The following is a 144,179-nucleotide window of genomic DNA, read 5'->3' as shown; positions in this document are numbered from 1 at the left end:
TCCCTAATGGGGATCTATTGCACTAAATGATGCAAGATATCTGTTGTGTTGTTGGGGTGCAGGGGAGGAGGGACAAGGAGAGTGTGAGGAAGGAACCAACAAACAGAGATTGTAAAGAGACAGGATGGGACAGGACAGGACAGGTTATATAATCTGCCTGTGACCCAAGGACGACTGTGGGGTGTGACAAGGTGTGAGCACATGCCATATCATTCCAAATTTGATTTTGTAATTTATTATCTTTAAAATGGAGAGCAAATAGAAGATGTGCATTCAGGACCAAAGTTCCCTCTGAGCTGATTTTGGTGACCTACGTCTAATAATTTTTCACACTGACCAAATAATGATATCTGGTCAGTCATCAGTCATTGCTCCACTTCGTCCCCAGAAGTTCAGTCGATAGTGGATTTGGAAGTGTTAGTGGAAAATGACATTAGATGCAGGGACTTTGTCATAGCTTAAGGCTTAGTGAATTGGCAGCCCTCTTATAATAGTAAAGTGTGTTCATTATAAATTGGATAGCTGAAGTTTTGTTCTGTGTTCAGTTCTGAATGCCTGAGTCATGTCAAAGCAGTTGTAAAATAGCCAATAAACACAAAGCCGTGATTGCATAACAGTTAATTTAAATATTAATGCGGCAACCTAAAATCACCACTCATACTGCAACTTAAGTGTTTCTTAGCAGCCACATTGTTTAGCTACTGCTCAAAAACTGTATTACTAGGCGGAAAAATAACAAATTGAATTAATCTTGATTAAAAGAAGATTTCTTGAACACCTGTATTCGTTTTCTATTACAATAGTGTGTTACTGTTGCAAATGTGATACAGCCTGGCGCTGGCTCATCACCCTGGCAGGCGTAATGCGTTGTGTCAGATGTAGCCAGGGTTGGATTCCCTTGCGTGAGTCTCCCACCACCGCTCTCCCTGATCGATGGTCCCCGTATAGATCCCACTGTGTTCGGATCAGGGAGGAAGGATGAAAGAGGGAAGCGGCGAGGGAGGAGAGATGCTGTTCCTCCTGGTGATTGACAGATGAGAGAGGGAGATGTAAGAGGGAGTGAGAGTGGAAGGAGCAAAGGAGGTAAAGGCAAAGGGATGAGGAGGTGTGGGGGTCGAGCACTTCAGCGTTTCGCAGGTCATCCATCAAGCGTCAATCACCTGCACACTGGACCTGCTGCAGCACTGTGTCTGCATAGGAGATGTGGTCTCTTGCATTACCAGCAAGACTGACCGACTTGAAAATTATCAGCTGCGTTTTTGATACTGCTGCCGAGCAATTCAGGGCCAGATATAAAACGCATCACATCCTGTGCGCCAGAGGATTTTACTCCTACCAGACACCGGGTGTTTAGAAAAGCAAATGTAAAAGCTTTCATGAACTGGATATAGGTTGAATCACTATTGTGTTATATCAAATATCAATTGGTGACAGAGAGTAGCAAAATGGATTCTATTTCTATATCTATTTCTATCTATATCTATTTCTATGAAAATGATGTAGATTATCACTTTAATTTTTTTGAATGTTTTAGAAATATTGACATACATTTTTGTTGCATTTTGGAATTAAATTCCTCAAAAAATTACACATGGATTCAAATAGATGAAATTATATACTTTCAATGCTTTCATACAGACTGTCAAATATTGTGTATTGCTATCTCTGCATTGGCATCGGTGTTATTAAGATGCTTTGGTTAGGAAAGGGTGAGATTTCATCTAAAACATGTCAAGAATACATGCAGCCATAAAGGAATATGTCATATCCCATCATTCATGATAGATTGCACTATTCATAAAAACAATCCCACCCGTCCCAGAATAGCATATTGGTTATATAACTCATCTTTCAGCAGCGTATATTATTAGATGCATTAGAATATTAGATGCATTTCACTGCTTTGTCCTGATGTGACAATGGGCCAAGAGGGAGACAAAGCATTGCAATGGTGTTTGAGTGAAAGTGAGTAATACTAGATATATTATTCATTTGATAGGAGGTTAATATTTCATGCCCTGCGAGTAGAAACTGCCCCAAGATTATTTCAGAGTCTGGGTCAAAACTCGGTGGAAATCAGTCGAGTCTCAAACGCAGGCTTCAGCAAATCATGTCTTGTCTGGTGTGTTCTGTGCTTTAAATCCTATCCGGACAATAGTCTTGGGGAATGGCAGCACGCTCAACTCTCAACTCGGCAACAGAAAAGAAGTTCCTCCCCCAGAGATTTGTTAGATTCACAGTGCTGGTGAATAAAATATACTGCGAGTCGGCGATTTATGATGTTGTTTTTTTATTCTGTTGTTGTAGCATCCGTATCCCTTCAATTCTGTCTTTCACTTGGGTCCTGACAATAAACGCTGTACCTCAACGCGCTGCCTCAGTACTACAAGCGCCGCCACAGAAAGATGCAATGCACCAGTTTGTTGTACTCACTTTAACAGCATAATTCATGATCTGTGTTCGCCCACTCACTGGGTCAGTCCTATGGAACAGGGTGTACTGCTTTTAAAGGGCACAAGAATGCTGTCTTGAGAATATTTTTTTTCTTTCAGAACAAATGGCAAGGCAGCTGAAGCTACATACTGCTGTTCCTTATTTGTTCCCATTTCAGTTTTACATTCTGTTGAATATTCTTGGCGTTTCACATTGAAATGAAACGGTAATGAAAGATTTCTATCTTCTATGGCTATTGACATCGCTGATGACCTTCGCGATAAGCACTTAGCGATTCGGCAAAGGCTGGAATGAGGAGTCCAAAGTGAAAATGTTCAATTTAGCAGTAAGTGCGGTAGCTGCAGATGCCGGTGCAGCCGTGAGTCAAAATAATGTGATAGGATTGGAGGTGATGAAATATTTATTTACTTCTCAAGGCCTGAGCTCTCTCTCTCTCTGTCTCTCTCTCCCCAGGTTAAAGTGAAGAATTCACTGCCTGAAAGCCTGTCTGAAAAGTAGGACTGCGATACAGTACACTATCGAAGCATCCATTGACATCAACCTAATGCAATTACGCTAAATACAACTCGGTATGCTGTACCTGCAGCTTTTGTATTTACATTAGCCATGTCTCTCTCTCTCCATCTATCCCGGCTTCCATGGCAACGATGCTGGGTCTGGTGTAGGGGAAGTTAATGAACGTTACGCAGGGCAGGGGAGGGCAAGAAGCGACACAAATCGCAACCTTCTGTTTCCTGGTGAAGGGGAAGTAGGTCACGGCTTCGCAGGGAGAGCTGGATGAGGTGCGGAGGGTCGGGTGGAAAAGAAAAGACAAAAGGGAGGGAGGAAACGGGGAAGGGGAGCAGAGAATGACACCTTACGACAAAACCCAGGATAATACATGGATTTTTGGAAATAGAAACAAAGGAAAATAGAAAAAGCATATTGCACAATCCTTTGCATGCTGCCCCCTTTTACTCTGAAGCCACAGCGCCTTGTGTTTTATAACAGGAGATACATTTCAGAATCACCAATGTGATTTATATCAAAAAGTTGGCTGGGCAAGAAGGGAAATGCGTTGCGTTTTATTTATCTAGCAGGCACTTCTCTACTTGCTTTCAAATCCATTACTTGTGGTAGCAGATCACAGAATTGGTCAATTTTAAATACATATAAATTCTGAACTTGGCAAGGCCGGTTTCTGGTACTCAGCGCCTTATGAATCAGACAGACTGGAAAGCACTGTGAAATTAGAATTTCTCATCCCCTCCAATTATTTTAAAACGACAATATCTCACAATTTTTATGATGACGATTGCTTCTCATATGTTCCTCTGGCTGACTGTTTGCTGCAACGTGCCTGTATTGTATTGTGTATTTTCGTAATTTTTTTGTCCTTCATAACAAAGAGATCTCAATCTGAAGGGGATGACCGGATAAAATAATGGCAAAAATGAAAGAGAAATAAAAGAAAGGAGGGGGGGGGGGGGAGGAGGGAGAGAAGATGGGAAGAGGTCGAGGAGAAAGAAGAGTAGTGACTCAGTCTGTCTCCTCACGTCAGCTGGGCTTCAGTGTGTCTGTCTGATTGGTTTTGGTTGAACAGAGGCCTGACTGGTACGCTCGCGTTTGACGGACAGGCCGTTGGTGCTATCGGCTGATGGCATTCAGCGGCCACGCTGCTCTGGGCAGGGCGGGTCTTATCTCAACAATGGGAAAGCAGAATGCAGTCGATGGCAGTTACAGGAATCGCCTTCCCTTCTCTCTGACTCACGTCCAGATCTACGTCAGACTCACTGTGTGTGGTTTGGGTGGGTGTGTGTGTGCGTGTGATGGGTGTTTACTGACTTGTAAATGAGCATTGATTCGCTAAACTATCTGTCTGCCCCAACAATCAGTTACCTGCTCCCACAATAACAAGAGGACTGTCAAAAAGATAGAGAGACAGAGAGAGAGGACTGAGGCTCCAAATTAAAGTCTCCCCCTTCGCTTTATTTCCTTGCACCTTATCTGTGATTGAGCATCTAAGAGTGTTTGTGTGTGTGTGTGTGTGCGTGTGCGTGTGTGTGTGTGTGTGTGTATGTGTGTTTTATAAAGCACAAAATTACTCACCACCAAAGTAAAATGGAGCGGACATAAACCAGTGCAGGGCGCGCATATATCTACTGGGAGTTGTTGCTGTAAAAGCTCTGTCATTAATTCTGCATATGACTGTCTACAAGGTTGGGGAAGGGTGAATTACATAATGAGATTACAGTATTCTGAGTGCAAAAAATGGGTTACTGTGAGCCATTACATGAGAAAACGAAGCCATCTGATTACAGGTACTTTTGAATGAAGAGGTAGTTAGGTATTGGTTCAGCTCGCTTATGTTTGAGGGGTGAAAAAGTATTTTTGATTGTGAGATGACATACAACTTGAAATACTGGTTAAAGTCGCACTAGGCAGCTTCGCACTTTGGTGGCTCCAAGTGGCAGCAGGGTCTAAGTGTTTGAATTTTTTGAAAGTTTGAAGGACTTCATTACCCAGAAATCATGTAATGTCAGCAAACCGCAAAACCGTGCACAGCAGTCCTTGGACATAAATGTCTTCTTCTTACTGGCTGGTGGCTTTCACTCTAAAGTTTTGATTTGTCCCCTCCTGTGTGAGGAGAAGATTTCGAGAATTTGAGAAGAATTTGATTTGTTCAAATGCTACACGTCTATGGCGTCTCAGTAAGGGACGATGCAACGCTCTTTTCTATTACAGCTCTAATTTGTGAATTACAGTATATGCTGATAATGCAGGTGTATTTTTACATAAAAATCTTGCCTAGTACAGCTTTAATCATGACTGCATGATGGTAATAATGCTACTAGAAGTTGGAATAAATCCTCAGTTCATATTCAGTAGATTTTGGAGCTAAAGTATAACAAAAGTAGCTACATTCAAGAGTATGAGGCTCCATTGCTGAGTTGGAGAAATTTGATGGCTCACATTGCTGATTCCAATCATGTCATGTCATAACAGATGAAATTTCAGTCCAGTGAGGTTTTTAGCAATGAATATAATTTGTTCTGAGGCTTGGACATCGCCCTCTGCCCCCCCACCCCCATCCCTATTATTTGGGAAACCTCCATCACTGTGGGGGTGTATGAACATTACACAGCATGAGAGGAACTCTCCTCTCATCTCTGCCCACAATCTCCCCACGCAGCGCGCACCATATGCCACGCGCGCACACACACACACACACACACACACACACACACACACACACACACACACACACACACACACACACACACACACATATGCACACACATGCACAGGCTGCATCCTGGGGCTCGGTGCTTAGGTGCAATTTTCTCAGCATCAAGATAAGCTTCTGTCTTGCCGTTGCCATGACGACCCAACATGGTGGCCGGGCAGCAGGGGGAAGAGTAATGAGGTGTCATGGTATCGCCGTGGGTTACCGGTGACCCCTGACCCCCGGGGCCAGCGAGAACACTGGGACTAAGAAAAACAAGGGCAACGAGCCGCCGTCCCTCTGAACCCAATCTCACGCCTGGCTGTTTAAACGCCTCTAACTGTATTTGGGAGCGACGCAGCACCCGGCAGCGTGGACAGACAGGCCACAAGCAAGAAGTGGATGGAGGAAGGGGGCTTGACAGGGAAAAGGTCATCCCTCGCCTCTGCGTTTTGTCACCTCTCGCTGTTCGGAGAAATGGATTCTCCAATGGGCCCGTAGTGCTGACAACTGCAAGCAGGGAGAAGTAGTGAATATTTTCCCTTCTATTCTTCCCCCGCTGCTGAAATCGGCATGTCCTCCGGCAAGAAAAAAGTCCCTACCAGTCGGGGTCTTATTATAGCATCCAGGCAGGTTTGGTATCAAAAGGTGCTTAGGCATGCATTCAGTCTGAGGTGGGAAAAATGAACCGCCGACAATTCGGTTGTTAACCAGTGCCTTCAATAAGCCGGGACAAGTGTTGACGCATCCAGTGATGAAATGAATTTCAGACAGCCTTATTATGTACATAACCCAGAGTGATATTTGTTCCTTTTGTGTGGATGCAGGCTCCCCCACCCCCCACCCCTCTCTCCTTTAGCTACTGTAACTGGGTCAGGGTGATAGACAGACAGAGGAGGAGCGGGGCGAGTCACAAGTGAATTTGGTGTTTGAATGCAGTGTGTGTGCTGTGCGTGTGTGTGTGTCAGTGGCAAGTGTCCTCTGTCGGTCTGAATGTGTCCTGGCTGGTCAGAGCTCAGTGCTCTTGTGACACACTTGTTGTAAAAAAAACAAAAAAGTGCTTTTCTTGGTTCTTGTCATCTCCGGGTCTGTGGCATGTCTGCTGAAAACCAAGTGGATTTCAGATGCAAACTGTGTGTGTGTGTGTGTGTGTGTGTGTGTGTGTGTGTGTGTGTTTGTGTGTGTAGAGGCATGACTTATTTGGCTGAACCCTTTGGCTCCTTGATGAACAGAAATTGTTAGCCAGGATACTTCATTGGGCTTGATGTTGGTTGATTTGCTCCACGTTGTGTTGGCAAGCATCCTCCTCTCTGATTTTGTGTACGTTTCTGCAATTAGTGTAGTTTCTGTCATTTCTCTAAATGATCTACGAAACAGGTGATTGATTCACTTGGCGTTACCAGATGCCTGTTGGCCAGCGTATTTCCTGGTGTATCCTGATGTGTGAGTCCTCCATTAAGGACTTATCCTTCAGCTACCCTCCATCGGCACCACAGCAGCTGTTGTGTCTATCCCAGCAAACATTTTCACATTGAGTAGATGTTGATACGTCGTCGTCCGTATCTGCTACCTGCATCACTTTGTGAAATTGGGACCTAAGTATCTGTCTATCAGTCCAAACAGTTTCCAAAACCGTTTTCATGTAAATTTTTTACCGTGCCATAACTTCATATTGTGAAAATTTTGTGCTCATTTGGGTTGACATTGAACTTGGCTGCCTCATGCACGTCGCCATCTGTCAAATGCTTGCTGGGATTCTTTCTCAAATGCTTTAAAGTAACAGTATATCAACGTTTTGTGTCTCAAAACTTGTCTCTCAGTTATCTGGTTGGCAGGTCATTGTGTGCCTTGTGCCTTCTATAATCTAAATGTTTTGCTAAATGCAAGTTTGAATCTGGGCAATGATGGAAGTAATAATTATTATTACTCTCATTACTGTAAATGTTAATTACTGTTTTCGTGTAATTGTAGTTTTTTCTGAGTATTTTACTCAAAGTATTGTACTTTGTTAAATTACACAAAGTTTTGTAGGTTCTCCATAAGCATCAGAAACTGGCCAGTCGAAAACTGAAGTGTTTCTTTTTCCAATTAAGAGTTGTAGTTTGAACTCTGTCCCCTCGGCCTTTTAGAGTTGCATGGAAAAGATCACATCTAACAAGGCTCATATTTGTAAAAAGTAACTCAATAGCTTTTACATTTTGCGAGCCATGAGCTACTTTTTACTGTTACTTGAGTAGATTTTTACACCAGTAAATTTTAAGTTTTAAATTTAAGTAAAGCTTCAGCAAAGTAACACTACTTCTACTTGAGTAGGATATATTCATACTTTTCCACCCCTGCTCTTGAGGACGGAGCAATATTCTGGTAATAATTCAGGGTTGCATGCAACGCCTGCTGTAAAAAAAAGTGGGACTCTTACTATGTCTAAATTTTATGTCCCCATCTGTCAACATGAATTGTGTGTGTGTGTGTGTGTGTGCCTGTGTTCCTCAGGTTAAAAAGATTACTGAGAAACGAGGTTCTAGGAAGAGTGAATATTTACCATTTAGCCGAATGTGGGTCAGCGGAGAGTGTAGAGTTCACACAATGATAATAGAGTCATTAATATTCAGCCACTGAAGTGGACTAATTGAATTCACATTATGCTGACGCTATCTTTCCCTCTTTTCTCATTTTTTTTCGTGTGGGATCACTGAAACACACTTTCTGTCACGTTAGTTTCCCTCCTTTCTCTCCTCTCCACCCTCCATCCCCTTGTCTGTTGTCCTTGTGAGTCATCTTTTAAATCAGAGTTGATTCTCTCTCTCTCTCTCTCTCTCGTTCCTTTTGCATTATTGATCAAAGCAATCTAAGCAGACTGACTCAACCTCCTCCTCCTCCACTGACGGTAGCACATGGACTGGTTTGAATCATTGCTTCTCCTGCCGCCCCCCCCCCCCCCCCCCCCCCCAGCCTCTCCTCATCTTGATTTCTGTTAGGTAAGACCATTAACCGAGCCAAGACAGGGAAAATTGTAAAGGGTTCTCCCTTTACAAAACCCGTTGTTTTGTGTGTGTGTGTGCAGTGTGTTTGCGTGCGTAGGCGTGTGTGTGCTTGTGAGAGTTGTGTGTCGCCTTTAGTGAAAACTACACCTGGCTGATGTCTATAATTCAACACTAGATTATGGCCGCGCCGGCTTTGAACATTTTCTGGAGGGGAGAAAATCAATTTCATTGTCCTCGGCTGCAATGAAATGGCGAGGTGTTTTTCCTTTTCAGGGAAAAAGAGAGCATTAATTCACTGTGACACAGTTTGGTTATGTACTATATCGCCGGTTTAGGTTGTTATGTACCATGCATTTACTTCTTTAACTCGGTTTTCATTGTATGTGTGTGTGTGTCTTTGTATGACTCTGTATGTATGCGCCCAGCACTGCTGAGTAAGATTGCGGCTACCGGCCCCTGTGCCTCTGAGGAAGCTAACGGCTCTAACCCCACATTCACACTGTCAGCAGCACGATCAACACCATCACCAAGTCCATTCATTTCCTCTAGCGCTGAGTGTGCTGTTGCCAACTTGGTCACTTTGTCACTAGATTTAGCGACTAAGACCCCCCAGGCGACTTTATTTCTCAGAAGCTACTAGCAACAAAGCTACCATTTCAGACCATGAGGAACAATGTTAATGTGTTGACTCCCTAAGTATTTGCATTTGCATTGATTTTGAAAGTATCAAAACGCACGGTCGCCAACTAAATCCACACAATCCATATTAGAAAAGCGAGCCTCTAAACGAGCCGTTTGGACTTCCGTAACTTTGTGGCGTCACAAAGGTTCGCTCATTATCATTTTTGTAAGAAATAATTTTCAAATTTTCAAATAAATTTCAAAATTTTTCAAAGCAGTTGAGCGGTTGCCATTGTTTATTTACCGGAGAGTTTTCCCTACCTGTAGCTGCCGGGCTGTGGTGTCAATCAGAACAGAGGGGTCATTAATATTAATGAGCCTTAAAGACACAGCGACGGAAACAGCCTGTTCTTGGTAAGGCTCAGAGAGATGCTGGAAAATAAACATGTAAAAATGGATTGAGAGTGTTTTTGGTACATGACACCACACACACAGCTTTGAATGGACCTCAAGACAGAAAATAAAACACTGGAAAGTGGAGAATATGGGAGCTTTAATGCTACCTAATTAGAGCTTGTTAGCTAGCGATGTTAACGTATCACAACCATGTAACGTTATGAAGGGCAATACCATTTGCCTGGTCAGATCTTTGTAGCTACAGACCGCTATATAGATGCAATCGGAGCCTCTGGCCCCGCCCACAATCTGTCACAATATAACGACACATCGACCAAGTCGCTCGCAGTGTGAATGCGCAGTAACTGTGAGTGCTGTGTGTGTGTGTGTGTTTCTAATTGCCGTGCTGCTGCCTCATTACAAGGAACAGTGGAAGGACTCCTGCCAGTGTGGTAGGAGGTGGTTGGCTTCAGGCACAATATAATCACAGATGCTTAGCTGTTGCTTTGCTAGTTAATCATTACCAATCAAAAATACATTAGTCACACATACAGGCTCATGTGATCGTACAAACGTTAGCAGACACACACACACACACACATCGCGGTCATGGCTGCACATATTACAAGGCATCGTAATCAGATTTACATTTTACTGGAACGCGCTTTCGATGAAACGCTTTATGTTCCGATCAGCTCTGTTTTACGCAAATCGCTGTGTCAGATTGGCTCGGGTGTGACGCACCGCCAAAGATCCCAGAATCCTCATCAAGGCTAAAATTAGGGTTGTAATCAGGGGAAAGAAGGCTGTAAGGTTATGAAGACATCAAAGACAATAACAGGGCCTATAGATAATTCATCTCAGAGTCAACATTGACATACAGACAATAAAACAAACACCATGGGATGTGGATGGAGGGTCAGAGCAGCAGGAAAAAGAGAAATGACATTTGGCCACAAAGGCTATCTGGACCTAAAGGGTGTGTGATATCAGCAAGGTCATTGTCTCTCGATGGCTTTTTTAGGTCAGACACAGATGCAAGAGGGTGTATTTATGTGTGTGTGTGTGTGTGTGTGTGTGTGTGTGTACAGCGATGTGGTAACTAAAAAAATGGATAAACTATGACCTCTAGTTGGTGATCATATAAGGCAAACCAATATACCACCAATATAAACCTATATTTTCAGGAAACTTACACACTAATTTACATTTTTCTCCCCTTAAAAGACCCTATCCTCATATATTCTCCATCTACTACATAATATGATGTATACTATGTATAATTTATGTCATACATGATTTACATCAGGCCTAAAAAGGTGGATAAACTGAGTTTGGGTCGGTGTACGCATGCACTACATCCCTGTGTGAGTGTGTGTGTGTGTGTGTGTGTGTGTGTGTGTGTGCCCCTGAGCGAAAATGACGCCTTGCTGATGTCTATATTCATAATTCAACGCTGAATTTTTCAGCGGCGATGCTCTAACTGAGACAAAAGCAGAGATGAGTATAAAAGAGAGGGAGAGTCCTCTTTTGAGGCTTTCTCTATAACTACCCCCCCATCCACCAATCCACACAATTACCCCTCCTCCTCCACCCCACCCATACTTACACCACCTCCCCTCCCCCCCTTTCTCCTCCACTCCCTTTTCTCCCACTGTAGACCCTGTTCCTCTTTCATCTTTCTTTCATCTCTCTTCTTCTTTCTCTTAGTCTCCCCCTACCTTATTTCTGTTGTCCTCGCTTTCTTTTCATCCCTCCGCCCCCTTCGTCGCCGCCCCCCCTTTTTCTTTCCCACACCTCCGTCATCCTCCTCTATCTTTCTCCCATCATGCACTTCTCTCCTCCTCTCTAGGTGTGTCTCTGTACTGTAGCAGAAGACTAAACAGCCCCTCACCCGCCATTACTTCTGCCTCTCTCTCTCTTTCTCTATAGGGGGCTGAGGGCTGCCAGTCTGTCATGATACTGAACACACACACACACACACACACACACACACGCACACACACACACGCCTCCCTGGGGGGCGCTGGGCATCAGTCTGTCCCGCTGCGGTACCGATCTGCTCACCAAGGTGAGGGGGCGTCCGTCCACATCTCATCACTCTGCCCACTCAGCTGAGAGGGTGAAGTTCTGGTTATCTGGCAACCCAGGGCTGAACCCTGGCTTGGCGCTAGGTTGCCAGTTTGGGTGCGGTCATCATCTCTTCATCATCGGTCATCGATCTTAGTGGTATAGGGGTGATTTAGTTGATTTTTTTTTATTTTTTATTCTAAACTGCAAAAATGGCCATTCTTATCAAGACATTTGGTTTCATATTCAGTGTTAAAAACTTGGTTTTCATAGAATTCTACTGGCAGGGTGAGAAGATTTTACTCGTTTTCAAGGAGGAAGGGATTTTCTATAAACAATTGACAATATCTGTAAATAAAAAACCTAAAATATGGCAGACCACTCCACTAGTATCAAGAAAATGACACTTGATTCAAGAAAATTGAGGAATCAAGTTGATTTGTACTGGAAATAAGTGAAATCATCTCACCCTAGTGGCTGATTTTTTCCATTTTTTCCCCCAAATTTATTAAAATGGGATTTTTTCAATGTCATATTTATCCTCAAGACTGTAGTCCACTCTAAAAAAAAAACTATCCTAAAGCCACAAGACTGCATTCATTTAACATAAGTGTGTATCTCTCTATTATCTTTTTATGTCCTCCTCACACCACGCGAGATGCAGCCAGCCACCTCCCATCTAATTGAAAGGCGTGAACATGGCTGTGAACGTCGCAGTGTAGTGCGGAGTGCGTCAGTCTTATTACTGACACGTTTTCATCCGCACAATAGTCAGCATCCAGTAAAAGCTTCACACAAAGCAAAACCGGCTCTCTAGAAATCACTCCGGCGAGTGAATAGACAGTTAAGCCTTGGCAAAAGTGCCTTTGCCTTTATTCGCTAAAGCGGTGCCAATCAGAGCCTCATTAGCGACAATTGATTGCTTTTTTATTTATTGTGTTCAGGATAATAACTCTCTAATTATCAAGGACCCTAAATTGCACCTAAATTCAATACTCAATTTATCCCATCTTTCACGCCGAACCGTACAAAGTCATCTGCGGCTTTCTGTTTTTTTCCCCCGTATTCCCTGTCAACAGTGTTTTTCCAGCCTTTATTTTCATTATTATCTTTTCGTTCAGGCACCACTCAGGACGCCGCTCGCTGATTATGGCCTCTCAGTTTCCATAGTGACGCTGAAATAAATGATGGTCATAAATGGGAGAGGCAGAGCCGTTTCTAGCTTGTTGGGGGCCCTATGCAAAATCTTGTTTGCCCCCCCCCCCCCCCCCCCCCCCCCGCTATTTCAAGCACTCATGAATACACATCAAATCTGCATCGACACAAATTCCATATGCACATAAATCAGACCGAATGCTGCATTTTTCACATAAAAAACTTATTTTAATTTCAGGAACTTAGTTGCATTGTTAAGGCATCAAAATCAAAAAAAAATTGTAAATACTGAACAAATATTTTTTTTTTTCAAAAACAGAAGGCTTTGAATAAATTACAAACTTACTTACTATAAAATGACACTAGCATCAGGATAAAAGTGCAAATGACAAATAACAATCCAATAATATATATTTTATCATAATTATTACTCATATTGTAATACCGTTGAAATCCAAAACCTATTTGTTGGTAAAATTACATTAGTGACTAATAACTGGAAGAATAGTGACTAGTCATTAGAAAATAAGCACTAGTGCCTAATTTTAGTGACTAGTGCATTTTAAGGATTAAATGTTAAAACGGCCTGCCATAGTTACTGTAGTTTAAAAATTTCCCCTTAAGTGCTTTAAAAATACCTTTTCCATACTGTAGGACAATGTTATACAGGCCTACATATTCTGTATTTGCTCGTTCCAACGCATCATTGAAGTGAGTGAAATATTCAAACCCAAAACACCATTTTTTTATGGCTGCGCCATTACATCAAATGGAAAGCTCCAGATGTCTTGTGCATCATTTTATACATATTTCCCTGTGATCCAGCATGACATATTTGGTATAATTGGAAACCTTGGGATGTTGAGTAGGCTGTGAAACGTGTGTTTGTAATGATAATCCCGCATGAGGGTCCTTAATCCCCCCTCCCGTTAACAACCACCGCCATAACTAAATTGTCAACCTGTAGGAAACACTTATTAAATGCGAGCTGTTTGGATGATTATATACATGCCGAATTTACCAGAACACCCTATCAGTTAATAACAAAGTCTCATGTCATATTTTCATATGCGTTTTTTGCCGATAAGTAATTCAGAAACAAATTGCCAGATGTTTGAACGGACCTTCGCCGACCATTCTCCCCTCACGGTGCGCAGAGACGGTAGCCGTGCCGATAATTCTGACCATAAAGCGAGTATGCACATGTGGTCAGATGCGGTTCAATAATACCATGATACCATAGATCACGTTAGCTAGCCTCGCCAGCTCTGAAAACAAAATGCGTGTTACTAGGGTTAGCTAACATTAGCTATCCAGTGGTTCAGGTAACTTTATACCGATCGCTGACTGGTAAAATACATTGCCCATAAAAACAGGTTATACGTTTAATTAATGTCTTACCTCTGCTCTGCAAGCGTTTTTCCTCTGCTTTCTTCCGTTTTCTTTTTTCATTTCCCGAAGGATACGTCCTGTTGGACGCCATAGTATCGGTGAGATACTGTGGAATAGTAATCTGTCCGAAGGCCATCAACAACGTAGTACGTCAATACGTGAGAATCTGATGCTGACTTTGAAATTGGTTTGCTTATAAGGCAAAGGGCTCTGGAAAGAATAGCTGCTTTTTTATCTATCTAGCATACAATAAATGCATTTTATTTTCGGCATTATGTGCTTATAATGTATGTGTTTTTGAACAACACATGAGGACGCTTGGTTACCAAAAGTGGCCATTTATATTCGAGGAGGACAAAAATACGGTGGTGCAGCGGGGCCCCCTAGCGCTCGCGGGGGCCCTACGCAGCTGCGTAGTCCGCGTATAGCAAGAAACGGCTCTGGGTAGAGGAGAGGAAACGGTAAGTACGGTACTCCAGGCCGACTCTGCCCTCTCCCTCTAAACGCTCACTTCAGCCCCATCAGCGCAGCACTACACCACCCCACTCCACTGAATTAGCCCGCTCGACCTTTTCCAGAGCGCTGCAGCAGCCGGCGGCTTCAAGGAGAATCTAATTCCGCTTTATAATAATTAAAGGTAGAAGTAACCAATTGCAATTACTCTCGTGGCTGTTGAGTGTTTTTTTTTTATATAGTTTTGCCGTTTCGTTTCAAGTGTGTTTTCGCTTATGTGTTATTCTTCGCTGCATTTTGAATCACATCCGTTATGGAGCACAACTTTTGTAGTCTCTCCATAAGTATTGCACCAGAAACTGCTCAGTTTATGAGTGATGAATGAAGCAAACAAGGTCAGTGAATGTCATCAGATCCAAACCCATGGCCTTGACTTGGTTGGATTTACAGCTCTGAAAACACAGTTTGAGTGTGTTGATGGACGGTCGGTGCAGAAACCACCATTTACAAGACCCTACATTGTTGTGTTGATTTGTGTTGACTTTGTTTATGCCCTTTATTTTGTAGTTTCTTTTTTTTAAATCAAAAGAACCAAGTTTGAACTGTCCTCTTGTTCTTTCTGCATTACATGGTAAAGACCATAGTAGTAACATTCTGGTCAGTAACTCTGCTCTGTGCACTGTAAAAAATGAAATATAACCTATCAGTTATTCACATATTTTAGTCAAAATAGTGACTAATAATTTAGTCATCTCACTTTTATTCCTCATAATGCAATTTGTTGCAACGTGTTTGCTTGAAACAAGGGAAACTGTCCTTAAAAGGAGTTCCTTGTTTGAAGATGTCATTTCTGGTTTTGTGATTATTTCTTGAAAGATATGTCATATTGACATGAATCAAGTACAATTTATTCAAACGAACAAAACAATCTTCCAGTGCAGTAATGCAGCAAGATCATTTGACTAAAAATATCCTTAAGTAATGTTAATAAGTCTGGTAAAATTACTTGCCAAGCTCGTTTCATTTCCAAGGGTCAATAAGTATGAAAATGAACCATTATGTCTGTTGATCAGTACCAAGGGCTCAATGATTATGAGTGAGTGAGTGACATCACAAAGCATCACAAGACATTTCAGCTACGAAGGCTAAAACAAAGCCAAAAACACAAATGACAAAGTATTATTATTACAGTATTTTGTATTCTAAGATATTACCTCCTCACTAGACGTTTCTGTTGGATCTCTGCCGGCTTACTCATCTCTTATTGTTGGTGCCAATTACCGGCCACCAGAGCTTAAGGTGGGGAGACTAATAATATTGTTCGAAGTCTTACTGGTAGCTAGTAGAGGTCATAGTTTCCCCTTTAAAAGATCTGACCAAATCTGAGCAAAGTAAGCGCGCTAATACTCCAGTGGGACATTTTGCTCTTTCCGCCCCTGGTAATAATGACAAAAGGCTGAGTGTACAGGCGGTTGAATCATAGGTCGGTTCCTGTTTTGGGTGTCGGTGTCGCAGACGGCGGGCCGCTCCAGTTACTTACGCACACAGTAGTCACACTGCGGCGCGGTGTCGGGTTGCACGGAGGTGATGTCACCGTATTAGTGACCGGCAACGCTTTTTATGAGGTTGAGGTGGGCGAGGGCGGGCCTGGTTTAGAAGGGGGTGGGGAGGGGGGTGCCAGGGTGAGGGGTGGGGTGGGGTGAATGTTGGGTGGGGGGAGGGGGGAGGGTGACATATGGTGGTGGGGCGACTTCCTCCGCTGGACATATTTGACCATCGGCTCTCCCGCTGAGAGAGAAGACAGAGTGTGTATCTGTGTGTGTGTGTTTTGTTTCTGTGTTCATTCACTGTGGAGAAACGGCCCCATCTGCAATCCACACCTCCATCATAGGGGCAAATAAAGGTCATATCGGCACTGTTGTCTGTGTGTGTGTGTGTGTGTGTGTGTGTCCCATTGTCCCCCACTTTGACAGAGCAGGTAGCGGGACTGAAGCGCACACTTGCTCATCGTTACAGCCGCTGTGGAAACACCTCACATGGCGAGACCTTCGGCAGCAGTCCGTAAAAGCTGAACGATGAAAACACAGAGCGATCCTGAAGTCTATTCCTTTCTATTTCCCAGCACAGCGGAGCGAGAGAGAGACAGAGAGAGAGAGAGAGGCCGGGAAGTTGTGAAAACGTCTGTTTTTGTCTGCTTTCAGCATGGCCGACGCACCTGAGAGCCAGGAAACAAGAGAAGTCAGCACTAACGAAATGATAGAACAAGGACAGAGAAAACGCACTTGAGGGGAAAAAATGGGGAGAAATGAGAGCGCATTTTTACACCTGCTGTGGGACGAGCTGAGAGAGAGAGAGAGGGAGAGAGAGAGAGAAAGAGAGAGAGTAAAAATGTGTTTGGACTAAGTGAGAAGATTGGTCACGGATTTTCATGCCAGATCTGCTCTCTCACCTTGATCTCCTCTCTCCCTTTGCCTTCTCCTTTACCTCTCCTATTGTTTTTTCTCTCTGTCCATCCATCCCTCTCTCCATGTTCATATCATCATGACACAGAAAAGTCTGATGTCTTTGTCCAGATGGACAGACACAGCTCACATCTTGTGTGTGTGCGTCCACGTCTGTTTTCGCATGTGTGGGTGGAAGAGTATGTATGCTCTTTCATATGTATATGTGCAAGTGCGTATGTGTGAGCATGGATGTGTGTGTATGTGTGTGTGTGTGTGTATGTGTCACAGTTAATGTGTTGAATGCATTTTTCTCTGAGTTCATCATTCATTTCAAATGAAAGGATCCAGTACCGCTCATTGTATTGCAGATGTGTTATTTTGCCATGAAGGTGTAGCATGCGTTATTATATTTATGTGTTGATAATGCATGCATAAACCGAAATGAACATTGCTTTTGCTGCCTCTCTGGGACGTTTTTGTGAAGCAGACTACTCTCAAAGTAATAATTTGTGACATTCTTATATAAATAAATATAATTTGCTGTAGTGATGACTCAATCGCATCAATCGTTAAATGGAACGATTCTTTAAAGTGAATGAGTCGAATCGTTTTGCCAGCAGAACTGAATCGAACCTTCAAATGGGTTGATTGTCTGTGGTTGGACTGCGCTCCATGCAGTTCTCAGTGAGCCGACATGCTTGTAAACACAAGGCGAACATTCAAGACAAAGACACTTATTATTTGCCTACCTTGGCAGTGCCTTCAATGTTGGCTGGCTACTCTCCAAAATGGGCTTAATCAAGCACAATCGCAACAAACTCACAAATTCTCAAACTCCCTTGTTCATTCATTCATTGTCGTCATTACGTGAAACCCAAACACCGCACTGCTTCATGGTGAAAGAGTTCAGCTGCTCAATCAACACCTTTCCTTCTGACTGCACGAACCCTTCAGCCGCACAGGCAGCGCCACCTTTGGTCAAAAGACACAAATGTGAATGATTAGTTCGTCCAGTGGGTTAACGGTTCACTTCATGAGCCAATTCTGGATGTCGGTCAGTGAGCGTTTAACTCAATTGAATGGGACACAATAGCAAGTTAGCAATGGTTCTGAATTGAACAGACCAATGCCCAGACACTGCATTTTGGGTTGGCCCATGTGTTGAGTTCTTACAGCCGTAGACCAAATTCATGGTGGAATACATAGTTTGCCAAATACATCATTATTTCAGACTGGACTTGATCAAGCCTAACGTTATTTGGAGCAGCAAGAAAGGTAAGTCTCGGTTCAGTTAATTTCTGTAATTACACTATCAGCTATTTGGCTTGTGCTTATAAGGTTGTGTTCTGTTCAGCTGAATTGTTTTAGACTGTAGGCTATTTGTCTTGTTTTGTGATGGTGTTGCTCTTCGTCATCTTGCCTAGTGCAGCTTGACACTATGCAGCTGGAATAGTGGAACTGGAATAAAGGTGTGTATGACTTGCAAAGTAAAAGACGGTTTCTGTTTTGTGCCATAAAGCAATCCAGCAGATTTCCCGCCAAATCTGACCCGGTGTCAAACAATGCAAAATACAGTTTTTGAGGCTTCGAATCATACATATTTAATAACCGCGATCGCAAAATCGCAAATTCCTGCCGGCGCCGTATGAGTGTGAATAATAATAATATCTTCGTCCTGATGTGGAGGACTTCACAGATCAACGGTGAGCGAGTGAAGAGAAAGATCAGAGGGTGAGAAAATGAAACGAGGAAAGTGACTATTACTCAAGGGTGATGGAAGCAGGAAGGCCGTGTCTTTTGATTCATCTCTCTCTCTCTCTCTCTCTCTCCCCTATTCTCCTCTTCCTCCCTTTCCCTTCACTTCAGCCAGTTCAAAGCAGGCCCTGAGAACCCTGCTTCACCCGTGTCTGTCTGGGTTTGTTTGATCTCTGTTACACAGACACACACACGCACACACACTTAAACACACATGCACAAACATCCCTCCACTCGGAAGCACACCACACACAGACACACACACACACACACACACATATACATACACACACTAAAACGTACAAAGGCACACAGACAGTGCATTATTCATAGAACACAGTAAACACAGAAATTGCATTATTCATAGATTGATGTGTAGTTATGTAAGTCTCTCTCTCTCTCTCTCTCTCTCTCTTTCTGTGCATATGTCTACTTTCTTGCGTTCGCCTGGTTTTATGCGTCTCCATGTGTTTTCCCATGTGTCCGGACAAGCTGTCCATCTCATCCCATGCCTCCCTGTTCTTATATGGATGGCGCAGAGTTCATCGCGGTGATGAAATTGCAATATGTTTTGAATCTGTGAACCGTGCATTAACGCGCCGGGCACGTGGACGCAAGTCATGATTTTGTCCCTTCCTCCGTTAGATGCGTCTGCGGATTCACTAAACAGGAAGTCGGCTTCATAATTAATTTCCTGTGTTAATGTCAGCAAGATGGATGAGGACTATTATGTGTAGCAGAGACAAATGAAACAAAGCAGATAACGGGGGTGGGGGGGGGTGGGTTGGCTTTCTATTTCCAAATTACCTTCAGTAGATGGATCACTGTGGGGATTTTGAACTTCTTTTTTTTAACTGATAAAACCTTATGGATGCACCATCGTTTTGTATGTAATGTGCATGAATATGCCGGGAAGATAAGGAAAATATATGATGGGTTTGGGTGGACCACAATTAGACTTGCAGTGTACCTGAATGTGCCAATATAAGTAAAATAAGCATAAAAAAATCCCTCAAAATGATCATACAAATCATAAATATATCTTAAAATAGGTTTCTTTGTGATATTTTAGGTGTCACTTAACAACAGTCCAAACTCATCACAGCATCAGTATTGCATAACATGTGACACACGTGACCATATGAACGATGTTGGCACGTTCTCATATGCATGTGTGACTGTGCCTGTATGTGTCAGTATGCCTGTGACTAAAGTCAGTGTGTATCCTGTATGTACACGTCAGAATGCCTCCAGCTCTCAACTTATTTAGCCGTGTCGACTCGCCCGTCATGGAAATCCCACGCGGCTCACCGCCGCTCAATTGATTCATGGATCCACACTTGGGCTTGGCTTTCCAATGAGTTATAGATCATCATACACACACACACACATATACACACATGTACACAAATATAGGTACAACCGTCTGTGCATGCAGACACGCACGTATCAATGGAACTGAATTGAACATGAATGCACAAACGGGCACAAATACACACACACACACACACACACACATACAGAGTCAACATTTATCCACTAAATTGTAATTTATTAATAACCTGTGTGACATTTTTATTAATCAAGCCCTAATTATTTTCTTGTCCTTAATTAGTCTTTTTGGCTCAGTGGGACACAAAGTCCAAGAAATATGTGTGTAGATAAAATATTTTTTTTGTAAATCTATAAATCATGCACTACCTCCGCCAGCTTCCTTCTCCACACCTGAACACTTCCATATTACTTGCTGTCAGGTGAAAACCTTGTATATCTCTATAACTCTCAACAAGAGAAGAAAGAAGAAGAAAAACAGCCTTGTATGTAATTTGACCGCCACTGAAAAGGTTTCAAAAGCCCCGGGGTTATCGAATTTTCTAATTGAAACATGAAAATCACCAAAGTTGGAGTTGTTAGGTTTTGACATCAATATGACAGCAATATGCTTGTGACAGTCCCTAGATACTTTAAGCATCAAACAGGTTTAAGGCGTGTGACCATGGATATACTGTTAAAAAGACTACAGGATGTTGCATGTGGCACACTGCACTGCAAAATGATGTTAAACTCTTTATAAAATAAGATGAAGCTGTAATGGTCCCTGTGGGGAAATTGGGTCATTGCAGCAGCAAGAAATAGGATGCACTGTAGATAGGAATACAGCACAAATACAACAAATACGACACATTTAAGATGATACAACAAAATTAACATATTGAAGATAGGGATACGGGATTCCTATTGGCTTAAAACAATTTTTCCTATGTCAACTTTTGACAGATATACAGATGTTTGCAGTTAACAGATTTGTGAATTTACAGCCTTTAATAGTATGGGAAGCTGAATCTTTTTTCACCTGCATTTCAATTCCTGAGGCGCTTGTAAGTTTAGAGCCTATGAGAGACATAAGTCAGTGTGTTCATATTTGACTTTACATCAATCCCTTAACACATTGCTCCATAAAAACGTACTACAGTTCACTAATCATAAGGCAGGGTTCCAGTGACTTGCTCTGGGACACTTCAGCAGGGTGGATGCTTGCCAACATGAGGGCTTGAACATGGGGCTCCTGGTTGAAGAATGGTTTCCAACCACTAGGCCAATCTGCTGACACACACAAAACTGAGTTCATGGTAATAGGCTTGATCATCTTTCAGCATATCTATTGGGATAAAACGTATTCCGTAGCAATGAAGTAACTTGTTTGCACGACATGCCATTGTGTGCACATGATACATAAAATGTGCGTATAAAAAGCATGCAAATAGAAAATGTTGCTGTCATTATCCTTGTCCATTGTCTTCCCTAACACCAAGGCCTCGCATTGCAAGCAGGCGAGCAGGCAACTTGAGGTGAAACTTGATTAACTAATCTGTATCCATTATACTTAATCAAAAGCCTCCTTCTACTCAATATAACAAAATAACAGGCAAATTAAATAAATCAATGCAATCATGGAACATTTAACTAATTATGGCAAGTGAGAGAATCAGGAATCAGTTTGAAATGAGCTAAATGAGCTGAATCAAGCACACACTTTAAAAATCGTATGCAGGTTTTATTGAATGGTGTGCATGGATTAATTAATTTATTCACACAAATTACAAAATAATGACAGTGATGGCAAATACTCAAAGACACAAGATATAAAAAAACAACAACACATGAACACACAATACCATCTTATGCCAAACCATGTCCTCGAAATATATTGTTTTCTGCTGCAGCCACTGCTGGGCTGCATATCTGAGGTCAGTTAGAGACATTTATTAAAAGAAATTAAAAGAATTAAAATAAAAAATGCCCCAAATTGATGAAATACATGCTTGAATGTCAACTGTAAGCTTTGCAGTGGATAATGACAGGTATACACACACACACACACACAGACACAGACACACACACACACTCCTGTCCTACCATCCAGAGGACACAGTGGCTGCAAAAATGTAATCCCCGCCCCTTCCTCCTTCGTCCTCCCTCCTCCTCCTCCTCTGTTCTCTCCTCTCCTTCTGTCTGTCCCGGTGTAGATGCAGCCACGCAGAGCGATCCGCTCTGTGGGCAGAACTGCAGAGAGGCACATCTTCCCTTTCCTTTTTTAGTCCCCTCCATCCATCTCCCCGTGTCATCCGGAGCCGAGCCGCTCTCCTCGGCGCTCTCAGCCCCGCCGCAGGATGCAACATTTGCTCGGGGGCCTGCGCTTTGACTTTGCTGATTACCTGTGTGTGTGCGTGTGTGTGTGCATGTGTTTGTGTGTTTCTCACTTCTACACCCCTCCCTCCCCTCCCTTTCTTTCTTTCTCTCTCTCTGACTTTGCAGATCTCTTGAAGGTTACAGTTACATTTATCTCATTTTTCACGTCAACGCTCCCGTGAGATTTTTTTGCACCGGCAAGCATGCGCAGGCCTCACGCATATGCACATGCAAAGTATGTGTTATATTGTGTGTGTGTGTGTGTGTGTGTGTGTGTGTGTGCCTGGCAGGAGACTGGGATAGTCCCTTACATCCTGACCATCCTGACTGTAAGCTGGCCAAAACGTTTAGTAGTATAATGTTTCATAGGGCTTTGGGCTGCTTTGTATCTGTGTGTGTGTGTGTGTGTGTGTGTGTGTGTGTGTGTGTGTGTGAATTTTTTGGAGGGCACGCTGCTTGTGAATTTGATAGCAATTTGAAAATTCAATACAAAGCATACTGTAGTACATTATCATTGAAGGTTGGTCTATAATAGAGTGGTAAAGCTATGATTTTGAAAGGAAACTCGTCCCTAGTTACATCATCTTCTATTCCCTAATGATATATGTTAGGATCCACAGGTCTGTAGTTAGTAAAAACACACATACACAGCTCTATTTCAGCCTGTAAGCGTCTGTGAGGAAATGTAATAGGAAATGTAATAGGAGCGCGGGATATGTACACCTCTCATTATAGTGCTTTTCTCCATCCTCTCTCTTACCTCCCTCGTTCTCTCTCTATCACTGCAGGTCCATCTGTCTCTTTCAGAGTCGAGTCGTGGCCTTAAACGTGTGAGTGCGGCGGGGGCTGCCGGGATTGGCGGGGCCGCAGCCAATCGGCGTCCTCCGAGGAGATTCCTGAGGCGGCGACCGGTCAATGGTTGGGGCAAGCCCCGGCCGCATGACCGGGGTCGCACGCTGCTTTCATATCAGAGGGGGTAAGAGACGAGGGGAGGGGGTGGGGGGAGGAAGACGACGGGAATGCATAATTGACTCATTAGTACTCTACTGTACCTGTTAGACCATGACGGAGAGCGAGGGAGGGAGGGAGAGAGACATAGACAGAGAATGAAACAGAGAGAGAGAGATGGAGAGAGAGAGTGTGAGGCGGGGAGAGAAAATCACAGAGGTAGAGAGACGGGAAAAGCTGATTCGTCCGCTGAGAGGCAGCGCTGCGACCGAGAAACAGAAAAAAACGTGTCGAGTGACTAAATGATGCTAAATGGTTACCATGGCAACTGCGAAGTGACATCCTGCCTTTTGTTTTTGTTTTTTCTCCCTCCTGCGAAACACGATACGCCCACGCAGTAAAGGGACCGATGTTTCTCGGCTGTCTTGCTTCATCTGGACATCAGACAGGCAGTGTGTGTGTGTGTGTGTGTGTGTGTGTGTGTGTGTGTGCGCGCACGGAGGGCTTTGCATTTGTCATGGAAAGTGACATGGCGAAAAAGGCCAGAGACAAGGCCGGGATGTAGGTAGAGGGGTGGGAGATGGACACATACGGAGTGATCTAACTGGAAAGAGATGGAGAGATGGAGGGGGAGGTGTGGGTGGAGGGAGGGAGGGAGAGAGGAGAGGAGAAAGCAAGTGAGGAGTGAAAATCTCCCAGGTTGCCTCTACTGACAGCCAGAGCCGGGTAAAGTGCACCGAAATGAATGGGAGAATGAAAGAGAGAGAGAGAGAGGGAAGGAGGAGGCAGAAGGGTAGACATGGGGGAAGGCGGAGGAGGAGAAGATGGAGGGAGGGTTCATGATCCATCTTCTAGCACCTGACACCAGATCAATACTCGCTAAACCATGGCAAAGCGCACACATCTCTCTCCCTCTCTCTCTCTCTCTTGCCTCCCTGCTCTCTATCTCCATCTCTCCACCTCGCTCATCTCCCCTCTCTATCTCCCTCGCTCCCCTTGTGCCTGTGACCTCCCATCCTTTCTCCCATGCAGACAGAGGGGAGGCTGCTATCCCATATCTAACATGGGTTTTTGAAGACTGATACTGATACTTTTGGACTAAAGGTGCAGATAGGCAATATTTCGTGCCAGTATTCAATATCTTTAAATCTGACCGTTTTTACGCCAAAGTACTCAGTGTTTCCCACAGAACTGTATTCTAGTCAGGGTGGAAACAGCATTTAGACCATCATGTGACACTAAACATCTCCATTGAAAGCCATATACCAATGAAATTCTTTTCATTTCATCATCATATCTTCACCTCCATTAGCCTTTATCGGTGGGGCACAACACTGACTGGCCGATTTCCAGATTCTTATTAAAAGCCTAATATCGGCCTGATGTTGTCGGTCTAATCCTAGTTCTTAGTAAATGTGTTACAGGAAGGAAATGACCAGGAGGTGCGTAACACAATGTTCCCTTTATTAGGAACAAACACAATCACTGGCTATGTGGGAAATCTATGGGGATCTAGTAAAGGCAAAACTCCCACCGTGGCCCTGATGTAAAATTCCATGACTTTTCCATAACTAAGTTGGAGCGCTTTTGTGACCTAAAATGTTCTTCTTTCCTAGTTTCTTAAAGGATAAGTTTGGTGATTTTGGACCTAATTGTCTCTTACATACCGGTAATACTTGGACCCACAGACAATATTGGCTCTGGAGATTAAGTTATTATTATTATTATAACTAAAGTTCGGGAACAAGACCACGCCTCAAGCACACATTCAATTTCCTGCTCCACCCTATTTAAACACGCCTAACCATGGCCTTTACTCTCTCTAGTATGTCTCAGTTCTCTCATCCCCCCCCCCCCAACCCCTTGCTCTTCTCTCTCAGTACAGGACCCACAGGGGGATATGATGGAGCCAAGAAGACTCTCCATCAGCGAGACAGTGCCCCCACCCTGAGTCTCAATTCCCTGGTTCCTCGAGCTAACCATCGACCCCAACTCATTCGACCCCCTCGATTCATCCCTTCATCTCGACCCCTGATTCATCCCTCCACCCTCGACCCTTGTTTAATCCCTCCATTCTCTACCCTTGTTTCATCCCTCCATTCTCGACCCCTCTTTCCCTCAATAAACCATCTAAATACATCTCATAGTGGCGTGGTCTTTGTTAGTGAATTAGCTGTTGGTTGAAATGGCGAGCTCCCGTATAGCCTCTTGCTGTTAACAAGCAGTCCAAACGGGTATGTTAAGTATAACTGGGCTATGAAAAGATAAATATCTAAAAAAAATCATTGTTGTGGTGTGGGTATATAGGTCCACTCAGAAATGTTATGGGCCTAAGTCCAAGTGAATAGTCTGATAAGTTAGATTTTTTCCCAAATTACATTTTTGGCTTTGTTTGCTAGCTATAGCCAGGTAGCTAATTTAGCAAAGCAAGCAATGTTAATGTTAACGTCCGACTACTAGCCACTACTGATGCTAGCTTCTACTAGTGAGTAACAACAAGACAGTAATGGTTAGCTGACCAGATACTATTATTTGCTAGCTAACAAGCTGACATTGTCTAAACACACAATTGATCAGATGTATCAATGGTGAAATGATCAGTTCCCAGTCAAAAACAGCACAGAAATTAAACATGTCTATTAACTTCTGTGGAGATAGCCTACTTGTAGGCTACGTTTAGACGTTTAGAAACACAACCAGCTGTTCACAGCCACTGTTGCCCAAGAGCTGAGGACCTCCAATATGGCCACCAGAGGGTGTGTTACATCACCTGAAAGCCCTCTATTCCATGACCAGCGGGAATACTGTAAATGCAATATGACCCACAGTCCATCCCTGGGTCAAACTGGTGTGTGTGTGTTTGTCTGTGTGTTTTTGTGCAATCCATCGTTGCGTAGGCTATATTTGTCTGTTTTGACAGAGAGATATACAGAGAGGAGAGAGGGAAGCAAAAGACAGGGAATAAAAAGAGAGAGCATCAGGGCATGAGGCAAGAGGCCGTGGCATCTTATGTCATTTCATAAGGCAGCAGATGCGCCATCAAATTCAATTAACAGCTTAGCCCCCACCGAATGACACCGGCTTAGCCCGCACCAAAATGACATCAGGGAATTTGGAGGCTTGTTTTTTCATGGAAATCCCCATAATGTCTTCACTTATCCCAAACTGACACAGGCTTCCGCTCACTGCCACTCACATCATGCATCGCTGGTGTAATGGACTGGCAATAATTGATTATGAAACCCAATAGCAACAGATCATTTGATTACTAGTGGCAAAACCCCACAGAAAACACAATTATATTGCACACATGGGGGACCCCCTGCAAACCCACAAACTCAATGAAAGATTACTAGTTAATAATCAGTATCTTTGAAATTACATCGACGCAGCTAAATGTAATTTTAATCCCATCAACCAAACTGAAATCAATGCGGTGACTTCTTGGTCAACCAAACATCGACCAATCACTTTCTTCCTTTTTTCATCTTTCCTCTCGAATGGCATTGGATCATAGACTTGTGTTATCTGTATGGTAAAAAGTACCTTGATTCTTTTAATGTTACTTCCCCAGGTATCTATCTCCAGGGTATTGAAACCAGGGTATTCAAATATATCACCTGGCAGAAATATTACTCAGAGGAACACCATTCAGTTGGGGGACAGATATATGGTATTTGACAGCCTGGGACAGTCCAAATATTTTTAGTCATCCTGAACAAATCCCTCACAAATCCAGAAATCAGAGAACCAAGACAGTAATCTGTAACACCATACTGATGTACAAATGGGGTTTGCTTCACTGACAGTGCATGGGAGGCTGGCTTTATGGATTCTTGCCGTTTTTCTCTCTCTTTTTAATTCAATTGAGTTTTATATTTTTATGATGCTGTCAGGTCTACAATTAAAATGAAACAGTGCAGAGTCACATTCACGTTTTTCATCTTTTCCATTTCATTCTCCTTGAAGCTGTACGGAGTTAGATCAAATAGTGGAACCAACTCTTCCGCCTTATCTCTGACTGCGGGAAAATATATTAAATGTTCAGAAGTACACAACAGACCTGGGTCAAATAGTAGCTGCAAATGTTTCACAGCAGTTGTTTTCTTACCTGTAGGGAGGGTTATTTGGAGTTTATGGCATTTGGGACAGTTCAGATAGCGTCAGGTAAATTGTCAATAACAGAGCGGTATGCCAAATTGACTTTAATCTTGTGATTATCCAAACCTGCTGGCATTTGCTGTGTTGTTGTCGGTGGCAAACAGCAGCCATCTGACACCTAAGTAGGATAAAACAAATCCTAAATCAGCTCCATCAGAATCAATTTCATCAAGTGCTATTCAAATGAACTTAGAATATATTATAATACTAGCATTTTAAATGTCTTATTTGCATTTATTTATTTGTTTATTCATTTTTATGTAGGCCTATGTATGCATGCATGTATGTATGTACAGTATGTATGTATTCAATCATTCATTCATTTATTAATAATTCTATTTGTAGATACTATTTGGCCCAGGTTTGATACACACTGAACATATAGTATCTGATCCTATGATACATTCGATGCAGAAAATTGTTGGTATTCCCCTTTAATTTATCCCAGAGCGACCTATAAGCAGCACAGCTGAACAGGGATTGAGGTATAATAGTGGGAAGGAGCAGACTGTAATAGCAGGAAGCCACTGCAGCCTTCTGTCTGTCTGGGGGAGGGATGTCAGCGGTCTGATCTGCCCTGAGAGAAACCCTACTGACAGGGAAGCATGTCCTCACACTGTCACTATATCTTCTAAAACCCTGAGACTTACCCCAGAGAGAGAGAGAGAGAGAGAGAGAGAGAGAGACAGAGAGAGAGAGAGAGAGAGAGAGGCACAAAGAAACCCTTCCTTTTGCATTGTTTCAACTATGAGGAAGTGCATAAGAAAAACTCAGCTTCCTAAATTCAAAAGATAATTGTGAAATCCTTTCCTCCGAGTGAAAAACTACAACGTATTTCATGGGGGGAAAAAGGGAGTGTGCCACACTTGCAGCAAATTGTATTAACCTGTCACAACGTCAGACAGGAGGGACATTAACACTGGAAAAGAAGAATGTTAGTGTTGGTAAATGGGATGCAGATTTTATGTCTCTAGATAAATTTGCCCCTTGATTAAATGATTGATTGACTGATTACTGAATCATCATATTTGCTGTTTTTTGCTTTGGAAATTACTTTTGGAATTCATGAATAAAGCAGTTGAACTGAACTGAGAGACACAGAGAGAGAAATATGTTCCATTATATGTTTTCAAACCAAATAATTTATCATGTCAATATGGTTTGAATGCATAAACTGTTGTGTGTTGGTTTTTTGCAAATGTACATTTTGTATACTTCTTTGGCAATATTGTTTCTAATAAACACTCATTCCAGTAAAATCAAGAATTGAATTGAATTGAAGTGAATTGAATTGAATTGAATTGACAGAGGAGATGAGGAAAAGGTTTTATTGGGCAGATAGAGGGACTTCTGAAGGGAAGGGAAGGGGGGATGGAGTCAGAGGAAGAAAGGCGAGCAAACAGCGCAGATAGATTGGAGGAGAGGAGATGTGTTTAGTGACAGGATGAGGTCAAGGGTCGGTGCGACAATGTCACCCCTATACAACCCCCCCCCCCCCACACACACACACACACACACACACACACACTGTGTCAGAGGAATGCTGCGGAAGGGGCTACGGGTCGATCTCTGGGGAAAACAAGAAAGGGAACGGACAGACGGTTAAAGACGGGACGGAGGCATCAGCCGTCCATACCTGTTAGCATCAAAAAGAACCCAAGTGGATAATGGACATACAGTTACAACCAGATGGTCTCTGTATGAACAGCAGAATTCCCAAATCAGATATTCCCCAAATTAAAACATGAACACCTACTCTTACAAAATGATTAAAAGCGCAAAAGTGGAATAAATAATTGTGCTTTTCACAGCGGGGGCTCCCTTTTTCATATCTGCATATTTGCATCTCCAGGAATCCCATTTAAGGAGATTTGTATTGTTAGATATGAATTGATACAGCGTTAGAAGACTGTCTATGCTGTGGGTGGGTGATACTACAGTGGGAGCGGTGAAACATATGATCAAAACAGTTACACATTCCCTTATTGTGTTGACTTCTAGGGAATGGGGACCCTCAGAAAACCACCTCAAGGACCCCTGGTGGTCCTCGGACCCCAGTTTGGAAACCACTGCTCTAAAGAAAACTAGAGAGCTTAAATCTTTAATAAAATATAACACTTTTACAGACTGGATCTGGATGAAAAGCTCTGAATGATGACCTTTCCTCCCCCATAAATGAACATTCAGTATATAATTCTTGACCTCCTCATATGTTGCACCTGCTTTTATCAAGAAAAGCCTTTTCTGTTCAGTTATGGAAAACACAAACATAAGCCTGCACACACACACACACACACACGCACATATGCATGCGCACGCACACACACACACACACCTCCTGCTTCTATTATGCCTCCATTTAGTGAATAATGTATGAGCTGTCTGCTGGTCTGTTTCTCTGACAGATGCTCTCTGCTGTCACTCATCCAGCACTGGCACCCCCCGCTACCCCATCCCAACACATACACACACACACACACACACACGCAGAGAGAGACAGATCTTGAGTATGTCCAGAGGTCAGACAAGGGCACAGTGGAGAAAAAGTATGGCTGCCTCCACACAAAACAAACAGCGCTACAGTTACTCCACACATTATCATGGCTGCTTTACAGCCAACACAATGACTTATACTCACGCCTCATTTACTGGTTGGCTGAGGACAGAGTAAAGGCTTTAAGTGGATATCGCTCACACAAAGCAGGGGAGAGAGAGAGGGAGAGAGAGAGAGAAAGACAGAGATACACCATTATGTTGCCAACCAAGCTTTCCTTTCAAGTCGGCATCAGTGGAACTTATCAGAGCTTTGGATATCAAGATGAGAGCTTGGAATGAGGGGCTTTTGGAAATAAGAAATCTGTCGGCTGCGAGCGGAGCCGTGTAATTTCCTCTCCTGACTCTCAGAGGCTCTGCCTATCACCGCCATTGATCTAGTGTGTCTGGGGGATCTCTCTTACTCTCCGTCTCTCTCTCTCTCTCTCTCTCTCTCTCTCTCTCTCTCTCTCTCTCTCTCTCTCCGTCTCTGTCTCTGGTCTGTCTGGGGGAAGAGAAACCAGAGGAGGAGGAGGAGGAGAAGGGAGGGTGGGGGGGAAGGGTGAAGGAAGCCAGGGAAGGAGAAGAAGAAGAGGAGGAGTGGAGATGAAAGGGAGCGGTGGAGAAGCGAGGATAAGCACCGGGCTTGAAGAGAGAGAGAGAGAGAGAGAGAGATGAAATAGAAAGGGAGAGGGAAGAGGAGGGAGAAGCGAACGCATCCTCTGCTACGTTGCGGACGTGGGACTGTCTTCCGCTGCGCTCGGTTTTCCCGAACCTGAGCCTCGGTCCTCTCCCTCTGCCCTTGATGACTTAGCCTGCAGCGAGTAACATAATGAATGTGACGTCGCTCTCCACGGAGCGCGGAGCCGTTGTTGCGGGGGCAATTTATTCCCGGTGAGCGCAAGGGCAGAAGAGTCACACAGCCCAATACACGACAAAGCCCGTGGATGAACCGGGGTCTCTGTGTCCCGTTAGGCGTGCATCCACCCGGCGCTCTGCGTCTCCACATACTGTAGCATGAGAATATTAAGTCAAAGAAGTGAAGCTGAGGAAGAGAAAGGGCTAATTTAGACACGCGCTCCCATTTACCCTCTCGCTGCTCTCCCTCCCATTCCCATATCGGAGCAGATTAGTTGTATTAGCGACGCCTGCAAAGGAAGCGATGGCGATTTGCATGGCTAGGATCGATGGCCCGGGGATATAATTAGGGGGGAAATCATTTTATGTTTATGTAGTGAACCGGGCAAGTGGACTAAAAAGATATCCTCATTTACACTTTCATCTGCAACCACCCTCTTCGACTGGGTCAGTGCCTTGCTCAAGGGCAGCATGACAGTTATTGCTAGTCGAGGGGCTTCTAGTTAACTTCCCACACCCTGATTTTGCAGGATTTAAAGGATAAGTTTGTTGATTTTGGACCTTACATACCTGTAGTACTTGGACCCACAGACAATATTGGCTCCAGAGTCAGTTGTCGGTTGAAACAGCGAGCTCCCGTTTCAGCCAACAGCTGACTCAGGAGCCAGTATTGTCTGCAGGTCCAAGTACTACAGGTATGAGACAAATTATATATAATTCCAAAATCGCCAAACTTATCCTTTAAGCCCATAACTTCGTCACAAGCTCACTTCTCTAGCTATGTAGACTACCAATCACAAAATTCCAGTATAATACAACCAGTGCTCAGATTGCTAGAGATCTCCATGTCGCCAGAAATAATAAGACTGATTCTTATATATTTTCCTAAATACAGTTAAGCAATTGTTAATCGATTAGCAAGTGCTTCTTGTTAACGTCCCACACTCTGATTATGCAGGATTTAAGTCAACATCCTTCTACTCACAAGCTCACTCATAAGATTGATTTTACCATATGTTTTCTAAATACAAATACAAATACGACTACGAATTTGTCTTAGTTGACCTTTCTGGTTAAGTAAAGGTTAACCAAGTAAGTAAGTATAATCGTGTGATTTTCAGCCTGCAGGAAAAAAGCTGTGTTGACGCCATGGCAATGTTGGCATGGTAATCAATCAGATGGGTGTGGAAAATGATTGCGATCTGTTATTATTAGAGCAAAATTGCCTCTTTGTCTCTCCATTATGCACACACACACACACACACACACACACTGACACACACACACAGTGAGAGTTAGTCTCTTTGCAAGCCTGGTCTGTGCCTCAGTGTACATGCTGGTGTTTACATAGCAGAAATGAGATCATTCATGAAGCCCCCGGGGTCACTTTTCTTCAAGAGGAGGGTGAGAGAACAAGATGGAGAGAGGTGAAGGAGGAGGTAGCTGCAGCATTTTACAGACTCATAGAGAGAGAGAGAGAGAGAGAGAAAGAGAGAGAGAGAGAGAGAGAGAGAGAGAGAATTGTCCTGTTTTTATCTGGCCGGAGAGCGAGGAAGGAGGGGAGACGGAGAAAGGCGTGAGAATAGAGAAGAGGGAGGAGGGATATGGAGTGGAGATGGGAGGGAGGACGCCCTGTTGCATTTTTATCAGCCCTGTGTTTGTGTCGCCATGGGGACGGACGCACAGTGCAGACAGGGTTCACCATGCAAGGACAGCATGTCAGCTTACCGCTCTGTCTTTCTCTTTCTGTCTCTCTCTCTTTCATCTCTGTCCTATCCCCTTTCCTTTCCCTTTCTTTCTTTACCCCCTCCTTGTCCTTCCCCTCTGCTGCCTGAACCGAACACACCAGGACTGTGTATGTAAAGCCGACAGTGTTGCCGGCCTTGAGCCAATTCAGCCGCTGCAATTAGAAAGAAGACTCGCATTCGGCAGCCTGGGACTTTTCTGATTTCACAATGCCTTTTATTAAATGTCGGAGCACCTTGACACCGAAGTTTGAATGCTGCTGTTGTTCTGACACGGACTGTGACCATTAATGAGATGCGCAGCAGCGGCGGAGAGCACATTCAGGATGTGTTTTTCACTCTCAAGCACCCTACACGCCCACTTCGCCGGTCGGGCTTGAGTGCCCTTCATTAAGAAGTCTAATGATTTTCACCATCTATTGAAATCCTCCCTAAAAAGCAATTGGTTTGAGTTTTGTTCCCTGGCCTTGAATGCTGAGAGCATACAGAGGGTGTAGTGTGATTTTACACTGCCCCCTGGTGGCCACAGTCAGCAGGTTGCAGCTATAAGCAGAGGGTTTTCCCCACATGTTGAATTACATTTGATGCAGCCTGTGTGTAAAATGGTAGAATACAGGTTTTTCTTGCTCTGCTGTGTCCTTGTGTTGGACTACTGAAATAGAAACTTAAAGTTTCAGCATAAAAAAAACCTGTCTTTACTGCATGATCCTTATCTAACCCCATGTTACAGGTGTCATGGACTGATGCGTCCTCCAGGATCGTATGCCTCAACTTGAAACCGGGAAAACAAACTCAAAATGAGGCGCTTCAGTTACAAAAAAAGAACAGCACTTTTCCCCATTTGGCTGACTTCTTCAGCTCTGTTATACCTCCATCCCCTGCTCATCGCTAATCTGCCCACATATATGTGGAGCTTCTATTCCTGTCCACGGCCGGGCCTCATCTCCATATTCATTTGGCTGGAATCGGCTCCACTAGACTGCACCCTGGGGTTAGAGAGCCACGCTATCACTGGAACTTTTTTTGATTAAAGTCCTCTTTCCCCTCCTTCTGTCTCCGGCTTTGAAGTCAGAAACACGGTAATGTAATGCAGTTGACCTGGGTGACACCGAATCACAATTATAATGAAATTGAGATTGGAGATTGGTTGGGGAATACTGCTCAGTTTGAGAATAGGCATATGATAGGATATAGGAGAGCCCAATCAGTATTTTAGGGGTGTAGGGTTTAGTTTCTTTGTACATTTCTTTGTATGAATGTTAAAAATGAAAAAAGAGAGAAGAAATACTATTTGTGCAGGAGAGACGAATAAAGAATATCATGTCAAAATAAAGAGAGAAAAAAATCAATCAATGGCAAGTAGAGACACAAGATTGGACACAGAAACCAAATGACATCCAATGCATATAACACTGAGAAAGCCAATAGATTTTGGGGGTCTAAGAGAAGGCCAACAAGGTGTCAATTGAAGGTGTTAAATATAATTATAACTGCTATTTCCTTGCATTGATTTGTAAATCAGCTGTTTGTACAGAAAGAGGGTCAAGCAAAAGCCATGGAGGGACATTTGGAAAGCTGAGATATTTCAGTTGTAAAATTCATAACAGCTTGACTACTCAAATTGAGTACAGGCTGGCCTTTCTACTATTAATAGAACTGAGGGAAATAAAAGGCTTGATGGAGGGGAAGAGAGAGAGCGTGGGAGTAAGAAGGCGTGTGTGTGTGTGTGCGTGTGCATTCAAAGTTGATGAGAGGGTGAGAACATGTATCATCAGTGTGACAGTGTGAAGAGAGAGCGTGGGAGTAAGGTGTGTGTGTGTGTGTGTGTGTGTGTGTTCAAAGATGACGAGAGGGCGACAATTTGTATCATCTTGTATATTTGTTTACAGTGAACAAAAACTCATGAAACTGCTCCACTGACAATGAATGGAAACAGACATGTACATAGAGTTTGCCTGTAGTTGTACATCCAAATGAGCTTTACATTAAAGAAGTGCTATCAGTTCCATAATAAAGTAATACAGAAACTGAGTGGTATTCCATTTCAACCCATATTTATCTCTCAGTATTGCCATCTACAGGCTGTATAAAGCAAATGAGTGCTTCATGAGGGGAAATACAGTCAGTTCCCACTCTGACAGGTAGGTGGCAGCAGACACCAACATCTGACAAGACTAGTGTCAACCAGGGAGTGATTTCCACTGCTGTTGATGCTAGTAATTATAGAGTCATTAAGCCTCAAGCATCAAGAGTCTTCCTCAGCAGTCAGCTGAGGTAGCCTATTATCTGTAGATCAATATGTTGCATGTGTCTTTGTGTGTGTGTGTGTGTGTGTGCGTGTGTGCGTGTGTGCGTGTGTGTGTGTTCGCATGTGGATGTGTTCACGGTGAGAATGAGGGTAAAGGACGAGGGTGGGAGGTTGGCTGTGGGTAATGGGCCATAATTAGGGGTGAATGTTTATACACACACACACACACACACGCACACACACACACACACACCCAGAGAAAGACACGCACACACGCAATAGCCTGAGGTAATTTGGCGTCACTAAATGAGATTATCAGTAGAGAGGTGATTAATGAGCATCCCTACTGCACTGCCTTATAATCAACAGTCACCGCTCCGCTGTGATACACACTAGCTGGAGTTGTACTCAGGTACATGATATCCAGCACCTGCTGCTAACATCAGCTTCTCCCCACCACATCACTGCACCGTGCTGCAGGAACAATCAGCTGAAATCTGAACCAGTCACTGGGGTGCCAAAGCAACTTTTAATTGCATTGTTGGGTACTTATTGCATACACGCAGACACACACACACACACAAATGCAAAACCAGTGGATTTGATTCAATTTGTTTGTCTTTTTACACGTGGACGACTGAATGTGGCAGCAGTTGGAATTAGATTAAATGAAACTTTGATGATCCCTGTGGGAAAATTGGGTAAATTGGGGATATTTGATTATTTGAATGAATAAAGCAATCGCAGACGTGCACAGCATCAGCAGCGGCACACAGTATTAGTATTATTTAAAGGTGCTGCATGTAACATTTTAACATTACCACATTCATTTTAAGACATCAGTATACTGTTAATGAATAAGACCATCACCGAGAAGACTAGCAGCCTCTACGTTCTTCCAGCGCAAATGCAGCTAAAACTAAGTTTCTCATAATGGCAGATGGTGGAATGAACGGATGAAAAATCACTTCCAACATGTTTATCTTCTTCAGTAAAGAGGAAACAAACGCCAATAGAACGGTGCTGGGGGGACAAGTAGCAACTTCCTCTTTGCAACGGGGTTTATGGGAAATGTGGTTTTAATATTGAGAAAAACGAGCAGTAACAATACCGCTGGTGTGAGATAGAGGCTACCAAATGTCTCCACCATGGTCTCTTTTTTTACAGTAATTATACCAAGGTATCACTCTTAATTCAACAATGATATATTGATGTATAAAAATGCTGCCCATAGCACCTTTAAATAAATGGATCAAGCGTAATATAGAGCTTTGCTTTTCCATTGACTGCATATTTTCAGGGAACATGCATTGAATGAACTCAATATCACCTTCTATTTTATTCTCACCTCATAGGCTACTCAATGGAAAACAGGGCAGTTTCACCATCTATATGTGTAGACGCCTTGATCAGATAATGCTGTCTAAGTCTCCATAGTGAACTGTTTGAAGTGGCAGCAGTGAACTGCAGCACCCCCCCCCAGCTTTCTCCTCTTGTTCCCCAGGAACTGTGCAGTGTGTGTGGGGTGAGGAGGTCAGGGTGACTGGGTCCCCTCCATCTCCATATAGGCTGTAGGCTACAGCTGCTCCTATGAGATTGGTACCTCAAACACACAGATAGTGCTTCAGATGTTCCCGTGTGCGTGTGTGTATGTGCGGGTGCGGGTGTGTATGTGTGTGTGTGATAAGGGCCAGGGGATAGAGACGTCTTTACGGTGTAGAAGTGGGAGGATTATCCCATCACCACAGTATTAAATACAAAGACGGGGATGGTAAGCCAGATAACTAGGACCAGCCACTAACCAGTCTGCCATACAAGCCACTGCATTACCTATACTGGCTGTAACCCTTCACCTTCACACTGCACTGGCCCTTCACTCTTTTTAGCAGCATATAGTATTTCACTGCTGCACTAAATACAGAATTTACTCCCATTGTTTACTGCTATGCCAGTGCTTCTCAGTCTTTCTAATACCAAGACAAGAAACACCTAATTATTAGTTGCTGGCAAAATGTCACATGCAGTAAGTCATAGTGGGATTATACTAGAAAAGAATGCAAAGTATGAAGTGCTGCTCGCAAAGGAGGAAATTCCTTACCTTTGAGGGGAAAAAGATGAGTGTAGGTTCATTTTTTGGGGGGGGATTTTAATGAAGTCAACAACATTTTTTGATGTTGATTTTATGCTCACAATCTCACATCCCATCAGAGCAGCGGCGGCACACAAGCTGGGAAACGGTAGAAACGCTGCATTGCGCAGGATCGAAATATCCCCAGAATAAATACAAAGCAGGTTAAATTAATAATAAAAACATGAATGAAACGCCATTCGGCGTGCGCCCTTGTGCTATTCAAAAACTCGTTATTTTAGTGCGCGCAAAAAACAATAAATTCGCTGACACCGCCCGCCACAGCCTCCAAGATATGCTGGCCTGCAGCGAAGCCACAAAGTGATCCCAGCTACAGAATGCAGGGTGAGAGTGTGTGAAGTGAGGCCAGGCGGTGTGTGTCTGTATTCTCTCCCTTTGAGCACACACACACACACACACGTGGAAATCTCTGCTCTCCTCTCCGCCATCCCCATCTATCATCCCTGCCTCTCGACAAGACTAATATTTACCCTGACCTCATCACTATTCATCTGTTGATGCCTCTGTGTCGCCGGGTTTGATTGTTTATCATCCTAAATAAACATGTGGCGCGGAACAAAAGAATGCATACGGTAGGAATATGAAAAAGGCCTCGCATTGCAGCCTGAATCAGTAACATATGAGACCTTCGGCGCCCGGCGGTGACTGCTGTCCGCACAGGAAATCTGCTGACGCTGGTGTCTTCCTAAATGTGTTCAATATGCTTCCCTAAATCACAAAGTGACACTCTAATGACACAGCACACCCATGTCAGTGTCACCGCATAAATATGCGCTGCTGCATGTGCTGCTTACGTCTGGCCTTTGATTGTTTTATCCTTTGCCCGTGAAACTTAGATGCTAAAACCTCACAAATACCATATACTGTACATGTATATGCATGTATTTCTACACGCTATACAGTAGAGTATATTCTGTGTTCTATATTCTCTGCTCTTTCCTCCTCCGGCTCTGCCCCCGTGCAGATTGCCATTTAAAGTGGCTGAATAATTGAGGAGTAACATTTGCGTCAGCCATCCTGGTGTGTGTGTGTGTGTGTGTGTGTGTGTGTGAGCCTGCGAGAGACACCTCTAAGGAGCGGGTCACACACACACATACACACACACCTGCTGGAGTGGCTACAACTGGGGCGCCATTTTCAGCTACTGCCACATACAGTAGCCATCACACTCTTATACACACCGATTAAATACAAACTAAGGCTTTAGCCTGTAGAGAATATTGCATATTCCTACACAGAATGTACTTCTTTATTGATATTTTATTTTAACAATCTACATTAAACCCCATTTCCCAAGGAGCCAAATGGGAAGAGTTTTTGTTGTTGTTAATTTAGTATTAAATTGCATAACTGTCTACACTGTGCGTGGGGAGATAATAGTGCTGAGAGTGAAGCCTATGATTAGAATAGTCACTGTTATACATTCTCTTTTGGGGATAATTTCTATTGATTTAAATCACAATGAAACAAAACTATTCCTCATTTTTCTGTCGACTCCCTGGAACCCTCTCTTAAAATCCACTGCTACAGAGAATAGATCCAACCCAGAAGCTGCTCTGCTCACCGGTCAATGAGTGTGTGCCGCCATTTCGTGTTTCTCTTGTCGCAGTTCATAACCCTCACCCCTGAACCCTCAGTGTCTCGGAGGTAACCGGGGGCCAAACCCAAGGATTAATCCCCAAAATGGCCGCCTCACTGAGCTGTTTATCCACTGACCTTTTATTAAGAGAGGGTTACTAACCTGAATGAATACTGTTTCACTGGCGGACACAGGCAGAGCCAATTAATCAAAGCCGTGTGTGTGTGTGTGTGTGTGTCTTGGTGTGGGTGTGTGTGGGTGTCACATTTCAGGCCGCACACCTCATGAGTGTGTTTTCACACCGCGCAGTGTTGCTTTAACCTCTCCTAGACTTCTCCAGGCCTCGCCAGGGAAGGAATCACAACAGAATTAGGTTACACATGTCCTACACAGTGTGTGTGTGTGTGTGTGTGTGTGTGTGTGTGTATATGTGGATATGCCTGCATGCCTGTGGGTGTGTGTGTATTGCAAGACCCTCAACCTTCACAAGGATTAGCTCTATATTTTCCTTTCATCAGCTTTCGGACGGATCCCCAAATATGTCCGAAATCAAATCGGGACAAGCGGCGCCCTGTGCGGATGTTTGGCCAGGAAAAGCCCCCTTCTACCTGAGTGGGTTTGAGGCTGCTGAACCTTCACTCAACAAGGGACAACCCACCCACACACCCCCCACCCAACCACCCACCCCCACCCTTAAATTCACGACAATAATCCCCCTCAGTCCAGACTTGGGCCTGGAGCGCGGACTCTTCGAACTTCGCTAAAACCAGACGCTCGCTCACTCGCTCGCTCGCTGCAGCTCAAGAACCGGGGGCCACAGCAGACGGCGGACCACCGTGTAGAAAAAACACATAGAAAAAAAAAAAAAAAAATAACAAGAAACACACAGAAAAAACACATGTGGCCCGTGCGCGAGCCGCACGCACGCCGGCAGGAATGTAGGTGCTGCATCAGTTCTTCTTCACAGAACATACGGCTCTGTGCAGTTCAAAGCCGCCGCAATCGCTAAAGCTAAACAGTGAGCGTGCATAATGGCATTTCCATATTGTGTCACCGAAATGTATATTCACGACACACGCGCGTGCACTCGAAAAACACACGCACGCACACACACACACACGCGCGAGCGAGCGGTCTGTTTGCGCAGAGATGTGGGGGTACTATAAACAGCCCTTTATATCTCTCCCATTCAAATCGATTTGTTTACGCTCGGCTGCCAAAGGGACCAAATCTAACTGTTTCCCCTTGAATACATTAGACGGCGAGTGAGGTTGGGAAGTGATAATGACTTCCCCTGCTGCTCTCCCTCTCTTCTCGTCCTCTCTTCGCCTTTCCCCCCCCCTCCCCTCCCCTCCCTCTCTGCACTCGCCCCGCATCTGTGTCTCAGATGGGGATTTTTTTACTTTTACTCGTCCGATTGAAGCCGGACGGACTCCCTCTCTCTCTCTCTCTCTCTCTCTCTTGCCTCTCTTGGTCCCAGGCACAGCGTGGCTAAGTCAAAGGGCCGCTGTCTTCCCTCGCTCTCTCAGCCCTCTGAAGGAAAGGGCCATTATCCTCCGGGCCAGGACATTATGGCCGTGCACATCAGGGCGACGCGTCCAATAGCTGAGGGCCAAGAACTCCGGACACATAATAACAGCTCAGGGGAAGCTGCTTTCTCTCCATCATTACATTCTGCACTTCTTAACTTGTGGGCATCTGTTTGCCAACTTTATTGACATGAAATGAAGGTTACACTTTGTACTCACATTGTGTTGTTGGGTTCAACCGATATGGGTTTTTGAAAGCCAGTATGGAATCCATAGCCCTGGGTCTTAGTTACAACCACATATATATGTGGAGTGTATCGCTTTATCAGTATGGATGTTGTTGGATTGAAGCTGTCAATAGACAATATTTTGTGCCGATATTCAATGTCTTTTAATTGAACTGTTTTCATGCCAAAGAATTACAAGTATTCAGTGTTTCACACAGAATTGTATTCTTATCTGGGTGGAAAAGCCTCTGAAACAGCATTTAGTTAATCATGTGACTCTAAAAGTCTCCACTGAAACCCTTATAATGAAATTCTTTTAGGGTTAGCAAGGCAGGGTGACCCACCACACCTATTTAATGATAGATAAAATTCCAGGATACATTAGGCCTTTAAATGAAGCATTAATTTGCAAAAAAAAACATCATCAAACAGCTGAAATGAATAAATAAAATGTGCCAAGAAAAACAACTTTCATAGCAGGCTTCACAGTCTGCTTTCATGTAGCCGTGATCAAAGAGGAACCTCCATTATATTGCTGGTGGATGATAGTGACAGTGACCGATATCCAATATTTAATAAAAGGACAATACTGGCCTGATGTACTAGCAAACGGATATATTGGTCTAACCCTTCTTCCACCCTTTTAAGTACAATATGTGTTAGGGAGATTTTTATTTTTCCATAGGTTAATATACAGGTTATTATGCTGGAATAAGGCAATTGTGAAGTAAAGTGTTACTGAAATGAACATTCATTATGTTGAAATATCCTTAGGAATATACTAGCAGATAAGAAATCTGAGAGAGGGAGGGAGGGAGAGAGAGAGAGAGAGAGAGAGAGAGAGAGAGAGAGAGAGAGAGAGAGAGGGACATTGAAAGAGACAGACAGAACTTATTCTACCAGTGTAAGCAGATGTACAGCAGTGGGATGTGTGACCAAAGCTCTGTCAAGCCTGCGGGTATCAACACAATGGGGACAGACTGTCATCCCCCCTGGCTATTAATATTACATTACTGTCACTTTAGACCAATCTCTTGGTTAAAGACTTGTGTGTGTGTGTGTGGGCTGTGCCGTGTGTGTAAATGTGAAAATAGACTAACATTTACACTATTCACTAGGCAGATTATTCTTTGATCCGGGATGCGGCGGTAGGAGCCGGGCTTCCATAAATGAGCGCTGACTTATGCAAAGCGGCGTGCAGGTGAGAGGGGAGACCTTAGGGGAGAGGTGGAAATCAGAGGTGGAGATCAGGTATAGGACGTCCTGTGATGGTGATGATGACACACTGGCCAGTGAAGTCATGTCTGGCTCTCAGGGAAGCCCAAAAACCCCAAAGGCCAGATAGCATCATCTGGCCGACATGTGGATCTGATTTGAGACTGGACTACCGCCTGTTGGAGCGCTTCTACAGAAACTTCTCATTTCTCACTCGTCTCTCTTCTGTGTGACTCTGAATATATTTTTTGGACATTGTTGTTTTGGTTAGTCTATAGCTTTTATGTTTGTCTTTATTCCCTGTTCATTATTAGGATTAAATTGATATTTTGTTAATCCATTTTCATCCCAAATATTTCCAACAATTTCCAAAAAATGACAAGAACCCAGTGTTTCCCCCAGAATTCTATTCTTGTCAGGGTGGAAAAGCCTCTGAAGCAGCATCTAGACCATCATGGGACACTAAAACTCTCCACTGAAAGCCAAACTAATGAAATTCTTCTAGCTGGGTTAGCGGCTCCTTAAGGCCGGGTGAGGCGGGTTTCATTGCAGGTTTTACAGACTGACAGCCCTGAAGCTGTTATAATAATAATAATCATAAACTTTATTTATATAGCACTTATCTCAAAGCAAAGTTTACAAAGCGCTGTACAAAGAGCATGAAAACAAGGAACAAGCGAAAGCATAAAAGGAGAGGAAAGTTTGACGACACAATTAATAAAAAGTGAGTAATACTTTACTCACTTTAGTAAAGTCCTCCCACACCACAGTGGAATGATTTCTCTGGTGAGACATCTGAAATAAAAATAACAACATATTCATGAATACTTGTGTGGAATCTCAACCAAAATTGTATCAACTCCATCATATGGTGGAGTGACAGGCTGATACCTGATTTTCTGTAGAATTTTTAAACATCAATATATCATTGTCAGATTAATAGGGATACCTTGGTGTAATTACCGTAAACAAATGAGACCATTGTGGAGATGACTGGTAGCCTGTATCTGACACCAGTGGTATTGTTACTGCTAAGACTACATTTCCCATAAACCCTGTTGCTTCCTGTTGCAAAGAGGAGGTTTTCTCTTTGGCTTTACTGAAGAGGATAAACATGTTGGAAGTTATTTTTCCATCGACCTTTCACTCGTTCCACCATCTGCCATTAGCAAAAAAGCCCTCTTCCTGTTTTGTGCCTTAAAGCAATACGTACAGTAAATTTCCCGCCAAATTCGACCCAGTGGCACACAGTGTAAAATGCAGTGTTGAGGCCAACAGAAGCTGCCAATCTTCTTCTTCTTCTTGTTTGTTTACGGTAATTATACTAATGGCGCAAAATGAATGTGTTAATGAATTACTGATGTTCAAATGCTGCATGTAGCACCTGTAAATAAAAATAAATAAAATAAGATAGATAGTTGGATTCCCCGAAGTGAGTACTTCAATCCCCCGACTTTTAAAAAATGACATTACTTCGTACGCAACTTCTTCAAGAAAACTTGCAATACAGATGAGCAAACAGACTGCCACACACACACACACACACACACATGCACACACACACGCATGCAGAGAAAGTGGAGCTTTGTGGAGAATATGGCTGGAATGTGTGATCGGCGGCAGAGCATGTGGAAGGGAAGAGGAGGCAGCAGCCTGCCAGAGTGTTGTTATTCAGGTCCACACGCCTCGGCATCTGTGTCAGCTAATGAGAGAAACTCAGCTCTGTTTCATCTAGTCTCCCCGGACCAGGAATTAGCATCTCCAAAGACAGACGCAGTGAGAGGGACGGAGGGAGGGAGGGAGGGAGAGAGAGAGAGAGGGAGACAGAGGAAGAGAGAGGGAGAGGGAGGCAGAAAATGAGGCGAAAAAATAAGTGTGATCGACAGAGAGAGGGGAAGGGGAGGGGGGAGAGAGAGAGAGAGAGAGAGGGGGAGAGAGAGAGAGGAGACAGGCTCGCTAGACAGGGAGGAGAGTATAAACACAAACTCTCAGTCTCTCTCTCTCTCTCTCTCTTTCCTCTCTCTCTCTCCCTCTGTCCCTCACACACATGCTGCAGCATATTGACAAGGCAGAGTTAAGTGGGGTGGCGGAGTGTGAGACAGCCCTTAATAGGTCCCTGATGGACCCTGAGATGAGAGGCCAGCCACTCAACACAGAGGGAGGGTGGGTGGGGGTGGGGAGTGGGGGGTCACAGGTCAGAGGTCAGCCAATCATTACGCCCCCCCCCCTACCTCCCTCCCCACCCACCTACCTCCCCACCCTCCCTCCTCCTCTCCCACTTGACTGCACAGCGCCTAATGATTATTAACACGTTAAAACACTTAAGGAGCGCTGGGAGCGAACGCGCCCCAGAGAGAGAGAGAGATGAGATGAGATGAGACGAGAGGAGGAGGAGGAGGGAGAGAGAGAGAGAGAGAGAGAGAGAGGTATGGTAATGATGTGCTCGCACGGCCGGGTTGATATCACTAATCACCTCGTCCCTATGGTGACACGCTGGGGACGCAGGCACGTGCACACACACACACACGCGCGCACACACACACACACGCTCTCACTGATACAGTCTACACTTTCACACACAACCAGCGATATCAACCTAATAAATATTTCTCTTTTGCGTGCGCTATTTTTTTTCAAAAGAACAAAGACGTAGTGCATATTTAAAAGGCTGCTGGTGTGTGTGCGTCTGGCTGTGCATAAATACATAATGTCTACAGTACATATTGAACTCTGTGCGTGTGTGTTTTGCACTCCTGATTTTGTGCTTTTATGTGTGTATGCATGTGTGCGTAAGAATGTGTGTGAGATTGTCTGATTGTGTGTGTGCATGTGCTAGCCTGCGCATGTCTGTATCTGTGTGTGCAAGTGTATTTTTGGGCTCCTAATTTTGCGCTCCAATGTGTGTGTGCGTGCGTGCGTGTGTGTGTGTGTGTAGCAGCGGGGAGCTCTCTCATCTGTGCTTAGCCCAGTAAATGGTGAGTGATTGAAGGGTTTGATGTGGAGTGATTCAGCTGGGAGCTTGTCTGTCTGGTTTCTGCTCCACAGCTCATAATCTCATATAGTGAGTCTCTTCACGACTAAAACTGAAGCCGGCAGTAATATTTACAGCCTCGGAATATAAACTCAAACCGGAAAAAAACAAAGGGGCCGCCCCAAAAATGGATACACATCAGCGATGCAGAGGAAACCAAAAAACGGGATAGCAAGATGGATGGGAAATGAGAATCAGGAGTCCAAATTTCATCTTGTAGTTTTTATTATTATAATGGAGAGCAAAGATCAAACAAAAATCCCTAGAGATCAATTCACAAGCCAAATCTTAAAATAAATTAACATCAGGGGAGTATTTAGAACCTCTAAGCTGATAGTTTGGTGACCTATGTCTCATAATTCATAATTCAATTAAATCATCAATGTTCGGTAACTGATCTATTCTGTCCCCAGAAATTTAGATGATATGAGTTGATGTGGTTTTGTGACAAATGATAATAGCTTAGAGTTTAGTATATGATTCTCCTGTATGGAATATTAAATTGAGTCATATACGACTTATGGGTCACCTCTCCATCTGTCATGGATAGTAATATGCAGCATTTCAGGACTGACATGAAGCTATTCATCTGTCCTGTCAGAGGTGGTGTGTGTGTATGTGTATATGTGTGTGTGTGTCCCAGGGGTGTATTGTGTCGGTGGGGGTCAGCGCAGCGGCTGCTGGGGGAGGATCCGGCAGTGAAGTGGTCAAGCAGCCCCAGATGGGTTTCTAATAGTCTTAATCCAACAGGTCACCATACTGGGCCGTGCCTCGCTGCCGCCCCTCGTAAACCTGCTTTCCCCTCTCCTTCTGCCTCCTCTCATTCTCTTTCAACTCCCCTCTGCTTATCTAACCTCCCCTCCCTCTCTCTCTCTCCCTCCTTCTACCCCCCACCCCCCACCATCGCTCCCTCTCTCTCTCTCTCTCTCTCCCCCTCCTGTCTCGGTCTGCCTGTCTTTCCAGAAAAGCAGCAAGAAGCTAATGAGGCTTGGCTGGCGTTTATCCAGCCCTCTATCCCCTTGTGTGTGTGTGTGTGTGTGTGTGTGTGTGTGTGCGCGCGTGCGAGTGTGTGTGTGTGTGTGTTGGTGTATTCTTGCCTGTGTGAAAGCAGCCTGTGTAACTAACTATCCAGAGGCTACAGTTATTATGATATTTGTCTGCATAAAAATAAATATTAACATAAATTACTTTTTTTCTCATCTATAAGCAAAAGGATGCGGCGATAAGGACACCAGCAGGATGTGGGAAAGACGAGGGGCCGATGGGAAAACTGCTCTGGAAAGACAGGTAGTCACAGGCTGTTGGAAGTGGGAATTCCGAGGTGGATTTTCCGGGGCAGGAAGGCAGGTTTTCCGCCCCATTAAAAGGATCCCAGTGCAGGGAGACGCCGCGCTCCTCCTCGGAATAAGACGGTCCCCTTATCTCTCCACGGAGCGGACAGATGGGAAAGTATTCCCACTCTTCCCTCCGTCCGTGAAGCACCTGCCCATTTTTCCATATAGAGAGACCCACCCAGAGAGACAAACACAAAACAGCCCCCCCCCCCCCCTCTCTCTCTCTCTCAGGTTCTTTGATGCCGAAATCTCACGTTTCCCAACCTGGGAATATTTTAAATACATCATTAATGCACAATGCTGGGAATCGGCAGACAGATCGGGGTAATGAGACACATTTCAGAGAGAGTGTTTCAAACCGGTTCACAGTTTGACAGACCACTGCGGCAGTGGTTCATATTTGATATAATTTGCGTGGAGCAGCGACGGATGGGACCGAGACTCCGCCGAATCACATGCGCTGCTGCTGCGGGGACAGAGAGGGAGAAGAGACCTGTCACACACGCCGTTATAACAGTCATTAGTGCTAAGTGACAGTTTCTGGTGGCCTTGCCGTCAGCTGGGGAGGCAGAGTGGAGAGAGAGAGGAAGAGAGAGAGAGAGAGAGAGAGAGAGAGAGAGAGAGAGAGGGAGAGAGTGGCAGGGAGGCGAGACAGCGGGGTGTAATGTATAATATCAACAACAGGTTCACTCCCACAGCCTGGCCGACGTGACAGTGTTAATATTGCAGGATTATTATTCAGCCGAGCAGAGCTGAAGGTGTGATGACCTGAACAGGTGACGGGACTAATTAACCACCGTTTGACCCTGCCTGCCTCTGACAGCTGCTCTGAGTGTGTGTGTGTGTGTGTGTGTGTGTGTGTGCGCGCGTGTGCATACTGCAAGCAATATCCATCTTAACAAGTCATTTAGCCTAGACTTGAGTCTTAAAATCTTTTCTTCTTCTGCCAATGAGGGTGAAGTAATTGCGTGTGTGTGTGTGTGTGTGTGTGTGTGTCCGTTGGTCCGTCAAACATCTCAGTCAAATTTCAGGTGGTATTTCAGACACCCCTGGTCCGATTTTGACAAAACTTGGACGGATGATGCATTTGGCTGCTATGTTCTGCTGTTTTAAAAATTACACTGATTGGCCTGATTTCAAGACGAGGCAGAATAAGGCAGATCACTCCACAAGCATCAAGAAAATGACACTTGATTCAAGAAAATTCTTGAAACAAGTTGATTTGCATTGGAAACAAGTGAAATGATCTCACCCTATTGGCAGATTTTTACACTTGTTGCAAGAAAAATACGATTTTAAGACTCAGTGCTGGATTAAATGAGTTGTTATGATGGATATTTTTGCAGTGTGTGCAGTCAGTTTAAGGGTTTTATGTATAAGAGTAGCTGATTTCTGAATCCTGTGGGTAAAAAATGCCTCCCCTCAATATATTGAGGTGTACTGGCAATGTGGAAATGTGTGTGTGTGTGTGTGTGGATGTGTGTGTGGGTGCTGCTTGACTGCCGATATGAATATCAGCATATGAATGACAGCTATTCACCGGCACATGGGTATCCATCACCGCAGAGAACATAATACGGGCTGAAAGACCCTGTGACTGCGCTTTGTATATTGAAGAGGGGCTTGACTGGGATTCTGCCCCAAAATACGCCGTTTAGCTGCTATTTTAATGAATTTCAGTAGGTTTTCAAGCAAAACCTTTCACCTGTCCTATAGTCTTTCAACACTGCTGCACTTTCTGAACAAGCAGAAATTTGCAGTTGATTATTCTGCACAGTATTGTTCAATGGCGGCATGAATAGGCGGCTTGATCTACTATTCTGGAGAGTACAACCAGACCAAAACCAAATGAAATCCACGGTTTGGGAGAAGGATCAATAAAAATACAAACAAGACAAAACAAGGACAATGCTTCGACCTTATTTCTCTTTTATGGTTCGTGCAGAAATTTTGTTAATTGAAACTCTTGGGATTTACATACATTGTCTGATAATTGTTTACAAAAATGGGATTATATATCGACATTTTGGTCTTTTTGTCTACGGGAAAGTTGTCTTGATTTCTTTGTTTGTCCTTTCTAACATTCTCCCTCATTAGTAATAATTACTGGCTCTCATCAACCTTATTCTCTCCCCTATTAAAAGTTTTGTTCCAAAATAAGATATCTATTGTTTAAATAAAGTGACACTCTTACAAAGTGACCCAAAAAATCTAAACAAATTATATGACTTTTTCAAGGATAACTGGTGTCTGGATCCTCTATATATTAGAGATATTAAATGATGAGCTTATGGTAACAAATAGATATACTACACAGCAATATGGAATGAAACAGTGCTTGGTACAATATCTGAACAGTGTTAGGAATGGTTGTCTTCTTGGACCCAAATGCAGACACAGACAAAATGTAAAAGGAAAAGCGATTTATTGGAGGTTGGAATTAGAAGTGGTGAGATGAAGGCAGGCAGCCGGAGTAGGGAAGATGATCGGAGCTGGGCTGACCGGCGAGCTGACGAGCTGGTGGGTTAGCCGGCGAGCGAGACGGCTGGCTGGAGCTCGGGTTGGAGTGTAACGAGCTGGCGGACAGGCAGGAAAACTGGGTGGCTGGCAGATGTGGCGTGGGCAGGTGGAGAGACTCATGGAGGAAATCCTGGGCACAGGAGAGACACGATCAACATTAACAGAACTTGATACACAAGGTAAGTCCAGACATAAAGTGCAGAGCGACCGAGAGTGTGTCTACCACGGAGTTGGTGGAACAATCTGGCGACCACTGGTAGGTACGCCGGGGTTGATATACAGGAGGTGATGAGTGATGAGGTTCAGGTGTGTCGGCAACTCAGGAGCCCAGGAGCTGGGAAGGAGAGGGAGCCACGCCCACGCCACACACGACAGACACAGACAAACACAGAAAGACAAACCAGGGAGGCGGAGACACACAGGGGGCAGGGAACAACGAGAAACACAAGGAAAACTAGAGTCATGGCAAGAGCCATGACAAACAGCCTTTTTACATCATCATAAATACCAATATCCACACATTTATTTTGTCTTACAGCAAAGTTTGTGGTTTTACACTTGCAAATCACTACACTAAGTACTAAGTACACTCATCATTAGCCCAGTCCCAAACTTGTTGTGCGTTTTCTAGCTAGCTGGCATTCACTGCCAAACGTCTATGATAAACTGAATCTAATTATGTATTTTGGTGACATCTTTGGTGCTAAGCGCTCGTTGCTGTGGTGTTTCTGCACTGCACTTCTGACTGATCACCTGTCAATCAAACAGTGGAATCTTCCCGACTTAGGCTCACTAAAGTTTGCTAGCAACAGATCTAACAAGCAATGTCGATGTTCACTTTAATTTTGGCTCGAAGACAATCATTTTCCCTGTTAGCACTCTTGCCCTGCACTGAGTGATTAATCTATTTCTTTCTCCTTGGATTTTCTGTTGCTGCAGTTTGAGTTTCTGTAGGTGGCGCTCTGTTCTTTGTCTGTTCAGCCATGGTGGCTATCACTGCTCATGCTAACTACCCAGCTCTTCTTCTATTTATTCCAAACAACCTGCTGTTGCTGCTACCAGGAACACAAAACTCTGCTCAACTTTTTTTTGTTTGTTCATTCATCTGTCCATCAAACACAATATCTTCTAACTGAACTCAGGAGACTGGTTTTGTGTTTAAAGAGGCGTATAAAAAAGTTGAGTTGACTTGACGCCGACCGACCGAAGGGGGCGCTACAATTGCAGATCATATCTGTTACAGGGGGGTTGCATCATTTGTAGGAGACGACATGTTTACTACTGCCTCGTTTCATTTTGGCCGAGCGTTCGGCTTTTTGAGCGGCGGCCCATGAGAAAACAGTGGCAGACACACACAGACGGGCCACTGGATTCTTTCTCGTGGGCCCCATATCCACTGCGCACTTTAATCTTTAATGATACGGTGATGACGGAGTACTCTTGACCTCCAGGTTTTGCACAGACACACACACACACACACACACGCAGTCACCCACCTTAAATCTCTCCAATTCCTCCCCTCGACTCATCCGTCGTGTCGTTTAACTTCTCAGCGTTCCTACAGATTGGTAACTTCCCCGGTTCAGCTCTTCGACAATAGCCAGGTCCTGCCCGGAGCTGGGGAAAGCTGGCCAGCCATTGTCCGTGCTGAAAGCCCAGTTATTCATTGCCCATGAGTTAAAGAGCTGACCCTGGTGTAACACTGACGGAGCTGGCTAACAACACTGAGGCCCTTTGTCTCGCCCGGCCCCGTCTCTGATCACCCTGTAATGAACTGAGAGCTCTGTCGAAAATTTACAGCCCGCCGTTGCTTTCGCCCCTCTCCTCCCTTTCATCCCCCTGTCCCCCTTGTCTTCTCTTTTAGTGCTCTTTTCTCAACAGACATCATTTTAAAAGGTTCCCCTCCCTCCAGACCCCTAATACAATAACAATGGTGACAATACGAGATGGGCCATTAATTTCCCCTCAATGGATCCCAGTTGTTTTCCCCTCTTCTCCCGTCTTCCCTCCTCTCTTTTTCTCGCTCTGTTTTGTTCGCCTTCTCCAGCTCTATAGGAATGGGTGAAGAGGTTTCTTCATCCCATAGGGGTCCAAATGCACAAACACACACACACACACACACACACACACAAACACAGAGAGAGAGAGAGAGAGAGAGAGAGAGAGAGAGAGAGAGAGAGAGAAGAGGGAGAGAGAGAGAGAGAGTCCTAAATGAATCACCTCCTACTGTTCCCATAATGGGCAGTTAAATGCTCTAAATGCTTTACGACATTTAATCATTACCTCACACAGGCAGTGGTCACACACACACACACACACACACACACCACCTCAAACACTAACCTTATCTCTGAGAAATACAGTCAGGACATATGCATAACTGCTAGTCGTATTTCGGGATCCTAGCTATGCCCAAACTATTTTTTGGTCCGGCTAATATCTTTTTTTCCCCCCCCTGAAATATTTTCTCAATCTGGAATTGGTGATGGATTTCTGTGAACTGCAGATGGACCTGCTGTAATAAATCCTCCCCTTGAAGTGTGTGCGAGTGAGTGTACGTGTGTGTGCGTGTGCATATGTGTGTGTGTGTGCGTGTGTGTGTGTGTGTGTGTGTGTGTGTGTGTGATATCCCAGGCTAAATTGTTTCCTCCAGGCTTTGAGAGGTGGGCATTCAACAGCCTGCCAAAAGAGCTATAGGCGATAATTAAATGATTCCACGCTTGAAAGGAGAAAGAAACAGAGAGAGAGAGAGCGAGTGAGAGAGAGCGAGAGAGAGAGATACTGAGACACAAAGGGAGGGAGGAGAGAGCTGGATAGAGCGGGAGAGAGAGAAACAGAGAGAGACAGATCGAGATTTTTTGCCACAGTGTGGGATAGTATCACACTCGGTGGGCCAATACACCGTGGATCCAACCCGGTGCCTGAAGCCAGCATGTGGATAAAGACACACCATTAATCAGCCATCTTGGAGGAGTCGAACTGCTCCTGCCAAACGCCAAGTGACCAAGTTCAATTCCACCTCCAATTTTTTTTTTTATCCTTTATTTATCCGGGGAAAGTCAACTGAGCATGCATGCTCTTTTTCTGCAACACCCTGCTTCACGTTCACACACTGGCACAGACTGACAGTGGGAGCTTCCCAGTAAAACCACAGGCTTCTACTGTCGGCCACTGAGCAGCTTCACTGGAGCAGCTGGGGGTTCAGTGCCTTGCTCAAGGGCAGCTCAGTAGTAGTAGTTGAAGGAGGGAAAGAGTGTTACTTATTCACTTTCCCACCCAGATTTTCCCAGCCAATCCAGGGATTCGAACTGCCGACGTTCCTGCCACAAGCCTGCTTCTCTAACCTGTGAAAAGTGAAAAAATCCACCATGTTTTGCCCATTGAAAGCCTATAAAGATTTGATCATGTAATATATGCAACTTTATAATAAATTTGGCGGTGAAAGTTTTGAAAGAATACTATATTTAGAAGTCATTTCTTTGTGATTTGGAGGACTGAGCTAAAATTTAATAATTGGTCAAATGATGAAGACTAAAAAGTAGCTGCTCAACTTGAAGGGTAATTCCGTCCATTTTCGACCTGGACCCTATTTTATGTGACTTTCCATCATAATAATCAAATCTGATGAAAATATTGTCAATTGCTTTATTATAGAACTACATACACTCTCTTTCCATTTCTCTCACCCTTTCTCTCCCATTCTCTGCGTTTTAGTATACTCTGACATATTCATTCCCAAAAATGTCACTCGCAAGCACACACACACATACACATACACAGAAATTGTTGGTGTGTATGCCAATTTTTTAAGACTTGGAGCGCTCAGTTCTCATCGCTTGACACTCCAAGTTCCCCAGGTTTCAATGCTCAAACACAAATCTCTCTCTCTCTCTCTCTCTCTCTCTCTCTCTCTCTCTCTCTCTCTGACAGTAGGTGTTGCATACTAATGTCTGTGTGTCTCAGGGGGGCGAGATGAGGAAGTCCTCTCCCATTACTCAGTGCCCACCAGCTGGGCAGGGGCAAGGGCTACAGCAGCCAGACAGATGGTACTGTCACCCCCTGCTCACACACACGCACACACACACACACACACACACACACACACAATGGTGCAACAGCAAGGAGGAAGTCATTAGCTTCGAAAACCGCAAGATTCCTTATTGAACGGGAGGGAGAGGAAGGGCAAGAGAGATATAAAGAGAGAGATGGGGAGAGAGAGAGAGAGAGAGAGAGAGAGAGAGAGAGGTTTTATCCTAAACTGAGTTCTGCTGAGGCAATCTGTCATGGTTGAAGTAATTGCCCTCGCCTTGCGTGAATGAAGTGATCTGTCATCGCCCACTGCATTACTGCCTTAGGAGTTGCTCACACACACACACACACACTCATACACACACACACATGCGGTCAGAAAGCCATGACCCTCCTGAACGCTCCGACTAAGACGCATGCAGCTGTGACATCTTGAATAAACCGCCCTTAGAAAATAACGGGGGGGAAAAAAAGATGACAAAAAAAAGGAAAAGGACACATGGCAACTCTTTCCCTCCGCTCCGTCATTCATAATCACTCTTTGTCTGCTTTATGGAGAGTATAGCAGGGGACCCTGACTCTGTTTTATCAGTAAGAGTAGAGAGGGCTTGGGTCTCATTAGGTCAATATCCTCTGGTCTTATTGTAGCTTATTTGGCTTGGTTGATACACTGTGTTGAGTAAGAAAACAAAGGGGAGGGGAGGTATAATTGCAGTTTAAGTGGTGCCATTGGACTAATATTTGTCCAAGTGGTGAAAAGGGACATTAGTCACATTGATTAGCAGTGATTATTGGACCGCTGGGTGGTGATTTGAGCTCAATGGCTGCAGGAGTTGGGTTGATTGTCTGGCATTAATGTGGAGCGAATGGTCAATAAATGTAAAGAGATATAAGGTTGGGTAGATAAAGTTAGATCAATCGAGCCGATATTGGCCTTTTATTAAAGGTCAGATATCAGCCAGTCAGTGTAGTCCACTTCTGATATGATGGAGTCTGTTTGATTACATATTTATTATAGAATTGATCATTACTACACTCGTTGTCTATGAGAAGCCCTTCACCTGAATTGATTCTAATGCCACATTTTGCCCAGATTCCACAAGTACATATGAATATGTTTTGTTATTATTATCATTCTGGGTTTCAGTGGAGAGTTCTAGTGTCCCATGATGGTCTAAATGCTGTTTCTGAGAAGAAAAACATTCTTGGAGAAACACTGAATATTTGTATTTCTGGAGATTTTTTTCCACATGTAAACAGTCCAATTTAAAGATACTGAATATCGGCACAAAATATTTGCAATATCTGCAGCTTCAAAGCGTCAAAAATATCAGTATTGGTATTGGCCTACAAAAACCCATATTGATCAAACCCTAGTGCATACATACCATAGACTCACAGATGCACCCCGCCACGCACACACACACACCTACACACACTCCACCACCACCGCCGCACACACACACAAACAGACGGTCAAATAGACATACAGTCTGTCATATTTGCGTCTGGTAAACAAGCGCTGAGAGGCTGTTAAAGCCGGCAAGCTGAGTAAACCGGGGACAACGGTGTGCTTAATGAACTGGGCCGCCTCCCAGCACAACATCTCATCATCGCTCGGACTTAAACAAACCACTCAGCCGCTAATTGGCCGAGCTGCCTGGAGCTGCTGTGAGGAATGCACGCTCCCCACCTCCGCTGTTGCTCCTCCAAGCCGTGACACACACCGGCAAGACGGACTTTCTGCTGTTGACTCTTAGCGAGGATGTGTGACGGTGTGGCCTTCTGTTGGGCTTGACCGTGTAGATCCAGGTTCATGCATTCTCCTACTTTTCATTCATGTATTTCTACTTGAACTGATATTGATGTTTTTAGCATTTTTCACTTATGTATATTTCACATGATTCCAGTGTCAAAATTGTCGGTTACGTTATGTTTAAAGTGATAATCTATGAGTTCATCGCTTTTTTTTTTATTCTGATTTTTGCACTTCCCAGAGATCACCTGTCAATCAAACAGTGTGTCCAGTACTGTGACGTCTTTTTCCTTGCATCACTTTCTGTCTGCCAGAGGATTTTTCCTAGCAAAGACCTACCAGACACCAGGTGTTTAGAAGAGTAAATGAACCGGCTATAGGTTAAATCAGGATTGTGTTTTATCAGCCGGCGCTAGAGAGCAACAAAATGGAAATGTATTTATATGAAAATGTTGAATAGCGTGTAGTGTTTCTTCAAATAGTCTATTTTGGCAACAGTCAACGGTAAATACACTTTCCAATGAATATGTTTTTCTAATCACGTGATATTAGGGCGGTATGGTTAGTCTACTTACAGGCTTAATGCCTCGGTAAAACACTATCAGTATCAGATACTGTCTGAACAATGGACAGGCTGTTTCTTATTGTGCAGCCAGCGTTCCCCTGACAGTGTCATATTTTTTTTGGAGGTTGGAGTTTTTTCCCCGGGCCATGCAGACGAACCTGGTTGCAGGGTGGAGGAGTGCGGAGCTCCGTGAGCTGAGCGTATAGGCTCTGACAGGAAGTTGACAGAGCTTAAGATCGGGAAGCACACCCAAATGGCTCGTGGTCACAGCCTTGAAATAACAGAAAGAGCTTGACGCCAGCACATCTCTCCAGTCGGCCCATGTGCACATATCTGTTTCCTATACTGTACCGCAAGTTCATTCGAGGGCTGTGCAGACAGCTGTAACAGGGATTTGACCAATATGGGTTTCTGAAGGCGGATCTCAATGCTGATATTTGTGGATAGATGCTGCCGATAGCCGATATTTTATGCTGATATTCACTTTAATTTTATCGTTTTCATGCCAATAAATCCAAGAAATGACAAGGATTTGGTGTGTACCCCAAAGTGTTTGATTGAATAGATGCATTAGGTCTAACTGTAATCTAAAGCCCCTCTCACGCATAGAACCCATGAGTTTGTGTCAACTTTTCTGGCAGCACTAGTGGTTTCCCCGACTATCTGTAAAATTTCCATGTGGAATGCGTTCACACATGACATGACGGTCCAAGAAAGGTGAGGCAAGGCCGGGTATTGCATTTAAGGGATGTGACACAAGAAGTCACTTGCTACTGTTTTAGAAAAATGGTGGATGAGGAGCTCCTGTGGTTCTCCTACTATTATTAATGCGCATATTAATCTGTTCCTTCTCTTGGATGGCTAGTGGCTCCCTTGTCTTGGCCATTTTCATGCGAAAAAATTCCAAACAAATACAAGAATTCCGTTTTTTCCCCAGAATCGTATTCTTGACAGGGTGGAAAAGCCGCTGAAACGGCATCGTGGGACATTAAAACGCTCCATTGAAAGCTTACTAATGAAATTCTTTCAGGTGGGTTAAGGCTGGTTCATGCCTCATGCAGAAATGGACGTGACGGAGGGCACACAAAACGACACATTGGATGCATTGGAATTGTACGCAAGGTTTTGCACCACCTGGAATTTGAAACAATACAGACGGCTGTACAAAGATGAACCGGAAATACTGGCCGATTCCAGGCGGATTCTTTTATTTCTTGATGGGGGATGTGGAGAGCTACAGCACCACTGAAGTGCTTCCTCAAAGTTTTCAGGCGCGCGGTCGTCATGAAAAGCGATAGAAGCATGAACACCGAGGTACACGGACGACACATATGCAGCTTCTACACCTCTAACCACGCATGAAGCATGAACCAGCCGGTAGCAGCTCCTTCACTGCAGGTTTTACAGGCTGAAGCTATTGAGTATAATCATATCCTCACCTCCATCATATCGCCAATATTGGCCTTACAGCAAATCGATATATCACCTAACCCTAGCTGTAAGTACAAAGTCATACTGAAGTTTGGCGAACAGGCAAAGAGATCCAGAAGGTACATCTGGTGTGAAGCTTTTTGAAACAAACAATAAGAGTATCATACGATATGAGCCGGGAGCTCTCCGTTTCAGCCAGATGAAAGCGCGATGTTAAAGCCCCGCACCATCTCTCTCTCTCTTTCCCACTAGTAGTTAATAGGTGATTAAGCCCTGTTGCAGACAGTGGGCCGTGGGGAGCCGATTGATCTGCCCTTTGACCCCTCACTCTGATGGAGGGGGGTGGCTGGAGGTCAGGCCTGTAAGGGATACCCTCTTTATCCCTCCCCCAGAACAGGAGCTCAAAGCTGGGGGAGGCACCCAGGCATGATCCCCGGGTCTCTGGAGCCCCCCCCCCCCCACCCGCGCCACATTCATATGGTCAATATGAGCCAAAGAGCAAACACCTCGGTGCTTTGTGGCGGGGCGATGCTTTGACCTGTCTCATGGAACTGAATTGAGTATCTTTGATTTTCCCAAGGGTAACTGAAGCTGTGACAATAACGTCTGAATGTATAGACTCCAAACGGATTAATGGAAAGTAAATAATAAGAAACAATTAGACAATATCTGTCATAGGTGACAAGTTGGCGATTTGGTGCTCATTCCTCCGGCTTGGTGATAGCAGGTAATTCTGAAGTGAAGATGGAGCTGATCCTTTTCTCAGCTGAGGACTTGTTGGGGATTTTCACTGGAGAGGACTGTGTAATGCTCCTTCTCTTTGAGGTATCCATTGAAGTCAGCACTATTGCATTAAGCTTACTGGTCTTCCTAAGGGCACCTTTTCATCACAACACACACACACACACACACAGTCACACACACACATCCCTTCCCTCACACTCCCCCTTTAAAGTTGAGGTATTGTCTTTAACAGCATTATAACGGTATCATTCCCCTCCTACTGTGAACAACAAAGACAAGAAACGCCAAAGCCTAGAACACAGCAATCTGTGTGTGTGCGTGTGTGTGTGTGTGTGCCTGTGTGTGTGTGTTCTTTAAAGCAATGCTAATGGACCCTAAGAAGCATTAAAGTGACCCCTACTGTAACAAAAGAGTTAATAATCCGTTTAGAAAACAATCAGATCCCTGGCCATGAGAAAAGCCCCCCGCTAAGCCTTTCTGTAAAGAGGAGGAGGTGGGAATTCACCTCTTTTTTTTCAGTCAGCGATCTTGTTGAACATCGCTTGTTTTCATCGCGCTCTCTATGGGGAATGACGGAACTGTATTTAACGGCAGCGCTTAGCCGCGGTCAGCGAATAAAAGGCGACGCGGTTGGATTTCGCGAGCGGCGCGGCCATTTTGAGCGCTTCGTGGTGACCCTCGCCGGAGGTCAGGGTTTGTTATCAGCCCCATCCACTGTAAATGAGTCCCATTGGACTTCTAAAGGAGCTATTAACAAACAAACGCCGGCACACCCGCTAATTGCTAATGATATGGGCTCTTTGTGTGGCGTTTCCCCTCTGGGTCGAAATGTTCAACCAACAGTATCCATCTCCGCTGAAATAAAGGGCGAGTGGCTTTCATCTGGGCTTGCTCTCCCTCTAGGTGGAGTTTCCACTGATGTGATAGGTGATATAAGCCGTTATGACTGTGAATGAATCTCCTGTCCTGGATGTCAGATGCGACGCGGATTAGAAAAAGTGTTATTGATCGATGAAAATAAGTTCGAGCTCGACGTGAGGGTTCATAAAACTTTGGGTAACTGAAGACATTACCTCAGGCTGGCAGGCTTATCTGGTATGCATTAGAGCAATCCATCTGTTTTAACATCAGGTCAGTGCCGAATCTATCAACGCTTATCTCCGCTGTCAAGTAGGTGAAGACAAGTTATTCTCTATCTTTATCCCGCTTGTCTTTCCTTCCCTCCGCTCCCTCCAGAATCTCAGGCATCTTGGAAGCTCTGATCACAACGCTCCCAAAAGACAATTTATCAGTCTTCAAAATATCTCTATCTCTATGTAAACAAGTGAGAAATCTGCCAGTGGTGTGAGATAAACTTGTTTCCCGAATTGTCTTAAATCAAGCATCATTTTTGATATTAGTGGAGTCACCTGCCGTATTCTGCCTTGCTTCACAAGATATTAAAACTTGTTTCTGGAAAAAAAATAATTGGAAAAAGTGGAAATATCTCACCCCAGTGGCAATTTTTTTTCACTTGTTTTAAGTCAATTAAGATTTTAACTCAGTATATATTTTTCTAGTGAACATTCACATTTTATGTCTCCAACACCGTTGAAAATTCAAATTTTGACATATAATAGAACATAGGTCTCGCAGTGAGGCATTTGTGAATGCAATGAATGCCAAATAAGCCAATTACAAGATCATTATTGCATTACTCCTATCATCCCTGCTTTGTTGCAGCGTTAGCGAGCGCACAAAAAAAGCGCCGCCATGACTCGCCTGAGCTTTTCTTCGTTTACCTCGCCGCAAATTACCCAGGAGGAAATGTCCAGTGCAAGTGGATTGTGGGACTTTATTTGAATGTTTCCTGCGGTAAGTTATTCCTTTGTCTGGGCCGGGCTAATAGCAGGGAATGGGATTCAAATAGAGTCAAGCTGCCTCCTGAGATCCCTCAATCCACCGTCGCCATAAAAAGAGGTCTGAGGCCAGTCTAAATATTTGGTAGTCTTAGCAGGTTCATGTTAAAAGACACACAACTCCTCACACACACACATACGCGTGCACACACACATACACTCGCACACACACACACACACGGTGAATGCACAAGCAGGCCGAGGCTGTGAAGTTGAATGGCATAGCTCAAAGCCTTCCTCCCCCTATCCCTCTCTCTTTCTCTCTCTAAACCGCCAAACCATTCTCCCCCTTTCTCCAGCTCAGAGGAATTCATTAACTGCCTCTCCACAGAGACACTATGGAAATCAGGGAGCTACAAAGGCAGAGAGAGAGAGAGAGAGAGAGAGAGAGAGGGAGAGAGGAGGACAGGGAGAGAAGAGAGGGGGGGTGGGGGGTGGAGGAGGGGGGGTGGATGGGGCTATATTATCCTATTAGATGGTGGATATGTCTCGTTTCCCTCCCCTGTCATGAGAAAAACATTAATTTTAAGTGAGAAACGAGAGAGAGGGAGAGAGAGAGGGAGGGAGAGAGAGAGAGGGAGAGAGAGAGAGAGAGAGAGAGAGAGGGATGGTGAGGGTCTTTAACATTGCTCTTTTATCGAGCTGAAATGGAGAGTCCCCTGGCTCCATTTACCTTGGCAATGAGGATAGAGCCGCTCTCCATGAATGCCATTTAAAATGCCATGGAGATTAAGCATCCATTTCTCTCTCTCTCTCTCTCTCTCTCTCTCTCCACACACACACACACACACACACACACACACACACACACGCAGCGCCGCTCGTCATAATATGTGTTTAGAAAACAGCTTTGAGATTCATGAGTAAAGCCCTAGGTGCCAGCGCTGAGGAGGGAAGAAAACGGTGAAAGAGAGAGAGAGAGAGAGAGAGAGAGAGAGAGGGTCCATCACTTAGCCAGAGTGAGCTTTAAGCACTGTAATTAAATCATTAGATCTCCCTCCCGCCCTCCCTCTCTCTCCTCTCTCTCTCTCTCTCTCTCTCTTGCCCTCCCTCTCTCTCTCTCCAGCTAGGCTCAGCCAAGCTCATCAGGCGCTCCAGTGTGAAATGATGAATCTGTATTTATGGGGATGGAGTAATTACACAGCTAACCTCTGAGGGAACCCAGGAGGGCCACAGGGCCACTGAGCAGGGCGCAGGGTGCTCAACCTCATTAGCGCTGCCCAAGTGTGTGTGTGTGTGTGTGGAGAGAGAGAGAGTGTGTGTGTGTGTGTGTGTGTGTGTGTTCAAAGGAGCACATTGAACTAGAGTTGCTGTTTTGATAGCTAAGCCTCATCAATGAAAAAACATCAATCTGCATCCTTCCATATTAAGCAGTCAGACTGCAGTCCATTTGTTGTACAGGTTTCAAATATTTTAAATATATTTGCAGTTAACTTGCATCCCATATTCAAATGCACATGCGCCATTATTCTATCATTAGAAAATGTACACTCTTCCATAATTGTTTTTTAAATACTTTCAGCCTATAGGCCTATAATTTCAATACAGTAGTCCATTCTTCTCAGCAAACATCTGTCATTTTCCAGTCGACAGGTCCTGCGTGTGACATATCTTTGCTATCTCTTATCCTCGTCAATCTCGCTCATTATCTCCAGGCTCCTTTATCTTCAGTCTGAAAATATGCTCCACTGACTTCCGTCGATAATCACGGACATTCCGCTCGGATCTGGCCGAGCATATCGATGCCTCCCGGCCCATCTGCTGGCCAGTATGTCCGCCCTGTATCCTCCGGATCAGTTGTCAAACCCAGGAAAGAAACATTTTTGAAACATTTCCCAATGAGAAAGGTCCAAAATATATGTGTTCATCCAAGTTACAACAGTTGTTAATATGGAATTCCCTTTCCCCCCTCCTCTTTTATTATTATTATTATTAGCCTATTTTAAATATGAATATGAATATTATTATTATATAATTTTCTGCCTTTAGTCTGAGATTTTTTTCTGTATTCTAACGACAGAACTGGACTGTCAAAAAAAAAAAAATAAAGAAAAATGACAATGGATATCCTGTCATCCCTGTTACTTTAGGACAGAGATGGTGGATTTTGCTAAATAAAGTCATACAGAGTATTGACCACAAAAAGGCAGGTGGAATATACAGTTCACGCGCGCGCGCGCACACACACACTTAACAGTGAGAATCGCTGTCTTTCACAGGTTCCTGTTCTGTATCTCTGTACAGACATGGTGAATATTGCAGGGCAGAAATTAGATCACACACACACACACACACACACACACACACACACACAACACACACACACACACACACGACCTAACCAATGCACTAATCGCCTGCCCCGGGCATAGGAGGAGCTTGGTGCTTAAGTAGGCTGCCAATCAGTCAGTCAGCTCCACATCCAGAAGCTCCTGCGGCCAGACAGACGCATCACTCCGCACTCAAGGTGCCAAACTGCGGCTCTGAGAGGACTACGGGTCGGTGGAAGTGGAAGCTGACAGACTCAGGGGGGGCTGTGGTGATTTAGACACCCCCTTCATCTTCTTCTTCTTTCTGGGAATTGCTACTTTCTCTTTTTTTGCTGCCTCCTCTTGTTGTTGTGTGACTTTGACTTTGAGAGAGATTTACGCGTCTCCGGACATGTCTTTCCCTCAGCTGGGATACCCCCAGTTCCTAAGTGCCTCCCACGAGGTGTACGGGGGCGAGCGGCCGGCCTCTGCCCGGGAAGGAGGCACCGACGGCGGCGTGAGCTCGTCCGCTACCGCCGCCGCTGTCGGCTCCATGCTGGGGATGTACGGGAGCCCATGGGCGGCTCACAACTACAGTGCCTTTCTGCCGTACAGCGGAGCCACAGACCTCGCCCTCATATCCCAAATGGTGAGAGTTTAGCCTTGTTGAGACTCAGTTGTGCGTCCATGGTTGAACGAGACGAGGTGTTCGATGATATTCATTTTGTTGTGGTTTATTCTCTTGTATTGATAAACTACTTCGCAATCATGCAATGCAAATGATTTTGATTTTTTTAACTTACATTCATTCATTCAGTCATTCATTTTCCAATTTAAGCATTTGTAGTTTTTTATCCTCAGTAAATCTAATTTTCAAAATCATACCAATCATTGACGTTAACATGTATGTTAAACTGCTAATTAAACCTAAATTTAGTGCATTGAGGCTACTTTGCAAAATCTTCACACTTGCAATTCATATGTCAAATTCAGATGAGCCGATATTACATAAAATAAGCATATGATAGCCTAAATCATTTGATTAACAAATATAACATTTAATTTTACATGCAAATGTGGGTTCAGTTTTTTGCTACAAGACTTTGGAAAATAAATCGCGGACATCTCAAAACAAACAAACAAATATAAACAATGCAGTGATAATCTAAACTTTATCCACTATATGTTGTGGAAAAACTATGGAATATCAGCCTTTCTAAAAGAGAGAAAAAAAACATAAAGGGGCGTTTTTATTTAGAGATTCAGAAAAAGAAGATGTTTATTAAGGTAGTGGAAAGACCGCAAAATTAAAATAACCTGATGAGCGCTTCAAAAAAGAAAAGAATAATTATCTATTGTTAATTCAGGATATATTAAATTTAGGCTGCCCCGTATAGTTGGTGCAAAATCAAATTTAAGGATATTTTAAAACTTTTTAAAACTTTTTGTTTAAACTGTACAAATAAAATCCTAATTAAAAAGTAATTAATTTACGTATGCTGTGAACTTGAAGAGAGAGAGAGAGTACATTTTAAGGACAGGTCGCTCAACAAGTTGCCACCTTTCTCTCCAACACCTCAGGGCTCCCAGTATGACCTGAAGGACAGCCCGGGGGCCCACCCGGCCGCTCTGCCTGTCCACGCCGCTCAAGGCTTCTACCCGTACGGCCAGTATCCGTACGGGGACCCGTCGAGGGCCAAGACGGCCACCCGGGAGACCACCAGCACTCTGAAGGCCTGGCTGCAGGAGCACCAGAAGAACCCCTATCCCACCAAAGGAGAGAAGATCATGCTGGCCATCATCACCAAAATGACACTCACACAGGTGGGAATGCTAAGCTGTTTCCCCTTGCTAACAGCGATGGGCTGATTACTCCGAAACAAGTAACATTACGCATTTTAAAATAGCCTAATGGCATGACTTATTAGGAATAATTCAGGGTCCCTGGAGTATCCCCCCCACCCCCCCACCCCCACCCCACCCCCCCTCCACACACACACACACACACACACACACACACACACACACACACACACACACACACACACACCACCAATAACAACAGCAACGCCACTCCTGGGTGGGCATCAGTCTCTCCTTATGTTGGGACCCTAGCTTAAAAAAAAAAGTAGTGAATTATTCATTACTCGTTTGAAAAGTTGTGTCATAACTTTACTTATTACTCCCTGGGATCAGTAATTCGTTACACTACTCGTTACGTTACCCCCTACACACACACACACACACACACACAAATTGGTGATATTGCACCCTTTCTTATACCTTCAAAAATCAGGATAACTGAGTTCCCTCTCATGTGAATGATCAGGGAACCAAGCAGCATTGATGTTCAGTGTTCTTGTCATACTCTTAGTTAATAAAATAAAAGTGGCAGGAATTCCACCAAGAGAAAGAAAACTTTTCTGCCATTTCGCTTCTGAAAATCTATCATAGTTTTAAACAATCATAGTTTTGGGACATGTCAACTTCAGTCGCTTATTTACAGGGGTCACTGATTTTATTCTGATATATAAGGTGTAAAACAAATCCCGTCTTCTTCATTCCAGGTGTCTACGTGGTTCGCCAACGCCCGCAGGCGGCTGAAGAAGGAGAACAAGGTGACCTGGGGCCGCAGCGCCGAGGACCGGGACGGGCGGATCTTCAGCAGCGACAACGAGGACGAGCACGGCAAGAACGGGAGCGACGACGAAGACGAAGAGGAGGAGATCGATTTGGAAACCGTCGATATCGAGAGGCCCGAGGAGCAGCGCGCGGGGGAGCAGGGCTCTGGGAAGGGAGAGGGAGAGGCAGAGGCGGGCCTGGCCGCCAGAGAGGCCTCGGAGCCGAAGAGCTCGGAGAGCGGCAGGACGCTTTCTGTGGAGGGCCTGCGAGCAGCGGAGGGGGCTATTTCTCTGATAAAGGCGCCTGTTGTGAAACTCGCTGTGGATCATTCTCCCAGTAGACAGGAGTGCCAGAGACCCGCGCAGAGCAAGCCCAAAATCTGGTCCCTGGCTGAGACCGCCACGGCCCCGGACAGCTCTCACAAACCTTCCCCCGCGGCCCACGCGCACCACCCGGCTTTGGCCTCCGCCGGCCATCCGGCTTTACTCCCGGGTCATGGGATATATACGTGCCAGATTGGCAAGCTGCACAACTGGGCCAACGCGGCTTTTCTGAACGCCAACTCTCTTTTGAACATGCGGTCGCTCCTCGGAGGGGCCCCGGCCGGACACCTGCCTCTCCACGGCGCACCGGCGGCGCGTCATGACGCGCGAGCGGCGGCGGCGGGCCCGGGCGCCTCGGGGACGGAGGATGACAGCGATTTAGAGTCGTCGGGGAGCTTCAGTCCAAAGCGAGATGGTAGGTTGTATGGACTATTGGAGGGCCTGCGCGAATTATTTTTTGGATTATTGGTTGCCAGAATAGGCCTCATTAATGATACAAGTGTTACTTTGATATGGCAATAACAATTCCTCCAATATGCTGTAATAAACTGCAAAAAATTATAAGTATTCAGAATAATTATCAACTGAAATGTGTGAGTATCTTTTAAAATAATGTAATTGAAAACAAAATCCTAACTGATATAAGCAGTTAAAATAATTTATTGCATTGTTTCTTTTTATAGACGAGGAGAGCGACCACAGGCCCGATTCCCCCAAGTCCTCATTTCAGCTGATCACTGACAGGTAACTTAATGCATTTCAACTCGCTCTGACATTATGACATTATCAGCCTCATTTTCTTTTCATATATCCTCTGCTAAATGAAGCTTAAAGCTGAGGTAAACACTGTTACACCTGACTGGGTGGAAGGGGGGACCTCGCACATAAATCATCTCAAGTGATTGAATCCCCACTTTAACGCCTCGCCAGGCACAGTCTCATATGTCCTACGGGGGCCCCCCCAACACTGAGTTATCGCCACCTATGTCATTTAAATAATCTACCGCCATTTATTCACGCCCCCTCAGTCAATGCACATATGTTAAGGAAAATGCTGATAGCAATATCAGCTATGTAGTGAAGGGTAAAACCACCAAAACTCACTTTATCCACCTTTTTATTTGCAAGAATAGAGTTTGCCCATCTTTTTTAGGGCTTATGTAAATCTTTAAGTACTAAATTCATAGTATACATATTAATAAGTAGCATCAGACTGGTGTAAGTTATATGAGAATAGGGTTTTTTTAAGGGAGAAGGCATAAATTAATGCTTTTCTGACAATTTAATTGATTTTTGTTTATACTGGGGTTGTTTGGTGATCACAGACTGGAAGCAGTTTACCCATCTTTTTATTGACCCAATAAATCACTCAATATCATTGGAGGAAATAGAGTATTCACTGTTACACTCATTTCATCTCTGACTTATGTTTTTCTTTTTCTTCTTTTCTCTCCTCCTCTCCTCCCTGTCAAACCTAGACCTCACCATGGGACAGCAGCACAGCGAGTTCTGACATCGACATTATGAGAAGGCAAAGGAAAAAAAAACAAAAACAAAGGAATAATTTTATTTAACGGAGAACAATTTAATGAAGGCTATTTTTTGATAGGGCAACCTGTCATAGCGTATTACTGTTTAGCTTATACATGCAAAAGAGATGTTTTTTGGTCACAGATTTGCTTGTATCTCCCATTTATGTTTTATGTTTTGTTTTTTTGTCCCTCTTCTATTGTGAATGGAAACATATCGAAAATTGTAAATACAGGATACGAATTTGTCTCTAAAGAATATATTTTTTGGGAACTAAATAAATGTCATTGTAGTCATTTATTTTTAAAGACTCCTTCCCTCTATCTAATTTAGGTTTGGTGCATCATCAAAGTGAGCAAATATGAATGATCTATTCTGTTAAAGATGGGATGCAAATCAAGGAAAATGGGTTGGACAGGGATGCAGTGGAGGGTGAACCCACTTAAACCCAGTTTACCCAACTTTATATTTAGAATTTACCCTCCTTTTTAGGGCTGACAAAAATCTTTATGATGTTAATTCACAGTATACATCATAGTAATTAAAATGATGTAGGCTATGTTATAATGTAATACTTAATTGACCCCCATATGGAAATTCTCTTTTCACTTTTAGCAGAAGATATGGAATTTTAAGTGAAAAAAGCACAATTTGATACTCAGATTTATATATAAAAATATAATTTATTTCTGTGTATGTTGGTGGCTGTTTGCCTCATGATGATCACAGACTGGAGGCCACAGTTTACCCACCTTTTTATTTACCGCTACATCACTGGGTGTAGCCTATTTCACATTTTCCTTGCCAGCCAAGCCATGCAGTGTCGGCCTGTTCTGCAAAGAGAAAGCCTCACCCGCGTTGAAATCTGCACCCTCGCCAAAAATTTCTGACTTATGCCGACGCCTTGGAAGCCACTGCAAGCGCTGCGGAAATTGAAATTGAAGATTTCCAGCCCAGTTAGGCGAACCTTGTGAACCTGTGCCTGTGCTTTCAGCCCGGCCTTCTCGCTTTAATGTTGGATTATACCCCCTCAGTGCCACCACTGCCGCCTCTGAAATATGGATCAGACGGCAGGAAAGGCCAGCAGCCAGTATGGGGGCAGCAGCTCAGGGGGGTAGAGAGGAGGAGGAGAGAAGAGGAGAGGGGAGAGAGAGAGAGAGGGGGGGGGGGGGGGCAATGTCACTCCAAGCCATCCTTTACCTTCACAAGCCCAAAGACAGGGGGTAGAGAGAGAGAGGGGGAGGGAGTCTGAGTACTGTTGATAGTGGGAAATATCTCAAAGAGGTGGCTCTATACATGCTTGGACTACCAACGGGGCGCGCATGGCACATGATCCGGGGTCCCAGGACTGTCAGGGGGCCCCGAAAGCCTCGGGTCGATGTAAAGATAAATTCGTGATTTAATTGTAAATTTGCTCTCACACATATTTGCACACTATCTCAGCTATCTTCGATAGTTCTATATCGAGCAATTTTTTAGTATTGTTTGCCTAACCTATCTGATGGGATGGACACTTGTGTGGGTGTGGACTTGACTAGGCAGATTGCACAGTACAGTAAATTGCAACACACTACTGGACACTACAGTGCAGCACAGGGTCAAATGGTGATAGATGGCGGTGCGAGGGGGGGGGGGGGGCCCATAGGACATGTTTGCCCCGGGGCCCCTAGCAGGATAATCTGTGCATGGTCCTGCACTATCTGTGCCAGCAGGCATCATACAGCACACTCACTGAGAGAATTAGAGCCATGCACCAAGTTTATGGACCTGGAGACATGACTCAATGCTGCCACCTCTCTGTGTAAATATGTTAGGCTATAATCTGCTTCAACAGTTGGCCACATTATTTTCCAAATCAGCATTTTAAAAAATCAGTATAACCTCTAACTTCACCCACATTTTTAGCCTGACATAAATGTTTACGACCTGAATTAATAGCGTACATTATTCTGTAGTATCAAACTGGTGTAAATTACATGAGAATAGCATCTTATAAGGAAAAACTGCTTTTACTTACTGCTTTTCTGAAAATATAATTGATTTTTGGATTTTTGGATATTTTAGGATTGCTGGTTGTTTGCCTTATAGTTATCACCTGGAGGTTGTAGTTTACCCAACTTTTTATTTACCACTGCATCACTGTGTCAGTTAAATTCGCACCCTTCACTACTTGCATTCACTAACCTTCTCCACTTGCCTATAAATAACCACAAATAATCTGATGTGAGTGTATAAGGTGTGGAAAAATCCTGGAGTCGTGACTTGAGTGGTGTTTCCAGATGCTGCCAGTCCTCTCCTCACCTAAAAGTCTGTCTTCCCCCATCCACCCATCCATCTATCTATCTATCTAGCTATCCATCCATCCATCCAAGCATCCACCCGCCCACACATGCTTCCAGGGAGAGAGAACGAGTGAGAAAGCAAGAGATAGAGACGGCAAACTAAAGTCCAAAGAGAGTAAATGAGAGAGAGAGAAAGAGTGAGTGAGACAGAGATAGAGGGGGAGAGAGAGAGAGAGAGAGAGAGAGAGAGGGGATGCAGTGAGAGCTGTCATTGATGTGAGAACAGCGTGGAAGAGAGCCAGGCACTTGAGGCCATTTTCACTTCCTCTGCCAACTCTGACAGACTGCCATCAGCACTGCTGAGGAGAATATCAGCCACTCTTTCTCTCGCTCGCACACTTTACTTTTTCTGCACTTCATCCCAGCCAGAAAGCGCTACTGTTCTTCCAAGTACCCAAACAATATGTTATTCTTTCAAAGTGGGATATCAGTGAGCTTAGCATAATAGTGCTCAGAATGACATCAAATGGCTGTTTTATCAGTTATACGGCGCGTCCAAAAAAAATGTTTTGTACCGAAAGTGGAACAAAACCCAGCGCATCCAAAATATGATTAGCGCTTTCTGGCCGGTGCAGGGAGAAACTTCTTCAGAGTTTGGAGTTTGGGCTTTATGTTGGTTGCGCGTCACTCAACCTGTCCAAAAACTTTTCCATCTCTCGCAAAAATAGAACCAATACAGTAAAGTGGAAAGTGGAAAGGCAAGGTAAACAACCCACGATCCCTGATTCTTTTCAATGATATTATGAGCTGCTCCTCAAGCGTCGCCTCTCTGCGGAGTTTTTAAAGTCCTATCACCCCCTCAAACTCTCAGCATGAATAGAGCCCTCATTGGCGCTTTGGTATTCTGATATAGGCTCTTTGGTGAGTTCTAATCCCTATTAAAGAGACAGATTATGGAGGGGATTTGTCTTTGATTCGCCTGTCCCACTGCTCTTTTCTGTCAGCACCTCTCTCTCTGTATATATATATCCCTCCCTCTCGCTCTGTGCCTCTCTCTCTTTCGATGGGACGGTCAGAATTTGGACAATGATTGCCTCCATGTGTCATCATCCCCCCACACACTCCCACCCTCAGCCGTCCTCCTGTGATTATAGCCACATGTGTGAGGGCCCCCGGTCGCCTGAATAGATTTGTTAAAGGCCCCCAGTGGATGAGAGAAGTCCAGGCCCCACAGCCTGGCCCTCGTGTGTGGATCTATCCCCTTTAGAGGCACCCTGCGGGGGGGCGAACTCCCTGCCGCTCCCCCCCCCTACCACCGCCACCACCGTCAACCCACCCTTACCCCGCCTCCTCCCTCTCCGCTCCTCCGCCATGCAGAGATAATCAGGCTTATGTAAAGACGACGTGCTCTTTTGACAGTCATCAGCTCATCAGTGATCCAATCAAGCCCAAATCCACCATTGTTCGCCCCTCAAAGTGTCTCAAATCCGCTTGTGGAGGAGAGCGGGGCCGTCCTCTTTATCCTGCCAATCACTCCTGACATTCCTGCCACTGTTGCCATGGCCTGGGGTCAGAGGTCATGAAAACAGAGAGCGTGAGCTGACTCGGGGAGAATGGGGGAGTCCTAGAGGAGAGAGAGGGAGGAGGGGGGGGCGCTCTCCATGCAACGGCCCTATTGGTCAGCCGACCCAGGGGGTAAATGTAGACAAGTTAGGACTCTATAGCCCCGCTGAGAGGGCCAGTCGGACAGAAAGACGCGGGCAGGGGAAGAGAAAGGGAGGGGGGGAAGGCCAGGCCAAGAAAGGGCCAACGGAAGAGAAAGAGGGAAGGAGAGGTGTGCGTGGAGAAAGAGGGAAAGTGAGAGTTAGGGAGGGACAGTGTTTGATTGCCAAACAGGCTTAGGAGAGCTTGACCTCTAAGGGCTTTGTGGGGGAAAAAAAGGCCTGACACATCGTAAAAGTTTCTGTAAAAATAATAATGAACATGCAAGTAAATATTGGATGATTTTTTTGACGCATTCCCTGTGAGTAATGAGCAAAGTGCAGTGAGCAAAGCGGAGAACTTGTCACTCCAGTTCATTCTACTGCCGGAGCTCAAGAACAAGCTACCAACAAAACAGTGATTGTCTGATCTCAGTGTGTGTGAGTGTGAGTGTGTGTGCGTACGTGTGTTCTTGTGTGTGTGTGTGTGTGAGCGTGCACGTTGCCACTGCTGAGATGTAATTTGAAATGTAAATGTACCTCCCAATGCAATGAAACTAATACATGTCATTGCAGGATAAGCGGGGCACTGGGTTAAATCTGTTGTTGTAATGTTGTCAAAAGAATAATTTTCTGTACCCAATGTATACGTAAGTGAGCAAATGTTTAGCCTAGACAAGATATCATAGGGAATTTACGCCATTCACTGTTCCTCCATAGGGATTAGTGGTGCTAAACCATTTATTCAAAAGGGAAGTATCAAAACTCATGGGTAATTCAACAAGCGCAACAATGCCGAGTTTACCGAGTGCTGCTTCTCAGCCTGCGTTTATTGTTGTTTTGCAGCTGCGAGTATCTTGCAGACAAATAGCAAACATTGTCAATGCCTTAAAGGAGACAAATTTAATATACAGGGAAAATACACACAACAAATACTATGAAAGGGTGGGAGTGATAAGTCCTTTCTCTTGTTCCCTGCCCCATTCATGGCAATAATCTGAGCGAAGAATATAAGAGCCAGATTAGGAGAGAGGGAGAGTTCATGGTTGAGTGTTCGCATCGCTGGCTCCTTTCAGCCATTTTGAAACAATGTTTATCCACTGCTCCGTTATAGCATAGCAACTTAGCTTAGTGTACCGCTGTGAGAGTCCCGAGGGGGCTGAGGACTCACTGTGTCTTTGTCCAGCGCTCCATTGAAACACACCGCTGTATTAGAGAGGGACGGGGAAGAGGAGAAATAAAGCTGCACAAAATTAATTCATCTGTTATCTTGGCGATTTCCGTAATTTGCGCCTCGATTTGTGGAATATCTGGGAAATGTTGCAGGGGATGTGCTCGTCAAAAGCCGCATCTTTTTGATTTGTACTTGCCATTATTTGCAGCTGAAGAAGAAAATCAACACTGGCTTGAGTTTTTTAGTGAATAAAACTCGGCATTGTGACATTTAAGCTGTAAATACAGAAAGTATCCCTCAATGCAATATCCCCCCCCCCTCTGTCTTTCACTTTGTTGATAATGATGAATGACTCATGGGTCGCTTATCTCTACAGCGCAATTACAAATGACATGCATGCATGTGCACACACACTCACACACTGTCTCTCACTCTCTCTTTCTCTCTCTCTCTCTCACACACACACACACATGTAGAGTAATGTGAGTCCTCATTCATCTGCCCAAGTCGTTTAGGGTAATAGAGCTTAATGGAGTATATTAACCCTGTCCAGCTTGCATCCCTCCCTCAGATCTGATACGTGTGTGTGTGCGTGTGTGTGTGTGTGCGTATGTGTGTGTTCGTGCACGTGCGCAAAGGAGGGAAAGGGGAAACCTGCCAACTGTTTATCTGCGAGGGACACACACACACGCACACATACACACAGAGCAGAGATCCCGTTTCCCACTGTCACAGATGCTTACTCGCCTCTCCATTAGTGATGTGATTGGAGTGGACATAGAAAACCACCAGCCTCATTCCCACAGGAGCAATCTGAGGAAATTATTACCCCGCTCCTCCTCTCCCGGGAATGTCCAGAAAGAAGCACTTAATCGACTGCTATCACATGCAACTCCGCCGACCACAAAGCATGAGATTTTAAGCGTTTGGTGTGGATTAATACTTAGCGGGGGGGGGGGGGGAAGCGTTTGATGATACGCGATCAGTCATGGCACGTAGTGAGAGGCTCTTGGGAGCTGCGAGGCTTTCTAGACGTGGAACCAGGAGATCAGACAAGTAGTATTTGTTGGAAAAGGGACAAAACAGATGATCTCTGGAGAATGGAGATAAAGTCAATTCATACTCGTTTCTCCGTGAAACAGGGAGTTGTTTCTGTGACAATTTGTCATTTCTTGTGATTATTGGCTCATCCCTGACCTTGGATTGCACTCAGATCAGTGTTAGAGAGAAAAAGAGCCGCAGCAGGAGGAAAGAAGCATATTGTAATCCATATAGAAAGTTACACTCAGTTGTCTTGCCTGATATCAATAGAAGTATTAAGAGGAAAAAAGACTAAATTAACAATACCAGCACTCAATCTCTGTGATTTTAAGGGTGTGAACTCAGTAGGATGCAGGGTGGTGAAGTGGACTCTGCTGGTGGCCGAAAGTCTTGGGAGGTCCAGCCAAGGATATAAGATGACATCTGCAATGACACACACACACAAACACACACACACACACACACACACACCCACACACACACACGCATACATGCAGACAAGCAGATCTACTGTGCTGTCTTTGGTCAGTCACAAAATTGTGGGTGACCTTCCCACCCCCAGTCCACCACAATCGCAAGCTGAGTCCACTGCGCCCTGAGGCTAAACCGCATACACACCCACACACACACACACCACCGCCACCACCACCACCGCATTCATGTTGTAGTTCTCTGAAACACCAGAGGATGGCGCCTGAGGTCTAGCCAGTGGCACTGCAGTTCTCATCTGAAGCGCTGGGGAGAAGCGTGGGGCCCGGTCCCCTTTTCTGTGGTATTCCCAGATCTGCGAATACAAAGTGGCCACTGGTGCATTGCTCTCAAATCAAATGCGGATGCTTACTTTTCTAGTTACAAATGGATTTAGCCTATTGCATTCCCTTGATGAGCAATTGGAAACGACTCTGGGGTTTGATCCTTGGTTATCTTTCAAAAAAAGTGTCTATCTTTCAATAGTGACTAAAGAGAGAGTTAAAGAGTAAATTAGCAGAAAGTCAATGACAGACAGAGACGCTATAAACGAGATACAGCCTGAATCACATGGTGAAAATAAGAGAAGAAGAGGTGGTCATAGAGAGCTTAGGGATGGAGAAATCAAGCCGGAGGAAGAGAGATGGATGGACAAATAAACAGATAGGGTGGAGACAGTATCAGCGGGGAGAGTTAAGGTGGGTTAAAGTGTGTGTTAAAGGCTGTATCGCTCCCTGTGGACCGAGGCTCGAAGGGCTGAATAATGTATATGTCCGCTCCCAGAGTAATGAAGTGGAAGTGATAGGGAGGAATACGGCTGGCCTCCCAGGGAATCAGCACATACTGTATACACACTCCAAAGAGCTGCCAGTACCCTTAGCCAATACCTAGACCTGTCTCTCTCTCTCTCTCTCTTCCTGTCTGTCTGTCCATCTCTTTCACACACACACACACACACACACACACACACACTACACAGTGGCTAAGAGGGTTAGCATGTCTCTGTTCCCGTATCCTACATCATTGATGAGAAAGACCAGGGCATTTATAGTATCCTGCGCTCTCAGCTCAGCAGCCCCGGTTCTTCCATGAGGCTCTTATTAGACGAGAGCAGAGCAGCAGCAGATAGCCGGGCCGGAGCTCAGCGGTCAGACAGGTACTCGGCGTCGGCAGCCTTGTTTGTGGATCAGACCAAAGCCCGGTTCGCACTTGTACTCGGCCGGCGCTATTGTGTCGAACAAGAGGCCGACACCGTAGGCCTTGTCTTGCGGTGGAAAGAATGGGGCTATTTTTTTTTCTTCCCTTTTCCTCTCATGATCCATTTATTACTTGTCCTCCTCTGTCCTCCTCTTCTGCTCCTTCCATTCCTCTCTGAACATCCTCTCTCCTCTCATGTTACCCTAGTTACTCTGCCCGGTGTTGCATTTGTCTGATGGCTATAGAGGTAGTCTTTTCTCCTCACTTTGGTTCACTTCAGTTCAGAAGACCCAAAGATTTCTGGTTTGACCAAGTTTCAGAAGGAGTATCTAATTTTATACAAATACTATCCAAAGAATATACATTTTCTCATCTTTGCATTGTCAGACAGGGTCGTCAGATTTTCACCAAAAATGAATTATTTCCTCTCCACTCTGAGTGCCATCATCTCACTCTAAATGAGGCTTCATAAGAAACAATAAAGCCATGTTTTCACCCAGGTTGTTAAAAGCTTTCCAAATTCAATTTAGCCCCCCCCCAACCCCATCCGCCGAGATGCGGAAATAGCTAAAAACCAAGATGGAAGTGGCTCAAAAAGCATCTACATGTTAAACAGCGATTAAAATTGCATAGTTTCCAGACTTTCAGGTAGAAAATATTCAAATGCACCGCACCGTGATTGAAGGAACTTGTGATTGGAGTTGTTCGGCCCTCTTTTTGCACACGCTCTCCGCAGCGCCTAACCCTCTTCCTCTCACATTAACACGCTTCTATCATTAACCCCCATGCCCCACCTACTGCATAATAGCTAGGGCTGGATGCTGGATGCAGGGAGGAGAAAATAAGAATGTGTTTGCTTTTTTTTTTTTTTTTTTTCGTGGAGCATCATGAATGAATGATTGATGTGAGGGGAGCGGGATCAGAAAGATATAATCACGGTCTAACGAACGCAGCGCCTTAAGAAATATATACTGGAGGAATGGCATAAATATATAAACACATCATATATTAATATATAAGTAGGCCATTGAATATTAAAAAGAGGGAAATAATATCATCTATGCACCTCCATGCATGCATATGGATTCTTTGTGTACCAGAAGGTAACAAAAGCTTGGGAAGGTGAACCCCAAACTGCCTATACTCCCTCACTGCATTGTCTGTTCATTCATCTATACCTCAGAAGTCCCCCCCCCACCCATAAACAACATGAAGCCAAGATTAAAAGCAGCCATGTTTATTGTCAGTGGCTAAACAAATTGCCATTCTCTCTGAGTGACGCATGTTTTGTGTGAAGACGCGCAACGCCGGCGCGGGGAGAGAACTTCATTTCCGAGCTTTGAGCACAGATGAGGGAGAGACAGTTAGTCCGTGTTCAGTATATGAGCACCTTTCATGGGACAAATGGAATGTCAATCAAGCGCTGGTACACAGATGCCTTCTCCCCGGTGGGGCCGCAGAGGCTTTCTGGTGATGCAGCTCTGTTGTTCCAGCCTCACTCCGGGTGCACTGGGAATATTTTGTCCTTTTACCCCTCCGCATCCCCTCGCTCCACTGCAGATCCCCTGTCTATTGGCGATTGCCTCTCGCTCCCCCAAGTGTGTCTCTCGCTCTCCAGGCTTTCCCTCCTCTCCGCATTCCATTTCTTCATTTCAGACCCAACTCTCCTCCATCTCTGCCTTCAATGTTCCTCTCACTCCACAACTTCTCTCCTTTGGCTTTCTCCTCATTTAGTTCTCACCCTCCACTCCCTGCACTATGACTGCTTCCCTCTCTTTCTCTGACCCTTCTTTACATTATCTTCTCCCTACAATTTCTTCATATTGTCTTTTTTTGCTGTGGTGGGACATAAACTATTGCTAAAACTGACAAAGAGAAATATCTGCTTTTAACACCACAAACTCCTCTTTCGTCCTTCTCCATCACTCTTTCACTTGCCTCCCAGTCTGCATCATCCCCTGCTTCTAAAAAAGAAAATGCAGGTGGACTGAGAAGAAATGAGAGAAATGTTTCCACTTCACCAGGGCAGCTTAAGACTGGTTATTAAAAACATGACAAGCCATTCAGTTGGTAAAGGTGCTTACTCAAGGGATTGAAAAGAATGTTTATTGTTTGATTAATTTGCTTGGAGGAGACCTGCAATTTCCCTACTCATGAATATGTGGATGACAGGGAGATTTCTCTGTGGTGACAAGTTATCTAAACTACAGGGCAAAACGATTATGCTAATATCAAGTTGTAGTCATCAATCATCTCGTGTCAATGTGGTGTCACCGCATCACGTTCCTGATCCCCCCTCTGGCCATAGCGCGTGTGTGTAGGGGTGTGTATGCGTGCATGTGTGTGTATGTGTTTATTTGGAGGTGAGAATTGATCACATTCTCATTACTTCCTATGCCTGGGGACTGTTGGGGGTTTGCACTTGCGCTTGCGTGGAGCTGCTTTCCCGGGTAAGAGCTGAAAGAAACTGGGAGGGAATTAATGAGGTGAGTTCCTTCATCTTGATAACAGTGGGCTACACACTGAGTCCAGCTTGACGTCAGAGAGACGCGCCTTAAAACCAAAGAGCGCATCACAGGGAGTCGCATGGTTTGATCACACACATACTCTCTCTCGCTTTGGACTGTATGATGCGTCTTATGATAGCAGGAGCTTTGTCAAGGCTGCAGTGTCTATAAACGTGGGGGATCTGCAGGGGAGCCAGGAAGTTACTTTTTGTGACACCCGTACCCGCTGCCCAAAGTGGTGCGTAAATGTGTGAGTGGTGCGTAAATGTAAATGTATTACAACTCTATGCGCCCCCCAATTGGATAAGGCGATACAAGCTGCTGTTCAAGTCGTAAGAATTGGCAAGTTTGCTAGAAAAGTAGATTTGAAGAAGTGTCAGTGGGGCAAAACTCTACCTTACGCACGGATGCTGTTGGATGTCGCCCCGGGTCTGCGCTCCTGCTTTTGCCTCTTTGATCTCATTTGAGCTATGGCTTATTCACAGCTGGGATACTCCTACTCCACCACGCCGCAGGTAGGTTCAATATTTACATTGTTAAATATTATTATTATCTTTTGGACCACGAGGTTGGATTATTAACCACGCTGCAAAAATATCCTTTTTAACAAGTAATTTAGTTTACAGCTGAGTCTTACAATTGCTTTCTTTAAAACAAGTCAGAAAGTCAACTAGGTGAGATAGTTAAAAATAAATTAAATCGCTTCAAATGTTTTCTTGAAACAAGTGTCAATATCTTAATAATAATCTTAATAACAAGACACAATAAGGCAGATCACTCCACTAGTATCAAAATAATGTCGCTTGATTCAAGAGAATTCTCGATACAAGTTGATTTGTATTGGAAACAAGTGAAATCATTCACTTGTTTTAAGTAAAACATGATTTTAAGACCCAGCACTAGACTAAAGACTTAAGATAAATATTTTTGCAGTGTGCACAACTTAATACACATATTTCTGTGCTTGCTTTTGGGCGGGAGGGAAGAACTCTCACTGAAGAAGTGATGGAACAAAATAAGATAATGATGTGAATTCCTCCAAAGTTTCTGATGAGCCCAAGCTCCCTGGCCGGTTGTCTGGAGTCCGACGGAACGCCTCCGTCCCACCCGGCGCTGCGCTCCCCGGGGCACCAGCTCCCCCCTGGCACCGGCATCGGGGTCTACAGCGGCCCTTACCCGAAGAGCCAGGGCTATTACAACGCCTGCTCCGGCGACGCCACCGCCCTCTACTCCAGGGTGAGTTTCACATTTTAAATCTGTCATTTAGTTCGTTATCATTTTGCATTCAGTCAATCGGTGGCTCCAAATGATAGACACGGAGTAGAAAATGTGCAATTAGGCACGCACAAATTGTATGTACAGTATAGCAGTCAGTGATGTTGGTGGGCATGTGAGGGTAGAAATGTTTGTTCATAATGACAACCAACAATAGTAATCCTATGATACATTTTAGGTCATAATATAATACATTATCCAGAATATTATAGGGATATTATAGCGATACCACAGGAGATATATAATATATATAAATACCATACAAAGTACAAAAAGCTCACTATAAACTCATTATTTAGTAGCCTACTACAGATACACTATACGTTCCTGTAGGAATACTATAGGAATATTATAGTGATTTTCCGTTAGACTTTGATAGTTTTTGTTTGTTTAGGCCTATTAATGTGACATATTTGCTCATGTTTCATTTGCAGGGACCACTAGATCCCAAAGACGGAGCTGCGTCTGTGCATATGGGGACATCTCAAACTCCTGCCTACTACCCCTATGAATACACATTCGGACAGTATCCCTACGACAGATACGGGTAAGTCAAGGTCTGCTTAGGCTAAAGAGTAAATGTCCTGTAGTTAGATCGTATTATCTCAATTCGCAAATCTAATTTTTGCACTTATACGAGACATCCTTCACTTGGGACGGCTGACTCCCTGATGAAATATATATTCCCATAGAGACTCGTGTGTCTACGGTACTCAACAGAGAATTTATAGTGACCTTATCATACTTTATGGTATTTTTTATCTCCTATGGTGTAATCCTATTAGTCCTATAACTATAATATTCCTACAGGGAATTAAAGTGTCTGTGGTACTCAATAGTGAGGTTATAGTGGCCTTATCATACTTTATGGACATGCTTTATCTCCTATGGTGTCACTATAATATATTATAGTTGATCGTTTTTCTGAGATATTTGTATCCCTCTAAAATGTATCATAGATTACCATGGATGTTTTTCATGAGGGATGTCTGGGCTTAAAGGAATAGTTCACCTAAAAATGAAAATCCTGTTATCATCTACTCACCCTCATGCCAAATGAAACACAGGTGAAATTTGTTAGTCCATATAACACACAGGGAGATTGCCAGCACAACTTCGTAGCATCCTTCTCCAAAACAACTGAAGTCAATGGGGACCTGTTCTTTAGAGTTCCAAAACAAAAACAGCCAAACAATCACACTGTGAATAGAAAGACCTATACACCATTATTTGTTGCAAATCAATCAGCTGTAGTTAAGATTTGCACTAAATTATGGTGTAAATATAGGTCTTTTTGGAACTCTGAAGAACTGGTCCCCACTGACTTCAGTTGTTTTGGAGAAGGCTGCTATGGAGTTGTGCTGGCAACCTCCCTGTGTGTTATATGGACAAACTTCACCTGTGTTTCAACTGGCATGAGGGTGAGTAGATGATGACAGAATTTTCATTTTTGGGTGAACTATTCCTTTAAGTCAAATATCCTTCACTTAGGAGTGCTTGCTTACACTTTTAGACATTTTCTTGCAGCTTAGGATAAATAAATATCCTGTTTCGTGTTGAATGTCACCTACTTTTTCAGGTATTCCTGCTCTGATGGTGCTTCGCGGCGTAAAAATGCCACCCGGGAGACCACCAGCACCCTGAAGGCCTGGCTGCAGGAGCACCAGAAGAACCCCTATCCCACCAAAGGAGAGAAGATCATGCTGGCCATCATCACTAGGATGACTCTCACACAGGTGGGACTGGACTGCTTGTGGGAAAATGGGACTTAAGGATGCATTGGGTGGCTGTTTAGTGAAAATTAGTTAACTTCTTCATGCCAAAACATCTTCAAACAGAATTAACTGATCGACTAATGAGTCTTTCACTGCTTTTTTCTTCCCGTCTTCCTTTCCTTCATTCCTTTCTTCATTCTTTTCTTCCTTCCTTGCCCTATTTCCTCTTATGCACCTTTCTGATCCTTCCGTCCTTCCCCTATTCACTCTTATGTCTCTCCCTCCCTCCCTTCATCCCTCCCTTCCTTTCTTCCACTATTCCCTCTTACTCATTCTCTGTACTTCCTTCCTTCCCTTCTTTTTTCCTTTCTCCCTTCATTCCCATTTTCCTTTTTATGTCCCTTCCTTCCTTCCATTCTACTCTCCTTCCCATATTCTGTTTTATGCACCTTCCTTCCTTCTCTCCATTGTTCCTTCCTTCCTTCCTTCCTTCCTTTGTCCCTTCCTTCCTTCCCTCCCTCAGGTGTCCACATGGTTTGCCAATGCACGCAGAAGGCTGAAGAAGGAGAACAAGGTGACATGGTCGCCACGGGCCTGTAAGAGCTCTGACGACAGAGGTTGTGATGACGACAGCGATGGAGCTGAGGAGCCAATCAAAAGTGAGAAAGAACTGCCTGGTAAGTGATGCCTAAAACCCTGCGTTAACATGTTTTTGCTTGGTTCAAGGTTTGCACTTGGTTCAGATGTTGCACTTGTTCTATAGCTGCACTTGTTCTATAACTGTAGATTTACTGTCCACTTTATTACTCATCATTGCAGATCAGCAGTGTGCAGATCTCCAGAGTGATCTTGAGGACTTTGACCTGCTGGAGTCGGATGGTTCTGACTGTGAACCGAAACCACAGTTTCTAACTGAGGATCACGCAGCAAACCCAACGACAGATCTTTCTCATCTCACATGTAACCCAGACCCACTGCATGGAAAAGAGAGATTGTCCCCGGACTGCCCCAAACTCACACCGGCCCAACACCAAAACAACGGCTTCTACCTTGGATCAGACCTCCAAAGTCCAGACGCCAAACCGAAAATTTGGTCCATCGCCCATACTGCTGTTTCTCTGGACCCCAGCTTGCAGCCGGAATACCCTCCGTGTATGCTGTCGTCGACCGGGCCCTCCTCGCCCGGGTATCCGTCAAATGTGGGGCTGAGCTCGGCGGACCGGCAGCAGGACTCGCCCGTAGCCACGCTCAGAGAGTGGGTGGACGGGGTTTTCGACGACTCTCCTTTCCAACAGAGATCACTGAGCCAGGCGCTGCCCAAACCGGCCGCGGTGTGGAAAGGACTGAACGACGCCATGATGGAGAGTAGAACACCGGGACGGTCCTTTGAACATATCAGGCCTACGTCATCTTTGTAGCCCACACTGTGCTGACTAAACAACACAAAATCAATAGCATTTTCAAAGACTGCTGGACTTCAAACAAAAAGTGTATATTTTGTTGTTGTGACTTGACCTAACTACAATTAACAATATCTATTTTGGCATTTTGACTGGCCCTATCTCATCATAGACTGTTAAAAAGCACGGTAAATATGGGCCCCACTCATTGCCAAATGTCTATACTTTGACTTTTAGAGTGAGAATTTGTCACCACAAACAATGGTTCACAAACATGAAAAATATCCAATATTGTACACTTGCACTATAGCCTGCACATGCACTGAGTCACAAAAATAAAAGGTGTATTCCGTAGCATGGCAAAGTTTTCTGAGTGTGCCCTTATGTTAGCTGTCCATGGTGCTGAAACCACTAGTGGTTGCTGCAAGCGGTATTAGTTTAGATGCTGTAAATCCTGCTCAGGAATAGTGGGATATAGCTCCATAGCATTGGCTGCGGGGGTGTGTGTTTGTGTGCACGCGTGTGTGTTTTGAGGAAGTGAAAGGGGGGAAGTGGGTGGTATTCAGCCGTGACTAATGGAAACACACAGAGGAGGGTGCTGCTAAATTGTTAAATCGATGCCACTTCCACCTCGGCTCCAGATATAGCTGCAATCAGTGATGCGTCCCTTTTCATTAGGCAGCTTTTGACTTTGTCAACCTGGGACTGCGAGAAAATCCACCGCGCACAAAACGCCTAATAGAACCTCTTAAGTAATTTTGAGTAAGAGTCACACTACACTCAAATCTTTATCCACATCGGTGATCTTGCCATACAACTGATAGGAAGGAACATAATAGAAATAAACAGAACAGAGGCTGCCATCATTAGGACTAAATGTTTTATAAAAAATACATTTCCATCAGCTTAAATTATTAACCGAATGTTCACAAATTTAGGACTCCCAAAACATTTAAAAACCAACAATTTCTAAAAGAAGGCACAGGAACAGTGAGGAGAGTTCTTCTACTTTTCACCCCCATCTTTCTCCTCTGTTTTCGATTTAGGAACGGTGATAAAGTATTTATCAGAACAGAGGAGGGATCTGCCGGGGCTTTGTATGGAATTAACCATTTCAGATTAAATAATTCAGGATGAATTCAACCGAGAATTTCATTCTGTTTCTGCCTCATAAATAAGTAAGATTTAAGATGATAAATAATGACATCTGACTTCTTTTTTCTGTAAAGTTTTCTTTCTTCTACCTCACTGTTGGACACGATCCCATTGTGATAGGCTGTAAATGCGTTTCATATATTTTGGTTTCAGTTTTTATCATTGAATTTTTTCCTTTCCTATTTAAAAATCAGCAGTTGAATTTGACTTTAAACAGGCAGACGGTGGTGTCATGATGGATACAGAATGGCACTCAGATAAGAGGTCGGCCCAGTGCTGAGTGGGGTTAAGAGAGATAAGGTTCTACCTGTTCTCACCCTTAGGTGTTAGGGACATGACTGGTCCCCCTGGGCCTGGAGCGCGGTGAACACTGCAAAAAAAATAAATCTAGTTTTGAGTCTTAAAATCTTTCTTAAAACAAGTGAACAAAATCTGTTAATTCAGCCAAAGGATTGACATAATTGAACTTGTTTCCAATACTTATTCTGCCTTGTTTCAAAATTGTGGCTCTATCTTGAAACAAGTGAAACCGCATTAGAAACAAGTGGAATTATCTCAATCCATTGGCTGAATTTTTCACTTGTTTGAAGAAAAATAAATTACTAAATGCTACATAATGATGATAATTTAAGATGGACATTGTTATAGTGAAAGGACTACTACAGTGGAAGCCATTTTATTTTATTCTACAATAACACTGCAGCGTTTTCCAAATAATTCCCCTTGGAGATGGGTCTCAGCGGTGCAGCAACAATGCACCTAACATGTAAAAAGTCTGACCTCTACAATGGATACCCCCCACTCCACACTTACGGTTCCACCACAGTGCAACATGATGACGCAAACCTTAAAAGTACTTTCAAAACTGGCCATATGTCGGATTTGGGCTGCAAACTTTAACTTTTTCTTGTGAGATTTACCCCCCATCTTCTCTCTCACCTCCCTTTTTCACACTTCCGATCTTGCTCCACTGACCTCTCACACCTTCCTCCCCTTACTGCTGCAGTCATCGTCTCTTCACCCCATCTCCTCTTCTTTCCCTAACCCTCATCTCTCTCTCTTCCCCCCATCCTTCTCGACCCCACCCTCTCTCTCCTCCTTTCCCCTCGTCTCACCTCACCTCAGTCTACTCTAGACACACAGCAGCGAGTCTGACACGAAGGCCTGCTCCCTGGGCCATATGATGTGATTAAGCCCCACTGTGTTCCTTTACAGGTCGGGGAATGTTAGACCCGCTGTTTACTTGTCTGGCTCACACCACCAGGCGCTATTTGCCCCTTTGTGTCTTATGGGAGAATCAACAGAGAGGCGATAGGCAAAACATGGTGCTGTGCATAACAGATGAAATGTTTACACCCAGAAGCAACCCACAATTGTTTACACCCAAGAGCTAAACATCAGATGGAGGACAATAATGTTTGAGATGATAAGATTAATTTACAATTCAACTTATTTTCTTCTTATACTCTGTGAACCTTTTGTGGGTCATGGCATCTACATTTAAGATGTTTTGATGGAATGTCTGCACAGGAAGTATTGACAACTTCAAATTACTCCTCTCTGCACCTTCAGTCTGACACCTATTCCCTCTCAACACTGTCTGCGTCTCCGTCCCATACCCACACACACACACACACACACACACACACACACACACACACACAGCCACGCACGCTGACATACATATCCACACAGAAGTCTCTTGCGTCTTGTCACACACACTTTGGTTTTCCGGGGCTATCAAAGTGCTGAGTGCAAACTCTCTCCTCCAAAAACTGTCACATGTCGTCAGAGGTGTCTCGCTCCCTGCGGTAACCCTCTGAGCTCCTGGCACTAGAACAAGTCATTATTTCCATGGTAAAGGTCAGGAGCTCTGTCACCTGACTCTGAAGTGGAGCTGAGTGGAGTCGCCCCCAGACAATGACCAAAGGTCAGTTTTCTGTTTTGCCTCCTAATACAGCGGGTATGGATTGGAGGAGGACACGCTGCTCCCAGATCTGTGTCTACGAGTCCCTTCTGGCCACGGTGACTTACCGAAGTGAAGGTTCAGATAATTGGCTGCAGGGAGCTCCATAATGAGCCTGAAGTGTTGTAATATGACACATCTTAAAGGAGGAATATTTTAATAGGGCAATTACAACGGCGAGGAGGAAGTTTTGTGTGGAGAGAGTGATTGTTTTGGAGGGGCATTGTGTTAAGGAATTCAGTGGCATTTAACTCCATTATCTATTGTGTGGCCCAGTAGTGAGGAGGTTTTCACTGTGATTACAATCTCACTGGAGCCTATCTCTGTCTGAATTATCTGACCTAACAGTGCGGGTCACATTATGCTTAAGAGTATCCTCAATTACTATCTAAGATTATGCAGAAAGAAAGCAGATAACTGGATGTAGCCAGACCTCTCTGGTGATTTGACAGTTCAAGTTTGAACCCATGAATGAGCCCGTCTGCAAATTGGATGAGTCTGACTTCAGACATTTTCAGCATAATCTGGAGTTATCTGAAGATTATTATCAAAGAGTATTACCCTTCTGTCTATTACGGTGTGTGGTACATTTAAGGGCAATGAATAATTAAACACAGTGCTGCTTAATTCAACACAATTCATATGCTCAGTTTCATCCTAAGATTTTGCCCCTAGCAATGCCTATAACTCAACCACCCAGCACCTCTGAACCGCTCAAACTTACCAACCACAAAGCCAACCAGTCAACTCTCTGACACTGACCCGGCTTGCCTGCCTCATTTTAACAATGCTCCCCTCTCCCCTTCAATCATCCAAACTGGCCTGACTATAGATGAGGTTAACTACAGCATAAGCCCCACTTCCAGGAGTCACCAGGGCCAATTATATCAGCCTGACTACTCTTCCCAACCTGAGCTCCATGGTGTGGAAAATGCAGTTCCACTGGCTGCATCACTGGGGACAGGACAGGCTAGCGCTGTCTGGAGCCTGAGCTGAGCGCGGGCCAATTTGGCATGCAGAGGTCTATGGAGAATAAGCCTGATGAAATATATATATGATCTTCTTCAAACATGTATTGTTCCGCGCTGCTGTGTCTTATCAGGCTGGCTCCCTCCTGATGTCTTCCAGGCTTGGCAGAGCGAGACTCTACAGCGCAGGCTGGGGAGGGCCGATGCACAAGGAATGCTAAGGTCCTCTCAACGCTCCTCAAGATAAACAAAGAAGAGGCAGGCCATATGTTGCCTACTTATTGATGAGAGCAGGTTCAAAGCGCTGATATCACAAGTAAACAATTATTCATGTATGACAACATGAAGTGAAGCCATCCGTTTCCTACTTCTATGGATAACAGTGAGCAAGATATCAGATTTTATAAGTGCAGTGTGGCCCTCATCTCACTTCAGTATAAATCAGCACAGCAGGCTTTTTATGGTACAAACTAAGTCAAAAAATTGTGAAAGTAGCCGCACACTTGTAGCTCCGATGCAATAATTTAATGAGACATTAACATTAATTAAAAAAAAGATGTTTCAGCAGCTAGGCTGCCTTCATCAGGGTTGCTGGGATGCTTGTTTTCGCTGGCCGGCACCTCATCACTACAGGTGTGCGTTTCACCTACTTTGATTCTACAAACTAAGTCAAACCAGTTTTACTGCAATTATTACTTACAAACCCTTAGTGTCCCATTTAAAACAACTAGCTTTGTTCTAGTCAATTCAATATAGTGTCTAAAAAAAAAAGAGGGTACACATTACTTTGGCTCTTAACTCTGTACCCATGTACCCAAACCATACAGATCTGTGGGACACTGCTGACCTCTGCCGGCCACAGGGAGAACTGCACCCAGCTATCCAACGCTGGAATTATAAAACTAGAACTGCACTAGTGCCAATAGGGGTGATAGCCTGAATCATCTTTTAAGCGACATGAAAGCTCTGCAACAGTTACATTATGGAATTCAAACAAGCATCAGAAATTGCCTAAGAATGTGCATTATCCATTTTACAATTTATAAAAAACTCAATGCAACTTCACATAGCCTCCTCAATTCATCAACAAAAATCATTATGCTAACATGATGTATGTGTGTGAACCTCATTGAACACATTCAATAGTCATTATGAAATATTTTGAAATCAAAAAGGCTATGTTTGTCCAAACAGGCTTCAGAGACAGAATGAAGAGTGGATATAATTTATTAACCAGAATGACAATTTACACAGAACAGGAAGGACAGAGGAGGCGTCTCAATGATGATGCTGCTGCTTGAACTGTAATCCACAGTAGCCGCATGTGCCCACTCTAGTATCTTTATCCTGGAGACACAGAGAGGAGACATGGTACACAGAGTCAATATCTATCATTGGGTACCTTTGCATGCACTCTAATAATCCAATGTGACCCTTATTAAGGTAATAGCAAATGTCATGTAAATGCCTTATCTTAATCAGAGTACGGGCATAATCAGTGTATGCATAAGCCAATGAAAAGATTTCTGCTCAAACTTTCTTATCTTTATTTTGCCATGTAAATACCTTAGCCCGAGTTCATTCAGTAAATGCATGGGTCAGAAAAAGGTCATAGAGGAAGTTGACCCAGATGCAGTGGTGGTGTGTTTGTTTGTTTAAATGAATGACAACATGGTGACAAAAGTGTTGCATGGTGCATGTTCTGCTGTAAGATGTCACTGAGAATAATACTGCTTGGATCAAGGTGTTCTGTATGCATATCAATGCGATGTGACAAAATGTTCTGACATGCTCCGTCTGACACTGAGATGAATGGATTTCATTGCTTCACATCGTTCTCTGAGTAAACTAACCCGATTATCAAATAAATGAAAGTATTGCGTGTATGTAAACATATCCAGTATTATGTCTGAATTCCAGTCCTATATGATGAACTGAGGTTTTTAAGTGAATGCTACTTGACAATATTATAGTTTACTCATTGTGAAAGTACTGTGCTGTACTATAATGGGCCAACTATGGGTCCAGTATACTACCAGCACACTTTGGTTTTCCTTTACCAAGCACACGTGATCCTGTTTGGGTAGAAGAGGAACACAATGACCAAATGACCAATGATGAAAGTAGGCCACTAGCAAATATGTTTGGAGTTATTGGCATGCTTCAAGTACCAACACTGATGCCCATGAATGATGCAGGCACTGCTTGGGGCATTCAGTAACAAGAACAACTTTTAATTATAGCGACCCCATCACGCTAATCATTTTTACACACCAAAATGCATCAACCCTCCAAGTTTCATCCAAATCAGACCAGTGATGTCTGAGATATCACGTTTGACAGACAGATGGATGGACAATTGTATCATGTGGGGGACAAAAGTATTTAGTCAAACTAGTGTGTGCACTGCTGGCCCTTACCAAGTTGATGTAGACTTTGGGGTGGCCCAGGGCTCCTCCACCTCCATCACAGGACACCACTCTGGCTGAAATGTCAGTCACTGGCTCCTCTGCCACCAACTTGATGGCAAAGTTCTTGTTCACCTGGAAACAAATAATTTGACGTGGACACAGTCCACACATTTGCACTGTTATCCCCTGGCAAAAACTAGTAAGCAAAATGAGGTCTAAACTAGAGAGTATTCCTCATTTTGGCAGATATCCATTCAACCAAGCAGCACTTATTTCACAAATATTTCAAGTTTTAAAATTGGTTTAGTAGCAAGCATAGTGCCTTTTTGAGCACAAAAAAAAAAATAAAAAAAAATACGTGGTGATATTTTATTGAAATGCTGTGTAGTGGTCTGAGCATATGGTGAAATGAGAAGTAGATCCTAAGGATTTGGGAACAGGTCATCTGTAATCTTTGACAAGGCTTATATGTTTGTATTTGAGCACGAAAATGCTGAATTTGACATGGTGTTTTCCTACTACAAAAAGTATGACTGCGCATATTTTGAATAACAGGTCATCGTTACAAAACACAGCATCAGTGACGCACACTTAACAGTCACACTGTGTGTGCACCATTTGGGAACACATTTGTTGTCCAATACCTACCAGTTAAACCTCATTTTGATCCAGGTTAACTGGCAATATTGAACAGTAGCTACCTTTTAAGATCTGTGAAATATCTAGTTGATTTGTGACCTACTCATGAATGAGCCAACACTGCGCAGCAACCAAAGTCGCCACATATAACTTACCTCTTTCTGTCTGCCAACGAATCTGGCCCTCCTGGGATCATTTTCATCATACACCTGAGTGCAGGGAACACTTGATATGAATTGGATCATCAGGCAACACCAGTACTTATCAAAACACAATTTGCTAGCTCTGGTAAAATTTATTTTCCCAAAACAACGGCATCACTTCCGCTTTCTGCCACAACTATTTCTGACAAGATTGGGATTTGGGTACGCTATAGCATTACCAACTAATACAACAAGGCTTGGAACCGAGAAAGTACATGCAATTAGCCAAACTGGGACTTGCTCATCCAGAGTTAGTTTGCGCTTGTGGGACATCGGTAAGCAGAGATCGATTGGCTGAACTTTGTGCTGCGAAATATGTGTCGTTACACAAATTGTAGCTCTATCATGCTTTGGTAAGTCTGCTTAAATACAGTGGACTGACAATTAGTGGAGGGTCGTCGTACAAATTTCACGGGATAGTGAAAAGAGGCTTGTCAGACGGGGAGATGCTGATGCCTTGTCGTTACCTGTCCGATAATGGACCCATTACGTTTACTAGCTAGAACTACTGGCACAAGGCTAAGGTTAGCTAAGCTAGCTTCTCACCTCCACCCTGGAATAGAGAGCATACGCACTCATTGAATTAAACCTTACCTGTCCAGTGTGGGTGATTTCCTCGCCGGTACTGGAGACGTCTAAGCTGTAGCGATGTGCAGGAACGGCAGACAACCTCAAGGGTGAAACGAGCACCTTAGCATTTTTACTGAAGGACAGAAACCTGCCCGCTGCGGCCGCCATGTTTACAACTGCCTGTTTTCCCAAGATGCTTTGCGAGAAAGCCTTCCTCTTCCTACTCAGCCTCTGCAGGGTCCTAATAACCTTATATTTTGATCTTATTTACATATCTTTCCATCACTGGTGTCGTTGAATAAACCGAATGTATTACTTCAAATCATACTCAGTATCATTTTGAAAATTGGTCTCGTTGTGCTTTCAAGTCAAGTAAAAAAAAAAAAAAAAAAATAGTCGGCACGCAGAAGGACCCTGAGGAGCACGTTACGTGTCTTCTCAACGTCACTGACGTCGTAGACCGGAAGCAGTTGTATCCTAGAAGAACAGCACCGCGGCCGTGTAGCGGTGATTAAAACGCTACATTCAGGGGCATAACCCCTGTTTTGAACCTCTTGGGAAATCAGAAGGGTTTGTGCATATTCTTCGATTTTGTGATACGACAATGACAAGGCGAAATAACACTTGGTTTCGGCCGGTTTCGTGTCTGGCCTTGAACGACAGCAGGATTGACTGCATGCATGCTTGTCTCCTTGGCATGTAGCATAACCTAGAATGGCATTGGTGTATAGTAGTGTGTATACATTGTTTTGTTACGCAATGACGACCATGGTTTATAGCGTGGTATACACATTAATCTCATTACTGTCTCTGTAAATAGTTGAAATGAACAAGGCAAGTAAAGGTGACAATGTTGTGTGTGTGTGTGTGTGTGTGTGTGTGTGTGTGTGTGTGTGTGTTGGGGGCTCACTGTTTACTTGAAACAGCCCCCTCACCCCTTTCATACCAGCCTCTGCGTCAACCTACTAAATTTTGGGGAATTTGGAAATATAGGGGTATGAGTCAGTGTATACAAGATAGCAATGAACTGGTGTAAAATGTAGGCCTACATTAGATTAATATGAATTTAATGTGAATGCTCTTGCTCTCTCCCACTCTCTCTCAGGCTTTGACACCATGGCACCCCTCCTGTTGAAGCACCTGGTCAGTTCCCTGACTCGCCAAGTGGCCCAGGTGACCCGTTTCACTCTGAGCTCCTCCTCACCTGCAGCCAGTGTTTCCAGATGTCTCTCCACCCTCACTGCAGCGCCCAGCAGACTGCTGCTGTCATCAGCCAGAGCAAACTCCATCCAGCCCCCCTCATCTGTATCCTCTGCCCAGTGCGGAGCATCCCTGCTGGGACGGTGTCAGCATCTTCCCTGTGTCCAGCCCTCCGCAGGGATGAAGACCAAGTCGGCCCTGAAAAGACGCTGCAAAGACTGTTTCATTGTTCGACGGAGGGGACGTTTGTTTGTGTTCTGCAAGACAAACCCAAGACACAAGCAGAGGCAGGGATAATATGCTGTCATGTTGGAGAAGTGTTGATACAAGTGTTTTGAGAGTGTGGAGACTTTTATTTTCTTGAATGTGTTCTGACAATAAAGTGTTTGACTGACCATACCTTTCATAGGTACAAATAATTTACAAAATATTACTACACAAAACACAATGAAGAAAGTTCCAGCATTCTTTAAACTTTGGCATTTTCTTTATCTTCCAAAACATTTTAGCCTATATGGGGAATGTTAGATTATTTACAATGTTCAAACATTAGCCAACTATAATAGCTTTCTCTTAGTAAATACTTAAACAATTCATAACAAATGATGCTGCATGTATTGGCACTACTAATTATTGCAAGTGTGGCCTATCAATAACAAGGAACAAACCAATACGAAAACCAATGGTGTTGGTGACCTTTAGCTAATGGCTGTTTGGCTACTTGTTGATGAGTTGGATTTTTGCTATAAGTGACATAATTTTGTTTCTGAGGAAGCTATTAATTTGACATATATTAGAACAAGCGCGAATTCGCAATAGCTGCGACCACGTACGCGCATGCGTACACGCGTGGGGAAATTTTTGTCGACCAACCGACAGAGCGAGCTGCTGGTCGCAGCTAAAAATGAACTGTTTTGTTATAAAATGTTGCTCTTGTCTCCCAGCTAAACCGTGTGGCTAAACATGCTAGCGCTAGCTAGCCAGATGCCTCCAGTTAGCGGCAGGAAGGCACACCTGTCTGCTCGCTGGTTTTACCATCCTCTAACTATAATGTTCAGTTGTTTTTAACCTAATATGCAGTGTTTCAAATACTACTTGCAGTAATATTTGCATAGTTTCTCACCTTGTAAGCTGGAGGTTTATTGAATAAGGAGATAGTCCAGTAACACATGAAAAAAGTTCCAACCCAAAACTGACTTCCAAAATAAACGCTCCAACCAAAATGACATCCTACAGGTGCTTTGAAAATTTCAAAACAATGCAACATATACAGTAGGTTTAAATACAAAAATGCTACTTTGAAACATCTCTTGATACTAATTACATTTTCTTATTTTGAACTTCAGCCAATTACAGATTACAAAATATGCAAAAGTCATTAAATACATATTTCAGATGCATTTAATTAAAATATAGTTATTAACCCATTGTTTATTGTCTATGGATTATGTAATATCTGTAACATAAATCATGTATCTTAGTATGCAAACATGTTATATCTGACTTTTTGAATTGTTCTTCCACAAATTGAACCACATGAGGGAGCCAAAGTCTTATCTACACAAATAACTGAACCTACAGAATCCAGCCTGCCAAATAACACATTTGGCCACCTCCACACTTGACTTCCACTGCCTTTTACTAACCACAACTAGTTTATTATCATCAAGGTATCCCACATGGTTCCCTCAGATCAGAGTTTAGCAGTGTGTTTGAATTATGAAGTTGCATAAACTGCAGACAGCATGTTCTGCCTAAAGTTGTCACTTCTCAGGCGCACAGTTTCGAGAAAGAAATTACTGTTTATCCTAATGTCAAGACTCACCTTTTGTGTTATTACTGAAAGGAAGAGAAAGCACAATGCACACAACAGTATTGACAGACTGCAACCTGCAAACAGCGCAGCCATAGAAACCTGAATCCTCTTCAAGGTGTTTGGCAACAAACACAGAACCTCCAATAACTGTTTGAAAAGTTTTTCTAAAGGCTGAACATTTGCTGATAGAGGGAGGAAGAACAAAAAACTTTGTGTGTGTGTACACTCATGTTTTTTTATCTGAATGTTTGTCTAAACTGATTTCCAGACAGCACAGCAGGATGGATATTGATCTCATATTTGCCTTTATGTGCTGGCATTTCACTCAAACACACACCAGCCTTTCTTAGGCAGTCTGACTGCAAAGATGCTATCCAGCTTCCAGCATCTTCTTATATGTGCCCTATGAGTGAGTGAAGTACTGTGAATATGAAGGGCATCAACGGGTAAGAATATCCCCTTGAAAGAAATGGGAAAAATGGAGTTAAACCTCTGATCACAACCAACACTGGGTCAGCGAGCGAATAAACAATTTGGCAGATATCCAGTGAGAACATTAATTTTTAGTATGGGTGGGAATGAAACCCCTAAAACACATCTGGACGTACAAACACCTTGTAGGATAAACCAGCCAACATCTGTGGCTTTTGAAAATAAACAAAGTCTCCATAAATGAGGAAGCTGTTGTCATCTAATAATTAAAGACACCCAAAGATGTCAGGCGGCACAAATTGATGGGTGGATCAAATGCAACTTCAAATACATATCTCATTTCAAGCCCAAACACACATTCCACGCAGTCTCACAGATTTCTTATCTGTGTGTGTGTGTGTGTGTGTGTGTGAGATAGGTTGTCAGATAAGTGCCCTGCACTCAATTGTCTCACAGGCTCACTTTTCTACGTTCAATAAGGTTTTATGGGATGAAAGCATCAACTCAAGTTTGTTCATCCAGGTTGTAAATCATAGCGCACCCTTAACAAAAACCATTATAGTATTTCTGTAATGTTCTTATAAGGACTTATAGTGTGTCTGTGGTGCTCAATTTATAGTGATCTTATCATAGTTTATGATATTTTCTATATCTTATTGTGTCATAATGTTATTTCCCTAATATTTGTATACAGACATATAATTTTACTGTGATATTTGTGTAGTATCCTTCTCACTTTTAGGATAAGTATAGTTTGTTTTCGTAAGGAACTGACTGTGACTTTAGTGTGTGTGCGTGTGTGTGTGTGTGTGTGTGTGTGTGTCACTTTTACACATGCGCCTACTGCAGCCACCAGTCTTGAGGATTCAGCTGCAAGTTGGCCAGAGATAGTCAGAATAAGACCGGAAATTTGGTGATTTTGCCTTCAAAATAAAAGGTTGAAACATACAGTTTAAGATGAGAGATGAAACTTGGATAATCCCCATGAGGAATTTGGGGCATATAAGTAATAGCAGAAGGATGCAGCAAAGAAAAGTGGAGTATAAATACGAGTCAAGCAAATGGGGGTTATGCAAACATACTCAACTGACACTATATGAAACAGAAATGTAATGTCAATGTTTTTTGAAAATCTGCTTTTAAAAACGAATTTCTGGTGAATTTACAGTGGACTATAATTGAAGATGCATTTGGCAAATCACTTTGTTAATAGTTCGGCATGCATTTTGGAAATATGGCTGATATTGAAACCACAGTGATTCAGAATAATCACATGGTGTAAGCGTGGCTTAAAATTGGGCTTCCAGGCCCTAATAGTTGTGTCTCAGTGCAGTTTGGCATCTCTCACATTTGTCCAAAGGAGCTACAAGCATTTTATCTGCACAGATTGGATAAGTGAAGGAGGCAGTGTCTTGTGATTTTATGAAAACATAGTGTGTCCTTAAATGCTCACTGCAGACCAATATCTACCAGCAGTTAGAAAATCTACTATCTCGATGTTTCAATCAGAGAGCAGCAGCCGACACCAGAGGACTGGAGCAGAGATGATACAGTCTCTGTTAATGAAGGTGAGCTTAACTTCACTACCGCTACTGTTCTGCTAAATACTACTAGCCTACTGCTATCACCACTGCTGCTAGTACTAGTACTATTAACGCACTTGTACAGCATAAGCTCACTCCCCTCAATAAAAAAGAACAAATAATAAATCATGACGCCGACTGACACCTGTCAATCACAAATGTGTTGTTTGATTGTTGTAATCTCAATTTAAACTCTTATAAAATATAGTCAAAATATGTGCTTGGGCCACATGGACATCTACTAGAAACATCAGGCAACTGGAGTATTGGGAGGGAATATACAGATTTTACCTTTCCCAAGCCAATAAGTCATTTAGAAAAATGTCAGCTGTGGATTGAACTTTGTAGAAGACACTCGCAGCTCAGATCAGCATGAGAAGAATCACATTTGTGATGACTGATGATTTTCTGTTCTCACTATTAGTTGGTAGTAATAGTAATGTTTGTTCATCTTAGTTTACTGACAGTGCTTACGCTCACTTAGCTACACAGCATTGATATGACTATTATGTGCTCTGCCCGAGGATGAGTTTATTTATCAATAAATGGTGGCGCTTGGGGGAAAGAAGGGGGAGCAACATGGTTGCCATATAAAACTGTCTAAACTCTATCAATACCACTCATATATCGAGGGCTTGGAGCCAAAGGGGCGTAAGTGCGCTATAGTAGATTTTACAGGAGAGCCAAAACAAATTTTGATCAAACTTGGATCAGCTGCCGTTACCACATACTAAGCACAATATTTTAACTTTTTGTGTTATCAGATTCAGCATTACTATAAAAACAATACTGCTACAGTTTAAGTTGAATTATATTTGTTAACTTTTTTAAAAATGGCAAAAGAGTGAAATACGCCTTTTTGGCACAAACATTGTCTCAATACAGCCATGCAGAATATGGGCATATGTAAGTAAACAATTGTAAAACACATTCATTTTAATACAAATCTAGCAATTACACTTCAATCAACACTGAAATATAAAACAAGATCAGAATGAATATCTTTATCTTGAAGTAATGCTCAGCAACCTTCACCAAGGCCTTTAAAATTGTAGGCTACATGGAACATATCAACTTGATTGATAAATTTTTTCTGTTAAAAACTTTTAATAAACCTTTTTAATAAACCTCTATAGACATAAGAAACTACTTTTGATTCTAAACTACTAATTTTTTTTTCTTTTGCTAGTATAATACATTTTTGTATGTGTCCCAGGACACATCACTTATTGATGTGTCCTGGGACACAATCAAAGACCTGTAAAACTCCTCATAACACTGAGGGATAACTTCAGCTACCAGCAGTCTTACTATCAGAGCTCATCTTGACCAGTTCACACTCCTAACATTATAAAATAACATTTTGAATCTATAGGCCTAAGTATTTCATGGGAATATTAACATATTTACATTCATCTAATATTGACCTAGAATATTAATTAGGATATGAATAGGATACTAAAAATGATGTGATCATGCTGCCATGCTAGCATTACTTACGTCAGCATGCATTTTGAGTTGACCTAAGTGCTGTTAGAATCCTCTACCTACAATGCTTGTTCAGTGTCAAAAGTGGGGTTTTGCTTGGTGTCAAAAGGGCGTAAGTGCAGTTATGCCCTTTTGGCAGCAAACAAAACCCTACTTTTACTGTTACGGCTTTCAGTTTTTGTTTAATTAAAACTTATGGGTCATGATTTCAGTTGTGTCCTTTTGGCACTGAAAAGATCTCACTGAGACCTTTCAATTGATATATAATACTCATATTCGCCCAAAATTGCACTTACGCCCCTTTGGCTCCAAGCCCTTGATATACACTTCACACAGTGAAGTGAGAGACCTTACATTACAGGAGCGACAGGACATAGCATATTAATGAGGTTGAAACATCTTTATAATACTGGGGAAGTTAGACTTGGCACTATACTGATATTGCATTTCCAATAGCACACAACTGACCATCTCACATCAGGACAGGAGGCGAGTGGCGTGTGAACCAGCGGGCAACGGAAGAGGGCAGAGAGAGAAATTAGGCAACACAAGTGCCAATGGAGTTAAATAAAATATAGAATGTTTCAGGTGGATGCTGAATGTTGAGATTTTTGATTTATTTCACGATTCTGAATTATGATTGACTATGATATTGTCCTGTCGAAAATTACAATGGTATGGTGCTTTTAACATGCATTAAGTTAATTACTTCTACCTCTCCCACAAAAAACAAAACAAAACAACTGATAAGAGCATTTCTGAGTTGCTGCTTCCACCAGAAAGCCATTGGCCTAAAAAGAATAACACTGCAAACACTGCAGGGTGGGTTTACATCACTGGGTGGTGGGGTTAGAAGCCATGGATATTTTGGGCATGATTAGATATGATAATTTCACTGCAAATTGCATGTGTAGCTGTTTTTAAAAGTAAACATTTAGCATCTTTTGAATCTTTTGAATCTTCCAGAATAAAAGGCCATGCAAGGCGACCGTTCACCGTGTGGGAGAGAAGAGAGCAACGTGTGATTTTCAGAAGAGAAGACAAGACAGATACGGAAGAGACGAGAAGAAGAGACAGACTATTGTTGGACGCCTCCTTGAAGAGGAGACTCAAGGCATGGAGTGCAAAGAAAAGGAGACCATGGGTCCCTACAAGCTGGACAGGCTGCTGAGAGCTTGTGAGCCAGTGAACAAGGCCCTCAACCTTGAAATCAAGGAGCTGGCCGCCTACATCGAGGGCCTTGAGATGGAAAATAAGGGCCTGCACCAAGAAATGCGGGGTCTCAAGAGAGACAAGGCCTACTGCAAACGTATGCACTGCAATATGCTTAAAGCAGACAGGGAGCAGCTCCTCCGCCAAGACAACGAGGACCTCCACGGAAAAGTAGAGGAACTCAGTGAAAGGCTGAACATCAGAGACGAGCTGGTCAGGAAGCTGGAGGCCTGTGAGTTTGAAAACATGGACCTCCGCCGAGACATGGAGGAGGACAGAGAGAGTGTGATGACTGCCCAGAGAAACGAGCTAGCCACCAAGCTCAAGGCAGAGAAGAAGGAGAACGAAGTCCTGTGCCAGCAGAACGAGGACCTCCGCAAAGACATGGAGGAGCTGGCCTTGAAGCTCAAGGCCTGCGAGGCGGAGAACAAGGCCCCCGAGCAAAAAAACAAGGGCCTCAGAATTCTCCAGAGAGAGAATACCACTAACCTTCAGTCAGAGAAGAAGGAAAACAGAGTGGAAAACAAGATCCCTGAGCTGAAAATGCTGCACAAAAAAGGGAAGATGGGCATGGAGGATGTTGCAACTGAGGTCAAGACACAGAGGGATGAGAAGAATGCCCTCAACCAGGAGAAGAAAGCCCAACAAAAAGTGGAGGATCCTAAGGAAATGCTGGTGAAAGAGAAGGCCTCCAGTAACCATGAGCAGACCACAAAGCTCAAAGCCTCGGAAATTGAGGAGCTGAAACCACTCAGTGCAGAGACCACCCAGAGCCTTTCCATCAAGATCAAGGCAAAGAAGAAGGACAAGAGTGTCCCACGCCAAAAGATGGAGCCACACGCCATCAAGCGGAAGGCCAAAGAGATGGAAAAGGAGGCCCACAACAGAGTGGCAGAGATGGGAGGCTGTGGAGAGGAAGATCAAATACTCCACAAAAGGTCCAAGAAGCCTCCCATGATGAGACACTCTAGAAAAAAAAGGAGAAGAAAAAGGAGAAGGTGGAGTCCGCTTGAGTTGCTTCAAGCCAAAAACATGAGCACACTAACATCTGTGCTCACTCTTTCTCACCACCTGACACCCCACCCCTTTTTACCTTCTATTTCTCATCAATAAAAGATATCACTAATGATATCTAAAATAATGCACCGCCTGCATGGTTTTAATTCTGTAGAGAATTGTAAGTGGCACTACAGTCAACACAATGTGGTTGATTTAAGACAGACAATGTTGTAGAGAAAATATAAAACCTGTGTTGAATCTGTAGTTTTTATGTTTTTATGGTATCAATTGTGTGGTATATTTAACTTACAATGGCAAACATTAAATTATTTCAGTCATTTGTCTTTATTTGTGGGTTATGGATGTGTCTCCTACTCAAACTACATTTTTTGCATATTCTTTTAGGTGGCTACTTGTCTACATAACTTAAGTTTAATCCTCAGAGAAATAGACTCTAACACAATTGACACAGACTCTAAAAGAGATGGGGGTGAAATTCTCTAAAAGGACAATTTCTGGACAGTCCTGGTGGCTCAGTTGACTAAGATGCCTACCATGTAAATTCAATGTCATGAATTGAAATCCAGAGTGAAACCTTTGTTGCATCAGTTTTACCTGAGAACTGTCTAATAAATTAGAAGGGAGAAAATACATGTGACCTCTGACCTCTCACTGAGATTATATGTATCCAGTCTACAGTATAACGGTATATCTTGGAGGACCACTGGATAATTGGCTGTGCACAAATAATGACATGATGATTTACCATGTCTTTTTCATACTGTTGGCACTGTTTGCAGTAGCTTGAGTTTAGAAATGCTATCAGCTGTGCTCAACCTCCAAGATGGCCGCCAGGGGGCATGTTACATCTAGTATCATAAACCATCCATAAGGCTTTTATTTTGAAAGTCGGTACCGGAAGTCACCTCGTTTATTCTGGCCGACTTGAAAGTGGTGAACAAGCCTCCCCGCCCAACATCACTCTCTCCGCTCGTCAGAAGCAAGCGCGCAGTACTGGAGGAGGGTGAAGTGTAAATACTGAAGAAGACGTTGTGCCACAGCTGAAAACAACAAGCTCAGCTGGCGTTACAGAACATTTTGGAGTTAAACCAATACGGTTTTTATTTCGTTTCGGGGGTTTCTGCTCGTCAGCAATGAAGTTGACAGCTGGTCGCCCCTCCAGGCTGAATGGAGGCTCCGAGTTGAGAAACCCCTTCGTCCACGAGCTGAGATTCACCCTGACAGAGAAAATTAAGGTAAGACTGTGAAATGAGTTCATAGTAAATTATCTACAGTTGGACATCTTCCTTCGTCATGTAACGCTACAACCAGGCATGTAATGGAGCCTAAACTCACTTTACACACCTTTTTAGGGCTGACAGGCATTTGTAATGTAACGTTACACCACACTGAATAAGTATCGTGATAACAAAATAATAGGAAGCTGTCCTAAAAACTTGGGGGGACTGGAAAAATCTTGTGACTGACTAGGAAAACTGGTTCCTCACTTTTTCCTTGGTCATAGCCAATGATGTAGTGGTAGCCTAAATGAAGAAGCAAACAACCAGCAATATAAACTCAAATCAATGATATCTTCAGTAAAGCATTAATTTATGCACCTCTTAAAAGACCATAGCATCATAAAACATACATCACTTTGATACTACTTACTATAATGCATTTAGTATTACTTCCACACAGATCCATGTTAGATCACAAAACCCCTTTTGATAAGATTTTGTCCTAAGAAACCCAATTCTAGGAGATGTCAAAAATGACATGAAATGATGAAATATAGCCTACTTAAGACATACTTGCAGGGCCGGATTAACCAACCACAGAGCCCCTGGGCACACATGTCCTATTGGGCCCCCCTCCTCTCGGTACACACCCACACCGTAACTCAAGATACTAGCCTGTTCACAAACAATACAAACGTAAACCTTTTACAGGTTCAAAGTAATCTGAAACTCAGTTTTAGCTATTACAAACTGCCATTCCTTGTATCTGGCTCATTCAATTTGAGAGTGATAACATTTGTCCAACTCCAAGGCAAGTTTTAGGTGGTGGAGCTTCCGTTTGTTTGCGTTAGAATTGTAGGCTGTGGCTTTAAGGAGGCGAGGTGACAGGTGGTGGGAATGAAGCACCAAAAAAAAAACAGTTAAATGTTGAAATTTATTGAAAAGGTTTGACTGTCTGTCTGTACCTAGACCCCCCTGCCCCAGCAGTAGCCTATATAATTAGTACTCTGTATCTTAGTTGGATGATATTCACTAAATGCATTGCTCATAAACATACAGACAATAGGTGGCAGTTTAATAATTGTGATTGGGGCCTCCGTATCAAAATAAATTGTGTTTAGGGCCCCCAGTGTCATTAGAGGCTGAGACTCGGGGCCCCATAATCACTCTAAACTGTGGCCTACAGCTGGGGGCCTGAGGCAGGTAAGTGTGTGTCAGGGTCCCGCCTGCCTGCACATTTCAATTGAAATTAGTGAAATTTTGCAAAATGCATTGAACACAGACGCAGGACTTAAAATATTTTGGGGCCCCTGGTGGTCCGGGGCATGTGCCCTGCATGCCCGGTCGGTAATACAGGCATGCATACTTGCACATATGAGAGTGTCTGCAGGTTCTGAAAAAGTCTGAAAATGTGTTGTGATGATCTAAAGTCTCGGCCTGGAAAAGTCTTGAATAAAGCACTTTATTACATAAAGTCTCAACTTCAGTTTTAGAAAGCGTAAATGTTGTGGTTTCTTAGTTCACTGTTAGAGATCCTCCCAGTCTTGCAGGCCTATATTGTGATAGATAAACAGTTTTTATTTTCACATTTAGTTCAGTAGTGAAATTGGTCTTATGTTTCACTGAAGCTGGCATTAACAAGTGTTAAATGTAACTTGATGAAACTTGCAGACAGCCTGAATATGTTGTCAGCAGCGCACAGCAAGGAAATGCATTTCCAGTGTCACACACACACCCACACACACACACACACCAATCTTTGCTATACCTAGTTAAATATTAGCATCTCTCTGCCTCCTAGCCTCAGAGTGACCGTTGCTACATTCATTGTGTGTGTTATCTTAAACCCAAGCAGTGTCATTCCAACAACACAATACACAATGATGGGTCCTTCTGCCAAGCCAGAGCTCAATCTTGATCGCCCAAATTTGCAAATGTTTGCATTTCACTTTCAAATCTGCAGTTCCTGACAGTGGGAAGGGTTTGTTCTCCTACAGATTGGAAGGCATCCGTTTCTTTTTTACGATGGTACTGTCCTGCTGTCATGTACTGACATGCTGCTGCAGGACGCCATGCACATGACTTCCACATTCCCCCTCTGTCAGTCTCCCTCCCCTCTCTCTCTCTCTCTCTCTCTCTCTCTTTCTAGCTGTTTCTTTTCACCCCCGCGCTCACACCCACCCTCCCACACACACACGGCACACACCGTGTTTGCACTTGGTTGTCAACACAGGGGTTTGGTGGGTAAACAGGCCGATGGTTAAACAAGGCTAAGCATGTATACTCGAATGACTGACTTTAGAAGAGGTGTGTGTGTGTGTGTGTTCTAGACCTGACACAAACAGGGAAAGCAAGTAGTGGCTGGTGAGGTGCTGCTGTGTTCCTGCCACAGATGGTTTGCTGTGGCTGGCTGTGTTTAGGCATCCTAAGTCGACCGCAGAAATCAATGGGATCTCTCTGCTGCAGGATGACGGTCAGGGTGGGATCCCTCCTCGTCCATCAATCACTGGATCGATGGGTTCTCATGCTAAGCGATTAGTGCGGTCAGCTGACAGCGCGGCTGCCCTGGACACACTCTCATTTCATCTAGTATGGAGTGTTCAAACCTGATTTTACCTGATTAAAACAAGTTGAAGGGAAAGTTTTACCTGATTGAAACAAGTTAAAGAAATCTGCCATTGAGGATAAGATAGATAAATCACCTCACCTCCAGATTTTTCTCGAATTAAGTGTAATTTCCTTGATGCTAGTGGAGTGATCTTCCTCATTTCAAGATATTGACACTTGTTTCTAGACAAAATCCCTGAAACAAATGAAACAAGTGGAATTTTATCTCCCCATAATCAGAATGTTTCACTAACTTTATGAAAGATAAGATTTTAAGCCTCATTATGAGACCAAAGATGAACATTTTTAGCAGTGTAGAGACATACACACGTGCATTTTGTGCACACACACGCTCACACAAGGGGAGGAAGTGCGCTGTTCCTGCTCTGCCCCTATGGGCTTATCTGTTTAGCCTTTTCCCCATAGCCCCAGGCCCCAGGGGAGCCTGCCTACATTCACAGCCATACATACAAAGCACAGGGCTCAGGAAATTGGCCTTCATGTTGGCACAGTGTGTTCCCAACAATAACGTTCCACTGACTCTGCTATGCGCTGTCCTCCAGAGTCCTGCACACAGACGAGTGTTAGGCACAGACAGTGGCTTTGCATGCTCACACAGCCATAAACCATGCTTTAATCTTGTGTTAAAAAGTCTTAAATTATCTAATAATCTAATGTATCTAATCTGTCTAACCTTAATGTGTTTGAAATGCTTGTATCAGAGGTCGTAATTTGAATTTGTAGCTTCCTCAAAAGTTGTGAATAGGATCAGCAGTAGCGTCGGTTTCATTTTCTTCTGTTGTATTATATTACTCGCACTCACAGTTTACAGTAAATTTGATCCACATGCATATCCACTCTTAGATTAGTGAAGTACGGGGTTAATGCAATATGCCATGTTGTGTTTTTGTCTCATACGCTTTCATAAATCTAATTGGACTTCATCAACATCCACCTAAACAATAATTTTTCCACGTCCTATTTCTTATAGTGCCCATTTATACTTTCATAACCTTCATCAATCACAGATCGGTTTTCCAGCTTTTTGTTTCTTGATGTTGGTTGTTAAATTGCTCTTAACTTTAATTCCAGGTAGCATTGAAAAGCTCTTAAAAAGTCTTACATTTGGCTCTTTCAAAGCTGCAGCTAGCCTGCTGCGAACATTTTCCCAGTATTGTTCTTGCTGGAAGAATCTCTTTAGCGGTGAATGGGTTTACTTCTTTGTCAGTTTTTCCGCTGGACTTTGCAGTAGATTGTAAACAGTTGTTATGTCTGTTCCTGATCAAAGCAGCAGTCCAGTGGAGGTAAGCTGTACCATGTGTCTATCTGTGTCTGCTTCTCACCTCCCACTACCCGCTTCTAATGTGGCAGTGAGGTGTGTTTTTCCACTTCAGACACGTGTATGGACACACCATCACACACACACACACACACACACACATGCACAGTCACATACACACACAAACAAATGCAAGCTCTGCCTGAACAAAAACATCACTTCCCTGAATGCCGTTGGCGGTAGAGCCATATGAATGCATGACGCGTTTGTTTTTCTGTGTGTGTGTCTGTTGGTCTGCTTGTAAATCTATGAGTGTGTGTTATAGAGGGAAGGCAAGTGGCGTTTGGTGTGTAAGCACATTCCTCCCCCTGGCCCTTAGTCTTCCTGGAAAGCCTTTTTTTTTCTAACTCCCAGCAAACTTGATCAGCAGCACCATGGACCAACTAGGTCAGCAAGTGAAACGGACCGACAGCAGCGAGTGCTCTGACCAGCTGAGTCACACATAGCTGAGCAGTGAACATCACAGACGCGGCTGCCAACTCTCCAGCTCTCAGACAAAGACATGTGACATCTGATAGAGCCGTGGTGTCCAGAGACTGGATTGGGACCCAAAGCTGTGTGGCGAGACCATTCAAATTGTCCCTAAATTGTTCTGTAGCAATAGCAGATGCTTCTTGATTTTTAGTGATCAAAGAATTTAAGCTTATTCTACTGTTGCACTCATTGTAAGTCGCTCTGGATGAGAGCGCCAGCTGCATGCCTAAAATGTAAATGTAAAACTGTTTTGGATTAAAAATGATAGTTTTATATGGAGCTACCAGCTATGTTATGCTGTCGTACAATTCCCATGTCCCGGCAATGCAAACTAGGTTGAATAAAATGTTGTAGATTTTGGTAAATAAACTGACAAATACTGTAAATTTTGCCAGCACGTAACATTTTGATTCCTGAAAAACATATAGGATACTAGAATAAAAAATTCAATAGAGACATAGATTGCATGCCAAATTGTATTATGTGTGTGTAAGTGTGTGTGTGTTGACAACAGGCGGTACTACCATTAGCCCTGTAGGCTTTGCCCTGGTGGACTGAACTCACGTTGCTTGGCCTTTCTCCCTGCCTGGCATGTCAGTTTATACACCAACAACATGACAAACAGCAGGAGACACTGAGTGCTAACTGGGTCCCCAGGTGGAAATCGGAGTGCATTGTCATTGGCCCTCAAATTGAAAACAATTAGCCCGGAGCAATTAGCTCACACTCCTGGGTGTCCCTTCACCATAGGAGCACATAATGTGTGCTGGGTCTCATTGCACAGAGCAGTTTTATGACATCCGGCATGGCCAGGATGAAAGGGAGAGCAGGGTATCTGCAAGTCCGAAAATAAATTATCTCAAAGTATTAAAGTAAAGTATTATAATGTCTTAAATACAGGTATTTGAGATCTTATTTTTCACCAAGTAATGACAGGTTTCTTTGCGCTGCATGTCCACTCTTAGATTAATACATAACAGGGTTAGTAGTACAACATGCATGGTTTCTGCTTTACTAAATACATTTGGACTTCATGTCCCTTAACAATTAACTTCCCGCTGTCCCATTTCTTTTCCTGCCCATTTATAGTTTCTCAACTTTCATTAGCTGTGTTGCTTTGTCTTAAAATTCAATTCCAAGTGGCATTAAATATGTCTTAAATTTGGTTTTCTGAAACCTGCAGATACCCTGGAGAAAGAGGTGAAGAATATGGTGGGACGTGACTGCAAGACAGTAAGCTTTGTGGGAAGAAAGTCATGGGTAGAAACCAGAAACTGTTCCACAAAGCATGTGAAAGTCACAGAGGGATGGAGACTGTTTTCTTTGGCCCCTTTCAGCTGGGAATAGAGAGAGTGTAGTGGAGTGACACAAAGGCTAAAAGAGAACAGGATGGGGTAAGGGAAAAAAAAAAAATTCAGTATGCAGGGTTAGGTTTAGACATTAATTTACATGAAAATGTTGTGGATTATCACTTTTAATAAAGTATATCAAATAAGGTTTCAAGAATGATGATATAGTGCAAAACAGGCACTTTCATAGAGATTCAGCTCTGCTCCAGTTCTAAGTGCAATATTGTTACATCCCTTTACTGGAGTAAGACCTATGGCACCTTAAGGCATCAGGCTGTTTAAAGGCCTACTCTCCATCTGCCTCTTACCTCTGCATCGCCCCGCGCCCCATCTGTCTCTACTGCTGGGTGAGACACCCGCCCCACTGTGTGTGTGTGTGTGTGTGTGTGTGTACATGTACATGCATAGGCGTTGGTATGTGTCAGATGTTTATCTTTGCATCTTGTATGTCGCTGTGTGCATGGGAAGGCAGTTGAGTGTGTGCGTCATATGTGGTATGTGTGTGTATGCATGTGTGTGTTTACGGAGAGGAAATGCCCTGCTTTACGAAGGATGGGCTGAGTAACTCCATGCCTTAATGGCCCCTGGCAGCCTTGAAACACTTAAGACAGAAGGTGTGTGTGTGTGTATGTGTGTGTGTGTGTGTGTGTGTGTGTGAGGAGACAATGGGTCCGTCGTGGCTCCCCAGAGTCTCCTGAATATTTCAGACACAACAGGACTCCTACCAAGTTCTTGAATTTTCCCGTCATGACACAGGACACATAGAGTCGCTCAAGGCTTTATGTGTGCTGCCATACTCCCTCTGTTTCTATATAGACAGTAGGATTATATCAGAGGATTGGATTAGATTCAATCAGACAAATAAGTCACTACTCTAAACTCTGTATACTCTACACCTCTAAACATCAGATTGAAGTAGAATTATCAAAAAACGATATCCCACCCCCATCCCTTGATTGGTTTTCATCATAATTAGTCATCTTCCTCTCACACAAAGATAGTTTGGATAAAAAAAATGGCAGAAATGTTTACTCTCTCTGGGGGGAAGTGTTCCCATTACTTTGATTTTATGGAGTAAAAGGACGACAAGAACATCAACACAGAGGAAACTGAATTTTCTTGATTTTTTTGAAGGCAAGAGAGGACACAGTTGCTGATTATGAATGCGTAACGGGAAACTAATGTAAGGAGTAGTGTAAGAAATTACCGAATATCACTTTTGAACTGAGCAGCGAGTCATGAGTAATATGTTATTTCTTTCAGTAACAAGCCCAGAATTGCCCAAGCCCGTTCTTCCACAGCAGATTTCAAAAGACATCAGCCGTGGATGGGTTGGTACCTACAAAAAAGGCTAGAAATCGCACCACCCCCCACCCCGCCCCGTCCCACCCCCTGAGAAAATGTCAGTGGATCCTCCCAGATGGATGTGTTAAGCTCTGAGGATGAGTCCACTGTGCGACAGGGATGGGGGCGGGGAGGTGGGGGAAGGCGTTGGAGTGTCATAAATCAACCCCCTTTACTGTTTATTTATTAATCTGGCCCTGCAGTCTGCACCTGGGCTCCTCCAGAGAGAGAGAGGGAGAGAGGGAGGAAAAGAAAGAAGGGGAGGAGGGGGGTGTGTGTGGATATGATTCCCCAGAGTGGTGACAGAAAGTGCATAATTGCAAGGGAAAAGAGAGGGAGGGGGAAGAGAGGTGTGATAGATGAACTCGCAGCGGAGTGGATAGATGTTGGGAGTGAGAGATGGATGGATGGATGGATAGATGGTTGGAAGAGAGGGGCGAGGAATTCCTCTGGGATTGGAGATTACTGTAAGGCGGGCCGGCAGGTTGATGAGAGGGGGATGAGAGAGCGCGCTGAAAATGGGGGGATGGAGAGATCGAACGGAGGACGGACAAGGGGGAGGAAGGGGTTGAAGATGTCACACAGTCAGAAATTACACCGGCGGCCGTGACTTTGTGACCCTGTTAGTACACACGCACACACACACACACACACACACACACACGCATACCGTATCTCCCTCATTAGAGAGAAGCATTAGAGCATGGCAGTTCAGGCAGCTGACCTCTCATCTCTGTTGTGGGATGTGGGCTTCACTAAGCTTTAACTCCTCGATATCAAGACTCAAGACTGTTTAGGCCTTGCTGACATCCTGAGTTGAAGGATAACACCTGTACTTTTTTTTTTTTTTTCTATCGTCATTAATGCCCATGAAAAGTGTAAACCCACCAATGTATTTGCCACAGGCAGAAAGTGAGATTAGACTTTTCAGGGCGCAGTCGTTATTTAACCAAGCTGATAAATGAACATTCCTGAGTCGGTACCTGCTAATGTTTTATATATTCTTACTCAATGTTTTTATCTCTTTTAATTGTATATTTAACCTAGTTTAACAATGTACTTTTTATACATGGCAAGTATTTCAGATGGTTTACTCCTTATGTAATTTGTGCATAACGATAAACAAACAAATGAATGGCGATAGGAAAATGCTAAAATTACACTGGTGTTATCCTTTAAGAGATCAGGAGTAGTATCCTTTATTTTCATCACTCTGTGTCTGCAAAAGCCTTTTTCTGCTGCTACTCATCTGTCACCCAAAACTCCTCAACATCTAGGTTTAAATACAATCAAATGTATTTTTCCTAGCTAGTGTGGATGTGTAGACCTGTAAGTCTGCTGTGGGGCTCCAGGGGCTCCTAACCAGGAAGGAAGGCATCACTAGCGGTGTGTCTGTCATTGATAGATGGCTGCGTGTTCCTTCCTGACAGCAGGAATTCAATTTGCTCCCTCCCCTCCCGACCCGGTAGGACATGTGGGCATATTTGTCTACTGTACAGGAATGTGTCGACACCAAATCGCTGTGTTTGACGGTTTGAAAAAAAAAACAAAAAAAAGCAAGTCCTAGGAATGTTAAATGATTGTACAGTGAATAATAGGTTGTGGAAATGCAGCGGAATGCTAAAAATGAAACCCATTCATCTCTCTCTCTCTCTCTGTCTCTCTCTCTCTCTCTCTCTCTCTCTCTCTCTCTCTCTCTCTCTCTCTCTCTCTCTCTTCTCTCTCTCTCTCTCTCTCTCTCTCTCTCTCTCTCTCTCTCTCTCTCTCTAGATAGGACTGATGACGGTGACGGTGTTCCCAGTGCGACTACTACTAGTGGCCTTTTTCATGCTGCTGGCCTGGCCCTTTGCCTTCACAGCCTCCCTGGGACGCTCTGACTACACCTTGGAGCCACAGTCATGGTGGAGGAGGTGTGTGTGTGTGGGTTTGAATACGTGTGTGTGTGTGTGTAGGAAAGTGTGAAAGGCCATATGGACTCATAGCCAGGCATGACACATGGGAGAGTGTGTGTGAATTGCAGTGTCCTGTTAATGGCGTCACGACCTACAGTATTTGTAGATGATGATGACACACAGCAGTTAACAAGCCCGTTCTCAACCACCAGCTTGGACCTACTCTATTGATCATCATTGGCATCTATTGAAAATGTATATGGATTCATACATCTGCTTATATGATTTCTTATATATATGTTAACATATATATGAATATATATGAATATATATGAATTAATCTGAAGCTATTTGATGTGAGAATGATCAGATTGAACCAACTGGACTCACATCTGACTGACCGGAATCCTATATATATATGACGGAAATGGACATTTTATCCACAAGCAGTGATGAAGGCTGGAGAGCGGTTTGTCCATCATGAAATTGAATTAAATATTGTTAAGATACACTTACTGCCGTGTGCAACCCCAGTCTTTTGAATACACAGATAAACACACACAGTAGCCTAGACGTTAGTGAAGCAGGTTTGTGACTGGAGGGTCGCCGGTCAAATCCCTGGACCCAATTGGAGGATGTGGGTGGGGAAAGGGAATGCGTGACACTTTCCCCTCCCTCTGTTGAGCTGCCCTTGAGCAAGGCACGAAACGCCCAATCTGCTCCAGCAATAGCCGAAGACTGTGGTCGTACTTGGCAGCTCGCAGTGTGATTGTGGGAAGCTGCTTGAATGTCAAGCAGGGCGTTGCTGGAAAAGAGCAAGTGTGTTGAGTCAACCTTCCCTGGATAAATAAAGCTTAAAAAGATACACACAGACTTTTACACATTTTTTCACCCATCTGTGTGTCCCCTTATCAGGCTGGTGGACCTGTCTCTCCGGGTGATCATGCGGGTCATGTGGTTCTGTGGAGGTTTCCATTGGATCAAGGTGAAAGGGGAACGGGCAATACCCTCCGAAGCACCCATCCTCACCCTGGCGCCGCATTCCTCCTACTTCGACGCCATCCCAGTCACCATGACCATGTGCTCCATAGTCACCAAACTGGAGAGCAAGAGCATTCCAGTCTGGGGAAGTGAGTGACACACATCCCATCACCTCCACCACACCTGGACTTATTGAAGGAAATAAAATTAAAGGTGTTGTGTGTAGCATTTTCAAACATCAATATATCATGGTGAAATTGATTCTGATACCTTGATATAATTACTGTAAACGAATGAGGCCATCCTTGAGATGAGTGGTAGCCTCTGTCTCACACCAGTGGCATTGTTAGTGCTGGTGTTTCTCAAAATTAAGACTACATTTCCCATAAACCCTGTTTCTTCCTGTCGCAGAGGATGTTGCTTCTTCAGTCAAAGGTTTTCTCTTTTCTTTACTGAAGAGAATAAACGTATTGGAAGTGATCTTTACAGAGGCCTTTAACTTGTTGCCTTTAACAGTCTGGCTCAAACTCTTAAAACTTTGGCACCATTTGCGCTGGAAGAACAGTTCCCTCTTCCTGTTTTGTGCCTTAAAGCAATCCCACCAAATGCGACCCTGTGGCACACAATGTAAAATACAATATAGAGTCTGGTAGAGGCTGACAATGATGGTGATGGTCTTGTTTGTTTATGGTAATTCTACTAATATCTCAAAATGAATGTGGTAATAATTTATTTATGATAAAATGCTACACGTAGCACCTTTTTAAGATGTAACCTACGACCTAAAAAGTTTTCGCAGTCACAGACCTGGATGGGACATGAATCACACTGCTGACAGCCACCCTACATGCTTCACATACAGGAGTTGGGCAGATATAGTCAGGAATGGAAGGAACGTATCTATAGTGCCTCAAGCTATCTTACCCAAAGAACATTCAGTTGGTCCAACGTCAGTAGAAATAGACGTGTAGTTGCTTATACATCATACCTGTCTCACTCAAACTGGTATTTCAAGATACACGACTTTCATTGCATTTCAAACTATTCATTGTAGTCCCTCAGCATGTCAGCAGTCCCTTATATAAATGTACTTTACTAATGATCGCTTTTACTAGTTTTAAGGTGAAATGTTCTAAGTTTCTGTAGCTTCTGAGTTATACTTTCTCACTTTACGTTAACTTCATCTTCCTCCCTCCAGCTCTGATCAACTACATCAGGCCGGTGTTTGTGTTTCGCTCTGACCAGGAGTCCAGAAGAAAAACTGTGGAGGAGATCAAGCGGAGAGCCCACTCTGGAGGGGAGTGGCCTCAGGTAACACACACACACACACTGACCGAACCTCAGGTTACACCTAGGACCTACGACCTAGGTGAACTTGGTCATAGAAAGGTGATAGCATAAAGTGAGTCACACACACAGTTCACACAGTTCAAGGTTAATTTAAGATAATGGATGGCAAGCTAAGTGGGATGCACTTCTGAGTCTGTGTGTGCACGTGTGTCTGTATGTGTATGTTTGTTCATTCCAGATCATGATATTTCCTGAGGGAACGTGCACCAACAGGTCCGGCCTCATCATATATAAGCCTGGTATGTGTTCAACCCCTCCGACTGCTTTATGCTGATCTTGAAACCAATTGGAAGGGCAGAGTGTATTTTACGACTTGTTTCACACATTCATTGCATTATGATGGTTTTCAGCTGTTTTCCTCCACAGCAAGTTCAGCTGTAGTGGTCTGTAGTGTTTATACCTTTAAAACTTTTCTGAGCTGAAAAACATTAACAAACCAGGAAGGAAGAACATTTTTAGGCTCATGGAAGAACTCTGATTTAGTTTGTCATGGAATTTTACAGTAGGGAACCCTACTTGATTATTTTTACAGGATCACTGCACAGTAATCAACATTTCTGCAAATGTGCCAGTTTTAGCCAGCTAGGTTTCCACTTCTTTTCTAGTCCATGGCTATTGATGTTAAAAACCATAAAAATGACAATAAAACCTTACATGCCATTTAAAGCCTCATGAAGAAGCCAGGCACTGATACAGATACCACATATGCATTTTTTTCATGTTTCATGGGGCAGGAAGCCAATGTTTTTTGTCCATCGGCCACAGTGGCTGGTAGATCCTAAAATTCGCCATTCGACTTTCACTTACAAGCCAACTCGATATTTTAAAAATAGAATAGGGGTCCAAATGATGGTTGGTTATCCTCCAAAGTGGGTGATAGAGTAGACTCATTTCTTACCTCGGGTGTGTCTGCGTGTTAGTAGAGAGAATGCGCGTGATGGTTTTATATGTTTGTTTCATGTCGTGTCGTTGTATTTGTACATGATTACCTATGCATGGTGTGGCCTACATAGCTCTGTGGGTGTGTCAAGGTGTAGATGTTTGGATGCATTCATTTGTACTCCATCTTTTCCTATGTTAGCCCTCCGTTCGTTTATATGTTCCATCCTGAGAGGACTGTGTGTGTTTGTGTCTGTCAGAGTTTTGTTCTCCCAGGATTTCAGGATTTATATTTTACATTTTAGGCATTTAGCTCTTAGCCAGAGTCTAGCTCACTTCCAATGAGTGAGCAGGTTGGGGGCTCAGTGTCTTGTTCAAGGACACTTCAACAGGACACATTAGTGTTGCTGGGATTGAAACTTGAGACCTTCCAGTTGCAGGACTGTTTCTGCTGAGTTTCACTGTTGTCCCCTCAAACTCCTTTTATTTCTAATGGGTGATCTTTGTTTTCTTGTTTTGTTTTTTCAAGCTTTTTTTGTGTTTCTAATCGCATTCCCTGTGTGTGTGTGTGTGTGTGTGTGTGTGTGTGTGTGTGTGTGTGTGTGTGTGCATGTGACCTACACTAACCCAGTTATCCTATCTGCCATTGTTCCCTGTCCCCTCTATCTAATCCACTCTCCTCCAGTCCTCTGTCACTCTGTCATTCCCAGTAAGCCCTGTTGGTCACACTCTGGCCTGCTGTGGTTGTGTTTGTGTGTGTGTGTGTGTGTGCGTGCGTGTGTGTGTGTGTGTGTGTGTGTGTTTGTCCAGCTTGGTCTGTCTGCTGTGTGTTACCGTTCCTCTCTGGATGTGTCTCCTCTAGTTATGTCTTTTCACTGGCTCCCAGCACAACAAAGCAATTGTGTGTGTGTGTGTGTGTGTGTGTGTGTGTGTGTGTGTGCGTGTGTGTTCACGTGCACCTACGTGTGTGCATGAACGTGCTGTGCACTTACCTCCCGTCCTTATCTCTTTTTCAAACTGTCTCTTAATAGAGCAGTCACTTTCATGTTCACCCTTCTCTCCCTGTGTGTCTTCTTATTATACTCATTATTATTCAGAGAGCGGTGGTGGTAATTCATGAGCTCCTACATGTTCTTCCATATTCTCATGTACGGCTGGACCGATATATGGGGCCGATATTGGCCTTGTATTAAAAATCAGATATCAGTTAGTCACGTCGTCCACATCCGACATGATGGAGGCTCCTCCCTGATCACAGCTAGACCAAGTTGACAAATCAGTCCCTATTTCCCTATTAGGATTTTAACAGCTTCAGGGGTTTCGGTCTGTAAAGGCTGCAGTGAAACCTGCCTCACCTGCTAACCCTCCTGCAGTGTTGGAGAGTAGTTTCACTACATACAGTATAATTAAGTTGTTTAAAGCAGCCGTAGGTAGGTCTTATTAGTTGACATTTTGTTTGAATTCAGCAAAAATAATCCCTGTGTTGCACCATTGCTCTGCTCTTTCCAAATACATTTGGAGGCTTGGGTGTCTAACCAATTTGGCAAACTGTGGAGCAGGAGAACTTCGCTTGGTGTTAAATGTCAATCACCTGAACGCTCACTGCCACTGGTTCAGTGGGTAGTGGAGGGAGGGGAGAGGGGGGCCAAGGGCATTTGTCCTCCAATTTGTCCTCCTTCAAACTTAGCTACCGTGGCTTTAACTACATTTTGCAGCAGCTTGGTAGTAGTTCAACTAAAATCATAGTTTTTAGTAGTTCATTGATTTGTCATTTTAAGGTGTAGCTAACCACTGCAATTATCAAAAAAATGTTTTGGTATAAAAGAAAAATTTGGGCGGAAACACTGAATATTTGACATTTTATCTACTGTTATGGCCATAGAAATTGTCAAATCTAAAGCTATTGAATTCCCCATATCAGTGGAACCCTATTCTCATGCATGATCTTCCTTCACTACTCAAAGGTGGGACGGTAGCCTGAAAAGGGATTTGGCCGGTAATAAATACTATATGTAGCCATCTATCAGTCCGTCTGTCATCAGCAGGACATTATAGGACCTCAGTAGAGACGCTGTCTGCCAGGCTGGAGGTTATCCTGAGGTTGTCAGCTTGTCACTCATCTAAACCAATACACCTGACTCGACTGACTACATTGTTCTGTTGTTCTGGTCTGTCTCTCTCTCTCTCCGTCGCTCTCTTCAGTTCAATCCAAACCTACTTTACTGGCATGATAAAGAAATCTGTGTTGTCAAAGCAATATAGTATATCATTTTTTGACTGTATATAGATATGTAGGATGAAAAAATAGTTGGAGGGCATCATACTATATGCATTTTTCTCTTTTTCTTTTTTCTCTTTCCCTCGTCTGTCCTTTCCTTTTTAATTCAGTTACTTTATTGCCAAAGCACTTCACAAAATTTAAATTTTTTTGTCATTTTTTTTCATTTGTTCGAAAACCATCAAACTACATTTTCTTGTTCTCCTCCTTATCTAACATTCTTTCATTCTCTCCCTCTCTCTCTCTCTCTCTCTCTCCCTCTCAGGTGCGTTCATACCAGCGCTCCCAGTGCAGCCAGTAGTCTTGCGCTACCCCAACAAACTGGTAAACACCCTGCATCCTGTCGTTCCCTTCCTCTTGCACATTCTTCTCATTCCTTCCATACCTGCTCTCTGTAACCCCTGATATAGTTCAAGTTCAGTGTGACTCCTCCCACACACACACACGCACAAACACACACCTGTGATGTAATGGTTTCTTTCCCGTTAGCGTGTTTGTCTCATGTTGAATGACTTCATGTCATGTAGGATGATATTTCATCCTCCCTCCCTCACTGCCTCTCTCTCTCTCTCTCTCTCTCTCTCTCTCTCTCTCTCCCTCTCCCCCCCCACTCAGGTTTCATGTCTCTCTCTCAGCACCTCTCCTCGCTCCCTCATGAATTATGCAGTTCTTATTACCTCCCTGCTCTTGCCTGTTTTCCCTAGAAAGCTTTTGTCACCATTCCCCTCAGTGCTGAGTTTAGTCACCAAGTGACAAAGCGGCAATGCGAGGCAGGGTTAAGTGGGGGGAAAAAACAGGAATTAACCACACTAACGGGATACAAACCCATCCCCAGTTTGTATATTCCCATCCAGAATGCTTATTTCTACAACATCAGCAGTGTTTCCTTTCCATCCCATCCATTTCCATCCATTCTTTTAGCTGTGGTGGCCTTCTGCAGCTGGAGAATTGCTCCCACAGCTAGAAAACTGTAAATGCAATGAAGATTCATCATCTGGTCTTATTGCTCAGCTGGGCATAAAAATAAAGCAACGATTGCATTGCAATTACAGCACAAATGTCTATATATCATGGTATGAATACGCAGATAAGTGCCGCTCTTAAACCGTAACACCTACTGGAACTGATGCTGGAACAGGGACAGCAGTGAGCCTTTGTCTCAGAAACCAAAACTACATCCATTTACAAAAAAAAATACATCAAATACTGATTGTCAGTGAGCCAAATTAGAACATCTATTTTGTGTTCCACCTGAATGTTTTGCATGTCTACTTACTTACATACGCATTTCGCTATCATCACTGTCAACAGACCGTAAAAAATGCTGAGAAACATAGAGAGAGAGACTAGTAGCATCACTTGCAAGTACCAGGATGGCCTGTATGGAACTCAACTCTTCCACTGTACATGTAGTACACAGTGAAATAAATAATACTTTCTTGGGCTCATGGCGCATTCCAAACATGCAAAAATGAGAACCGCATGAACAAAACAATGCAACAAGACAACATAGTTCAACAGTGCAATAGTAGGTCAAGTGTTAAATATGGAATTATACAACAATTGTTTCTGACCACACGTTGTGGTTGGACAACAAGCGTTCCATGAGTGCTTATAAGCACAATATATGAACTTGTATGTCGTAACTCGAACGGTATCACTCCGCCTTGAACTATAACTGGAATGAAGCAAGCAATGATGTTTATTGCTTAGCAACAGGAAACTAATTTTTGCTGGTGCAGGGCCAAAATAGCATGATTAAATTAAAACCCAAAGCTCGTTACCTTTGTTTAATGTTTGTTACAACTGTAAAAATGTTGTAAATCAGCAGCACACTGGTGCCAATAACCACAATACAGCACTGCCTCTTACACTGTATATATTATTGCTTAAGCAATCAAGTATTGCAGTATTACCAGTTGAAGCAAGTTCAAGTTTGTTTATTTATATAACTCTTAATCACATGCATGTCTCAGAGGACTTTACAGAGAATGAGCCTACCTAGGTCTAACTGATCAAGTATTTCAGAATTAATAGAATCACAGTATTTGATGAGATGCATGGGAGTCTATGTTATAGGTATAAAGTAACTGGGTCTATGGCCGTCGTCGATACACACTGATACACACACCCCTAACAAAAATAACAAAACAGCAGTTCCAGGGAGTTGTTTAAGGGAGAGACAAGAGCGAGGAAGTGGAGTTGGTAGGAAATGGACTTCTTGCAGTGTGTCTGTGTGTGTGTGTGTGTGTGTGTGTGTGTGTGTATCCTGAGCCATTTCCTCTTTCCCCTTCCTCTCCACAGGATACTGTTACATGGACGTGGCGAGGTCCTGCGGCGTGAGTATCTCTCTTTCTCTCTCTCTCTCTCTCTCTCTCACTCACACACACACCACAAGACACACACACACACATACATACTGCTGCTATTGCCCCCTGCTTGCTGTGTGGTTAAAACACCAGTGACCTGTTTTCCATTAAAAAGGAATGTGGTACGACGCTTTAGGGGGAACCTCCATTATCCCTCGTGCAGTACCATCTGTTCAGCCTCCTCTCCGTCCTTCTTATTCTTATTTCTCTCTTTCTGATTTCCCTCACTTCATCCCGTTGTCTTGTCATGTGCAGAATAAACAAACTGCTCTATCTTCCAGGTTCAAGATCCTGTGGCTCACTTTGTGCCAACTACATAATTCTATGGAGATAGAGGTGGGTGTTTCAGCGATTTTACCTCCAGTACCTCCAGTCTTCTTTCCAAGATGGAGGGATGATATTGGAGTCAGACTGATATATTGGGCCTTTTATTAAAAATCAGATATTGGCCAGGCAGGGTCATCCAACTCCGATATGATGGATATGATGCAGTTTGTTTGATCACATAATTATTGTATAGTTGATCAATGCTACACTGCTTTTCTATGCGGAGCTCTTAATCTGAATTGATTCTAATGCAACATTTTTATTGCATTCCACACAAGTATGCATCAATATGTTATTATTTTTATTGTTATTATTGTTATTGGGTTTCAGTGGAGAGTTTTAGTGTCACATGGTCTAAATGTTGTTTCAGAGGCTTTTCCAGCCTGCCAAGAATTAAATTGTGGGGGGAAACACTGAAGGCGTGTAATTTTTTGGAATTTCCTGCCATGAAAAAGATCAAAACATTGGCTATCGTCGGTGCAATCCAATATGATTGGTATCAGAACTGGCCTATAAAAACCCAAATCATGTGAGCCCTAGTTGACATTTCCTTTCTCTCTCTCTCTCTCCACAGTACTTGCCTATATACACTCCTTCAGAGGAGGAGAAGAGCAGCCCTGCTCTGTTTGCCAATAACGTCAGACAACTCATGGCCAGGTGAGTGTGTGTGTGTGTGTGTGTGTGTGTTTGCTTATGTGTCTTTGATCAAAGTGTGGGTGTGTGTGTCTGCAAGTCTTATGTTTGCATGTGTGTGTTTGCGCAAGTACTTGTTTTTAATCTCACACTATTAGTTTAGACACACAGGCATGAATTCCCCATCCATCAGTTGGGAGGCGGGTCCTGGTAAACTTTTCCTTTGCGTTCTGATAGGGCGCTACAGCTGCCACTCACAGACCTGTCCTTTGATGACTGCCAGCTCAGCCTATCACAGGGCCCGCTGCACATCACCAGCAACAGCAGCCTGCTTGAGTTCAATCGGCTGGTGTGCCGCTTGGGGTGAGTGGAGGGAGACTGGGCTGACTGGTTGGACTGGGTGGAGGCTGGGTAGGGGATGAGAGTGTGGGGCGCTGAAGTTAAAGCAACAGTGACACCTAGTGGTAGGAGGGTAGAAACACAAGCAGGGAGAACTGGTCAACTGTGTATAATTAGGGTTAGACTGTTTAATTCACTGTTTATTGTATAATTTATTAATACTAAACTGGTTGTCGAGGGGTATTATTAGTATTGTTATTATTATCATTCTGGTTTTCAATGGAGAGTTTTAGGGTGACAGTAATTGGTTTCATAGGTGTCATACATGTGTTAAAGGATAACTTATGTCACACATTGTAGTTTCTTAGGATTTGTATGTTTTTCTGCTGCGTTGTGTGTGTGCAGGCTGAGAGCGGGGACTACAGACACGGTGCTGGAGCAGCAGGCCAGCAGAGCCAGAAAGCTGTGTGGAGACAGGCTGGGTCTGGAGGACTTCGCCCAGTACCTCAACCTGCCTGTTACCGACATCCTCACACAAGTCCACAGCCTCTTCGACCAGGTAAACACACCATATACTAACTACCTTCAAACAAAACAAGCGGATTCAAGGTAACTACAGTAGTGTTTTTTGTTAAAACTTTACTTTTGTTATATATTTGTGAATTTATAAAGATAGTTCCATAATGAACTTTTCAGAAGGACTGAAGGTGCGGACTTCATTATGTGATGTAAATGATTCCCATATTCTTATTGTGTAATGTTGTGTTGGTGTAACATGCAAAGAACCACTTTGTCTACTGAGTGTACATGCTTTCAAACTAGTTTACTAGTTTTTGCAGGAAATCAGAACACATTGATTTAAAGATCAGATTTGTCCTATGCTAAGTCTGCTCCATGAGCTCATTCATCAAGCAATTTTAATTTGCTTTCATTGTCCTTTCCCCAGCATGGAGAGGGGCAGATAGACATCAGGCAGTATGTCATTGCTCTGTCTACTGTGCGTCGACCATCAAAGTCTATGGAGACCCTCAAATTGGCCTTCAAGGTGAGTGCTTTTGCTTTTAAGTCTGGTTTGATTCCGTTTTTAAGTCATTGTACTAAGATGTGGTTCTGTGCAGATGTATGAGAGCGAGGAGAGCAGGAACGTCCTGGTAGAGGACCTGGCCAACATCCTGGAAACAATGCTGGGAGTGGAGGAGGTGGAACTCTCTCGACTCTTTTTAGCTCTTGACTCTGTCGGTATACCTGACACAGGGAAGATCACATATGGTAAGACCCAGTGTTTGTTTATGACGATTCGTGCATCTCCTTTTAAAGGTGCAACATGTAGCATTTTGAAACATCAGTATATCATTGTCAAATTAGCTGTGATATCTTGGTATAATTACCGTAAGCAAATGAGACCACGGTCAAGATGATTGGTGGCCTCTATCTCATATCAGTGGTATTTTTAGTGCTAGTGTTTCTCAAAATGAGACCAAATTTTCCCATAAATTCTGTTGCAAAGAGGATTTTGCTCCTTCAAAATTATTTTTTTTATCAGCCTTTCTCTTGTTCCACCATCTACCATTGCAAGAAACTCCGAACTCTTTAGCTGATTTTTCACTGGATAAACAGTGTCCCTTTTTACTGTTTTGTACCGTAAAGCAATCCAGCCCTGCAGTGTAGAGGCCAGTAGAATCCGCAGTACTTGCCTTGAACACCATTTCTCTTCTATATCTCACCCCCCGTTTTCCCAGATGAACTCCACCATTTCATCAAGCAGCATCCAGACTTCACCCAGCAGTACCTTGACTTCCCCGGCGCTCCCCGCCGCAGCTGCGTCCCCCCGGCCAATGGCTGGAACGGCCAGACCCACAAGAACAAAGACGACTGAAAGGTGGACTCCAGATTTTTCCACTGCCCCCATCTGCCTGTTCTATCTGTCTAACAGCTTCCCTCATATACTGTAGCTCGCCTACCACCTCTGTGCCTTTATTTTTAAGTGGGGGAGATGCGGTCAGGGGGGCAAGAGCAGGGAAGGAAATAGGAATAGAGGAGTGTGGATGCAAGGAGAATGAAAAGCGGATATAAGAGACGTTAGGAAGTGTTAGGAAGGAGCGACGCAACACGGGTATGACGAGGGAATTAATGGAAGAGACGGACGGAGAGACGTTACGTGCATGAAGGAATTAAACGGAATCTACACCTCTACTCCATTGCCTCTCTCCATTTTCCTCTGAACTTTTTTTTTTTTTTTTCTTTTGAGACTGCAAGGTGATTTAAAGAAGCATGACGTTTTTAAGAAATGCTCTCCAAATATATCGGGTATTTATTTGAAAATGATTTTCTTATGTGTAAACTATGAATATTTATTTTATCAGTCAATGAAAGGAGCTTTTTTTATTTTTTTTTTTATTTTTTTTTTAAAGCTCTGTTGTTGACTGTTTGTGCTCAAGGTTAGCACTGTTGTCTGCCAGGCAATTGGACATCAACAGAAGCGTTGCACTTTCCCATTTAATAATCACTTTCATACACAGTTCTTTAAGACATGCCATTGGTAAAAGCCTGGGTTCCCCATTCCCATGCTTTTAAATCAATGCATAAGTAAACATTCTGAGTAAAAGGAATCAGGTTAGAGAGGTATACATGCTGCCAGACTGGTCTTGCATTCATTGATGGGGCGAGGTTGTTGCCATACCAAACTATATAGCAGCAAATGGATGAAAGCAAAAACAGTGTGGCAGCAATTCCAGGGAAATCCTTCTTTACTTCAAGCGACTGTCTCACTGCCTTAGACAAACGGACCAAGACTCTTTACAAAAAGACGAAGACGTGTTGACCAGGATGACCGACAGGGACCAAAATTGAAAGGACTCCAGAATGGCTTTGTTTTGATTGGTGACTGACATGGTGATAGAAAGACTGTGAACTGATACGATTGCTGTTGTAGCTAAATGTGAATGTCAGTACTGTCTTTCAGGAAAGGTTTTCAGCCATGGAAATATTTTCCAGGTAAAAGTTGCCACAAACTGATTTTAAACCAGTCTACTTTTTTCCAGACCAAAAGCAACACTAAAGAGGAGCACACACAACATCCGCATGTCTTCAATTTACCAAGCTTCTGTGCATTCCTTGGCGGCTTAAATATTCATCTCAGATGGTTTACGCTGGACTGACACATTTTGTACATTTGTGACTGTAACTTTCTTGTGATGTTTTTAAGTTTTCATTTCTCAAGAAGCGGTCTTGAATGCAGATGTACAAAATCAAAACTCCTTGCCTTTATTTTGCAAATAAAAAGCTTTCATTTATGTTATTGGTCCCCTCCTGTTTTTCTCCACTAGGGGGAGCTCTGCTTTCATACATTGACCATGAGTGGGTTTGACTTCATTGAACCCCTCAAAGAAATGTACTTATATGGCTCAAGCATGGGCTCAAGTCAATGGTTTTCTACTGCAGTCACTGGTGGAGGATTGTTTTTTTCTGCTGCTTTTACTTTTTACCACATTTGCTCTGGTTCTTTGTGTGTTACCTCTTGATCATTCTTGGTAATCATACAGGTGATGGCCTGCAAACAGACAATACCAACCCACAATGTCCAATTCCTTCAATAATAACTCCTCCCTTATGAGTCCACATGGTGGCGCTAGCTCCCCGAGCTGCACACACCCGAGACATCATGCACCGCTGCCCACCTGATGGACAGGAAAAAGCATTACCTCATCCCTTCCTTTCATTCCTTCAGGTAAAAATAGACAGATTAAGCCCGGGCTTTCATGAGAGGGAGCTACAGAGGAGGTGTGGAAGCAGGGAGAGAGGGATAGAGATGGAGGAGGGAGACTAAATGGATCGTTCTGCTCCAAATCCAATTCCTAATAGCTGGAGGGAGGGCGGGTGGGAGGAGGGAGAGGAAAACAGTCAAAGAAAGAGGAGAGGGAGAGGAGGAGTGGAGATATCACGTCTAACAATTAAGACCTGCCTTCGGGGGCTAAAGAAGAAGCTTTGTTGAGAACATATAAATTGCTCATTGAGCGCTGCCTCTCTGCAGTCTCAGATACCCCTGCCTCAAAGGAATACGCCATTAAAGACAGCAGCCTGCCGCCTGCAGCCCACCACACAGGAGGGCTGGAATCTGTTCACAGTAGTTTGGGATCCATCTCCAGCCGTCATCCCATCCCAACACACACACACAGTAAACACAAACCTGAATCTAGTCCCAGCGACTGTGGAAACATCACAGCACATCCATCCACTGTAGATCCCCCATGCTACCTGGACATTTCAGGGTCAAAGACTCTGCTCTGTAACAGTTGTACTATTTATTCTTGTTGTACAGGCCAAGTGCTTGAGCCTTTGATTGCCCATGCCTGAAAATTAATCTGTGTGCTTTTCTCTGAACCGAGTTGTGGAGGCCAACAGTGGCAATCACCCTATTTTGAATCAAAATCGTATCTGTATTTGTGTTTTATACTGGATGGCTTGATATGACATTGTAAAAAAAAAAAGGCTTTAGCAAATGTTTTTCCCAAAGTGGGGTCCAAGGACCTCAAGGGGTCTTTGAAGGAGTCCCCAATAAAATGAAATGAGAAGTTTAATTTCAATATTTTGTTATTCACAAGGCACTGGAACGACGAGAGAATGGATAAATAGGACTATTGTGATCATAGGTTTCACAATCTCCACTGTAGTTATCACCCCACCTACAGTATAGAGAGTTATGGAATTCATATATAACATCAAAAATCTTCTCAGATGGCGTTCACTGGGACAAAATCTTATCAAATGGGGGTCTGTGGTCTAATGCAGATCTATTTGAGGACCCTTGACTTGAAAAAGTGTGGGAACGCTTGTCTTAAAGGATGATCAGTGAGATGCTTGACCTTAATTTTTAGTTTTAGCTATGGCTTGGATTTCACCTATGAATTTGTGTTCAGCTGCATCGTTCCATTACAATGCATCTCAGTTGGTTTTTTCGCCATGACCTGATTCTGCCCAACTGTACTCCGCTAGTGTGGAAATGTTTTGTTTTTTTGGGTAGCAATTGATTCGATGACTAATCCCTGAGCAAACATGTCAGCTTCTCTTGCCACTCTGCTTCATGTTGTTCAGTATGTGGGTCCTGCAGTCTATGCTCATCTTCTTATTGAGTTCAATGAGAAAATGAGCACATCAAGCCAACTTTTTTCTCAACAAACTTGGTCTCATTACGGACTTTAAATCCTGATTCACCCCCTGGCTTCTATTGACTGAGCTCAGTTGTTGTGGTTCCCTATTGAAACTGTAGACAGGATCAAACAGCAAAGGCTCTAATCATACAGTAGATGAGTTTTTGCATCATAGACTGTGTAAGTTTAGAGTTTTTGTCTTCTAAACTGTAGTATTTGATGTTTTAGAAATGCATACCTCTAAATGAGAAAAAAAATATAAGAACAATGTCGATTTCGGTTGAATTTCCCTTTAAAGAAACATTTTTACAAGGTTTTTGCCAGCAGTTCACATGGCGTACTTTTTCTGCATGGTTCTACCAGGATATTAGATAACATACTGTAGATAATAAGTAGATACTGTACATTTTTGGAACTGTTTGTAGACAGGATGAAAACGCCAAAGCTCTACTCATACAGTAGGTGAGTTTTCTCACCGTGGACAGTGTGTGTAGGTTTGGAGTTTTTATATAACCTGAACCTGAAATATAACCAAAATGTCGATTTCCGTTGATTTTTTTGCTATAAAGGAAACATTTTATGCTATTTTAACTGACTGAGAGCTATGTGAGCTACTGCTTCACATAGCATACTTTTTCTGCATGGACTACGAATTTGATCAATGTTTTGTTGGGTAGATAATGTAGATATTGTACTTTTTTTTATTATTACTGATCATCTTGCACCACTATTCATCTATTTGCTTTATCTGGCATGGACGTGATCCACTCATCTCCAGGAAGGAGTCGGTGTCAATCATTACTGCTACTTTGGATAATCAGGACACAAACACTGTTTCAGATACTACTGCAGAATTTCAACTGGGATTGACAAGTCCTTTGTGTACGCCATTACTCCCATTAGGAAAGAAACACATCCTGGAGGTGAAAGGTGATCATTCAAAATCGTTATGTGAGAAGTAATTAAAAATTGCCCTAACCCAGTAAGGGATCATGGGTAGACAAAAATCATAAGGTTAACAAGTCCCTTGTGCTCAGACCTGGTGCATAGACCAAAACCAGCAGACTAAACAACATTGATAGCTTGGTCTGTACTCAAAAAGTACTCTTTTTTACATTCCTTAATCATTCAGGGGAAAGCAAAACAGACAAATGTTAAAGCACTGATGATGGCCAAGAGTGGAAATGTCTCTTCTTCTGCTCTCCCCTGAATAATTAAAGTCACAATGAAATTAAATATTTCACATTGTTTGCTAATTCTCCATATCATAATGTACACTGAATGTACAAAATATTAGGTACATCTTCCTGATATTGAGCTGCAGCCCCTTTTGCACAATCCACATCACTCGTCTCAAAGCTTCAACATCCTTCTCCAACTCGTCTGCTTCTCTTTATCTGCATCTCCTCCTTTGTGATTGGTCTAGATTTAAAAAGGGAAACCAATAAGACATAATGGCTTTTACCTGGATTCGTCTCATCAGTGTGCTTCATGAAAAGAGGAAGTGTGCCTAATATTTTGTACATTCAGTGTATTTAACAGTAAATTTTGAAAATGTATAGTATATTATATCAAAATTTTATAACTTCTACTTCCTGCAAAACAACATACTGTATGCTTAGTGTTTATCTCATGACACACCAGTAGACATACATAAAAAATTCTAACCAATAATCAATAATAACCAATAATCTCATCACAGATTTTTGAACAAACCCTCCCTCCGCCTCTCCTATCATATAAAACCTGCAACTTCACAACTTCCAAAGTGACACGAGTGGCACCATGGTGCGGTGGAGCATTTTTTGTAATTTTTGGCCTCAATGGGTGAGGATTTGGTGCGCTGCCTGCTGCAATAACAGGGTGATGGAGGTGTTAAAGGAGGCGTGCAGGCTGGCATCAAGGTCTTCTGTGTCACTTTCCATGTTTATTATAGTCCAACCTGCTCGCTTTTGAAGAGTCCCTCCCTGTGCTGTGTCTGAACAGCCTGCTTCAACCAGAAATACGTCGAATTTCGGAAGCAAGACGCCATCGAAATGCTCTTTCCTTGTGAATCTTTGGCGACCTTTTGTTGTTTTTCTATGTTGCTGTGTAGTCCAAGCCATGTATTTTGCAGCAATGATGATCAGATATCCAGTAATTTTGCTTCAGAATGAGATAAAACACACTAAGCAAACACTTCTAAGCCTTGACAAGCTCAATGAGTGGCTTTGGAAGAAAAAGGCCTCCGCTGACAAACAGCTTCAAAACCCTTTCAACCCGCAGCCATTAAAATAAGTAAATAACTGTTGAAAATGGTTATGTTTATGTGCCTGCTGTCTGAGTGCTGCATATTGACGGGCAATGGCGTAAACTCATAGAATATTGCCATACAATTATGATTTATCTTTTATGCTTCCCTCTATGTTGCTTGCATGTAGCATGGATACATCCATTTGATCAAGGCGCCCGCACCATAAAAGACACCCTGTGCTGCATGGAGTCCATTAGGCCAGTGAGACGAGGACGGAGGCAACGCTTGCTTTCAGAGATGAAGAGATGTAAAGAGAGGAGGATTGTGGCTGCAAGGTTCAAGGCGAGTGCCAAGGAAATAAATCAGAACTCGGCTGATTCGATAGTCGGTGTACAATCAGGATGCAGAGCCTATGCACGCAGAACAGCCTTTCAGCCAAGTAAAAAAAAAAAAAGCAGAAAATGCTTTCTATAGAGGAGGAGAAGGACAGTGATGATGATGATGGTGATGGTTATAGATGGAGAGTGGATACTGCGGGCCTGGATACAAGAGCATTGGGCTGGGTTGTTAAATTAGTCGTGGAGGGTAAACACTCCTAAGTCCAGTTTACCCACCTTTTTATTTGCAGAATATAGTTTTCCCACTTTTTCCTACGGAAACTGGGAAGCAGAATCCATGAACCTATGAAAACTTCCTGGTCTTTTTAACCTGAGCTACATACAGTACAGTACTAGCTGTTTACAGTTATGAAGTGCTATCTCCAATTCAACATGCCTGGGTAAATTATGCAGATTTGGGTCCAATATGGCGATGTAGTGGAGGATAAACCCACCTAGAGTCAGTTTTACCCACCTATTATAGGCTGGCATAAATCTATCTGATGGAAATTTATAGTGTACTTCAAAGGAAGAAGGGGACTTTTGTAAATTACATGAAGATAAGGTCTATTAGGCAAAAATAAATAATGCTTTTCTGATTTTGTGTTTATATTTGTGCCTTATGCTAATCACCGACTGGAGGTCCTAGTTGTTTACCCGCCTGTTTTTTTTTATCACTACATCACTGATAATATATCTTTATGCTGTTATATTATATTATAACAGGTATCCAGGTTTTTGCGGAGCTGATTAGAAAGCGGATGCAGGTCTAATTTATCATATCTAGTTAGCACCATCCTATTCCCATCCCGCTGCCAAATGGACAGGTCCTCATTTTGCCTGCAGCAACCTGTCATTGGGACGGAGGCCTGTGTGTGGTAGAATATGTGAGTGTGTGAGCGTCCATCCCGCCTTCAGCGTTAGTCCTTTTCACTCCAACCATAATTACCACTGTCTGAGGGTAACCAACAGTGGCGGATCTCATTATGCCATGATATGGGTCGCGTCTGCATATACAGGCGCACATACACTGCCTATTTACATATGAATGTATCCAGCGTGACATACACACATACAGACACACACACACGCTCACACTCATCCATCCACCCGCCCACACGCACACACAAACACACACATCATTTACATATAAAAGCGTTAATGTGTGACACACACATTACATAGTACACACACACACCAGAGCCTATTCATACATGCAACTCACACATGTGGGCTACTCATAAATTTAGACACTTCCGTCAGAAGGCCCCCGCCAGCCGACAGGGATATGAACCCAATATAGCATCCCAGAGATAAGCCGGTGACTCTGGAAGCAGAACTAATATTATTTGCACGGTGCCGAACGTTTATCTGGCGCCGCCTGCAAAGTGATGGTTCGGTGTCACTTTTGTTTAATAATGATGTGCCAATAGTAATATGCCTGCTGGCTGGAAACCTATTACAGTTCAAAAGATTATCCAAATACAATCTAATTTGGAATATTGCATTTTGACAGCCTGTGACTGGAGGAGGTGGGATGGTAATGCGATATTTTCTTTCCTTTTTAAAAATTCCAATTAACATTTTTAATGCTCAACAAACCAATGGTGACTGCAAATATGCACAGAGGTGTTTGACTGTGCCAAATCTCCTGATGGGTTTCAGACAAAGAAGTGGAAAAATAACTTTTGCACAATGCAAACTTTTGATTAGGCGAGTGTCACGTTTGGGCTCTCCTGTCACTGACTTTAAATTGACATTGTGAAATAGAGATAATCTTTAAATATATACTTTCGCCGAGGAGAGGAAACATTGGCAAAACTGTTATACCTTATAAACACAAAGATCCTTATTTCACATTCATCATTCTTATCAGGGATGACAGAGTTGTCCTCAGTGTGTCACACTAAGTGGGATAATCTTACATACTACCTACTTCAATATCGCACAGATTTACAGCCACAGCTTGATAAATTGGTATTATGCAAATAATAGTTACTGAATTACACTGTCACAACTTGAAAGTGAGTAGTCTAAATTAAAAGGAGGAAATTAGTATAGAGCAGCAGAACTTGACATGGAGATTTTCATTGAAGAAGCATATAGATTGGTACAAATATGATATATAATTTTTCTTGAGACGCTATAAGGTCTAATCATACAGTATGTGACTTGCTACCAATATAGCTTTATTAAAGGCTCTGTATGAATATTTAGAGATACCTGGAGCCATATGCATGGGTATAGCTACCTTATTATGACCTACCTCATAAATGCTTAACCACACCAACACACAGATCAAAACAGTAGATGCAATCATGTGGAAAAAAGGGAGAGCCAAGGCACTTCAAAAATCAATTAAAAAGCCTTTATTCTATTTGGCTGGTTAAGGAAAAATTCACCCTCAGATACTCTTCCACTGTTAGATGTCATCAATCTGTGATGTTCAGTGCATTCCAGTAATTTGTTTTGATGAAGTAATGTAATTTAATTTTTTGGTGAACCCGCTTTCCTTCAACCTGCCTCATCTACTTCTACTTCAGGTAGTGATTTCCTACATTTCCCAGAATGCCTTTCGACAACCCCCAGAGAAGGGGGATCTCTGCTGTGTAGGTGGAGAGAGTGATAGCGATAGTGTAGTAAGTTTTTCCAGTCAATGTGATGGTGTGTCTGGTTTTTCAAATTACAACAAAAACAAAGAGGAAGAGGCCGTTGTATTTTACACGCTACCAACAACACATCTGCAAAGATGCAAACTGTGGCTGCATTGCATTCTGGTCTATTGAGGCTACGGTCAGTGGAGAAATTGGTCTCTCTGCCTCTTCTACGATGGATTTCTCCCTGTATGATTGTTGAACATCGGTGCAAAATGACGGCTCTAAAAATAAGCTCTTGCTCTTTGACACCAAAACCTGATGTTTACCGTTTTTGTTTAAGATAAACATAAAATGTACTACCATTAAACTCTATTGTAGCTGAGCTGAAAGTATCTCACTGTGACATCATGTCATCTACGTTTGGCCAGTTATCCACAGGAATAAGAAAAAATCACCACCAAACAGTAAAATGGACCCAGGAATACAAGGTAAATCAACAATAGAACGCAATTTTAACAGTGTTTTGGGGTGGATTTTTCCTTTAAAAACTGTGCCTAATGTGTTTTGGCCCCACCGCTGTCATCAGAGTACAGAGGCACACTATACATAATTAACTGTGTCTTGAATCTCCCCTTTTTCCCTCATGATTAGCAAAGGACTCCCCTTTTTATCCAAAGAGCACCCAACCCCCCAATCTTTAATGTTAGAAGCAGAGACATTCCAGCCTCCTATCTTTTTTCCACAGTAGATGAAACCTTATCATATCAGTGCAGTAGACTCCCATGCAGCCATAGATACAGCACCCGCACATAGAAACTGATACACTGGGACGGATAGGTCTGCCAATCAGCCGAGCAGACGGCAGCCCAATCCTCGGCTGCGCGTTCCCCCCCATCAGTGTGACTCACAGGCAGCCTGACAGCCAGCGGAGCGCGTCGGCCTCCATCTTCACAGGAGACACTATGCCGCTGTTCCCGCTTTCCTATCTCATTATGCACTTATGTACACTTACTCATAAACACGTGCACAAATCAGGCAGGCAAACATGCATGAAGAGTGTGCGGACAACAAGGAGCGCGATGGAAACAAGTCCAGCATGTTTGTGTGATGCCACTGACACTATTTCTTCATCTGCATAATGACGTGTGGATGAGTTTGCCAAAGAGAGAAAGAAAGGAAGAAAGAAGGAAAGAGTCAAACCATCAGAGAAACATACTTATGCATATATGCATGCAAAACCGCACATACATGCACATTCACTTATAAATGAATATTGGAATATCTATCAGCTGACCTAACACAACACATGCATGCACACACTGTGGTTCAACTGATATGGGTTTTTGAAGGCTGCTACCAAATACCATTATTTTTTATATTATTTTATTATTATTTGACCATTTTCACCATTTGACCATTTTCATGCCAAAAAATACCAAGTATTCAGTGTTTTACATCACATTACAACAACTTTATTCTTGTCAGGGTGGAAAAGCCTCTGAAACAGCATTTAGACCATCATGGGACACTAAAACTCTCCATTGGAACCCAGACTGATGAAATTATTTTAGTGTTAGCAGCTCTTTAAGGCAGTTTGACCCACCACACCTATTCCATTTTAGGGGAAACTATAGGACAAATTAGGCCTTTAAATGAAGAATTAATTTACAAAAAATTATTTACAAAACATCACATCAGAGGAGGTGGACAACACTGATGAGCCGATACCCAATATTTAATAAAAGGCCAATATTGGCCCCATATATCTGTCAAACCAGTCTGACCTAAACAAACATCAGCTGTCCAGTAAACACAACTTGAAGCCAAAAGTGTTGGTACAAATGTGACTGTGAGGACAAACTGTGGCCTAGGCTTCAACTCCACTGCTTTTAGGATAAGTGTGTGTGTGTGTATGTGTGTGTGTGTGTGTGTGTGTGTGTGCGTGCGTGTGTGTGTGTGTGTGTGTGTGTGTGTGCGTGCGTGCGTGTGTGTGTGTGTGTGTGAGTGCTGTAATAGTCAGTAAGTGATTGTTAAGTGGCCCTCCTGCCAGTGTGTGACTTGGGAGACAAGATGAGATGACTCATACTCACAGCTGTGAGTCACCGCACCAAAGTAACATCATGTACCCATGCGGACATAAATACAGCTCGCAAACACACTGCACAAGCACACACACACACACACACACACACACACACACACTTCTGCACAGATCCACGACTACAGCTCAAACACGTATCTCACATGCAAATGACATTCACACATTCTGTACGTGCAGTACTCACTTTTTCACACACAGACGCACGCATGTTCATTTAGGCTACGCATGCCCTGGTGTTGTTGTCTCCATGTAATTGCTTATATAATATTTAGTCTTTCATGTCAATAAATTTGCATTTGTTGTTGTGGTTTTTGCCATTTTATTTAAACTCGCGCCGTGCTTTCACTGTCCCATTTGAAAGGTGTAAGCGTTCTTCATGTATTTAAGTTGCTGCAATGTTTTTTCATAGTTCTGTGGCTTTTGAAGCAAGCAGTTTAATATCATGAGGGTTCTTTCAATTAGCCCATAACTCTAAAAATCACCTTTTCAGGACTGAGATAATAAGATAATAGCAATAGTAGTAGTAATAGTAATTTTTACAAGTGGGAGACAATGTAAGCTAATACAAAGAAAATGTTCAAATAAGTTTAAGATTCCCCAAACATTCTTGCCACTGCAAAAAGAGATTTCTATAGAATATAAATGAGCACTGCTAAAGGTTAGGTATGCAGATCACACATTTATTTTGGACATTTGCCCCACTCTAGTGACACTTGACCATCATTTCATTCCATTCAGTTCATCACAGCCAATAACACAATAAAACAATGGAACAGCAATGTTAACATCCAGTGGAATCAATACACTCAACCAATCAGGACATCATGATCACTGGACTTTTCTATTTCCAGGGTTGTTTTTATTCTTTTTTTTACTTGCACACCCTATTATTCAAACTAATAAAACTAAACTGGAGGACCCAATCAGACAGGTGGCCTCTAAGGTGCCAGTGCAAATTTCTCTCACCTCAGTGCTTCACTACTTACCCGCTACTACTGTATATGCCTGTAAACAAAAGATCTGATTGGCGTGAAAATGCAGAGAGGGGAAGCGGTGGACCAATCAGAAATGAGGCTTTTTGTTCAGAGTTGAAAATAGAGCACTTGAAGCCCAACTGTTGCCAGGAGACACAGATTGCAGGCAATTACGAAGCCAGATTACAGTCAGGAGAAAATAGGTGATACTGTCAATGGAGCGTGTGGGTGTGTGGGTGAGTGGTTGTGCGAGTGGGTGTGTGTGTGCATGTTCAATACAAGGGGGTAGGCATTAGTAGAGATATGTGAACGTGTGACTACAGACTTGTTCTGATTCTTTGTATCCTTAACCTCTTCTGCATGTTAGCGCATTTCTAAATTTCCCCTGAGGTGTGTGTGTGTGTGTGTTTATGAATGTGAGGGGAAATGAACAGATGTTCCTAAGTGATTCATGCAATAGCACTACCTCGTCTTATGAAGAACAACTTGGCAAGCTGATACCTTTGATATTACAAAAAAAAATTGAGTGAAAATAGAACAAGCAATATGAATGTTAAACATACATGCGAGGTAAAAAAAAAAGATTGTTTCCTACCACCATTCATTTGGGTTCTCCTCTGTTTAAGTGTCTTCGCTGGACATTATTCGTTGCATTTTTAAAATAAAACACAAGTGCACTCCACAAACACAGTCTATGCGGCGGTCGACAACCATGGCCCTATGCTGCGCTACAAGGTGTGCAGACTCTGTTGACAGGACAAAGGGCCACATGTAAGAGATGTAAGTCCTTGGGCCTCATTTATAAAAATGTACTTGGATGTAATCTTTAAAAAATCCATGTGATCTCAAAATCGTTTCTCCACTTGTGCTTACGCCTGTTTTATAAAAACCTATGAAACTGACTAAAGCTGCATAATGCTCGTTTAAAGTATCACACCTGTGTCTTATGCACCTGTAATATGCAAATCACAAAAGAACGTCCATTTGAACACTCATGAATGTGCTTTGCAATTAGTTTGCCTTGTGAACGCAGCCCGACAGTTATTATCCTATAAGCAGCCATGGTTGAATGAGTTGTTTCCTTATATTAGCAGACTATTTATAGCTTATGTTTTCCTGTGTTCAATGTAAAACGCTTTGGGGTTCATAATGACTCTTGCATTCGTTATGTCTCAATTTACTGCACACTGCCACTAATTGGCCTCTTAACATAAAGTATAGCCTTAAAACACAATCCTATTTTTATTAAAGATCCAGTGCAATGATTTAAACTCAGTCAGGAAAAGTGTGATGTTGATTTCTCAGATAATGATGATTTAATAAATTTTTGATGGTTAGATGGTACAAAGCTTGTAAGACTGAGTGAGAGCACCCAGCAACAATGGAGGCACAGACATTTCGGCTAGTTTGGCAAGTAGCTGGCTGGCTATTGTCTGACAGACTATGGGACACCTCATTAACTATGCATACTGTTGACCAATCAGTGCCTTCATTAAATCCTGGGTGTAGGTGACATCATTTACACCAGGAAGTTGAGTGGAATTTTTCAAAGAATGTGTAATTTGGCTAACTTTACATTAACAGGTCCTTTGTTAAATTATACTATGAAATTGAGAAATGCAATTTTTTAAGATTAAACATCAATACCTTGGCATAACCAGCAGGTAATGTGTGTATGTGAAATGTAGATCTGATGTAGAGCTACGACCATTTCCATATTGAGATTTTGTAAACTACTTTTTTTTTATGATTTTCCATGTATGCCACCAGCTAAGTCAGACCTTTCTGTAAATGAAGCCCCTGGACTAGAACAAAAGCCTGGACACCATGCAGCTCAACAGGGATCTTTTCACGAAGTGGGCTGGACGTTCTCCACTTTGGATAGTGTGACGGGTATCGTCCCCTCCTCTACACCTGGCGGCTTGGTGACCGCCGCCCCCGGATCCCTAAGACCCCCCCCCTTTGACCCCCACTCTCCTCTCTTCTCCCCTTCCTCCTCTCTATGGAACAGCCCCTGTTTGAAGTTGGCCCTGGGGAGGATCCAGAGGACGACCCCCATCGCAGCCAGAGCCGAGCCCAGGCTGGAGAGGCCGATCCCGGCCGCGGCGCTGAGGTGCAGCCCCCTGTTGAAGCGGATGGCCTGGGCGTCCACGAAGAGCAGATCTCCCTCTCCGAACGACTCGATTCTCCGAGGGGTGGAATAACCCACTGACAGGCTGGCAATACCTGCAGTCAGGACCAGGAGACCCAAGGCCAAGGACACCTAGAGGGAGAGAGAGAGAGAGAGAGAGAGAGAGAAACTAAGAATACTTGAAGTGGTAATCTGCATGATCCATGGGTATTCTGTTGATGTAGTTTGAGTTAGATATTTATTCATATGAAAATGTTGCTGATTTTTACTTTAACTAAACTAAGAATACTGCTGAGGGAAACTACACAAGTAAAGAACAAAAATTGATGACCCATAGAGGGGTCATCAAAAGGGAATCCCAAAAAATATAGTCCAAGGCACTCTGTCTCTTTAACTACACAACTTTTGCAGTATTGTTTCTCATAAACAGCCAATAAAGTCATTGAATTGCATATAGAGACAGAGCGACAGAGACTAGAACAAATGTGATGTGATAGATAGAGAAAACGTCCCACAAGTGATCATTTTGGACGGTCCGGTCGTCTCTACCTTCCAGACCGCTGAGCTCCACCACCGGCTCGATCTCTGGCTCTGGACGAACCCCTGGTCCTCCGGGTCTCTCTCCCACACGGAGGACGAGCACTCCTCATAGAAGTGGTGCAGATAGGAGCGAACGCCAAACTGTAGACATGTAGAGCCCGCCTGGAAGGAAACGCCACCGCAGTCAACACACTGTCTGGAGATAGACTTCAGATAGACTGTTCAACTTGCCCGACAGAAGATCAGGGTTTTACATTGTGACAACAAAGGATGATCAATGGCATAGAGCTCCACCATTGGCACAACTGTAGTAATGACATATGATGATAGGGTCAAACTCAACTCTAAATAAACCTAACCCTAACCCTAAAATTTGATTTCAAAATAAAAGTAATTAATTTTGTTTTGTTTACACATGAAAATAAACAGCAAAGCAATACATAATTCCCTATGAAATTAATTGATTTTATTGTAAAGTTCCACCTGGAAATCAACAGCGATATAGCCTTTCTATGGGAGCAGCATGAACAAAATAAGATACTGGATTATAGGCAAAAAGGTGGATAAAATATAAAGAAATATTTGCTAAATTTCAGTAGCAATCAAGTAGCAATTTATGCTTTTTTCTCCTTAAAAGACCTTATCTTCATATAACCTACATCATTTGATACTACTTAATTTTGGGTATACTATGAATTTATATCATAAAGATTTATGTTCTAAAAAGGAGGGTAATCTCTATTCTGCAAATAAAAAGATGGGTTCACCCGCCACTGTGCAGTACCCACACTGCTTCCATCCCTGAAAGCATATACTGTGGAACTGGTACATTACATTTGCACTGCAGGATTGTCCAAACAGTAACAGTGCAGCAAGCATGTAAGAAGTTCTCTCTGCATCTGGCTAATGCCAAATGATCGTCTTCCTCTTTAAGCTGTAATGAAATCAAACAAAACAAGATCATCCTCCATGGCAACCGAAGCTCACCTCACTCCCAGAGGATTCTCCTCCTGAGCCAGAGATGCAGGCCTCGGAGCACAACGCCATCACACCTCACGACGCCTCGTACACCTAGGAAACATACGGATGCGTAATAAGCAAAACACATCCAGAGCTGTGTGTACTTATCAGGCGGCCAGCTGCTGTAACGCAGGAATACGTAATCTGTTGTTTATCTCCTGACTATGGATTTCCCTCCATCAATCCCTCCCTTCTGAGACTCATTGCGAGTCTTGGATCGTGTCTCCTGTTTGCCCCAGTTATTGCGGCGGCTTGTGAAGGATGGAAGGCTACTGTGGTCCTGAGGTGGCTTCATTACCGCCCACGGATGAGTCACACACATGCAAGCGTACACACACACTCGCTTTCTCCCCACACACACATCCTTGCGCTATTATTCTTGTGAGGCCGTACAATTGACTTACATTCGTTCTCTACCCAACCGTTTTCTTTAACCCTATGTTCACATGCCTGATCTCAATCGCTACCAGAATGTTAACCTGGCTGCCTTTAAAAACAGGAAAAATATACTAGGCACACACACACACACACACTGTACTTCAGGCCTCAGCTGCCATCTATTACATTCTCAAGGATCTGAAAGAGCTTTTGCCATTGCAGGGTTAGTGTCAGCTCAGCTAAACACATTCACACTAAGTATGTTTGGAGCAGTTTATTCAAACTCTGGAGCGTTTAGTCCTTTAGTTCGGTTGGTTTGGCCAACTGAGAGCAATTCCATTCAAACCCGGGTGATGGGTGGCACCAAATAATGGCACAGAGACGCCTGAAAATGCGACTCTCAGTCCTCTAACAAGAGAACTGCGGTGCGGTTCATTAGGAGTGAGAACATAATCCAAAGCCAAAAACACAAGGATTTATGGGTGTAAGGACTTGGATGTTGATAATAACCAGTTACTCATGCTTTGAAAGCCTAGCAGAACAAAATGAACTGAGAGCAAACTTGGAGTCAAGATGAGGTGAAATGCCTCCTCAATATATAGGCTGAAGGATGAATGAGAAGGTAAATTACAGCAAAGAGAGCAGACAAGTCCATCATGCTTAGCTAAAGTTACAGGGACTGGCATCAGATCTGTTTTCTCTAACCTGGCAGAATGACAGATTACCAAAACTATGTCTAATAAATGAGCTACTTGTGAGTCATGTGACTTTTGTTTACAACCCCAGCTTCACTTCTAATTGGTCAGTATGAACTTAACAGACCAAATACAAAAATGCAACAAAGAAGACTTTTCCATGATGGTTCAGACCAAAGAAAACAAGGTGTAGGTGTGATCGCACCCTAAGCTGGATAAAGGTCAGTCTAGCAGATAAAATGGAATACGTAGACGCATTTTGCTTTCAATTACAGTTGGCTGACATGAAATAAATTACCTGGTGCAGTTTATGCTGTCACCTGATTAAGTGAAGCTTAGGTATTAAGTTATCTTCTTGTCCAAATGGAATCAATGTTGGATGTGGCCAGATTGCATCAACCAAAAGCCTCATATTCCACACTGACATTCACATCCCTTGTTATTTTCATCTTGCTTAGCTTTTCCTTCTATAACCTTTCTGATTTTATTCAGATTGAATGTCAACATGATCAGCGGCATCAATTCAATGAAACATAAGGGATGGCATTTAATATCACACAAACTTCCAAACAAACTTATATCAACCGAATTTGTGGATCAATGACTGATGACTGACAAGATATTATTTGGCCATTGTGATAAATCATCGTTCACCCTATTTTTGCTTGATCTTTGCTCTGATATAATGATAAAAACCACAAGATCAAATTTGGACTCGCTTAGGTTAAGATATGGCAAGTGCTCATACCTTGACATTATCAATTAACACGCATAAACACTATTAAGTAATTTGTCAATTCCAGATAGGCTATTTAACCAGAGACTTTTTTCCAGAGCGCTGTCCATGGTTCTGAGTTGCATCACCAAAAAAAGTTTGATCCAACTTTCCTCCTATGAACGTGCCTATTCCCAGGTTCGTCCCGGTCAAAAAGTCTATTGAGTAAATTTTCTAGGATTTCTTCTTTTTCCAATAGGATCCTAAAAGAGTGCGAAAATGGAACAGGATTCTTTTCCTTTGCATTAGAACCCTATATGGCTTCAATTTGTCTTTCAACACAGTCGGATAGGATTTGCCGATTATAATAAGACGGGAAAACGTCAGATTTTGGTCACAGTTTAAATACAGGTAGAATCAAAAGTCTTTTCACTAGCCTGTTGGCCATATCAGCTCAGCACTGACATAAACTACCCGCCAGCACTGGACTCTAGTGAGTCATCACGGCCATGCAGCCTCAGTCCATCTCACACTTTTCTCCATCGCGCTTCATCTACGCAGCGACTCAGTTTCTCTGTTTTCCCCTCACAACTGAAGGTCTTCTCATCAGTCTAATATATACGAGCTTATAAGCGCTGAAGCACCGGGACGCAGCCTTACCCCCTGGCCGGAGTGCTCGCTCTTCTCACTGGCGATCCATGTGCTGTCGGATCGGTGGATCTTCAACGCTGGTGCTGATGTCAATCGGCTGACTAAGAGGCACTGAGCATGCGTGTTGATAGAGAAAACGTGTCTGGAAACTCTTGAAGATAACAGATAACCCATCGACAGTAGGCTATGTTTAAAATAACAAATTTAGAGATTATTCAACGTGTTTTATCCACGTCGGTAGAAAGCAATAACCAGGTGCGTCAATTCAAGCAATGACAAAGTCCAGTATTTATTTATTACTATCACAGTAAAACTTTTAAATGCCAAAAAAATATAGGTTTCCACAGAAACTCCTATAGTGATACCATAGGAGATTAAAAAAAGACCATAAAGCTTGATAAAGTTTACTAAACTCACTATTGAATAGCCTACCACAGACACACCAGAAGTCCCTATAGGAACATTTTACTGATATGATAGCAGATTAAAATACCATGAAGTATGATGAAATCACTATTTAGCTATCACCCTCTGACCCTCTGATATCTGTTGCTATGATTAACTGTTTTATTGATGTTAGTAATTTGGCTGCGATGAGCTGTTTTGAAGCCATTTCTCCCCTGGTCCTGGAGGAGACTGTCTCACCTTAAGTCCTCTACCTGTCCTTTTGATCAGTGATTCTCAACCTTTTTCATATCAAGGTTCCTAATTTAGTCCACATAGAGCCACAGACCTCCATTTGATTTGATTTTTTCTCTCGGACCAAAATCTGATAATATTTTTATTGTTAGATATGATTTTGTCCAGAATTCCATGACTATCTGTATTGTAGGTAGAGAGATAACAGTGAAACTATGATCAAATCATTCCTCTACATTCTCTAATTGTGTTAACGTCTTGTAAATGAAATAATGGTGAAGTTTAACAATTCATCAATTTGCTGGGGACCCCCTGGAACCCCCTCAAGGTGGTCTGGTGGTCCCCAGAACCCACGTTGGGAACTACTGCTCTAGATAGATGTTGACCCTACAAAGTTATGAAGAGGTAGTCAAATCAAGCTGTGCAAGCACTTCATGTTCAAGAGCTCTCCGGCTACTGCTGGTTTTTATATTTAAACATGCAGCGGTTCAACCTTTTCTTAAGAAAGGCTTCTCTAGCAAACTATCTCTAACTAGCCATCCAGCTAAACTAACCATCTCCAAACTGCCCTTTTTATCCAAGGTTTTACAGAAAGTCTGATGTAATTTTTGAATCAATACACTATCTTTGAGAAGTTCCAATCTGGTTTTACAGCACTTCAAAGCACAGACTACTCTTAGGGTAACCCATGACTTTATTTTAGAGGCAGATGGAATGTTCCATTTTAATTTTTCTAGATCTCAGTGTGGCATTTGATACTGTTGACCACACTGTCTTATTAGGTTGCTTGAGATACTGGGTTTGTCTCAGGGATAAAGCTCTGCACTGGTTCAACTGCTATGTTTACAAATCCTCCTCATCCTCAGTAGACATTACATGTGGGGTCCCACAGGGTTCAGTTTTGGGTCCCATCGTATTCTCCGTATGCTTCCACTTGGACACTTTGTAGATTCTAGATCAGGCCTTTCCCATCAGGGCTCTTGGACCTTGGAACAACATGCCTGAGGAGTTTAGGCTGCTAAATCTGTATCATCTTTTAAATCCTTAAAACTCACTTTTGCTTTTATGTTATGGTCCTTTATTCATTATTTTTTACCTCCCTTTATGGTTCCAATATTGTGCTTTTATATTTCTTACCTTGCTTTATTGCTTTTGCTGTTGATATTATCTGTTTTTGCTTTTCTGTACTCCTTTGTAAAGCACTTTGTAACTGTGTTCTGAAAAGTGCTATATAAATAAAGATATTTTTTACTTACTATTGAGTATTACAGACACACTACAAGTCCCTATAGGAATATTACAGAAATATTATAGTGATTTTTCATTCAGGCTGGTAGGCCTAAATCTCCAAAGAGACCAAGCTGTCCATCAAATGCCCATGCGACTGGATAGTCGACTTAAATTGAGTCCTGCATTCAACCAGCTGTCAATGACTGATAAAGCCTGCGGGAAGTCCGACAAAAAAAAACATTCCCACCACTTCAAGGCCCAATGCAGAGTTGAAATAATATAAAAAGCAACAACCTCACACACACACACACATACACACACGCACACACACATACACACATTCAGAATCCACAGTCACATCCTGCCAATATGTGTTCTGTAAATATTTCAGTGTTTCCTGAGGATGCATTATTTATGCAGACTGTCATAACAGATCCCAAATGAAAAGAAAACAAATACTGTAATTTTCACATATTTATCCGATCTGTTAGGAAGAGAACATTCGCTGCCAGGCAGCATGGGGTGGGGGGGTTAGTGCGCTCACCGGCCCTGCATATTTGTTATTGGGACACAGTATGGTTAGCCATAAACGGCAGTATAAGACTGTATCCAAGGTGCCCAGGTGAAAGAAAGAGATGGAAAACTGGTCTTGTTTGTCGATCATTTGCACACACACACACACACGCACACACGCACACACGCACACAGTAGTTTTTCTATGAGCAAGCTGTGCTCCATCAGAGGGAGAAAAAATTTCCATGGTTACGGGTCCAGCAAGGTCAGACACAGGAAGTGAGTGCTAGGTGTTGATTGGCTGATAGATAATTACACTTCCCTTTAAGATGATGTGCAAACAGGGCTTTTTTTTTTCATCTACTCTATTTAGAAGCTGTTGTAAAGCATTATCGCTCATTTCAGCCGCCTGCCTTGCTGCCTTTATTACTTCCTTTATTCACTGGCTTGGCAGGGTTACACTTTAGGGTTATAATTTATGCATTGTACTGTATATGGTGTCTTAACAATAGCATCAACCCACAGTAGCCTATACAATCACTGCCAATATCATGAAACATGCAAGCCATCAGATTAATTAGCTTTGAAAAGCCTTTTATCTATTGGCTTATCAAATAGAAAGGGGAAAGGTTCCCAAAATACATTTAGGTTTTTGCCATTCAAAGACTCATTCATTCATTTTCTCTACCTGCTCAATTGTTTTTAGGGTCATGGGGGGCAGAGCCTGTCCCAGCATGCACCCTGCACAGGTTGCCAGTTCATTGTTGCATAGAGACACACTCATATTCATACCTCTGGGCAATGTAGAGTCTCCAATCCACCTGACATGCATGAGGCATGAGTGCTAAGCAGCGAGCCACCATGCCGCCCCCCCATCCGAAGATCACATGACCCAATTACTTTTAATCGTTAGAAGGTAATCATTAGAACGCCTTACTGTCAATATTGTCTTTGCCCTGCTTTTCCTCTTCTGCCCTACAGAGGCACACAGCAGTAACTCGTTTTTGTTTTTCAAAGGTCATCAGTTTCATCGGTCTCAGTTTCAGATTTCATTTGAACCAAAATTAGACCCATAAGTGCTATTAAACGATATATATTATCCACTTCTGTGCCAGGAATACTTTTGTCAGGACAGGAGATAATGAAGATGAAGATAATGAAGTATTTTTTTCCACAGGTTCACTCTGTCTTGCTCTTATGCAGTTACTGCCCTTTGGCTTTAGGGCAGCATTGCATCCTCATCCCCTCTCTCTCTTTTTTTCCTGCTTCACCCCGTTTTCATGTCTCTCTCTCTCTCTTTCTATCCCTCTCTCTTTCTCACATGCAGAAAGCATTTTTTTTGCAAGCATGGCTTTATAGGCTTAAAGTTAAAACTCACTTCTCTTTCTCTCTCCCTCTCTCTGCCTCTGAAAGATACCTTTTGGATGCATACGTGGGTTATTAAAACTTAAATTCTCTCTCTCTCTCTCTCTCTCTCTTTCTATCTCATACCTTTTTTACAATAAAGGCTTGTTGAAGCTCATTCTTCTTACTTTCTCTCTCTTCAGGCTTGCCTTTTAGATGCAACAAGGCTTTGTTGAAACTCAAAATCTCTCTCTCTTTCTCTCTCTATCTCAAATGCCGGTGTACATTTTGCAAGCACACCTTTTTTAATTGCACAATCAAACGCTTGTTAAAACTCAAACTCTCTCTCTATCTGTAAATGCAGGTATTGCAGGCCTGTATCTTTGGGATGCATGAGCCTTGTTAAAACCCCAAATCTCTCTCTATCTCAAATGCAGCCGTGCCGCTCGTAGAAGCGCACCTTTTTAATTGCACAATAAAGGCTTGTTAAAACTCAAAGTCCCTCTCTCTCTCTCTTTCTCTGTGCCAAATGAAGCAGCGCTGCAGTGCTGTAGGCAGGGTGACAGCAGTGCCGGGTTCAGAAGGTCACTGGATGTGTTTGCGGGTGCTGGGCCGGGGGAATGGCAGCGTTACATCACGCCGAGCGTCAGATAATGGCACATTAACATGAATAATGCATCCCATGTTGACGAGTGGAGGGAAACACACAGAGACTAAATATTCTATAAGGAGAGGAATTCATAGAATAGAATAGCACTTTGGGAACTAATGGGCCGTCAGGTGTCACATCCTATGATGAAGAGTCTGAGCAGTGTGTGTGTGTGTGTGTGTGTGTGTGGCAATGTGTGTGTGAATGTGTTGATGTGTGCCTGCATGACTATACTGCTCGTTATTGTGCAATATGGGCTATAAACCCTTCCCTCCAAAACCCTTTTTAAATATATTCTCATTTGGGGTTTCACGCTTCTTACTTTGGCTTTGTTGTCAGGAAGGAAATTTCTGCAAAGGATTCTTTTTTTTTTGCTTTTTTAAAATATATTGTAAGGAGTGCAGGTGGTCCACCCTCTTCCAGTATTCACTATAATTAGCAGACAGTACAGTGAAAATAGGGGGGAAAGTAAGGAATAAATAAAGATGTACCAGGATAAAAGTCTGTACAGTCACAATATGTGGACAGTTACTTTTATTCAAAAACTTTTTGAATAGTGGCTCCAAATTTCTTCTGCATCTGTTAACTGTTAAATAAAGGCAAAACTGTCCAAGAAAAAGCTTTAAAAAATCTGCTTCTTGGATTGACAGAATGCATTTTCACAGGATGTACTGATTTCAATTATCATGAAAGTGATTTAGAGTTAAGGCCGGGAAAGTATTTCACATATTAAGATTGTTGTGGTGTTATTCTGCCGTTAAATTAATAAATACAAATTGCTCCACAACTGTTCTTGTAAAGTCATGTTTAAGCTGCAGGGGAAAAAGATGCTACATATCCTGTTAGATCATTATGCCTTTTCATGTTAGAGAATGAAACAAAACCCAACGAAAAACCCTCTTCTATAAGGACCAGAAGCCTGGCTCTCCTCCATCTCCGCCCCAAGAGGATAAAATTCACCATTCATCTACTGATTATCATTTTAATACAATACATTCCATATTCAGATGTGGGGCCACCCTGGGACGAATCCGCTTACATAATCCTGCGAAGGTTTGAGATGCTCCATATATTACCCCGAGCACGTCTCATCTCTGGTATCTCAGACAGACTGACCCACTTCTCCTCCTTTACCCGGAACAGACTGTGCCCGGAGGGGAGGCTGGCCACGGCATAAGGCCACTGCAGAGCTGACTGGTTCGGGGGTCCGTCTCAATAGGCTCCTTTCCCCCCCCCCCCCCCCCCCCCCCCAACACCACCACCCCCACCCCCGTCTCCCCTCAAGTCATTACAGCGGATAGCAGACAGAGGGAACGGACGGGTTTCTTTCCAACGTGGCACTTCCACTTGCCTGATCATCCAAGGTTGTATCAAGCGGATCAATAGACGAGAGTGATGTATGGGAAAGAGAACAACACAGGACGCAAGAGTTTGCAGTCAGTTGTGTGTGTGTGTGTGTGTGTGGGCTACGCAGAAACACACTTCTGACGGCATGCAGCAGAGGGTCAGACACAGTGCGTTACCTCAGTACTCGGTTCTGACACTAGATGTCAGTGGAATGCAACGCAGCGCTTCCTCAACGCTTGAGTTGATCATTGCAAGCTCCTTTGTCTCTCCACAATCTCTGCACAGTGGAATAACAGCATACATATTTAAAGCCATATAATGTGTTTATCTATTAAATACCTTCTATGCAGCTGCTTCAGAGATACCTTGAATACACCGATGATTTCCACGAGGCTTAATGCGATATTAAGGCAGGCCATTCAGTTGCCAGTGCCACACTATTGCTGTGTGTTATCACTTGGCTGGACAAGTCCAATCCTCAAGTTTGTCATAGCAAGCCCCTTTGTCTTCGCAGCAGAACAGAAGCATGCATATTTAAAAGCCATTTAATGTGTTTATGGGTTACATTTTACACAATGCGCTTGAGAGATATCTGTAGTATAGCGATGATTTCCATGAGGTTAAATGTGTTTACCAAATCATCAAGTTAGCCATTGGAAGCTTCTTTGTCTTCCCAGCATCTCTGCACAGTGGCTTAACTGCATACATATTTAAAAGTCATATAATGTGTTTATCTATTAAATACCCTCCATACAGCTGCTTCAGATATACCTTGAATGCACCAGTGATTTCCATAAGGCTGAGCGTGTCAAGATGGAATATTCATCCTGCTATCACACTGCCAGACAAGTCAGATCCTCACAATGTAGATCCATAAGTTTCAACATAATCACATTACACCACCCAGTTATGTAGAATATTGCACTGTTGGGGTAAGGAATCATTATCATATCAATAAAACCATTTATCATTGATATCATTAGGTAGCTGACTGTATATCATTACTAACTGGCACATGCAGTATAAATTCTATCCTACACCCCCCCCCCAAGAAGTCATTAATGTATCCTAGTGTAATATTATCACATGGCTACGTTCTCCTTCTCCATCTAATCTAATTCATCAGTCTAATAGGTCATAATTAATTGCTCTATTATTAATCGAGTGATGTCATACCTACATGCCTGGGGGCGAATTGAACTGTCTGTCACCAGGAACGCTGCTTTTTAGCATTTGTATTGGTGTGTGTGTGGATGCAGCGATCACTGTTTGAGCTCGGGTCTGATGTATTGCGCTCAGCGGTGTCAAAAGCTCATCAGACTTAACCATCTACAGATCAAATTTATCATTTTTTCAGCGTGACCGCGTAAATTACCGCAGATTGCCTCGGGGTCAAAAGGTTCAAACATCATCGAGGAGGATATTACACCGCTGTGGGACATGAATATTTAACTGTCTCATTCTGATGATGTCCTATGATGCTCTTCCTTTGGCTAACTTGAGCCAGAGGAGATGATGATTAGCCTCGCGACAGGGCTAACGAGCCGGGATGGATTAGAGTGGATGGCCATTGAATGTGCCAGTGACATGGAGTGGACAGTCTCATTCATGTAAGAGAGAGGTGAAGTGCGGCGGCTGGAGGAGATCGAGGGCTTGAGCCAGCAAATTAAAACCTCTAAAAGGTTTGTATGCCACAATATACCTGGATCAAGAACCATATTCTTCTCCGTGGGAAGTAATTGTGCACTTCACAGGTTCGGTCACTTGTTGACGCCCCTCACAGCTCTTCGGTACATCAGCGCTGGAAGTCGCAGGACCGTAAGCCTGTTGGAAAAGATAAAATCTCAATCTTATGCACTTTTATGTCTTTTTTCAGTCTGCAATGACTGTTTCATTTGCAAATTAGCCTCTTTTTTTTTCCTTAAATGATGATTCAACACCAGTGGCAGTGGAGTTTATAGCTCGCTATAAAATTTCACAGCATGTAAACTCCTGGCAAAGCACTTTGCTTTGCTGAGGACTGGAGGGACACAGTAATGCGCCAAAACAAATACGCAGATCTGCATCGTAAAAACACACTGTTTGGGGAGGTTTAGACTGACATTAGGCAAACACAATAAAGACTAGCTCAGAGATATAGAAGCACACATGCAGACACACTCATGCACGCTCACACACACACAAACAGAAATGCATATTTTAACCACCTTGCCAGTGCTGGCGCTGTATCATTGTCAGCCATCTGCCCCTTTG

General features: G+C 43.3%; 6 protein-coding genes across 6 annotated transcripts; 4 read left to right on the top strand and 2 right to left on the bottom strand.

The window, feature by feature from the left end:
• The first annotated feature begins 61,779 nt into the window (after window positions 1-61,779).
• On the top strand, window positions 61,780-65,839 carry irx1b (iroquois homeobox 1b). The gene is made up of 5 exons (XM_071914917.1): window positions 61,780-62,016; window positions 62,949-63,191; window positions 63,935-64,727; window positions 64,996-65,056; window positions 65,791-65,839. Exons 1-5 carry the CDS (start codon window positions 61,780-61,782, stop codon window positions 65,837-65,839), a joined length of 1,383 nt encoding a protein of 460 aa, XP_071771018.1.
• Window positions 65,840-76,681: 10,842 nt separating this feature from the next.
• On the top strand, window positions 76,682-80,619 carry irx4b (iroquois homeobox 4b). Its single transcript, XM_071914904.1, has 6 exons — window positions 76,682-76,726; window positions 77,256-77,447; window positions 77,921-78,033; window positions 79,066-79,222; window positions 79,725-79,878; window positions 80,021-80,619. Exons 1-6 carry the CDS (start codon window positions 76,682-76,684, stop codon window positions 80,617-80,619), a joined length of 1,260 nt encoding a protein of 419 aa, XP_071771005.1.
• Window positions 80,620-85,899: 5,280 nt separating this feature from the next.
• Window positions 85,900-88,698, bottom strand: ndufs6 (NADH:ubiquinone oxidoreductase subunit S6). The gene is made up of 4 exons (XM_071914919.2): window positions 88,538-88,698; window positions 87,896-87,949; window positions 87,111-87,233; window positions 85,900-86,037 (listed from the first exon to the last, which is right to left on the bottom strand). The coding sequence occupies exons 1-4, from the start codon at window positions 88,679-88,681 to the stop codon at window positions 85,969-85,971; spliced, it is 390 nt and encodes a 129-aa protein (XP_071771020.1). The 5' UTR covers window positions 88,682-88,698; the 3' UTR covers window positions 85,900-85,968.
• Window positions 88,699-89,338: 640 nt separating this feature from the next.
• mrpl36 (mitochondrial ribosomal protein L36) lies at window positions 89,339-90,010 on the top strand. The gene is made up of 2 exons (XM_071914903.1): window positions 89,339-89,351; window positions 89,619-90,010. The coding sequence occupies exons 1-2, from the start codon at window positions 89,339-89,341 to the stop codon at window positions 90,008-90,010; spliced, it is 405 nt and encodes a 134-aa protein (XP_071771004.1).
• An 8,238-nt stretch (window positions 90,011-98,248) lies between these two features.
• Window positions 98,249-119,938, top strand: lpcat1 (lysophosphatidylcholine acyltransferase 1). Its single transcript, XM_071914909.2, has 14 exons — window positions 98,249-98,499; window positions 107,368-107,507; window positions 108,405-108,619; window positions 109,669-109,781; window positions 109,999-110,059; window positions 113,243-113,301; window positions 115,282-115,316; window positions 115,628-115,682; window positions 116,248-116,330; window positions 116,544-116,669; window positions 117,051-117,204; window positions 117,592-117,690; window positions 117,764-117,914; window positions 118,385-119,938. Exons 1-14 carry the CDS (start codon window positions 98,398-98,400, stop codon window positions 118,519-118,521), a joined length of 1,530 nt encoding a protein of 509 aa, XP_071771010.2. The 5' UTR covers window positions 98,249-98,397; the 3' UTR covers window positions 118,522-119,938.
• An 11,985-nt stretch (window positions 119,939-131,923) lies between these two features.
• On the bottom strand, window positions 131,924-133,792 carry nrsn1l (neurensin 1-like). The gene is made up of 3 exons (XM_071914900.1): window positions 133,733-133,792; window positions 132,755-132,907; window positions 131,924-132,337 (listed from the first exon to the last, which is right to left on the bottom strand). Exons 1-3 carry the CDS (start codon window positions 133,790-133,792, stop codon window positions 131,924-131,926), a joined length of 627 nt encoding a protein of 208 aa, XP_071771001.1.
• Between the last annotated feature and the right edge of the window lie 10,387 nt (window positions 133,793-144,179).

Source organism: Centroberyx gerrardi, chromosome 19, assembly GCF_048128805.1.
Source record: "Centroberyx gerrardi isolate f3 chromosome 19, fCenGer3.hap1.cur.20231027, whole genome shotgun sequence".
NCBI lineage: Eukaryota > Metazoa > Chordata > Actinopteri > Beryciformes > Berycidae > Centroberyx > Centroberyx gerrardi.
The sequence above is the reverse complement of the archived record's forward strand: the minus strand, read 5'-3'. Positions and strand labels throughout refer to the sequence as shown.

What these genes read in the sequence shown, in the direction of transcription:
- irx1b (XM_071914917.1), top strand. Translation starts at nt 61,780, where the DNA reads ATGTCTTTCCCTCAGCTGGGATACCCCCAGTTCCTAAGTGCCTCCCAC. An exon ending in CTTCAGTCCAAAGCGAGATG is followed by an intron (nt 64,728 to 64,995) that starts GTAGGTTGTATG and finishes TTCTTTTTATAG; the next exon opens with ACGAGGAGAGCGACCACAGG. An exon ending in TTTCAGCTGATCACTGACAG is followed by an intron (nt 65,057 to 65,790) that starts GTAACTTAATGC and finishes TGTCAAACCTAG; the next exon opens with ACCTCACCATGGGACAGCAG.
- irx4b (XM_071914904.1), top strand. Translation starts at nt 76,682, where the DNA reads ATGGCTTATTCACAGCTGGGATACTCCTACTCCACCACGCCGCAG. An exon ending in CCACCGCCCTCTACTCCAGG is followed by an intron (nt 77,448 to 77,920) that starts GTGAGTTTCACA and finishes TTTCATTTGCAG; the next exon opens with GGACCACTAGATCCCAAAGA. An exon ending in AAGTGAGAAAGAACTGCCTG is followed by an intron (nt 79,879 to 80,020) that starts GTAAGTGATGCC and finishes TCATCATTGCAG; the next exon opens with ATCAGCAGTGTGCAGATCTC.
- ndufs6 (XM_071914919.2), bottom strand. Translation starts at nt 88,681, where the DNA reads ATGGCGGCCGCAGCGGGCAGGTTTCTGTCCTTCAGTAAAAATGCTAAG. An exon ending in AAATCACCCACACTGGACAG is followed by an intron (nt 87,950 to 88,537) that starts GTAAGGTTTAAT and finishes CCCTGCACTCAG; the next exon opens with GTGTATGATGAAAATGATCC. An exon ending in TCGTTGGCAGACAGAAAGAG is followed by an intron (nt 87,234 to 87,895) that starts GTAAGTTATATG and finishes ATTTGTTTCCAG; the next exon opens with GTGAACAAGAACTTTGCCAT.
- lpcat1 (XM_071914909.2), top strand. Translation starts at nt 98,398, where the DNA reads ATGAAGTTGACAGCTGGTCGCCCCTCCAGGCTGAATGGAGGCTCCGAG. An exon ending in ATAATTCTATGGAGATAGAG is followed by an intron (nt 115,683 to 116,247) that starts GTGGGTGTTTCA and finishes CTCTCTCCACAG; the next exon opens with TACTTGCCTATATACACTCC. An exon ending in CACAGGGAAGATCACATATG is followed by an intron (nt 117,915 to 118,384) that starts GTAAGACCCAGT and finishes CCGTTTTCCCAG; the next exon opens with ATGAACTCCACCATTTCATC.
- nrsn1l (XM_071914900.1), bottom strand. Translation starts at nt 133,792, where the DNA reads ATGGCGTTGTGCTCCGAGGCCTGCATCTCTGGCTCAGGAGGAGAATCC. An exon ending in GAGAATCCTCTGGGAGTGAG is followed by an intron (nt 132,908 to 133,732) that starts GTGAGCTTCGGT and finishes GTTTCCTTCCAG; the next exon opens with GCGGGCTCTACATGTCTACA. An exon ending in GGAGCTCAGCGGTCTGGAAG is followed by an intron (nt 132,338 to 132,754) that starts GTAGAGACGACC and finishes CTCTCCCTCTAG; the next exon opens with GTGTCCTTGGCCTTGGGTCT.